At 41.6% G+C, this 129,675-nt stretch overlaps 9 protein-coding genes and 1 non-coding gene across 14 annotated transcripts; 4 read left to right on the top strand and 6 right to left on the bottom strand.

The window, feature by feature from the left end:
• Window positions 1-466: 466 nt before the first annotated feature.
• Window positions 467-5,966, bottom strand: LOC131928470 (omega-amidase NIT2-like). 3 transcript variants are annotated; one of them, XM_059284536.1, is made up of 9 exons: window positions 5,853-5,966; window positions 5,007-5,125; window positions 4,696-4,819; window positions 4,500-4,588; window positions 4,254-4,347; window positions 3,921-3,995; window positions 1,930-2,107; window positions 1,726-1,781; window positions 467-889 (listed from the first exon to the last, which is right to left on the bottom strand). In XM_059284536.1, the coding sequence occupies exons 2-9, from the start codon at window positions 5,100-5,102 to the stop codon at window positions 759-761; spliced, it is 843 nt and encodes a 280-aa protein (XP_059140519.1). In that variant the 5' UTR covers window positions 5,103-5,125; window positions 5,853-5,966; the 3' UTR covers window positions 467-758. The 3 variants fall into 3 exon arrangements, with proteins under 3 accessions (XP_059140519.1, XP_059140518.1, XP_059140517.1); XM_059284535.1 differs by lacking the exon at window positions 5,853-5,966 and adding an exon at window positions 5,589-5,816; XM_059284534.1 differs by lacking the exon at window positions 5,853-5,966 and adding an exon at window positions 5,752-5,816.
• A 337-nt stretch (window positions 5,967-6,303) lies between these two features.
• Trnav-cac (transfer RNA valine (anticodon CAC)) lies at window positions 6,304-6,376 on the top strand. The gene has a single exon. It is a non-coding gene; the product is annotated as a tRNA-Val (tRNA).
• Window positions 6,377-10,541: 4,165 nt separating this feature from the next.
• Window positions 10,542-17,287, bottom strand: LOC131928469 (zinc finger protein 271). 2 transcript variants are annotated; one of them, XM_059284533.1, is made up of 3 exons: window positions 17,154-17,287; window positions 15,355-15,438; window positions 10,542-14,384 (listed from the first exon to the last, which is right to left on the bottom strand). In XM_059284533.1, the coding sequence occupies exon 3, from the start codon at window positions 14,099-14,101 to the stop codon at window positions 11,213-11,215; it is 2,889 nt and encodes a 962-aa protein (XP_059140516.1). In that variant the 5' UTR covers window positions 14,102-14,384; window positions 15,355-15,438; window positions 17,154-17,287; the 3' UTR covers window positions 10,542-11,212. The 2 variants fall into 2 exon arrangements, with proteins under 2 accessions (XP_059140516.1, XP_059140515.1); XM_059284532.1 differs by lacking the exon at window positions 15,355-15,438.
• Window positions 17,288-20,177: 2,890 nt separating this feature from the next.
• On the bottom strand, window positions 20,178-37,446 carry LOC131928459 (uncharacterized). Its single transcript, XM_059284521.1, has 10 exons — window positions 36,276-37,446; window positions 35,199-35,422; window positions 34,465-34,583; window positions 34,033-34,195; window positions 33,292-33,400; window positions 31,438-31,636; window positions 31,097-31,185; window positions 28,004-28,237; window positions 24,488-24,604; window positions 20,178-24,124 (listed from the first exon to the last, which is right to left on the bottom strand). The coding sequence occupies exons 1-10, from the start codon at window positions 36,930-36,932 to the stop codon at window positions 21,605-21,607; spliced, it is 4,431 nt and encodes a 1,476-aa protein (XP_059140504.1). The 5' UTR covers window positions 36,933-37,446; the 3' UTR covers window positions 20,178-21,604.
• Window positions 37,447-40,014: 2,568 nt separating this feature from the next.
• LOC131928467 (selenoprotein S-like) lies at window positions 40,015-84,726 on the bottom strand. Its single transcript, XM_059284530.1, has 7 exons — window positions 84,675-84,726; window positions 82,124-82,224; window positions 81,547-81,681; window positions 79,553-79,659; window positions 78,580-78,663; window positions 45,138-45,201; window positions 40,015-41,850 (listed from the first exon to the last, which is right to left on the bottom strand). The coding sequence occupies exons 2-7, from the start codon at window positions 82,188-82,190 to the stop codon at window positions 41,777-41,779; spliced, it is 531 nt and encodes a 176-aa protein (XP_059140513.1). The 5' UTR covers window positions 82,191-82,224; window positions 84,675-84,726; the 3' UTR covers window positions 40,015-41,776.
• On the top strand, window positions 54,941-74,632 carry LOC131928468 (uncharacterized). The gene is made up of 3 exons (XM_059284531.1): window positions 54,941-55,090; window positions 70,217-70,390; window positions 74,450-74,632. Exons 2-3 carry the CDS (start codon window positions 70,220-70,222, stop codon window positions 74,582-74,584), a joined length of 306 nt encoding a protein of 101 aa, XP_059140514.1. The 5' UTR covers window positions 54,941-55,090; window positions 70,217-70,219; the 3' UTR covers window positions 74,585-74,632.
• Window positions 84,727-86,034: 1,308 nt separating the features above from the next.
• LOC131928474 (UDP-N-acetylglucosamine--dolichyl-phosphate N-acetylglucosaminephosphotransferase) lies at window positions 86,035-93,813 on the bottom strand. Of its 2 annotated transcripts, none has more exons than XM_059284538.1 (9): window positions 93,623-93,813; window positions 90,857-90,977; window positions 90,364-90,577; window positions 90,009-90,155; window positions 89,756-89,840; window positions 88,712-88,900; window positions 88,020-88,173; window positions 87,776-87,865; window positions 86,035-87,501 (listed from the first exon to the last, which is right to left on the bottom strand). In XM_059284538.1, exons 1-9 carry the CDS (start codon window positions 93,778-93,780, stop codon window positions 87,436-87,438), a joined length of 1,224 nt encoding a protein of 407 aa, XP_059140521.1. In that variant the 5' UTR covers window positions 93,781-93,813; the 3' UTR covers window positions 86,035-87,435. The 2 variants fall into 2 exon arrangements, with proteins under 2 accessions (XP_059140521.1, XP_059140522.1); XM_059284539.1 differs by having other exon boundaries at window positions 93,739-93,781.
• Window positions 93,814-95,613: 1,800 nt separating this feature from the next.
• LOC131928466 (uncharacterized) lies at window positions 95,614-98,320 on the top strand. Its single transcript, XM_059284529.1, has 3 exons — window positions 95,614-96,287; window positions 97,161-97,350; window positions 97,580-98,320. Exons 1-3 carry the CDS (start codon window positions 95,727-95,729, stop codon window positions 97,825-97,827), a joined length of 999 nt encoding a protein of 332 aa, XP_059140512.1. The 5' UTR covers window positions 95,614-95,726; the 3' UTR covers window positions 97,828-98,320.
• Window positions 98,321-101,922: 3,602 nt separating this feature from the next.
• On the bottom strand, window positions 101,923-107,831 carry LOC131928465 (uncharacterized). The gene is made up of 2 exons (XM_059284528.1): window positions 107,730-107,831; window positions 101,923-105,223 (listed from the first exon to the last, which is right to left on the bottom strand). The coding sequence occupies exon 2, from the start codon at window positions 105,160-105,162 to the stop codon at window positions 102,322-102,324; it is 2,841 nt and encodes a 946-aa protein (XP_059140511.1). The 5' UTR covers window positions 105,163-105,223; window positions 107,730-107,831; the 3' UTR covers window positions 101,923-102,321.
• A 1,499-nt stretch (window positions 107,832-109,330) lies between these two features.
• LOC131928473 (uncharacterized) lies at window positions 109,331-126,667 on the top strand. The gene is made up of 9 exons (XM_059284537.1): window positions 109,331-109,466; window positions 112,797-112,926; window positions 114,081-114,211; window positions 114,362-114,436; window positions 115,495-115,599; window positions 115,974-116,138; window positions 117,495-117,608; window positions 125,655-125,732; window positions 126,428-126,667. Exons 1-9 carry the CDS (start codon window positions 109,416-109,418, stop codon window positions 126,488-126,490), a joined length of 912 nt encoding a protein of 303 aa, XP_059140520.1. The 5' UTR covers window positions 109,331-109,415; the 3' UTR covers window positions 126,491-126,667.
• Window positions 126,668-129,675: the final 3,008 nt, after the last annotated feature.

Genomic DNA, 129,675 nt, shown 5'->3' with positions numbered 1-129,675 from the left:
TCAGAACACTGCATGATTGACATGTGTTTGTTTTTACCTATGCAGTTTGAATCTTAACCCTCTAGTTACCAACTCCCCTCACTTGCATACCCTGCACAAATTTCTGCTGAAAACCATGATACTAAATCTGGCGTAGAAGTTCTACATCATTTGATAGAAACATGGTAGTAGTTTTAGGTTAGCTTTCAGGTAGTTAGGTGAAAAAATGGAAGAAACAACACAACAAAGTGTTCACATGCCAACCAAGCTTGGTACTGACACCACACATGAAGTTCTGGGTAACAAATAACTATCCCTGATCACATGATCAGATGAACCAATCCTTGATCACATGACCAGACCAACCAATCACTTATCACATGACCAGTGCAACCAATCACTGATCAGATACAAACTTTACTTTTTCTTTTGGTCACTGAATCTCATCTAATAATTAATGGTGAGGAATTTAAAGAGGCACACCAAATGTGTTAGTAGCGACTGCTTCTATTTTCACAACAGATGTGACTAAATTCAAGTCTAAGACTGCTATTAAAAAAAATCTAAAACAGTTGATCATTGAATGTAAACCTGTTTAAAACATCTAATTACATAATGTCTCGTTAAAAAGATGCATAGTTCCAATCTGGTTAAGATGTTCCCCAACCACCATAGTTCTGGGTAAATTAAAACATTCCGCACTTTTTAAAAACCTGGCATTTGAGCACAGCTACCCACCAAGGCTGTAAAACAAAAAAATGACCATGAGTCTGGCATTGCTAGTCGTTGATCTTGTAGAGGTCATCTTTGCGCTGTTTGTTGAGGGTCATGGCCACAGGCTGATAGAGGTCAAATCTCTTCTGTTTTCTCACAGGGATCATCTGACGTATCTCTTCCATTCTGGCTAGATCTGGTGGGAGGCAATCAGACACTTGTATCAGTCACACACCTGTCAGTCATGCACTTGTATCAGTCAGATACTTGTATCAGTCAGACACTTGTATCAGTCATACACTTGTATCAGTCAGACACTTGTATCAGTCAGACACTTGTATCAGTCATACGCCTGTATCAGTCATACACTTGTATCAGTCAGACACTTGTATCAGTCAGACACTTGTATCAGTCATGCACTTGTATCAGTCAGACACTTGTATCAGTCATACACTTGTGTCAGTCATACACTTGTATCAGTCAGACACTTGTATCAGTCATACGCCTGTATCAGTCATACACTTGTATCAGTCATACACTTGTGTCAGTCATGCACTTGTATCAGTCATACACTTGTATCAGTCATACACTTGTATCAGTCAGACACGTGTATCAGTCAGACACCTGTTATCAGACACTGGTAAAGTATGAGCTTAAGTCTAGCAGCAGTAGAGCTTAGGGTCCCATGCTGGGAAACAAGGGTCACACATGACTTCAGCTCACACATTTGACAGCAGGTTATACATGAACACACTTGACCACAGGTCACACATTTGACAGCAGGTCATACATGAACACACTTGACCACAGGTCACATAGCCTACATGACACACTTGACCACAGGTCACATATTTAACCTTAGGTCACACACATGAACACACTTAACTTTAGGTCATAAACTTGATTTAAGGTCACACATGAACAATTTTGACCACAGGTCACACACTTGATAACAGCTACCATCAAATGAAGCTAAATATCAGCCCACCTAAAACACAACAGTTACTGTCACATCAACCTATACATTATTACCTATTTCTGCATAGACGATTCCTTCTTTTTCATCTGTAGTTGAGATGACTTCTCCCCTGTTAAAAAAAAAAAAAATTTAATCAAGGGAAATAATCAAGAGTTCACAGATTTGCTCAACAGGAAAGAATGAAAAACAATTTTTTTGACCAAGAAAACAAATTGTAGACTTGTAGACTATCTAAAACTAAAATCAACCAACTGTACCATGGGTCAACCACTGTGGAGTGACCCCAGGCGACGTAGTCCGCCGTTTCATCCCGCGCTGGCGAGGCTGTGGCCACAAACATCTGGTTGTCAATAGCTCTGGCCCTCTGGATGGCCTCCCAGTGGGCTGGGCCGGTCGTCATGTTGAAGGCCCCGGGGTACAGCAGCAGGGAACATCCTGTAAGGTAAGACAAGGAACATCCTGTGATAGGTGAGACAGGGAACATCATGTGATAGGTGAGACAATGTAGGGAACATCCTGTAAGGTGAGACAGGGAACATCATGTGATAGGTGAGACAGGGAACATCATGTGATAGGTGAGACAGGGAACATCATGTGATAGGTGAGACAAGGAACATCCTGTAATAGGTGAGACAGGGAACATCCTGTAAGGTGAGACAGGGAACATCCTGTGATAGGTGAGATAAGGTAGGGAACATCCAGTAATAGGTGAGACAAGGAACATCCTGTAAGGTGAGACAAGGTAGGGAACATCCTGTGATAGGCGAGACAGGGAACATACTGTGATAGGTGAGACAGGGAACATCCTGTAAGGTGAGACAGGGAACATCATGTGATAGGTGAGACAGGGAACATACTGTGATAGGTGAGACAGGGAACATCCTGTGATAGGTGAGACAAGGAACATCCTGTGATAGGTGAGACAAGGCAGGGAACATACTGTGATAGGTGAGACAGGGAACATCATGTGATAGGTGAGACAGGGAACATCATGTGATAGGTGAGACAAGGAACATCCTGTAATAGGTGAGACAAGGCAGGGAACATACTGTAAGGTGAGACAGGGGACATCCTGTAATAGGTGAGACAGGGAACATCCTGTAATAGGTGAGACAGGGAACATCCTGTAAGGTGAGACAGGGAACATCCTGTGATAGGTGAGATAAGGTAGGGAACATCCAGTAATAGGTGAGACAAGGAACATCCTGTAAGGTGAGACAAGGTAGGGAACATCCTGTGATAGGTGAGACAGGGAACAATTGTAATAGGTGAGTCAAGGCAGGGAACATTCTGTGATAGGTGAGACAGGGAACATCCTGTGATAGGTGAGACAAGGCAGGGAACATCCTGTGATAGGTGAGACAAGGCAGGGAACATCCTGTGAGGTGAGACAAGGCAGGGAACATCCTGTGATAGGTGAGACAGGGAACATCCTGTGATAGGTGAGACAAGGCAGGGAACATTATGTGATAGGTGAGACAAGGCAGGGAACATTATGTGATAGGTGAGACAAGGCAGGGAACATTCTGTGATAGGTGAGACAGGGAACATCCTGTGATAGGTGAGACAAGGCAGGGAACATCCTGTGATAGGTGAGACAAGGCAGGGAACATCCTGTGAGGTGAGACAAGGCAGGGAACATCCTGTGATAGGTGAGACAGGGAACATCCTGTGATAGGTGAGACAAGGCAGGGAACATTATGTGATAGGTGAGACAAGGCAGGGAACATTATGTGATAGGTGAGACAAGGCAGGGAACATTCTGTGATAGGTGAGACAAGGCAGGGAACATCCTGTTATAGGTGAGCCAAGGCAGGGAACATCCTGTGATAGGTGAGACATGGCAGGGAACATCCTGTGATAGGTGAGACATGGCAGGGAACATCCTGTGATAGGTGAGACATGGCAGGGAACATCCTGTGATAGGTGAGACATGGCAGGGAACATCCTGTGATAGGTGAGACAAGGCAGGGAACAATGAATAGGTGAGACAAGGCAGGGGACATCCTGTGATAGGTGAGACATGGCAGGGAACATCCTGTAATAGGTGAGACAAGGCAGGGATAATATTGAAAAGGTGAGACAAGTTAGGCAATGTCATAAGAAGGTGAGACAAGGCAGTGACCATCATTAAAATAGTAAAATCAGAGAGGCAAAAAACATTCTAATTCATTGTCTTTATAGTTACAACATTGATAAAACATCCAATGAGAAAGCTGCAAGAAGCAGCAGAATAGATGTCACTGACCTTTGCTGGCATAGACTTGAGCCATCTCAGCAAACCTGATGTCATAACAAATGCCAACACCAATAGTACAATAGGCTGAAATTAATTCAGTTTTTTTTTATTCAGATGGTAAAGTCAGCTCATGTAAACAATCAAAGGGCAGATTACTCTGAAATAATTACTAAAAAATAACTTTATAACTTGATTTGATATCGATTAAAAAAATAAGTCAACATTTATAAAAGAATTAAGTCATCTTATAATACGTAAGTTTTATGTTTGAATACAAATAAAGAAGAAAAACCCCACAAAGTTTACAACTGTATGAGCCATTCATGTTTGTACGAGGCTTACGTGTTTGAAACATGCTCAGGTGATCACCAGGGGAGAGAACCTCAGACTCTTGAAAACGAATTTTCCCCGGGACGTCAATATCAAACAAATGGACCTGAATAGAAACATCAATATCAAACAAATGGACTTCTTCCAATGACTACCACATACAAATACAACACCATATAGGGACTACCACAGACAAACACAACACCATATAGGGACTAGCTCATACAAACACGACACCATATAGGAACTAGCACCTACTTTTCTATGTTTTATCACCATTTCACCTTTAGGATTAAAGACAGCACATGTGTTGTAAAGTTTTTCTCCATCTTTCTCAGGTATAGAACCTGTAGGGTATCAAAAGTAATCAAAGGCTGATTTAGGCTAAGATAACATCTTACTCAGAAGTAAGTTAGTAAAGTCAGATTCTGCTAGACTACAAGTGAACCCTGACCTCCCACAATGTAAACAGCGTTGTCTCTGGCTGCCTTAGCCAGGGCCGCGCTGGATGGTCCTCCTGGGACTGGCTCCGCATAGTCTCGGAAATATTTTGTGCCATACGGAGAATTGAAACATTCCTGAAACAGATTCATTAAAGGTGGTTAATACCTAAACGATCAGAGAAGAACATGAAAGAACAATTAAAATTATCAAAGAAAATTCAAAGGCTAACTGTTTAATTAGGGAAAAGGGTGGGGGGTGACTTATGAAATGCGCCTGTTTGGATGTAGGTCCACAGAGAGTGAGTACATTCTCTTCACTTACTGGCAATGTGACGACTTTAGCACCGGCACTAGAAGCTTCTTGAATAAACTTGCAGGCTTTAGCAATGTTCTCCGGCTTGGAAATTCCAACTGCCATTTGAATCAGAGCTAACTTGAATCCTGGCAAAACAAAGTAAAAATATTTAAAAAGTACTTTTATTTAGACCAGGCCTAGATCTAGATCCAGAGTCTATTGTGTCTAGTGTGTCACTAGTGACTACAGCAAGAGCTTAGTGAACATGGGACGGGAAGCAAAGAATGCCTCGGGTGGGCAGAATTGTTTCATAATCATAAATATATTGTATGAATCATTATTAATGTATTAGTACTGTACTGAGCAATCATTAACATACAGACTATAACTTACACTTTACACTTACAGTTACACTTACTTTTGACACTATAGAATAGATCTAGTAAACTCTAATTAATTAGTAGTACTAATACTTAATATACTATACTAATAATACCAATAGATAGTACTAATATTAGTTAGATAATATAACCATAATTATTAATTAACATACATAGGCCTAGATTTTATTTAAGTTATTCAAAGTAGTTTCAAAGTGTTCTCACTTACTTGTCATTGTTACACTTAGGCCTAATTATTTTTTTAACGTTAAGTCTAGAATCTAGTTATTGCTTTTATTAATTATCTAGGTTAGTAAATCAAAATGTTTAGATAGTAGATTCTAAATGAGGAATTTTATTTGACTCCGGTCAAGCTTAACTTTCCGGACAACCTCTGTGAATCATTGTCATTGTGATTGTCTGCAGCAGAAAAGTACATCTAGACCAAAAGCGAAAGTAGCCTAGCCTAGAATTTAAAACAGTGGTTCTTAACTTTTTATTTTAGTAGGTGCCGAACCCCACTAGTTTCACATGCGCATTCACCGAACCCTTCTTAATAGATCTATCGTCCACAGTGATGAAATCCGATCGTAAATCATATGTGTTGGTTGTGTGTTTCGAACTCCCCTGAACCTCTGACATTGCCTCACTGAATCCCCGGGGTTCGATTGAACATAATGTAAGAACCACTTAATCTAACTAAAAAAAGACTGGACCACTAGGAGAGAGTTTTCTTTTTTCCAGATTTAGTCTCTAGATCTAGATCTAATCTATTCTAGGCAACTTAGATTTTGTTTCTTAAATCTAGATCAAGAATTTAAATAAACAATATAGATCTAGATCTAAATGTACTTTAATTGTTATAAAAATAATGTATTTAAAAAAATGTTTGACGTTAAAAATTATTTTGTATTTTATACTTATTTTAGCCCTTTAGTCCAACCGGTTCAGTAGTGTAGTGGTTATCACGTTCGCCTCACACGCGAAAGGTCCTGGGTTCGACCCCCAGCTGAACCAAACCTGTTTATTTTTTTGATGTTATGAAAGTGTACGTTTCCTACCCTTAATTTTATTTTAGAGTTAGCTGTATACATATTTTTAAAGAGTGAACACCCAGGACAATATATATACAGGTTCTACTCCAGAAATTACCTACCACACAAAAAAAAAAGATAAAAAAGACTAATGAAACTTCCACATTTAGATTAGGGTTAAATCGGGACATGCCATTAATAATTAGCATGAAAAGGTCTGTATGTTTACCTTTAACCCCAACCCCAGAGGCGGATAAGAAGTATTTTAAGGCATGCTTTTAAATATTGCAATGTCTAGACATCGGAAACAGATTACAAGTGCACTTTTTGCATTAGCATGTAGTGGCATGGCTTATCTGGACAAACTACATTCTTATTTCTCAACATCCATACCAGCAAAAACATGGAACACAGCAATTCAAGACTCAAAACATCAAGTTTATTTTTTTATATAATATTTGTTTTTATTCGTATCCATGACTATCTAAGTAGAAATGAGAAAGAAATGAGACTGTAGCAAGCTACATAATAAAAGAACCAGGTCTTAACCCCTCACTGGTTTCACTATGTCAAATTTTGTTGTGTAGAAGATCAGGTATCAAAAGTTTGACAGTAGAAATGATCAATAAGAAATAAACAGGACTTTTTTGTTTGGTGGTTTGGGCTAAACACAATATAATTTAGCAGTTTATCATTGTCTAAATGGATATACACCTAAGTATTGTCTTTAGTATGCCTGGTGGTTGTAGTATGCTACATTTGTTAGAAATGATGGTTGGTAAGAAATTGTAGCAAAAAATATGAGGACGTTCAGAAGATTGAAAAAAAAAATAACAACATGAAAAAACAAATGAGAAAAATAAATTTACACACAGCAATATTTTTTTTATCCACAGGACTATATAATAAGAATTTAAAAATGTTCAGAAGAAAATGCATGAAAAGATTTTTGACATGTTTAGTATTGTACAGAGTTTTCAATGGAAACTGTGATCATAACAAGGGCTGCTACACCAGCCGAAGTACAGGGTACATAAGGTAGATACAAAAGATGATATCAGTTCTAGTTAGTCAACAACTGTGGCTACAGCAGCTTTGTCGGCTGGACACAAACTGGCCAACACATCAATGGCTATTGTACATCACATTTTACATTGGGTTTCAGTGTTAGTAGGTTTTTATATCCATTGCTACTGCTAAATTCTCAGAGGTTTTTTTTTTAAAATATTAAGGGGAACAATAAAATTTCATTGAATAGATGTCCTTTTGACAAAAGATTTAAGGGTCAACTTTACTATTTTGGCAAGCAATGATTAATTTTTTTTTAAGCTTTAATTCTTGCTCAACCTTTTTTTTCAACATTAAAAATATATATTTACATAATCATTATATACGCAGGTGTATTCCATTTTTAAAAATCACATTTTAAAATCAAAATAATTAAATAGCAGGAGCTTGTTTTATCTCATTTTTTTTTTACATTCATGAAATTAAGACAGAAATAAAAAATATCTTTTCTTCTGTTGTGTTTGTTGAAGAAAAGTTCACATTTTATAATTACAAAACAAGAACTGACAAGATTTTTTCACAGATAAATAGTCAAGAAAATGAATACCTAAAAGGGAGAATTAATGATTTAAAAAAAAATAAAACCCTAAAAAGTTGTGTAAGTTTTGAATCATGATTTTTTTCGATGACTTGAAAGAATTTCTACCCATGGTTAATTCCTGTTTTTGCTTTTTGAGGCATAGACTTACCACCCTTTTCAGCCTAATAAAAACAATGAGACAAAACGGAAGGGTACTATAGTAAGGACAGGTTTATATACAATACAAATATTAATGTGGGCATACAACATGAACTAATCATAAATTACATTTATACTGTATATATATGTATATATAATTTATATATTATAATAATATAAATTCACATTATAATTCCATAAACAATATTTTTAAAAGCACTAAAAAATAAGAGATCATATTGCACATTTGAACGATGACATCAATTAAAATCGAACAAAGGTTATGAACAATAAAGTAATGACTAATAGTAATACAGTTCAATTTACAGTTTAATCATAGAACAATGAGATGGTCTAGTTCTGTCTGTTACATAATCTAGTTTTGTCACAGGTCTGGTCAGTTACACAATGACCAGATGATGAAGTTATGGTCAAGGTCACACATCCCCAGGCCCCTAAAGATGAAATCTCCAGATATAGCACCAAGACATTCAGATATTTACAACATAACACACACTTTGCCATCCCCATCTGTTGGCTATCAACACATTATAAAGATATCTCAAACAAGTTTCACCCCTCCCTCCCCCATTCACCAGATGACAATCTAACTACAATTTAACACATGTTGCAATTTATACTACTTGCTTGTGACAATGAATTTTACACCCCCCCCCCTCAACACAGATGTTTTATTTCAGTATTGCTAACATGGGCTTCAAATGCTTATTTTTAGCTCAACTTTTGTTGCCCTTTTTAAGTAAATTTTTTGTCAGCAGTTGTTCTGCTGGTGAGATAAAAGCCCAATGTGTCTACACCTGTTCTGATAGCTTTTTAATTCTTCAAGTTTATTCAACTGCTGTTGTGCACCTCTTTAGTTTAGAGCTTTTAAAGTCCTGACTAAAACAGGGAACTTCCATGATTTAGCGAGGAAGTCTGCAAATTGAAAAATCTTGATGAATTGTTTCTTTCAACATGACTAAGAAGAGTTAATAAACTAAGATATCAGCTTAAAGAGTTGTAGATAAATTAGGTTTTAACCGAACAAATGGTATAGTGCTGCTGTACCAGAGTGAGAAAATATGCCTTCAATGATACATCTTTAGAGGGTCAGGGTTTAAAGCACACGAGGGAGGGAGATTGATCACGCTTTGCGGTCTGATGTTAGATTTTGGTAACACACATACAGTGGTAACACACATACGGATGTCAAACAAAAAGATGAGGAAAATAATTTGTTCTTTGATCAAAAAATACTTGACAAATATGACTTGCAACACCAGAAGACAGGTGTAGAGAATACATCAGGAAGGACAAACTTTAAATTACAATATTTACAGTCCTAGCATGTTAGTTAAATACCGGTAGTTTTGACCATCACACAAAAAACAGGAGCCACACAGCTCCATTAGATTTGATTACATTTACATTTCCTGTTATCAAGAATAAATGGACTTTCATGCTATCAGAAGGTCTACACAAACATATACAAGTGTACGTAGATCAAGTCGGATTGTATGTTTATGTACAAGAGTGAGAAGCTCAGTAAACATGTGACATCCTTCTCTGGCAGTAAAAACACATCACATGGCAACTGTCCACTTGATTGGATCTTTGCTAAAAGAGTGGACAACTATTTAGTTAGCAGCTCAATTAGCGGGAACCAGAACTAAAATATCAAAACACCCCCAGCATGTTTGGGGTGCACTGAGGGGAGTTTCAGCAGAGCAAAGGGAGGGGAGATTGTTCTGAAGGTCAGACCTAAGGAGATTGTTCTTAAGATCAGACCTAAGGAGACTGTTCTTAAGGTCAGACCTAAGATGCTTGTATAACCAAGCCAGGAAGTGATAATGCCACAGCTGAGGACCTTCACTAGCACCATCACAGTACCTTTGTTACACACCAGAGGACAAACATCCATGACAACATCAATAGTTGCTTGTATTTTTCCAACAAACTTCAGGCCTCTAGGGACAGTGTGAGGAGATGAGTGACATACAGACCCTTCAATCAACTCAAGATGGCTACAGTTAGAAACAATCAGTTTTGGCAGTGTTTAAAAAAAATGCAACTCCTACATTTTAGTATCATCAGCATCTGATAATCACATCAGTTCTCAACAGGCTGACCAACACACAGACAGGGGTGTGACCCACACACAGGCAGGTGTGACCCACACACAGGCAGGTGTGACCCACACACAGGCAGGTGTGACCCACACACAGGCAGGTGTGACCCACACACAGGCAGGTGTGACCCACACACAGGCAGGTGTGACCCACACAGGCAGGGGACTGACCCACACACAGGCAGGGGACTGACCCACACACAGGCAGGAGACTGACCCACACACACACAGGCAGGTGACTGACCCACACACAGGCAGGGGACTGACCCACACACAGGCAGGAGACTGACCCACACACAGGCAGGAGACTGACCCACACACAGGCAGGGGACTGACCCACACACAGGCAGGTGTGACCCACACAGGCAGGGGACTGACCCACACTCAGGCAGGAAACCGACACTAGCAATGAAAAAAAAAATTCTGAAAGAATCAATAAGAATTCTACCAGAGGCAAAGAGGATTTAGAACAAGCTGTGCGCTCTTCACCCCACAGCAATGTACATGGTCAGTAATTTATTTTGATTCCATTTTTACTTCAGCACTGTTGTTTCAACAAAGCTGATTTCCATTATAGAATCTTGAAGAAAAAAGGGAACATCTTTTGTGTGGAAAATAAATGGTAAGGTTTTCAATTAACAGCTAAATTAATGCTATATTTAGTTATGCAAAATACAATGATTTTAAAATGTCTTTCCTTAATGATAAAACCTGCAGGTATATCAATGTACTGTTGCACACGAACAGCTTCCAGTCCTGCACCTTTTTATCAAGCTACAGCAACATCAGCTACAACTCTGTGGTGATCAGCTCCGTGAGTTGCGTCAGACTGAAATAAATAAAGCCAATATCACATGTCACAGCAGGCAGGCACTGTGACAGCTGCGGACTCTCTCCCAGGCTTGTGCTGCCCATTTGATACACCAGAAAACAAGTGGCTCCACCTACTGTCCTTTGCTGTCTACATACGCCTGGTTGTGGGCCTTGGACATGTGGACTATAAGGTTCGCTTTGTTGGAGTACTTCATGCCACACGTGTCACATATAAAAGGCTTCTCCCGCGTGTGCTTTCTCATATGTTTATCAAGCCCACTTTTCCAGAGAAAAGCCTTCCCACACACCAAACAACCAAAAGGTTGGTCAGTGCTGTGGATGCGGCGCTGGTGAATGGACAGCTGAGATTTGACAGTAAATGCTTTAGGGCACTGGTCACACTTGTAGGGCTTAGTGCCCAGGTGGGTGCGGTAGTGGGCCTCCAGCTTGCCCCGCTCAACAAAAGACTTGGAGCACATGGGGCACGAGTGGGGCTTCTGCTCCAGGTGGCTGAGCATGTGGCGCTGAAGCTTCCACTTGGTGAAGAAGGACTTCTCACAGACGTCGCACTGGTACGGCCGGTCGTGGAGGTGGTTGCTCTTGTAGTGGAGCTCCAGCTTGGCAGTGTCGCCAAACGCTTTGTTACAAATGTCACACATGTGAATTTTGGACCGCTTCCATTTTTTCTTCTTCGGGGTGACAGCCATGACAGAGCCACTGGCGTCGTGAATGACTTCTCCCTCTTCAAAGTTTGCATTGTAAATATGCTGCGAGGCCCCAAGCTGCTGTTGTTCTAAGTGTTGATCTGTGAGCATGGTGTGATCTGACACAAGCAGGGTGTCGTTCTGGTTGACTATGTAGTTGGAAACATGAACAGTTTGACCGTGTGCGTCCGTGTACTCTGTGAACTTGTGGATGTAGCCGGACTGGTCCACCTGGCCAGATGCGTGTTCCAGAATGTCTTGTGAGCTAGCGGGGGTGCCTGGAGCATGGATGGGGGTGGCGGGAATATAAATGGGTGTGGCTGGGGCAGACTGTGGGGTTGAGGACCCAGGCAGAGGGGTGCCTGGGTTGTGAACCGGAGTGGCGGAGACGCTACTGCCGTCATCAGATCTGGTTGTGTCCTGGGATGCCACTGCAGCCTTTTGATCTTCCAGGATGTGCTGGTTGTCATCTGTGAAGAACCGGATGCGGAAGTGGACAGCCAGGTGGTTGGGGTCCACCCCGTCCTCCTCCCCACACATGTCACACGGGTACAACTCCTCCTCTATGTGTTTCACCCGGTGAATATCTACACTGATACGATCAGAAAAAGTCTTCCCGCAGATATCGCATGCTGGTTTGGCTTGCTTTAGCTTCCGTTTCTTTTTCACAGCCGGGAGTGCAAGCGGAGGGGGCGTGTACTGAATAATTTGAGGAGTGCTGGGAGCACTTTTGGGTTCACACGAATGATCAATGAGCTCTTGTGAGGTGCCAAAGGTCACAGCACAGTTCTGGCAAGTAAACTCCTTCATGATACCGTGCTTTTTCTTTTTATGAACTTTCATACATTTTAAAACTCTAAATGGTCGACTACAAACGTTACAGGAGAACCTCTTCACCTCTCCGTTCGGATCATTCTCATCCAGATCATTTCTTCCTTCATATGAGCCTGCCCTTTTACAGTGGTTCTTGCGGTGGTACTTGAGGTACCTCCTGGTGGCGAACCCTTTGCCACACGTCTCACAGACAAAGCTCTTCAGTGGGGGGTGGTTGTTGACGTGGTCATCCAGCGTGGCCTGGTCTGGGAAACCCTCGCTGCACACTGGGCAGCAGAACTCGGAGTATTCCATAGACTCCTCCTCCATATCCTGGTCATCCCCGTCCTCGTCCTGGCCGTCGTCCTGGTAGTCTATGGCACTTTGCTGAAGGGACGCTGTCAGGACATTGGTCTCAGAGCCGAAGCTGGCCTGGTCAGAGCTGTAGTCAGACTGCTGCAGGACATGCTGCTGCTGGGTGTCCTCACCGCTCACCAGGGTGCTGGTCGTCTGGTGGTAAGGGGAGAACGAAGACTGCGAGGAGTAGGCACCATTCTGAACAAACGGGAGTGTTGAGATGTTGTGGTAGGCAGCACCACTGACACAGGTGGTGTACGTCTGATCCTCACTGCTCACGTTTGTCATGTTCATCATGGCAGGGGAGAGAACTGCAAAATTACTAGAGCCTGCCTGGTTCTCTGTGTTGAGATTGTTCATTGAGACGTACATGTTCCCTCCCGCATCCTCCACATCCCCTCCCTCCTCTCCATTTGCTGAAGACATTTGGGCTGATTGCTCGTACGTAACAGAATTGGTTCCCTGATTGGCCAACGAGCTTGGCTCTTCCGAGGCTATGTGCTCAGCTGTTCCGTAATAAACAATCCCCTCCTGGTTTGAGTTCAGCATGGTTGTGAAACCCTGCTGGATTTCACCGTTAACCCCCATGGCTGCGGCCGGCATCAAAGAGGTAAATGTTTTATCCTGGTTCTCCACAGCCGCCCCGCCATCAGCGTAACCCCCAGCCGTCCCACCGTCCACATAACTACCGGCCGGCACCAATTGTGCGAAGTCCTTTTCATCCCCACTACTGCTGAAGTCCATGCCATTGTGCTCCGTGGACCCGTTTATATATGTAGTTGCAGGCTGTAGAGTCGTCTCTTCCACGCTCTCATCAGCTTTAATCATGTCCTCATTCCACGTCTGGGAGTGGGGATTGATGGCGTGAGCCTCGGGGTAATTAGAATTGTTGATATTAGGATGGGCTTCACCCTGGGGCTGATGTGCTGAGGTAGTGTTGGGGTAGCTGTCCTGGCCAGGCTGAGCACTGCCTTGTGTGACCACTTTGTTGGGCTGCTGGGCATACGGCCCTGAGGAGTCTTCACTGTTCGCCAGCCACAAATCTTCAGAGTAGTCAATACTAAGAGATTTCTCCTCCGGTAAAGCATCCCCATTTTCTGTTGGTGAAAACCCATCCTGCCCATTATTGCACTCCAGCGCTGCCATTTTGGGCAGGATTTTTAGGATTTATGAGAATAACAAAGCCAAGTTTTAAAATCCAAATAAAACTGCAGAAACTGTAGTCTGAAGAATTATTATTTTAAAAACAAATTCCCTTGTATGTGAAAGTGCTGACAAGTTCACTAATCACATGATAAACAATGTCACAGAACTGAAGTGCCGTCCAGGAATAGCTTTTAGGAAAGATGGATCAAGTTGTTTTTTCAATATCACTAGCATAATTGCTAATTACTAAGCAATCCAAACAAGGTAAAATGATGATTAATACCTGAAAATAAAGAGAAAAAAAAACATATTAACATTAGTAAATTTAAGGAATCAACAAAAATATTTGTACACCTAATGTAATGACTATTAAAATAAAAACTAAATCTTATGAGAACAAAATATGATAAAAAGCAGCTCTGTGATGAGTTTGCTTTTAATGAAAGACTATTGAATACAATTCAGTATGATAAAACTGTATCACTTGAAAGTACTCAGTTAAGATTTCAATAAACAAGTGTAAAGGATATTTTAACACAAGACAATGAAACTTTGTAAGAAAAATGCAGCCCAACAAAGTGGTATGATTGGCTGCATGGCATTAGATGTTCCTGAGTCAACGAGTACCTGATGATTGCTAATCAGTGGCCAGCAACACTATTTATATGTAATGCTGCAATCCCAGGCAACAGATAAACTCTACTACACCTGTTATATTGAACATTATCTGTTAATGAGCTTATTATTTGTTGTTTTTTTAATTAATAAATTGAGAAAAAACCCACTGCATATACAACTTTGAATAATACTATTCAAGTAATAAATGTTGAATGAAACAAGTGCAACTACCTCCACATATACCAAAGTATTTAAACACAATCAGAGTGATTACATCACAATTGTAAGCCCTGTTACAATGTTATTACATTCTCAAAAGATAATATTATCAAATCATTTGTTTTCTGCTTTATTTCCCTAAGAAAATTTATGTTTTTGTCAAATTAATAAGTGGTAGATTTTTCAATGCAAATCTGACACTTGTTGGTTAGTAGATATAGTCTTTGATTGAATGGCTCTTATTTTTTCAGCCAAGCCAAGGTAGTGTAATGAAAATGAAGCAATAGAAGCAATGAAATTAAAAATTAATGTTTGAATGTTTCATCAAGCAGACATCAGCAAGCATGTTTAAAATGTTAAATAAATTTGACCTAAAATTTTTTTACTTTGATACTGTTGTAAAGTATTGGACTCACCAGTTGTTTTTTTAGCATCGGTTAAACGGTTAAGGTGATCTTATGTTTTAGTTCCATGTTGCCCAATTGGTATAAAGGTAGAACCTAATTGAATAATCAGTTCAGTAAATATATTTATGTCTTTATATAATTTAAAGAAAAAATATTTTTTAATTGGGCTAGTAGATCAAATGGTGGTTTAGTTTTGTTTAGGAGGCCCTATATGTTCACTTTGAATTGCCTATGACTAGTATTTGATATCTTTTTTTATCTTCTTTATATCGAATTAAACATTCTAAAAAATTATTTGATGCTTAAAAATATTAAAATATATTTTAATAAACAGCTTTATCATAATCACTACAGTAACTGTACCAACCTTAAACAACACTGACGACACTAATTTCCGCTTTGCGGTACCTGGTTTTATTATTATTTGATAGAGAGCGAAAAGGAAAACTTATGCTCTTTAGCCAAAGGAGAATAAAGATATGTATTCATTTTTTATTTATTCACATTATTGTTATTAAAAATATTGATTACCACAAACATTTTTCCCTCACCTCTAACAGTCCTTCTTGCCTTGTACAGATAATATTTTTACTTATTTTTGTAGCTCAATCAACTAAATAATCTCATGTTCTTAACATTTTGTATTTGTTTTGTGTCTATGTGGAAATTTTTTCTAAAGGTCTTGTTTGATATAATTTATAGGAATAAAAAAAATAAAAAGGAGAAAACTTTCTCAGTAAAAAAGTTTATATAGGATAACTCTGAGTCTATAGATGTTAGAGAATATGTAAATGTGAAACATTTTTTCTGGTAAAGGAAACAGTAAAGTCTCAGGCATATCATAAACAATTTCAGTTTGTTTATTATACAATAAACCTAACTTTGCCTAAAAAAGGCACTACTTAGGACAGGTCTTATGCACTTATGGATGGATATACTGACTGTCGATGTCAATGCTTAGGTTCCACATAAAAATTTTGAACAACAGCGCTACAGCTATTCAAAGTGAAAGTGTTCTAGATTGCTGCATGATTGAGGAAGTTACAGTTACTCTACTTTTAGCAATTTAGTCAATACTAGAAACGCTAACCAACATTTAGACTTTAGCTCACTCTCAGAATAAGGCCTAGATCTAGGCCCTACATACAATTATAATTAGGCCCTACGTCCTTTATTCTATGTTTAGTGTTAGCGTTAAGGTTAAGCTGGTCACACAGACACTGTTACTGTGAAATACTTCTACTTGATTGAAACTAGAATAGACATACAATACAATATGTCTTAATGACTCTCATTTTTTTTTTTCTTTGGAATTGTAAATTAGTAAATTAGGCCTAATTTTTTAAAATTTCTAGTTAAATTTAAATAGGCTATTGGCAGGCATATTCCTATACATAACACATTTGACAAGTTATTGATTTCTTAATAATATTAATTTGAGATAGGCTATAGAATACTATAGATCTAGATGTAGATTTTACAAATACATCCAAATCCAAAATATTTAAGAAACTGGTTAATATCCTGGTGCAGTGCCAGAAAAATAATTCCAGTTTTCTTGTCAGTGTGAAGTATAATTGACTGCTGTCTAGTATACAGTGTTGCTGTGTGTTTAAATATTTATTGTTGTTAATGGTAAGCGAATAAATATGAGGTAATGAAAAACTAATCTTTATAATTATATTGAACAATTAAGGATTGAAACCAAAGCGGGATGCGATGGCGTTGCCTGGCTGATATGGGGAGAGCGATCATAGAGGCGATCGTTTCAGAGGTCTCAATCACATAACCGCTGTAAAACCGCTTACCAGCTTCCATGCCTGATTCTCAATAAATAGTTTGTTATTGATTTAATCGTATAACAATAAGTTGAATTAACATAATGACTTTGAAGTTACAAAATAGTTAATATTTTTTTGTGTTGACAAAAGCTGTCTAGTTAATCGATAAAATCCTTGGCTTTGCTGGTTGTAAAACATTGACCAAATCCCAAATATAACAAAACAACATAACAATAGCATACTTTAATTCATTGTATACAATTAACTTAAAGGATTTTTGTAGAGATTGACGTTTGATTATTTAATACTATCCCTTCTCATAGTTTTAGTAAATGTAATTTCTTTACTAACTAATGTAAATATTTTATTATTTACTTTTGTAAAAATTTAGTGATTTTGAATTTACCAGCTATTCTAAATAAAATTGTGTGTATTGTTAAAGAAATTAAATGTCTGCATTTTTAAAAATTATTGTATTTATTAAATAAACCTTTATGTTAAAAATAATCTGATTGCCATTCCATTAATTAATATAAACAAATTATATAGTTTCCAATTCCACTCCATATTAGTATTACTACTTCGCTGTAGTCTCTATGGTATAACATTTTTTTTTAGGTTTAGGGTAAACGAATGTTTTTTACGATATAGATCTAGAATCTAGATCTAGTGATAGACCACTTTCAATTTAATATTTTATAGCTTCACATTGTAATTGTATATGTTAGGCATCTCTCTGAGGGTGGGGGCACACAATGAGCCATTGATACATGATGTCACACAGAAAGACTTGTTGACAAGTAAAGAGAGGGGGAAAAAAAAGGGGGGGGGGGGTATAAGAAAGTGTGCATCACAAATGTCAGCCGAAACCTAATTAGAAAATACAAGTATGTATCAACCTTGTATTTTCTAACTAGGTCCGATAAAGACACGGGGATCGCTTAAGTGACAATTCAGGGTGTCTTGAGTAGTTTTAAATATATAAGTCGATTTAAAAAAAAAATTGCATTGAGGGCGGGGGGGGGGTGTTGTAGGCTGATGTTAACGTCATTAAAATTGTTTTTTTAGGATGATAGGGGGGGGTTAAATCGTTTTAAAAACGTTACGCCGTAAATCGTAGATGGGTGACTGCTAAAAATAAATTTTAATGATTTTTTAAAATTATCTCTCATTAAAATGAAAGCAGCTCATTTGGCAGTGCTCATTGTGCATGTATTTTATAATAGCACAAATAACAAAGGAATACGTATAATACGGTTTAAGTATAAATGGATATATTTAATGTAATAATAATTAATGGTAAGCTAACCCTTTTTGAATGTGCTAGCCACACAATTGATGTTGATTTTGAAATTCTTACACACCTATTTTAACGCCACGCAGGTAAAAAAAATTAGGTCAAATAATGTAATGACCAAAGAATGATAGTTAAGGCTAACAGAATTCATACATTGTAACGTATTGGCCTAAAACTGCAATAACTGGATCTTATGTTTCAGTAACAGCTTAGCTTTAAGAAGCGCGGCAAACACACAAAATATTTAAATAATAAAGATAAAAATTACATTTTATTATACTTTTAAAAGAAATATTTTTGAAGCCATTTTAAATGTATTTTAATAATTTTACATTTTTGTTTTAGTTCACTAAATAGTTATTATAATTAGGCCTATTACTCCGCCAGTAGACTATATACTATACTATATATGAATGGGTCGATAGGCCATAGATCCTACATTTTACAGTGTAATGAATTTGTATTAGAACAATATTTTTAAAATAAACAGTTCGACACACAAGAATGGGTATGATTTTGTTAATTGAATTATTATTTTTAAACTTAAAAGTGTTTGACTATTTATTACTTAGCATAATATAGTTGAACATTTTAAATAGGCCCGATCTATATAATATGTACGTTGGTGTATAAGCCTGTTGTAATTTGGTTGATAGGCCGTTGAGGGGGGCAGTTTTTACTGATGGTTCTTTTAACGTGCACTTGATGAAGATGAGCTGCACCAGTAGAGGAGGAGAGAATAGCTTCGAATCAAACATCATTTTAATGGGTTTCTCTCCCCCCCCCCCATCAGTCTGCGCTAATAGACGTCCAAGCACTGTGTCACATTTTTTGCATTTTAAAAAACTAATACTAAAAATTGTATTTTAGCATAGCTTTAGTTTCAAAATAGTGAATAACATAAATTATTTCATTTTACGTGTATATATATATATATATATATATATATATATGTATATATATATATATATAGGCCTATATATATATATATATGACGGTCCATGGGGCAAGTGTTTATGTGACCTTGGCATATAAAGGGATAGTGTGGTCAGCACTACACTACACTACACCCAGCCGCCTTTACTTTCCCTAACATCAGCTAAGAACCCATCAGAGCTGGGTGGAAATCAGGGACTTTCTACATACTTGAACCCAGAATTGAACTCGAGGCTTTCAGGTAGGCAGTCATATGCTCTACCATTTGACTTCTCCATTCCATTTGGTTAAGGATGGTACCTTAAATTTAAAAACAGTTTCTGTATTATTCACACAAACGTACCACATTTCTGGCCTGGTTAAGGGATGGATTATCACATAAAGTACTATTTACCCGGATTATCATATAAAGTACTCTTTACCCATACAAAAGTACATTCATAGCAGAGCCAGAATAATTAAGTCGTCAACATTTTAATGAGAGCACCATCTTCCCAAAGCAATGCTCACTATCTCTTTATAAAATAAGTCTGTTATGAAAATATATTAACCTAGTTTTTTTTTCTAGTATAAAAATCCATCCAGGGTTATTGTACTATGGCACCCATTTTTACAATTTTAAACATATTTTGTTTCTGTCACTTGTCCTGGTGTAGCACTGTAATAAAACAGCTCCCACTAACTTTGCTGCATACTTGAGTATACATTTGGGATATTTGATTGTAACAGATTTAATAAAGTTTGCTGCTGCATTGAGATTGTGTGGGCAGGGGAAGAAACCAAATGGAAAGCTGATGAATAAGAAACAATTGAAAATATTTTATTTCAGAAAATATTTATTGATATTTAACTCATACATACAGAAATAACCTCCCTTTTTCTGTTTAATATTTAAAAAAAAAAGAGAATAAATACACACAATGAAATCAACAACCAAGCTGTTACAGAATATCATTGTCAGCTGTAGTTGTCTCCCATGACTATAGCTTGAACAAATCTAAGTTCACTCCCTTATTTAAAATATCACATATCATAAAATGATAACACCAACTTTTGCACAAAAACTTGCCTTAGAATAAAAAGTTGAACAGATTCAAGTAGTAGCTGACCCATCTTCACTTACAATACAAGTCAATGAGGCAACAGTCACAACAGAACTACTCGTTAACATACAAATTATTTACACTAAACTATATATAATTAAGTTGTAGAGGACATTGCCAGCATCATATTTTTCAAAAAGCAACAACAGGTGAATATTGAAGTTTCATAACTTGATTTGTGAATAATAAATAAATTAAAAGACAACTGATGTGTGCTGAAGCATTGGTATAGATGGGTGACGTAGAATGACTACTCTAAGAAGAAAAGATTGAACACAGCTAGCCAACCTAGACTAGATGAATACACCGCTGGAAACAAAGTTTGACAGAGACCAAGGTTTACGTATATCACAATTCATAACTGGACAGGCTAATGTGGGTAGAAAGTGGCCAAATTTAAATCCTACGATGAAAATAATTCAGTGTAAAATAATAGAAAAAAAGATGTGTAAATGTTAAGATTACCGTATAAAACTTCATATGAAAAGTATACATTGATAATTTGGTTAGGTTCAGATAGTTTTACTTATTTGGACTATTATAAGGGTATACAGTGGTGCAGGGTTAAGGGATATGGCCTCTAGACTGGCATGTGCAAACAACCAAAAGAGATCAGAATCAGTTTTTGGTTTGTTCCTCTTTGAATTTGTGTGTAGTTTTTAAATGCAAGAATCACAACGGTAAACAACAAATGGTAACCAGGCAACATGAACAGAGTTTAGGTCTAGCAAAAGGTTGGTGGCACTGAGTGACCTCATGGTTTGTTAAGCCAGACAATTTCTCTATCTGTGCCATTTTACACAACCACTTTTCACAATCTTAGATTTAGATTTCCAAGCCAGCATCCTATTTCTGGCTACTTTTACCAGACAAAATCTGGATGATATTCCACAAAATGTGGATATTCCACAAATGTGGACTTACAGCCAGAAACTTCTATCAGTTTTCCTCAAAAAAAAAATAAAAAAAATTAATGCCCATTTGTTTAACCCAGGTGAAGATAAATGATCAGAGATTCAGGAACACAACAGACAGGTGGGTTTTTATCAACTGGCCATTGGGTCTCCCACTTCTAGACAGTCTAGTGACCAGCACCTTAGACTGTCTCCATCATATGTCTCAGACAGACTCCACCATGTGTCTCAGACAGTCTCCATCATGTGCCCAGCCTGTTCCTCCACAATCTGAAGCAGGTTATCTGGGTCAGAATCTGCAGTAGTGTCTGTTTCCATGCTGGACTCTGTCCTACCGTGGCCTACCTTTTTCCCCCTTCCCCTGCCAGCTAGCCTGGTGCTTTGTTTACCTTTCTTGGACGGCGCCTCCTGCTGCTTGTCCCCGGCGCTGGCCTTTTTCCTTGGCTTCCTGTCCACCTTAGCCGGCCCCACTTTTTGTACAGGTTCACCAGGCCCAGGTTTTAACACCTTTGGTTTCCTGCCGCGCGGCTGTTTGACCTTAACCACAGGAGGGGTGGGTTGGGTGTCCTGAGATTCCCCAGGCACCTGACTCTGCTGGCCGGCACTATGACTTGGTGGGATGTTCACAAGCTCAGAGTGAGGGGCTTCCCTAGGCTGTGAGACTCTGGCTCCACTCTCCTGGCTTTGTTCTGGAAGATTCTCAGCTGATTTGTGTTTTGTGTGAGTCTGGTGGTACTTGTGAGATTCTGAGATGGTGGGACCAGACGTGACATCATTGACTGAGATGGTGGGCGGGGACGTTGGGTGGACAGGTTGCTGCATAACAACCAGACGCGGAGACTGGCTGGACTGGGGGTAGTTGCTAGCTGGTGACTGGGGGAACTTTGTGTCTGTAGTTCTTGTGACAGGTGAGGAGGATGCAGGTGTGGCGGGGAGGGGCAGTGGGGAGGATGAAAACATCCTCCCTATCCTGACATGCTGGACGTCGCCTGAGAAAATGCCGACGGTCCTGTAGGTGGAGTCCTTTGACCTGCCAGTGCTGTAGACCGGCTGGAACTCACTGACCACCTTCTCCTCTTCCTCCTTCACAAAATGACCACTCACACCTTCACTTTTTTTTGCACCCAAAAACTTCTTCAACTTTTCATCAGTCACAGAATTAATTTTACTTAAATTAGCCTCAGTGGGATGAGACTCAAGCTGCTTCTGGCTTTTTCTCCCCCTCTTCTTGAACTCCTTCTGCACAGTTTCCTTGAGCTCAGTCTTCTCACTCACAACACCCTCCTGCTTCTCTTTCTTTGAAGGCACAACAGACAAAATGGCCCCACTGAAGCCCACAATCTTACCCTGGCTCGTGTCCGCCTGGCCTTTTGATGAAGTGTTTTGTTCAGGCCTAGCAGGGATGATGCGCGAGGTAAAGATGGTCTGGTAGTTACTCTGCTGGCCACTGGATGTAAAGATGGTCTGGTAATTTCCCTGTTGACCGCTCAAATCAATCTCTTGTCCCTGATGTAAGAAGATGGGGCTTGACCTAGGGGCGGAGTCTGCTCTGACTGTAGATACAGTAGAGTCCACAGTCTCCTGACTATCCCTAGCTATACTGACCATATTTGAAAATGTCTTGTAAGATTTTCCAGCTTGCTTGTCAGCAGGGAGACTGTACACAACTGGCAACCCATCCATCCCCTGCGGAACTGAGTCTTCTGACGAAACCTGGACAAGGTTACGCTTTGAAAGGCTATCTTTCATCAGCGATGCTATTTTAGAGTTCACAGAAACGTTAGGTACAGAGATGGGCACGGCGAGCTGATGTGGATTTTGTTTTAAGTTTTCCTGAGAAAGACAAACAACTCTGAGGTCTTTACTGGCTGTCAGAGAGCTGATGGTTGAGGTGTTGTGAGACGTGGAAGGCTGCGCTGTGCCATGCTGTGGTAACAGAATCATCTCGTACTTCGCCCCGGGGCTCTCAGAGTTTCTAGAAGGCGTGTCTGAGGCTACTCGACGAAAAGATATCACACCCTGGCCCGCGGGGATATTTTGAAAAGAGGCAACTTTTTTTAGCGCTGGATCCGGAGGTCTGAGGCTATTTTGGTTGTGAACAGTCAGAGGGTCAGGGTGAGTTGATGATTTAGTCAGGTTGAGGGGTGTGTTTGGTGGCGATGTATATGAAGAAGAAACAAAAGGAAGTCCATTTGGTGCAGTTGATACAACAGGGGAATGGGCAAGCGTAGCAATTTTCTGCTGGTAGGTTTGTCCAGTGTAGAAGCCAGGGCTATTGACTGGCGCTGAGGCTTGAGAAGACGGTAATGTCGTTGTTGTGAGGGGTGGGGCAGGCCCATTGGGGTCAATGTTGTACATCTCTAGAAGTTTTTTGTACAGCCGCGCCTGGTTACTGGTCAAGGCTTTGGTGTCGACCCCAGCCGCGGGGTTGCTGGACGTGACAGGCTGGTACTTGACTGGCTGGACAGTCTGAAGCTCTAGCCTGTTACCATCCTTGGAATAGTTGAGGACCTTGCGCTCTGGGTGGCTGGTCAGTTTGTGTCTGTAGTCAACATTCAGTGGATGGCGCTGGGGCATGCCTGGACTGGACGAGCCCCCCCGGGGCAGGATACCCTCTGGGAGGGACAGCAGCCCCCTCTCCCCTTCACTCTCCTCCATAACCTCCATTTTAACATCAGGCGAGGCAGGTTCTGACCGGCATTTGATTCTCCAGGATCTGTTGTCTTGTCGGTCCAGCTCCTCGTTTTTCTATAAATAAATAGTAAGACAAAGTTGAATAAAATAAATAGTAAGACAAAGGTGAATAAAATAAATAGTAAGACAGAGCTGAATAAAATAAATAGTAAGACAAAGTTGAATAAAATAAATAGTAAGACAAAGTTGAATAAAATAAATAGTAAGACAAAGCTGAATAACAGGAAGAAAGTTGTATCAATAACAGTTACTAGGATACACACAGGCACCCATTAGCCTATTGGAGGTCAAGAATTTGCTCATGTAAGAAAAAAAACATTTTATAGGTAATCATTATTTTTCTTCCAGTTGACTGCTACTTAATGTTAATTATTGCTTTATGCCATGTAAACATATAGAACAACAGGTAGGGCTTACATGTGAGACAAGAAATACATTGTGAAACACTTTAGTCTCATCACTTTTGTCCAAAGCTCTTTTAGTTTCTGTGTTTTGTTGATACAAGTTCCCTCCCCTCAGTAGAGGGCTCTCCGCCTGCAGATGAACAGATTTAAGTGATAAAGTCTGGCTAGCACATCAACAGGTGACTGTCCTGTCAGGCTAGCACATCAACAGGTGACTGTCCTGTCAGGCTAGCACATCAACAGGAGACTGTCCTGTCAGGCTAGCACACCAACAGGAGACTGTCCTGTCAGGCTAGCACACCAACAGGAGACTGTCCTGTCAGGCTAGCACACCAACAGGAGACTGTCCTGTCAGGCTAGCACATCAGCACATCAACAGGAGACTGTCCTGCCAGGCTAGCACACCAACAAGAGACTGTCCTGTCAGGTAGTTATGTCAGGCTAGCACACCAACAGGAGACTGTCCTGTCAGGCTAGCACACCAACAGGTGACTGTCCTGTCAGGCTAGCACACCAACAAGAGACTGTCCTGTCAGGCTAGCACACCAACAGGAGACTGTCCTGTCAGGCTAGCACATCAGCACATCAACAGGAGACTGTCCTGCCAGGCTAGCACACCAACAAGAGACTGTCCTGTCAGGCTAGCACACCAACAAGAGACTGTCCTGTCAGGTAGTTATGTCAGGCTAGCACATCAACAGGAGACTGTCCTGTCAGGCTAGCACACCAACAGTAGACTGTCATGTCAGGCTAGCACACCAACAGGAGACTGTCCTGTCAGGCTAGCACACCAACAGGAGACTGTCCTGTCAGGCGAGCACATCAACAGGAGACTGTCCTGTCAGGCTAGCACACCAACAGGAGACTGTCCTGTCAGGCTAGCACATCAGCACATCAACAGGAGACTGTCCTGCCAGGCTAGCACACCAACAGGAGACTGTCCTGCCAGGCTAGCACACCAACAGGAGACTGTCCTGTCAGGCTAGCACACCAACAGGAGACTGTCCTGTCAGGCTAGCACATCAGCACATCAACAGGAGACTGTCCTGCCAGGCTAGCACACCAACAGGAGACTGTCCTGCCAGGCTAGCACACCAACAAGAGACTGTCCTGTCAGGCTAGCACACCAACAAGAGACTGTCCTGTCAGGTAGTTATGTCAGGCTAGCACATCAACAGGAGACTGTCCTGTCAGGCTAGCACACCAACAGTAGACTGTCATGTCAGGCTAGCACACCAACAAGAGACTGTCCTGTCAGGTAGTTATGTCAGGCTAACACATCAACAGGAGACTGTCCTGTCAGGCTAGCACATCAACAGGAGACTGTCCTGTCAGGCTAGCACACCAACAAGAGACTGTCCTGTCAGGCTAGCACACCAACAAGAGACTGTCCTGTCAGGCGAGCACATCAACAGGAGACTGTCCTGTCAGGCTAGCACATCAACAGGAGACTGTCCTGTCAGGTAGTTATGTCAGGCTAGCACACCAACAGGAGACTGTCCTGTCAGGCTAGCACACCAACAAGAGACTGTCCTGTCAGGTAGTTATGTCAGGCTAGCACATCAACAGGAGACTGTCCTGTCAGGCTAGCACATCAACAGGAGACTGTCCTGTCAGGTAGTTATGTCAGGCTAGCACACCAACAGGAGACTGTCCTGTCAGGCTAGCACACCAACAAGAGACTGTCCTGTCAGGCTAGCACATCAACAGGACTGTCCTGTCAGGCTAGCACATCAACAGGAGACTGTCCTGTCAGACTAGCACACCAACAAGAGACTGTCCTGTCAGGCTAGCACACCAACAGTAGACTGTCCTGTCAGGTAGTTATGTCAGGCTAGCACATCAACAGGAGACTGTCCTGTCAGGCTAGCACACCCACAGGACTGTCCTGTCAGGCTAGCACACCAACAGGAGACTGTCCTGTCAGGCTAGCACATCAGCACATCAACAGGAGACTGTCCTGCCAGGCTAGCACACCAACAAGAGACTGTCCTGTCAGGCTAGCACACCAACAGGAGACTGTCCTGTCAGGCTAGCACACCAACAGTAGACTGTCCTGTCAGGTAGTTATGTCAGGCTAGCACATCAACAGGAGACTGTCCTGTCAGGCTAGCACACCCACAGGACTGTCCTGTCAGGCTAGCACACCAACAGGAGACTGTCCTGTCAGGCTAGCACATCAGCACATCAACAGGAGACTGTCCTGCCAGGCTAGCACACCAACAAGAGACTGTCCTGTCAGGCTAGCACACCAACAGGAGACTGTCCTGTCAGGCTAGCACATCAACAGGACTGTCCTGTCAGGCTAGCACATCAACAGGAGACTGTCCTGTCAGACTAGCACATCAACAGGAGACTGTCCTGCCAGGCTAGCACACCAACAAGAGACTGTCCTGTCAGGCTAGCACACCAACAGGAGACTGTCCTGCCAGGCTAGCACATCAGCAGGAGACTGTCCTGCCAGGCTAGCACACCAACAGGAGACTGTCCTGCCAGGCTAGCACACCAACAGGAGACTGTCCTGCCAGGTAGTTATGTCAGGCTAGCACACCAACAGGAGACTGTCCTGTCAGGCTAGCACACCAACAGGAGACTGTCCTGCCAGGTAGTTATGTCAGGCTAGCACACCAACAGGAGACTGTCCTGCCAGGCTAGCACACCAACAGGAGACTGTCCTGCCAGGCTAGCACACCAACAGGAGACTGTCCTGCCAGGCTAGCACACCAACAGGAGACTGTCCTGTCAGGCTAGCACACCAACAGGAGACTGTCCTGTCAGGCTAGCACATCAGCACATCAACAGGAGACTGTCCTGCCAGGCTAGCACACCAACAAGAGACTGTCCTGTCAGGCTAGCACACCAACAGGAGACTGTCCTGTCAGACTAGCACACCAACAAGAGACTGTCCTGTCAGGCTAGCACACCAACAAGAGACTGTCCTGTCAGGTAGTTATGTCAGGCTAGCACACCAACAGGAGACTGTCCTGTCAGGCTAGCACACCAACAGGAGACTGTCCTGTCAGGCTAGCACACCAACAGGAGACTGTCCTGCCAGGTAGTTATGTCAGGCTAGCACACCAACAGGAGACTGTCCTGCCAGGCTAGCACACCAACAGGAGACTGTCCTGCCAGGCTAGCACACCAACAGGAGACTGTCCTGCCAGGCTAGCACACCAACAGGAGACTGTCCTGTCAGGCTAGCACACCAACAGGAGACTGTCCTGTCAGGCTAGCACATCAGCACATCAACAGGAGACTGTCCTGCCAGGCTAGCACACCAACAAGAGACTGTCCTGTCAGGCTAGCACACCAACAGGAGACTGTCCTGTCAGACTAGCACACCAACAAGAGACTGTCCTGTCAGGCTAGCACACCAACAAGAGACTGTCCTGTCAGGTAGTTATGTCAGGCTAGCACATCAACAAATCTACCAAGTACCTCTGGTTAAATGATTACAGTAATAGAATGCCAGACCCAGCACCTGGCAGTTGCCAATCACTATAGACATGCCAGACCTGTAGATACTTACCCTGATGGGAGACATGAATGGCTTGGTCTCCACCTCAGAGAACCTGTCAGTTGAAACAGATCCCAAAAGCTTGAGAACTCCATGCAGGTTTCTCCCCTGCGCTGCCATGACAGTGGTGACCCCTGCGTAGTTGGGCACGTCAGGGTTGGCCCCGTTCTTCAGCAGTAGCTCCACCATGGCCTTCTCATTGGATTCAGCTGCCCGGAACAAGGAAGTTCTCCCACTCTTACCATCCTGGAACAACAGGTCAGAACTAGATAGGACTGTGGCTACCAGGTGTAGGATTGTGGCTAGCAGGTGTAGGACTGTGGCTAGCAGGTGTAGGACTGGCTACCAGGTGTAGGACTGTGGCTAGCAGGTGTAGGACTGGCTACCAGGTGTAGGACTGTGGCTAGCAGGTGTGGGACTGTGGCTAGAAGTTGAGGGACTGTGGCTACCAGGTGTAGGACTGTGGCTAGCAGGTGTGGGACTGTGGCTAGCAGGTGTAGGACTGTGGCTATTAGATGTAGGACTGTGGCTAGCAGGTGTAGGACTGTGGCTACCAGGTGTGGGACTGTGGCTAGAAGACGTTGGAATGTGGCTACCAGGTGTAGTGTGGCTACCAGGTGTGGGACTGTGGCTACCAGGTGTAGGACTGTGGCTAGCAGGTGTGGGACTGTGGCTAGCAGGTGTGGGACTGTGGCTAGCAGGTGTGGGACTGTGGCTAGAAGTTGAGGGACTGTTGCTACCAGGTGTAGGACTGTGGCTAGCAGGTGTGGGACTGTGGCTAGCAGGTGTAGGACTGTGGCTATTAGATGTAGGACTGTGGCTAGCAGGTGTAGGACTGTGGCTATCAGGTGTGGGACTGTGGCTAGAAGACGTTGGAATGTGGCTACCAGGTGTAGTGTGGCTACCAGGTGTGGGACTGTGGCTACCAGGTGTAGTGTGGCTACCAGGTGTGGGACTGTGGCTAGAAGACGTTGGAATGTGGCTACCAGGTGTAGTGTGGCTACCAGATGTGGGACTGTGGCTACCAGGTGTAGGACTGTGGCTACCAGGTGTAGGACTGTGGCTACCAGGTGTGGGACTGTGGCTACCAGGTGTAGGACTGTGGCTACCAGGTGTGGGACTGTGGCTACCAGGTGTAGGACTGTGGCTACCAGGTGTGGGACTGTGGCTACCAGGTGTGGGACTGTGGCTACCAGGTGTAGGACTGTGGCTAGCAGGTGTAGGACTGTGGCTAGCAGGTGTAGGACTGTGGCTATCAGGTGTGGGACTGTGGCTAGAAGACGTTGGAATGTGGCTACCAGGTGTAGTGTGGCTACCAGGTGTGGGACTGTGGCTACCAGGTGTAGTGTGGCTACCAGGTGTGGGACTGTGGCTAGAAGACGTTGGAATGTGGCTACCAGGTGTAGTGTGGCTACCAGGTGTGGGACTGTGGCTACCAGGTGTAGGACTGTGGCTACCAGGTGTAGGACTGTGGCTACCAGGTGTGGGACTGTGGCTACCAGGTGTAGGACTGTGGCTACCAGGTGTGGGACTGTGGCTACCAGGTGTGGGACTGTGGCTACCAGGTGTAGGACTGTGGCTAGCAGGTGTAGGACTGTGGCTAGCAGGTGTAGGACTGTGGCTAGAAGATGTGGGACTGTGGCTACCAGGTGTAGGACTATGGCTAGCAGACGTGTGACTATGGCTACCAGGTGTAGGACTGTAGCTAGCAGGTGTAGGACTGTAGCTAGCAGGTGTAGGACTGTAGCTAGCAGGTGTGGGACTGTAGCTAGCAGGTGTAGGACTGTGGCTAGCAGGTGTGGGACTGTAGCTAGCAGGTGTAGGACTGTGGCTACCAGGTGTGGGACTGTAGCTAGCAGGTGTAGGACTGTGGCTAGCAGGTGTGGGACTGTGGCTAGCAGGTGTAGGACTGTGGCTATTAGATGTAGGACTGTGGCTAGCAGGTGTAGGACTGTGGCTATCAGGTGTGGGACTGTGGCTAGAAGACGTTGGAATGTGGCTACCAGGTGTAGTGTGGCTACCAGGTGTGGGACTGTGGCTACCAGGTGTAGTGTGGCTACCAGGTGTGGGACTGTGGCTAGAAGACGTTGGAATGTGGCTACCAGGTGTAGTGTGGCTACCAGATGTGGGACTGTGGCTACCAGGTGTAGGACTGTGGCTACCAGGTGTAGGACTGTGGCTACCAGGTGTGGGACTGTGGCTACCAGGTGTAGGACTGTGGCTACCAGGTGTGGGACTGTGGCTACCAGGTGTAGGACTGTGGCTACCAGGTGTGGGACTGTGGCTACCAGGTGTGGGACTGTGGCTACCAGGTGTAGGACTGTGGCTAGCAGGTGTAGGACTGTGGCTAGCAGGTGTAGGACTGTGGCTATCAGGTGTGGGACTGTGGCTAGAAGACGTTGGAATGTGGCTACCAGGTGTAGTGTGGCTACCAGGTGTGGGACTGTGGCTACCAGGTGTAGTGTGGCTACCAGGTGTGGGACTGTGGCTAGAAGACGTTGGAATGTGGCTACCAGGTGTAGTGTGGCTACCAGGTGTGGGACTGTGGCTACCAGGTGTAGGACTGTGGCTACCAGGTGTAGGACTGTGGCTACCAGGTGTGGGACTGTGGCTACCAGGTGTAGGACTGTGGCTACCAGGTGTGGGACTGTGGCTACCAGGTGTGGGACTGTGGCTAGCAGGTGTAGGACTGTGGCTAGCAGGTGTAGGACTGTGGCTAGAAGATGTGGGACTGTGGCTACCAGGTGTAGGACTATGGCTAGCAGACGTGTGACTATGGCTACCAGGTGTAGGACTGTAGCTAGCAGGTGTAGGACTGTAGCTAGCAGGTGTAGGACTGTAGCTAGCAGGTGTGGGACTGTAGCTAGCAGGTGTAGGACTGTGGCTAGCAGGTGTGGGACTGTGGCTACCAGGTGTAGGACTGTGGCTACCAGGTGTGGGACTGTGGCTACCAGGTGTAGGACTGTGGCTACCAGGTGTAGTGTGGCTACCAGGTGTAGGACTGGCTAGAAGATGTGGGACTGTGGCTACCAGGTGTAGTGCTGTGGCTACCAGGTGGAGTGTGGCTAGAGGTATGAAACCCACCAACATAAAAAATGCACTTACTGTTACGTCAATATCAGCGCCATATTTAAGTAATAGTTCAACCTGGTCCAGATCTCCATTGTCTACTGCTGTGTGAAGAGGTGTCAAGCCTGCGGGTTACAATTTTAAACTAGTGACGGTACTAAATAAATATACACATACTAAATGTTCTAGTGAGGTAGTGAGGGGTACAAAATATGTTTTATAAGGTGAGAGTACAAAAAATGTTTTGGAGGTGAGAATACCAAGTCATGATGTACAAATTTGTTTTTGAATATTGAAACAGTCCCAACTTTGCTTAACTTTTTTATTTAACTGTTAGTCTTAATTGTCGTCTGTATACAATTTTACAAGTGACTGACCATCAAAGTTGCGAGCATTAAGCTCAGCTGTGGGACACTTCTCTAGCAGCACTTGCAGACATTTGGTTGACCTGCCCTGCACTGCCATATGGATGGACGAGGAACCCGTGCAGTCAACAGCGTTCACATTGGCACCAGACCTGATCAAAATGTCCACCGCCTCCAAAAAATCCAATTTCACAGCTAGGTGCAGCGGTGTCTAATGGAAAAAATGTATCATCTGATTCAATATTAAGGGAAAATTATTAACACAGAATAGCTGATTAAACATTTAATTAGGTTCTTATCAATCAAACTTGATTTAGAAATGTAAAAAATTATTAGCTTTAAAATTCAGCTAGTTTATTTAAAAAACAATAACCCACACTTAAGTATCAGATTTTACTTAGAAAACAATAATGAATCAAATAAACCGGTAGTGATCTCCCCTAAACTTTCTCGAATATTCTTATATAAAACAACAGGGGATGGTAACTGGGGATATAGTTATGATTTTTAATCCATTTTAAATACTTAAACTTTTAAAAATAGAATAGAATCTCAGTAAAAAACAATTGCGCACCAAGCGAACGCCTAATAAAGGTGTGTATAATAGTGCGCAATAGTATTAGTACTTAATAAATTTACATTAGTTTTTTGAGAAATCGGAAGTAGCGTAAATTACTACTTCCGGTCAACGGAAGCTACTCAAAATTTAACATAAGGTAGAGAATTAGATCTTATACTTACTTGTGGAATTTCATTTATCTATCTGAAATAGTACTCAAGTTATAGGCTTTTGAAAAATTCAAAGTAGAAAAAGTACCACTTCCGGTTATTGGAAATCGCTCAAAAGTTGATACGGATCTACGATTTTGATAAAATACTTATATATGAAATTTCATCAACCTAGCTGTAACGGTACTCAAGTTATCGTGTTTACACACGGACACACACACACACAGACACACAGACACACGGACAGAATTGCAAAGCCCAGTTTTTCAGACTGGATTACGCATAAAACCTCTTAGTTTTGATAAATCTGGATTGATAATTTTTGCCCGATTAAAATAAGTCCTCTAAACTTCGGATGTGATGAAGGACTGAGGTGTAATACGGTGAAAGATGTTAAAATTTCAAGTGATTTTTGTGCACGATTACAATACTTTCTCTATACTTCGTATATACGAGAAAGTAAAAAATAGTGCTAAGAATGACGCAGAAAATCTGTGCTAAGTACTGACTAAGTCAATGATGGACGAAGTCAATGACGCAGACAATCTGTGCTAAGAACTGAACTAAGTCAATGACGCAGACAATCTGTGCTAAGAACTGAACTAAGTCAATGACGCAGACAATCTGTGCTAAGAACTGAACTAAGTCAATGACGCAGACAATCTGTGCTAAGAACTGAACTAAGTCAATGACGCAGACAATCTGTGCTAAGAACTGAACTAAGTCAATGATGCAGAAAATATGTGCTAAGTACTCAACTAAGTCAATGACGCAGACAATCTGTGCTAAGAACTGAACTAAGTCAATGACGCAGACAATCTGTGCTAAGAACTGAACTAAGTCAATGACGCAGACAAGCTGTGCTAAGAACTGAACTAAGTCAATGACGCAGACCATCTGTGCTAAGAACTGAACTAAGTCAATGACGCAGACAAGCTGTGCTAAGAACTGAACTAAGTCAATGACGCAGACAAGCTGTGCTAAGAACTGAACTAAGTCAATGACGCAGACAAGCTGTGCTAAGAACTGAACTAAGTCAATGACGCAGACAAGCTGTGCTAAGAACTGAACTAAGTCAATGACGCAGACAAGCTGTGCTAAGAGCTGAACTCCACCACCTATACAGATGGTACCAACCTGCTGCTGCTTGTTAAACTTGTCCACTCCCTTGCCTGCTATAGCCATCAGGTTGATCAGCTTGATCACCATCCTCATGTTCTCATGGACCACAGCAATGTGAAGAGGTCTGAGGAATAGAATCACAGCAATGTGAAGGGGTCTGAGGAATAGAATCACAGCAATGTGAAGGGGTCTGAGGAATAGAACCACAAACATATAGGCCTACAACTGTTGTCATTCAACAATTAGACCACAGCAATGTGAAGGGGTCTAAGGAATAGAACCACAAACATATAGGCCTACAACTGTTGTCATTCAACAATTAGATTATTAGCTTATGAGTATAAATTGTCATTAAATTTTATGACTTTTCAAAACATGGTACTCATAGATACTTAATTATTAGCACTTAATTTATATATTTAAAAAAATTATGTAGTGAATTAATTTAGAATGACTTTTCAAAACATTTGTTATAGATACTTAATTATTAGCACTTAATTTATATATTTAAAAAAAATATGTAGTGAATCAATCTAGAGAACACCGACTAGATTTAGGTGAAACCCATTTGTACCCTATATTTTAATATGGACTAATTTAATATGGACTAATTTAACAACAGGGAACCACTATGTTTGTTTTCCATAACTAATTTTTCTAAAGTGACGATAGTAACAGTGTAGTGTAAATATGTAAACAAGTATTTGATATAATGCTTTGTTTCACATGCAGGTAATAAAATGTTATAAAACTCACAAGTCACCATCGTCGTCAGCTGTCAAAGCAGTTTTGATTTCCAAGAGTGTCTGCAGGGTGATAGCAGGTGATGCCTGCACAGTGAAGGAAGCGCGCACAGGTTCTGCTGGCGATGAGGTAGCCTCGTACCTGTCTGATGGAGACTGACCCATTTCATCTCTCTCTGTACCCATGCAGGAAAAATACAAAAAAAAAAACATTTTATTTCTGTAATCAGGTGTAACTTGCCCAAATCTGCAATGATGAATAACAACATTGAACACGTGAAGATACATCCTAAGTAAACCAACCTTCAGAATCAGAGTGAGACAGAGGTATAACAACATTTGACCACATGAAGATACATCCTAAGTAAACCAACCTTCAGAATCAGAGTGAGACAAAGGTATAACAACATTTGAACATGTGAAGATACATCCTAAGTAAACCAACCTTCAGAATCCGAGTGAGACAGAGGTTCTTGGGTTGAGCTGGGCAGATCTCTTGTATTTACAGTCACAGGTTTATGTAGCTTTCTTTTTTTTAATGGCAGAAACTTTTCAGACTTTTCCCTGAAAACATATGTCTACACTTTAACAGAAGTAGAAAGACAAATAGTGAAGTACGTATCCTACAGATCTAGAAATATATCAACGGGAACTATTAAAAACAAGAGACACGCCTTGAAACATGCCTTAAAATGTAATCAGCCATTTCCAACAGCCTAATGCACCACCCTGTGGCAGACAGGATCAAAGTGACATGTGTCACATAAATAATTATCATCCACAACCTAGAACTCAGGAATTTTTATTTTTATCCTAATTGACAACTGCCCCAAATAAGAAGAAGAAAGAAAACACTACGAGGCTTTAGTAACTACTAACATGTGAAATCAAGGTTTTTGTGACATTCACTATAATATTTTCTTAAGGACTTCCACTAAAGTATTTATTACAAAATGTATCTGTTCTTCATAAACTCAAGCTATCATTTGAGAAATATTGAACTTGTCATTGAATAAATATTAATTTGAAGAAATGGAACAAAGAATAAATTTGTATAGAGTTTGCACAGAGTTTTTTAATCATGAGCTAACAGCTAAGGCCATGGTAGTGACCTAATTAAAGTAACAATAAAATAGCTTTGACAGCCTACCAGATCAGGGACCAAACAATAAAACACACCTGTCACTGGCATCATCATCTTCCATCACCCCCTCAGACGTAATATCCCCCAGTGATGAAAGATTTGGTATTGGCTGAGATGAGAGATGAAGAGAAGCTATCTCAAGTGGAATGGAAGGCAAGTTGGCCACATCCTCTGTGGTGAAAGACGTCAGGTTCATGGACGGCAGATTTGACACTGATGATGACACTGGCATGGTCCTTGACGGCAGGCCACTGTGAAGCTATTTATTTAAAACAAAATTTAGTGGTCACTTTAACATTTAGCTTCTATTGTTAGATTCTCACGGTTCTGTTGTAGATATTTAAAATAATGAGAATGTTGAGTGACTAAGCCAATAGTGAATTTTAATGGCCAATCAACTTAATAAATATAAAAACTATACTTTATTGGCTACGTTAATTGCAAGGCTTCAGAACAAAGTATAATAGTAGTATTATACAATACAATGACCTAGTTTGATAGATTACCCTACCCACATATTTGTTTAATTGTATGAATCTTAAGATTGCTTCACCATTAAATAAAAAGTTTTTTTTGTGTTGATGCAATATTAATTATGCAAATTTGTATGGTCAAATACCCTTTTAAATCTTATGGTTTCAGTGACTTCTGCATATGAAGGGATAATGTGGTAAGCAATATACCCAGCTGCCTTTACTTTCCCCTAACATTAGTCAGGTATCCATAATGGACTGGGTGGACTCAAAGACTTTGGACTGAAGCCAAGGATCCTAGCTCTGGACTTCTGGGTCAGCAGTCAAACACTACCATTTGACCACTCCGTCCCAATCCAATGCATTTAGTCATTATGTAAATATGTCAATGTATCAAATCAGCAAGAACAAAGCTCCCTACTTTACAGGAAGATATTGAGAAGTGGAAGAATAATTCTAGAATTAATAAATGGATAGTCTGAACAAAACTGAGCCAATTGTATTTTTATGCAGACCCACTGAACCTTGAGTGGTGTAGCCTGAGTATATATTTGGTAAATTTAATTAGGAAACTAATATTAGTGCAGCAAAACAAAAAAATTATTACTACTTAGATCTAGAACTACTGCAAAAATTCACCTGTTTTGGGCTGGAGACTGGCATATGACTTGTATTTTGCTGCTGTTCAATTACTGAGATTCTTCGCACAGGAATTTCAGGTATGGAGATTGCAGCACCAGTAAAACCAATAGCATGATGAGACTTGGGGGTGTCAATTCGAGAGACTGATGGTGTGAATAGTTTTGTGGTGTTTTTTGGAGACAGGGAGGTTCTACGATGATCTGCTTGAGATTTGGATTTATAGCTATTGGAGTTTTCTTCGTCGTTGTTGTCAAGATCTTTGGAGTTAGAGCTTCGACGGGTGCGTCGTTCATTATATTTCAATGCAGGCTTCTTATCAGATAGATCTAACTCGTCTTCAAAATCCTCTTCAAAATGTGCTTTTCTTCCCCTCCCGCTGCCCGTACCCTTACCCCTACTAGAATTCGATCTACTCTTCCCCCCTCGCCCTCTTTTGACTCCAGTATTACGAACACCTCTACCGCGGCCTCTTCGAACAGGGGTCGGCTCTACTATTTCTTTATCGACCCTTTTAAAATGAGTATCTACATTTGGAGCAGTATTCAATTTTTTTCTGCCTCTCTTAGAAATTGGTCTGGTCTTATCAACACGAGTTGAGATCATAAAAAGGGCCTCTGCTGCGGCCATACGGTCAGCCTGTTCTTTTTCGTCCATGTTGTTGAGGTGGAAGGGTTGAATAACTCAAAAGTAGGTCGCTATGGAGTCCACCATTTTGGATAATGTTTTGTAATGTCTATAAACAAAGATCGTTAAGTTATAAACGAATAATTATCTTACGTCCATAACAAATGTCAAGGAAAACAGCAATTCACAAGAATTAATGTTTTAAAATCAAATACCAATTCCACAGAATTCTGGAAAGCACCAACTCCATGGGAAAGTCCCAAATCACGTGATTCTATTGGCCAATAACTCAATGTTTCCCAAACTGTTCCGTGAAACACTAACTAAAGTAAGATCGTAGAAATATGAGTAAAAACCTATGTGTAATTTCCACGAATAGTATTACTATGATTTAAATAAGCTGTGTTGAAAAAAGTCACATAAAGTATATTTATGTGCAACACTTGCAATTACATTATAAATTATAAAGCAGAGTTAAAATACCATGTATTAAATAAGTTTATAGGGCACGCTGCAGTAACGAATAAAGATGTCTTTCCGCGGGGATTTCCCATTGCTTCTGCGCATGACAAACGAAACATTTAACTTCTATAATTAGATCCAATTTGCGACCGTAATAATATCACGTGACTAGAGCATCATGGGAAATATCTAATTGTGGTCACGGTGCTTTCCTGGAACAGTAATATATCATTAATGATAATGCATAAATTAGTTATTATTATTAACACAGTGACTACGAATGCCAGGGGAAAAAAATCAGCGTTGTTTTAAAAACTTGAACACGACAGAACAAATTCACATTTTGGCTTAAACTAGACAGTTGTGATAAAACTAGATCTATGATCATACTGTTTTTAAATGCTCAAAATTCTAAATTAAGATATGCAAATTATTGCCGGAAATATGACATATTTACGTGTCGTACACTTGGCCTAAAAAAAAATTCAAATGTCAATAAACCTGGTTCGGGATTTTAAACTGCGTCGTTGAACAGTGCGACCGGTATATTAATCTTCGCAGTTAGAATTTATTTTTTTCAGCGATTGTGCAGTAGGTGTGGTTGTAATCATTTTGTTATATTATGTTAAATGACATGGGGTGCTAGTTACGTTTTTTTTAAAAAAATTAGCAGTCTGCTAAACACTAGCACAATTTCTCAGATTCAGAAAAGTTGGATGTGGGGATAAAAAAAAAAAGTAATATCACTACGTAGCCATTTAGGAAAATGACTTAGATTCTACTTGGCTTTTAATTAAATCTAATCTGTATGCAGGTCAGGAACAACACGTTTCCAACGGGCTCGGTTGTCTTCAGTTGAGTCCATTAAATCCCGATGCCCTGGCGTCGCTTTCTTTAGTCCTCAAAATGTTCTTTGTCTACCTACTTTCTTCTCCCCCGTGGGTTCCAGTCCAGCCCAAGCGTGTCCATTAGCGGGTTTTGATGTCCTTGTCTATCAGTGTTTCTTCCAGACTTTTTTCTCCGGGGGGCACTTGAAATCTTCGGGGGGGGGGGGGCGGTAAACTTTCTTCGGGGGGGGGGGGCGGACACTGTTAAAAGTATATATTTTCTATATAAATTATATAAATTTCATTTCGTTCGGGGGGGGGGGGGGGCGGTAAAAAAATTTCGGGGGGGGGGGGGGGCAAAGCCCCCCCGAAGAGATGCCTGGAAGAAACTCTGTTGTCTATAGACTGCAGTCCTACGTTTTGCCACAGGACAGGGCATAAGACGAGTTAAAATGTCCGATTTCTGTGTTACGGGTTAGCAATAACATCCCCACTCCTAGGGGGAGGGGGGGGGGAGGATGGTGTGTGTGGAGGGGGTAGTCTATATAAATGTTACATTTCTATACTATACACTACTATACAGAGGTTAAAGTGTGTTGAAATGTCATATTTTTGTATTGCATAATTTGTGCACGATCCTTAAGATTCACACTCTATTTCTCATCAGTGAAATCTGTTCTGGTTACATGTGGGCAGTCTGAAAACATTTTCAATGGCTCAATTTATTTTCCTTGAAAGTTTTCCCTGACTTAATAAAGTTCCCTTTTTGAATCTGAAGGTCCACGATGCAGGCGAAGTAGATTTCACCTGTTTCTGTGACCTCGGCATAGGACATGTGAAGACAGTCTCAGATTTTGAACACATCATCCAGCTCGACTAGATAGGTAGTGCGGTAGTGTGGTAGTGCGGTAGTGTGGTAGTGCGGTAGTGTGGTAGTGCCTCAAATTGTCATCTCTCTCACCTGTCCCCAGTCTGCTTGGGTACCATGTCATCCTGCCCCCCCCCCCCACACATTTTCCCCAGTGTGTAAGGGGGGGGGGGGGAGACCCAACTTACAGACCGTACAGGTGAATGTTAACCCTCCCTTGATGAGTACACGAGAGAAGCTTAATGTTAACAGTGAAATATGTTGACAGTGGAATATGCTGACAGTGGAATATGCTGACAGTGAAATATGCTGACAGTGAAATATGTTGACAGTGAAATATGTAGACATATGTATATATGTAGACATATGTATATATGTAGACATATGTATATATGTAGACATATGTATATATGTAGACATATGTATATATGTAGACATATGTATATATGTAGACATATGTATATATGTAGACATATGTATAAATGTAGACATATGTATATATGTTGACATATGTATATATGTTGACATATGTATATATGTTGACATATGTATATATGTATGTATGTATGTATATATATATATATATATGTATATATATATATATATATATATATATATATATATATATATATATATATATATATACATTTGCAATCAGTAGACCTTCCTTTTATTCCATGATATACCCAGTTCTCACAGGACTCTAGCCTCCAAGTCTGATATGCTGGGTAGAGGAGAATAGCCTGGGATGCTTCAAAGTCTGATAGATCTGTTGAGGTATTTCTCTATAAATAGAAACTCTGCTGTACCGCACACAATACAGTTTCTATCTTGTAGAGTTTATTGAATGTTATGAAGGAAACGGTTTCCTTGGCAGCGACTACTGATTTCTTATAACCATACAAGTAATACAACTCAATATAGTGTACAAAGTCAAGATTGTTATAATATGATTTATTTTCATTGTTTTACACATTCAAACTTGATATTCAACAACTGTGAGACAGGTAAATATAACATTCATCCCTGGAAAACATTTACATGGAGGTAATGGAGTCATCTTAACAGGCCATTGAATCACATGGTGAGTGATGTGAATAAGCCATTGAATCACATGTTAAATGTAGAGAGCTCTAGAGGCCAATGAATCTTACATATTGTGATCTACAGATTTCTGAATCAGATCAATAAAACAGTGATGTGAACAGGCCATTGAATCTGATGTGAAATGGTGTAATGTGAACAGGCCATTGAATCTGATGTAAAATGGTGTAATGTGAACAGGCCATTGAATCTGATGTGAAATGGTGTAATGTGAACAGGCCATTGAATCTGATGTGAAATGGTGTAATGTGAACAGGCCATTGAATCTGATGTGAAATGGTGTAATGTGAACAGGCCATTGAATCTGATGTAAAATGGTGTAATGTGAACAGGCCATTGAATCTGCTGTGAAATGGTGTAATGTGAACAGGCCATTGAATCTGATGTAAAATGGTGTAATGTGAACAGGCCATTGAATCTGATGTGAAATGGTGTAATGTGACCAGGCCATACATTCTGCTTTATGTAACAATAAGGCCAGTTTGCTGGACAGCTTTAATAAGAAACATTTCATAGATAAAATGTTACATTTCTTTTAACATACCCGTCACACATCACACAAAATATTTTTTTGTTCAGAACCAAGCGACAGAATAAATTAAACCATCCCCTCCACCCACAGCCCACAACTTAACAGATCAAAATAAAAACTGGCAGTTTCTTCCATCAGTCACGTGTCAGGCTTTTGCCTTTAAACAAATGACGTCATCAGCACAAAGTTGGCGGGAATACAACAGGTGGTAGAATCAACCACTAAACCACACAGGTGGTAAAATCAACCACTAAACCACACAGGTAAAATTAACCAACCACAACCCCACTGACGCTCATCAAACATTCAGCCTGTTGTATTCCTACCATTTGTCACTGCCGAAAGGGAGAGAACAATGAAAAAACTCGATAAAAATAAGTACAACAAATTACGTACCTTTACATTATTTCTGCAAAAGACAAAAAAAAACGCCTCTTGCGAGATCAAACAAAATATAAATTCTAAGAAAATGGACATGTTCAACAAACTAGCACCCTCTACATTTCTTTTAGAAAATGTATTGCTTAAACTCATTTTATACCATCATCTAGGTAACAAAACAACATACGTTAATATTATATTAATATTTAGCATCTAGCTAGATGTATAGTGTTTTAAAATCAACCAAGGTAAACAACTCCAAGAAAACTAAATGCTGATAGTAAAAATTAAGTTCTCTCCCTTTGACCGATACGGCTGTAACTAACCCACTGACTTCCACACATCACAACAAAGAAAGGAAAAGTTGCACTCTGACCTCCCGCTACATCATACTTACACCAACATTGTTGCAAACATTAGTTGAGCCAACAGTTTATACAATAATGATTTTTAAAATACATGATCAAACCCGAATTTGTGGACATTTCATTATAAGTAGCCTGGGTTTTTTTGCCTAGAGATATAATTGTAATGTATTTGACAATATCACATGGACTGTTAGCTTCTAGAAAATTAGCTTCAAATATTTAAAGAGATGATCAATCCGGCAGGGGTCAAAGGTTGGATGACAGGCACGTGACTTTTCCCATCTAATGTATGCTAGTGTGTGAGGTCAAGGGTCAGTCCAGCCTTCTTAACCTCATCCTCCACCTCCCCCTCTCCTGGCGGGGCGGAAGCAGGCTCCGCCCACATCTCCCATCAAGGGGTTGAACTCTGGAAAATAAATTAAGTCATCCAGTCAACAAGATTAAAGTCATCCAGTCAACAAGATTAAAGTCATCCAGTCAACAAGATTAAAGTCATCCAGTCAACAAGTTTAAAGTCATCCAGTCAACAAGTTTAAAGTCATCCAGTCAACAAGTTTAAAGTCATCCAGTCAACAAGTTTAAAGTCATCCAGTCAACAAGTTTAAAGTCATCCAGTCAACAAGTTCAAAGTCATCCAGTCAACAAGTTCAAAGTCATCCAGTCAACAAGTTTAAAGTCATCCAGTCAACAAGTTTAAAGTCATCCAGTCAACAAGTTTAAAGTCATCCAGTCAACAGGTTTAAAGTCATTCAGTCAACAAGTTCAAAGTCATCCAGTCAACAAATTGTGTAGGCTATTTAGATAAGTCATGCACAATTTAAAAAAAATATTTCCCGCCCCACACAACAAGTACTTTACCCCCCACCCCCAGCCCAACCCAACAATTATAAAACCTAGACTTGTAATCGACGTTTGCTGTATGTATTTTGGTGAAATAAATCGTCATTTATATTCACACCGTGGATAGTGCCAACTTGCTGGGCACAGCCGTAAATGGCTGAAACTTTGAATGCGAATATTTTTAAAAACTTTCAATACAACTTCGCATGATTCTAAACAGACACTGAAAATTATTTACTTTTTTTTGGTGATTTATTGTTTTGGATTCACATCGTTAACTTCCCATTATTATCACATAATAAGATGACCCCCCCCCCCCCCCCACATAACAGCATTAGCCTTGAGGATAGAACCAAGTATTCTCACACGGCGTTCGCAACTTGGAACGTTCGCACCTTGAGGTCACAGAAACTTGGGACCTAATGTACTCAATAAAAAGCTACTATGTTTTAAAATTTGAAAAAAAAAAATCTTTTTAAAAAGTGGCAAGTCTTGATAGAACGGGACCTAATGTACTCAATAAAAAACTACTATGTTTTAAAATTTGAAGAAGAAAAAAATCTTTTTAAAAAACTAGCAAGTCTTGATAGAACGGGACCTAATGTACTCAATAAAAAGCTACTATGTTTTAAAATTTGAAAAAAAAAAATCTTTTTAAAAAGTAGCAAGTCTTGATAGAACGGGACCTAATGTACTCAATAAAAAGCTACTATGTTTTAAAATTTGAAAAAAAAAAATCTTTTTAAAAAGTAGCAAGTCTTGATAGAACGGGACCTAATGTACTCAATAAAAAGCTACTATGTTTTAAAATTTGAAAAAAAAAAATCTTTTTAAAAAGTAGCAAGTCTTGATAGAACGGGACCTAATGTACTCAATAAAAAGCTACTATGTTTTAAAATTTGAAGAGAAAAAAAATCTTTAAAAAACTAGCAAGTCTTGATAGAACGGGACCTAATGTACTCAATAAAAAGCTACTATGTTTTAAAATTTGAAAAAAAAAAAAATCTTTTTAAAAAGTAGCAAGTCTTGATAGAACGGGACCTAATGTACTCAATAAAAAGCTACTATGTTTTAAAATTTGAAAAAAAAAAATCTTTTTAAAAAGTAGCAAGTCTTGATAGAACGGGACCTAATGTACTCAATAAAAAGCTACTATGTTTTAAAATTTGAAAAAAAAAAAATCTTTTTAAAAAGTAGCAAGTTTTGATAGAACGGGACCTAATGTACTCAATAAAAAGCTACTATGTTTTAAAATTTGAAAAAAATCTTTTAAAAACTAGCAAGTCTTGATAGAACGGGACCTAATGTACTCAATAAAAAGCTACTATGTTTTAAAATTTGAAAAAAATCTTTTAAAAACTAGCAAGTCTTGATAGAACGGGACCTAATGTACTCAATAAAAAGCTACTATGTTTTAAAATTTGAAAAAAAATCTTTTAAAAACTAGCAAGTCTTGATAGAACGGGACCTAATGTACTCAATAAAAAGCTACTATGTTTTAAAATTTGAAGAAAAAAAAAATCTTTAAAAAACTAGCAAGTCTTGATAGAACGGGACCTAATGTACTCAATAAAAAGCTACTATGTTTTAAAATTTGAAGAAAAAAAAAATCTTTAAAAAACTAGCAAGTCTTGATAGAACGGGACCTAATGTACTCAATAAAAAGCTACTATGTTTTAAAATTTGAAGAAAAAAAAAATCTTTAAAAAACTAGCAAGTCTTGATAGAACGGGACCTAATGTACTCAATAAAAAGCTACTATGTTTTAAAATTTGAAGAAAAAAAAAATCTTTAAAAAACTAGCAAGTCTTGATAGAACGGGACCTAATGTACTCAATAAAAAGCTACTAGATCTATGTTTTAAAATTTGAAGAAAAAAAAATCTTTTAAAAAAGTAGCAAGTCTTGATAGAACGGGACCTAATGTACTCAATAAAAAGCTACTATGTTTTAAAATTTGAAAAAAATCTTTTAAAAACTAGCAAGTCTTGATAGAACGGTTGACCGACATTCGCGCCACAGGTCAGACGAAGAGAAGGGGGGCAACTCCCAGACTAACGTGATTAGGTGCACTGAAGCGTTACACGAAAACAGACGACAGCTGTGAACGCGGGAAAACGGAATGCTCCAGTCAAAATGTCTTTAGTGCTCAAAGTACTCTTGTCACATTTTGGTGAAAATCAAACAGTTGTCGTTTTTGTTCCCATACTTTATCTGCTGCACGAACACTGAACTTTAGCTCGTATACCTCAGTCCCTTATTGATGAATTGAAATATGATAAATGATACCGTTAATGGGCTTTTCCTTTCAGTCCCTCAGCTGAGCTAGTTATGACACAATTCCTTTCAGTCCCTCAGCTGAGCTAGTTATGACACAATTCCTTTCAGTCCCTCAGCTGAGCTAGTTATGACACAATTCCTTTCAGTCCCTCTGCTGAGCTAGTTATGACACAATTCCTTTCAGTCCCTCAGCTGAGCTAGTTATGACACAATTCCTTCAACCAATCAGTAACGCAATCATTTGTCCGTGTAGGCAAAGTTTTTGCAAAATGGCAGAAACTGGCCTAAAGTTAAGCCTCCTCCTCGTGCCATGTGTTATTTCCCTCGTGCCATGCGTTATGCCCCCTGTGCCATGTGTTATGCCCCCAATGCCATGTGTTATGCCCCCCGTTTCCAAGTGTTATGCCCCCCGTGCCATGTGTTATGCCCCCAATGCCATGTGTTATGCCCCCCGTTTCCAAGTGTTATGCCCCCCGTGCCATGTGTTATGCCCCATGTGCCATGCCTCCTGTTCTACTTTCAGGTTCCCCCCCCCCCCCCCCCAAAAAAAAAAAATTCTGGCATCAAGACTTACCTGGTTTTAAACTTTGCTTGGACTTTGGCTTGAGGGTAGGTGGCGCTTGTGGTCGTTCTTCAGGCTGAGGGTTAAACAAAATGGCGGCTTAAAGGTTGGGGTTAAATTCCGTTAAACGTTAGGGGCAGGATTATGGCAGGATAGAAGTCCGGTCAAACAGATCGGCTGAGTGTGTTCATTGTGTGACCCGAGGCCGCAACTACAACTGTTTTACACCAAAGAGGACACTCCCCCCCCCCAAAGAGGACACTCCCCCCCCCAAAGAGGACACTCCCCCCCCCCAAAGAGGACACTCCCCCCCCCCCCAAAGAGGACACTCCCCCCCCCCCAAAGAGGACACTCCCCCCCAAAGAGGACACCCCCCCCCCCCCAAAGAGGACACTCCCCCCCCCCCCCCAAAGAGGACACTCCCCCCCAAAGAGGACACCCCCCCCCCCCAAAGAGGACCCCCCCCCCCCCAAAGAGGACACTCCCCCCCCCCCAAAGAGGACACTCCCCCCCCAAAGAGGACACTCCCCCCCCCCAAAGAGGACACTCCCCACGCCACTGAGGGATTCTACCTCCCCTCCCCCAGATCCAAACAACCGCACTGGTTGGCTCTAGCACTGGACCCAGCCATTTGAAAGAAACGACATCTATCAATACACAGGAATCTGTGTCTTGTGCGAGTATAAACCATCAATGAGTCCTGCATTAGGGACTCCACAGGAAATGGCCATCGATTTCAACTGAATCAACTTGTGATGGAGTGAATGGCCCGGACACCCAGTTGATAAAAACAGAACAGAGGCCTTCAAATAAAGGCGGGCTAGGTGAGAGGGAAATCCCGTGGATATATTTAGAAACCCGTGTGCTCCTTGTTTGGAAAGAGATGAAAAGGATCGACTGAAAAAACGTAACCTTTCAAGTTCCGGTGCAAAATAGAACCGTGTCACACCTACCGATCCCCACCCACCACAGGTCCACACACACACACACCAGGCGGCACCACCCACAGATCCCCACACCAGCTGACGTCACGACGCACCACTCTAGTGACGTCACGACGCACCACTCTAGTGACGTCACGACGCACCACTCTAGTGACGTCACGACGCACCACTCTAGTGACGTCACGACGCACCACTCTAGTGACGTCACGACGCACCACTCTAGTGACGTCACGACGCACCACTCTAGTGACGTCACGACGCACCACTCTAGTGACGTCACGACGCACCACTCTAGTGACGTCACGACGCACCACTCTAGTGACGTCACGACGCACCACTCTAGTGACGTCACGACGCACCACTCTAGTGACGTCACGACGCACCACTCTAGTGACGTCACGCGGACGTAAAGCCACCACTCAATAACCAGAGTCACGGAGAGAGGTAAAATACAAATGAGCGCGAGCTATAATTAAAACAAATGGTCGGCACGTGCATACGCCGGCCAGCGCGTGAAATGGATGAGCAGCCACGATTGACCCCTGGCCCCCTAAACAATTTTCTGTTTGTGATGTAGCACTTTAACGACAGATACTAATGGCAACCTTTGACCCGAAAGATATTGAATATCGATTAGACGGGAGTTTTTTAAACCAATAGGAAGGCGAGCCTGACTAGGTGATGATGTAGTGACGAATGTCATGGGAACGTGGCCACGGCAGAACGGGGGGGGGGGGGGGGGGGGGGGGGGCAACGGCGGGGTAGGGGGGTGGGGATGGAACATGGGCAGGGTAGGACTGGGGGGGGGTGAGGGTGGGGCATGGGCGAGGTGGAACATGGGAAGGGCAAACTGGGGGCATAATTAGGGCTATGTTAGGGCATCAACTGCGTGTATTAGATATCTACTGTGTGAAGATTGGGTGCAGGATCTGGGAACTTGAAGTCGTGAGCCCTAGTGTCGCGGCTAAGTTCCCGGTACACTTGATAGGCCCAGGTTTACAACTGCTCTCATATGATTGGTCACACAGAGATGACACTAATCTCTACACGGTACGCCAGTTTCCGCTGAGATTTCTTGTGGTTCAAGGAGTTGTTGGATCTAAGGCACGGGGGGTAGTGTTTTCTTCCAGACTTTTTTCTCCGGGGGGGGGGGGGGGGGGGGGCGGACACTGTTAAAAGTATATTATATAAATTTCATTTCGTTCGGGGGGGGGGGGGGGGCTGGAAGAAAAATCTGCACGGGGGGGGGGGGGGGGGGGCGGGCGCAGTGTCGGTGTAGTTTCCTAAACTAAATCAATACTTAGTTGCGCATAATCGATAGTTCTCAAATATAAACACATAAGAAATCGAAATGTATGTTTCTATTATATAATTATGCTGTGGCTGGAAAGATTGTTTTTTTGTTTGAAAATATTCCCAAGTCTGATGATTAAAAGGTCGGAGTTTAGATAAATAGCTAGCAAGAAATAGACTCCACTAGGCCGTACCTAGTCAATAGCTAGCAAGAAATAGACCTCCACTAGCCCGTACCTAGCCAATAGCTAGCAAGAAATAGACTCCACTAGGCCGTACCTAGCCAATAGCTAGCAAGAAATAGACTCCAATAGCCTGTACCTAGCCAATAGCTAGCAAGAAATAGACTCCACTTAGCCCGTACCTAGCCAATAGCTAGCAAGAAATAGACTCCACTAGCCCGTACCTAGCCAATAGCTAGCAAGAAATAGACTCCACTAGGCCGTACCTAGTCAATAGCTAGCAAGAAATAGACTCCACTAGCCCGTACCTAGCCAATAGCTAGCAAGAAATAGACTCCAATAGCCTGTACCTAGCCAATAGCTAGCAAGAAATAGACTCCACTAGCCCGTACCTAGCCAATAGCTAGCAAGAAATAGACTCCACTAGGCCGTACCTAGTCAATAGCTAGCAAGAAATAGACTCCACTAGCCCGTACCTAGCCAATAGCTAGCAAGAAATAGACTCCACTAGCCCGTACCTAGCCAATAGCTAGCAAGAAATAGACTCCAATAGCCTGTACCTAGCCAATAGCTAGCAAGAAATAGACTCCACTAGCCCGTACCTAGCCAATAGCTAGCAAGAAATAGACTCCACTAGGCCGTACCTAGTCAATAGCTAGCAAGAAATAGACTCCACTAGCCCGTACCTAGCCAATAGCTAGCAAGAAATAGACTCCACTAGCCCGTACCTAGCCAATAGCTAGCAAGAAATAGACTCCAATAGCCTGTACCTAGCCAATAGCTAGCAAGAAATAGACTCCACTAGGCCGTACCGAAGCTGTGTTTTAATAAAGTCTCCAGTCAGCGTATCCATCCAGCCAGTGACGTCAGGAGATTAAAAGAGCAGACGACTGAACACAGTCACGAGATGTTGACGACAAAATGTCCCCATCTTGTCCAGAGCTTACAAAAGCTGAAAGTCGAGAAGTGGCACAGATGAGGCTGCCTGTATTTGGTGTCCACCGGTAATTACCCGCCTCAAGGGGCGCGCCCTCTACAGTTCCACCCCCTCGTCAATTTGCGGCACCGAGCAGAGACCGGCGAGCGCCCGGCCGCACGGTACGGCTGGCATGACAGGGGCAGATTAATCATACACGGCCGGGAATTAGAAAGCCAGTGGTCGCCCCTTTGGTTCACCTGTTACACGGTTATGGTCCACGTGTCCTATTTAAAGCCGGCTTCATAACACTGCCGGACGGTATCGATTACAAGACCGTATCGCGTACCGGACCGTATTGAGTACGCTATCTTCATGTTAATATCTATTAAAAAGATCATTCTACCGTTTCGTCCCCGAAATGATACCTTAATGATATCGATTCCTTAGTGGTATCGAGTAATTTAAGTATCGTAAGGATAACGAGTCTTAATTTGATGACATTGTGTCCTGGCTGCAGGTTTGGACATTTCCGGTTCAGGTGAACCACCCCCCCCCCCCCCCGACCTGGTGTGATGCAACTAAATAGTTTCAGTTCATCATCAATGGTGGTTAACATCTACACGACCCTTCTATTGTCACTAGAACAACCATTCAGCAACCCTGAACCCGACAACCCTGAACCAGACAACCCTGAACCAGACAACCCTGAACCAGACAACCCTGAACCCGACAACCCTGAACCAGACAACCCTGAACCCGACAAACCCTGAACCAGACAACCCTGAACCAGACAACCCTGAACCAGACAACCCTGAACCAGACAACCCTGAACCCGACAACCCTGAACCCGACAACCCTGAACCAGACAACCCTGAACCAGACAACCCTGAACCCGACAACCCTGAACCCGACAACCCTGAACCAGACAACCCTGAACCAGACAACCCTGAACCAGACAACCCTGAACCAGACAACCCTGAACCAGACAACCCTAACCAGACAACCCTGAACCAGACAACCCCTAACCAGACAACCCTGAACCAGACAACCCTGAACCAGACAACCCTGAACCAGACAACCCTGAACCAGACAACCCTAACCAGACAACCCCTGAACCCGACAACCCTAACCAGACAACCCTGAACCAGACAACCCTGAACCCGACAACCCTGAACCAGACAACCCTGAACCAGACAACCCTAACCAGACAACCCTGAACCAGACAACCCTGAACCAGACAACCCTAACCAGACAACCCTAACCAGACAACCCTAACCAGACAACCCTGAACCAGACAACCCTGAACCAGACAACCCTAACCAGACAACCCTGAACCAGACAACCCTGAACCAGGACAACCCTGAACCAGACAACCCTAACCAGACAACCCTGAACCAGACAACCCTAACCAGACAACCCTGAACCAGACAACCCTGAACCCGACAACCCTGAACCAGACAACCCTAACCAGACAACCCTGAACCAGACAACCCTGAACCAGACAACCCTAACCAGACAACCCTGAACCCGACAACCCTGAACCCGACAACCCTGAACCAGACAACCCTGAACCAGACAACCCTGAACCAGACAACCCTGAACCCCGACAACCCTGAACCAGACAACCCTGAGCCAGACAACCCTGAACCAGACAACCCTGAACCCGACAACCCTGAACCCGACAACCCTGAACCCGGCCAAACTCGACCAACCCATTAACGCGACCATCCTTGTGACGACCAAAGATATGACGTCATTAGCTCCATGATGGCCACTGGTCAGCCCCACACAGAGCCGAGACGGTCCAGTCGATTACCTCCCTGGTATTGTAATAGCCATAAAATCTGGTCCTAGCCTGCACACATAGGGGGGAGAGACGTACATGGGCTGAGGGGTGACGCGAGAAGTCTATAAACCCACCTCGGCTACACACTGACCTCCTCCCAGACCTCCCCCACCCCCACCCCCCACGGACCCACCCACCGACCGCTGCAAGACGACTATATCCGTCAACAAAAGGGAGCTAACGGGATCAGGTCTAGCACAGACCCCGTCAACCAGACGACACGATACAGAGAGTAAAGAAAAATATTTGAACCACTTCATAATGCGAGACAATGTTTCTCATCTTCAATCAGGCCACTCCACCAAGCCACTCCACCAAGCCCCTCCACCAAGCCCCTCCACCAAGCCCCTCCACCAAGCCCCTCCACCAAGCCCCTCCACCAAGCCCCTCCACCAAGCCCCTCCACCAAGCCACTCCACCAAGCCACTCCACCAAGCCACTCCACCAAGCCACTCCACCAAGCCACTCCACCAAGCCACTCCACCAAGCCACTCCACCAAGCCACTCCACCAAGCCACTCTACCCACTCCACCAAGCCACTCCACCAAGCCACTCCACCAAACCACTCCACCAAACCACTCCACCAAGCCACTCCACCAAGCCACTCTACCCACTCCACCAAGCCACTCCACCAAGCCACTCTACCCACTCCACCAAGCCACTCCACCAAGCCACTCCACCAAACCACTCCACCAAGCACTCCACCCACCAAACCACTCCACCAAGCCACTCCACCAAGCCACTCCACCAAGCCACTCCACCAAACCACTCCACCAAACCACTCCACCAAACCACTCCACCAAGCCACTCCACCAAACCACTCCACCAAGCCACTCCACCAAACCACTCCACCAAACCACTCCACCAAGCCACTCCACCAAGCCCCTCCACCAAGCCCCTCCACCAAGCCACTCCACCAAGCCACTCCACCCACTCCACCAAGCCACTCCACCAAGCCACTCCACCAAACCACTCCACCAAGCCACTCCACCAAACCACTCCACCAAGCCACTCCACCAAACCACTCCACCAAGACACTCCACTGGTCTGAGGGCCAGACGGGGGCTTACACCACATCATACAAAGTTTACACAACTGAACCCACCAGACATCAGCAACAAACTAATTTCCAAGAAAACACGCAGATGGTTGCATGTGAGAGAGTACACCACAACAGATTTTATGTCCCCAAACATAAAAAACATGCACGTTTAGAAAGTGCCAGAAAATTGGCGGGACAGATGGATGCCAGCGGAAATGACGTCACGTGACACTGATAAGCGGGAAGATTCGAAAGAGCTCCCCTGGGGCGCGGCAATCTGTGAGGGGAGACAACTAGTGGACACACTTAGAGACGAGCAGAGGTTCTTCCAGGCAGCTCTTCGGGGGGGGGGGGAGGTGTCTATCCCCCCCCCCCCCCGACGGAATGGAATTTATATAGAAAAATATATACTTTTAACAGTGTTCTTACCCTCCCCCCCCCCGAAAATTTTAGTTCGTCTCCCCCCCCCCCTGAAAATTTTGAGAGCCCCCTCTCCCCCCCCCCCCCCCCTTCCGGAGAAAAAGTCTGGAAGAGACCCTGGAGACGAGTTGCTGGCCGCTACATTACTCGCGGCACCAGCCAGTACTGTCAGGACGACACGGGGTGGTCCAGTGGTAGAGCAACTAAACATAAAGCGGAGAGCGGAGTTTGGTTCCTAGGATATTGCGACGGTCCCTGAGTCTTTGGGTGACATGCCGAGGTAACTCTACTTCATCCATAGATCTGAAACAGAACTGTTCTTTTAAAAAGGCCTAAGCATTTTGTTCGAACCCCCCACCCACCCCCTGTCCAGCAGTAAATAAAAAAGCACCCCCCCCCCCCGACCGCCCACACGGCTACATTGTACGTCAAGTCAGAGGTAAAACTAGCCCCTGTATCCGTCAGATCGAGGGATACAGTCGACAAGTTGTACATGGGGCGGGGCATCAGGTGTCCGCCCTATCACTCACACGTTCTATAGTTGGACACAGGGGGGACATTCGCCCTACTCTCGTGTCGCGCCCCTTGGCCGGGCGTCTCACGCTGGGGCCAAGCTCCCCCTGCAGGGGTCTAGCTGATAGGGCAGCAATCTGGTTCTGTGAGGGTCAGCCGGGTAGGGTTGTACCCCCGGGGTCCCACCTCACACAAGGGGCGAATGTGTTTACAGATTGCAGCCCTGGGGGTAGGGGGGTGGGGGGTGACGTAGATTTAAACTAGGTTTTGATTACGGTAATGACGTCTTTGAACGTTAAAGATATCTATGTGAGACCTGTGTGGAGTTGTTAACTGGCCGCAACCCCCACACACACACGTCTAACTGACCACAACCCCCCCACACGTCTAACTGACCACAACCCCCCACACACACGTCTAACTGACCACAACCCCCCCCCCCCACATACACACGTCTAACTGACCACAACCCCCCCCCCCCCCCACATACACACGTCTAACTGACCACAACCCCCCCCCCCCCCACACACACGTCTAACTGACCACAACCCCTCACACACGTCTAACTGACCACAACCCCCCCCCCACACACACTGACTCCGGTAGACCTACGCCAACTGACTCCTCTAGACCTACGCCAACTGACTCCTCTAGACCTCCGCCAACTGACTCCTCTAGACCTCCGCCAACTGACTCCTCTAGACCTCCGCCAGCTGACTCCTCTAGACCTACGCCAGCTGACTCCTCTAGACCTACGCCAACTGACTCCTCTAGACCTGCGCCCACTGACTCCTCTAGACCTGCGCCCACTGACTCCTCTAGACCTGCGCCCACTGACTCCTCTAGACCTACGCCCACTGACTCCTCTAGACCTACGCCAACTGACTCCTCTAGACCTACGCCAACTGACTCCGGTAGACCTACGCCAACTGACTCCGGTAGACCTACGCCAACTGACTCCGGTAGACCTACGCCAACTGACTCCTCTAGACCTACGCCCACTGACTCCTCTAGACCTACGCCAACTGACTCCTCTAGACCTACGCCAACTGACTCCGGTAGACCTACGCCAACTGACTCCGGTAGACCTACGCCAACTGACTCCGGTAGACCTACGCCAACTGACTCCTCTAGACCTACGCCCACTGACTCCTCTAGACCTACGCCAACTGACTCCTCTAGACCTACGCCAACTGACTCCTCTAGACCTACGCCAACTGACTCCTCTAGACCTACGCCAACTTACTCCGGTAGACCTACAACCACAACCACAACTAAACATGGGGAACATGTTCAGTGATATGTTCTTGGCGGCGAGTCAGATTATATCGCACTATTTTAAAATGGTACAAGTAGATTGGACTAAATCACATCACAATACCTTATACTTTATGAATAGATTGTTTTAAAATTCCAATCATTACCGACAAGCTAGAGTTTATCATTCTCAACGAAACAAACGATGAAACATTTTCGTCAATATATGGTCAAAGTGGGGACTTCAAGGGCAGGGTGGGGGGACTTCAAGAGCAGGGGGGGGGGGCTTCAAGAGCAGGGGGGGGGGGCTTCAAGAGCAGGGGGGGGGCTTCAAGAGCAGGGGGGGGGGCCTTCAAGGGCAGGGGGGGGACTTAAAGGGCAGGGGGGACTTTAAGGGCAGGGGGGGGACTTTAAGGGCAGGGGGGGGGGGGGACTTTAAGGGCAGGGGGGGGGGGACTTTAAGGGCAGGGGGGGGGGACTTTAAGGGCAGGGGGGGGGGACTTTAAGGGCAGGGGGGGGGACTTTAAGGGCAGGGGGGGGACTTTAAGGGCAGGGGGGGACTTTAAGGGCAGGGGGGGGGACTTTAAGGGCAGGGGGGGGGGACTTTAAGGGCAGGGGGGACTTTAAGGGCAGGGGGGACTTTAAGAGCGGGGGGGGGACTTTAAGGGCAGGGGGGACTTTAAGGGCAGGGGGGACTTTAAGAGCGGGGGGGGGGACTTTAAGAGCGGGGGGGGACTTTAAGAGCGGGGGGGGGACTTTAAGAGCGGGGGGGGGGGGACTTTAAGAGCGGTGGGGGGGACTTTAAGAGCGGGGGGGGGGGACTTTAAGAGCGGGGGGGGGGGGACTTTAAGAGCGGGGGGGGGGGGACTTCAAGAGCGGGGGGAGGGGACTTCAAGAGCGGGGGGGGGGGACTTCAAGGGCAGGGGGGGACTTTAAGGGCAGAGGGGGGGCTTCAATGTGATAATAGTGTTCTTAAAACAACTTGCTCCATCTATGTGGTCAAAGCAGTGGGTGTAGAGGTGGATGTTGGAGTGGATGGAGGAGTGGATGGAGGGTGGGTGTAAGGATGGTTGTAGGCGTACGTGAGCCTCCACCCCCAGACATGAGATGACGTGGGGGTGCTGCCATTAACTTGGCGGGGAGTGTGATGTAGATTAGACTTCTCAAAATGGAAGAAATGGTGGCGGGGGGGGGGGGGGATGATTGTGGTGGGGAGGTGGGAGAAGTTTTTATCTACTAGCTCAAACAAGTTTTTATTCTCCCACATCCGTGACGTCACAACGACAGACGACTTGGGTGGGACCAAGTGGCGGCCATCTTGTATCTGTCAATTTTCGCGGCGTGCTCAGCCAATGGGAGGCCAGCGCGAGCTGTGGGGACGGGGATAAAACAGCGCGAGGACGGGCCGTGAGCACCACAGCCACGGAAAACTTGGCGTCCACAGGGGGATCTCAATCTGCACGACAACAGCGCCGGACACTTTTCGCACATTTCGGCCAACACAGACACCTGAAGGACAAACTCGTGAAGCAACAGAACCAACACACAGGTGAGTAGACACGTTATTGCTTGGCCTCATGGTGTCTCAGAAACAGACATGTACTCACAAAATAGAACCTTTAGCCGGGCAAACTCCACAGTCGCTTTTTGTAACATACAATTTCATTTTAAAGTTAACATGTTTGCAGGGTGCAGTAGGGGGGGGGGGGGGTGGTTGTTTCAGGCGACAGGTGAAATTCCCTCTTTTAGAATTGACCCTCCGAGTGTTTGCACGTTGGCTTCTTAATTGTAATCTTCCGGCACATTGGAGCGTCTAGTTTTAGTTGCGGTATTAAAGGAGATCTATATGGAGTAAGGGATAGGGACTGAAGTTAGGGTTTGGTCCAGTGTAAAGATTCAGATTAGGGGTTAGGCTATGGTTAGGATTGAGATTAGGGTTTAGGCTAGTGTTTAGATTAGGGTTTGGGCTGACTAGGATTAGGGTTTGGGGCTGACTAGGATTAGGGTTTGGGCTGACTAGCATTAGGGTTTGGGCTGACTAGCATTAGGGTTTGGGCTGACTAGCATTAGGGTTTGGGCTGACTAGCATTAGGGTTTGGGCTGACTAGCATTAGGGTTTGGGCTGACTAGCATTAGGGTTTGGGCTGACTAGCATTAGGGTTTGGGCTGACTAGCATTAGGGTTTGGGCTGACTAGCATTAGGGTTTGGGCTGACTAGCATTAGGGTTTGGGCTGACTAGCATTAGGGTTTGGGCTGACTAGCATTAGGGTTTGGGCTGACTAGCATTAGGGTTTGGGCTGACTAGCATTAGGGTTTGGGGCTGACTAGCATTAGGGTTTGGGCTGACTAGCATTAGGGTTTGGGCTGACTAGCATTAGGGTTTGGGCTGACTAGCATTAGGGTTTGGGCTGACTAGCATTAGGGTTTGGGCTTGTGTTGAGATTAGGGTTTAGTTAGGCTCACTAGGATTGAGATTAGGGTTTGGGTTTAGGCTGGCTAGGATTGAGATTAGGGTTTAGGCTAGTGTTTGGCATCGAGTTTACTTTCGACCCCTGTACGACCATGTTCGAGCATATTTAGCTTATATTGGAAAGACAAACGGCAAGCATTTGAAGAAAGATTTTTTTAACCTCGAGAAATTATTTTATGGGTTGGCGTGGTTGGGTGTTAGAGCACACAGCCACTGTCCCACACGTCTCGCGTTCGATCCTTAAGACGTCCCAGATCTCCCAGCAATAGACGGGAGGCGACTTGACACAGTGTGGACCTTGCCTTTATTGGCGATGTGTGGGAAACAGGTGAACTCTACTTCATCTATCGTACCGACTTGCAGGCTCTAGAGTTCTTAAAATGTAATCCCTAAACTTTAAAGTCGAGTAAAGAACAGCGGCAACACATCTAATTGTAAAATAATTGGAGCAAGCTATGGGGCAATGACGGCTAATGTCGATTATGTGAGGTGGAGGGGAGGTACATGTCGATTTTAGCCGGAGTGGCTGTGGTGAAGTAAGTGGAGACGATCTAGCTTAAATCTATTTGTCGCCCAAAAAATGCGGCTCTGCATCTTGTGGCCCCGACAATATGCGGCCCACACAACAAGCGGTCCCCACACAACAAGCGGTCCCCACACAACAAGCGGTCCCCACACAACAAGCGGTCCCCACACAACAAGCGGTCCCCACACAACAAGCGGTCCCCACACAACAGCGGTCCCCACACAACAAGCGGTCCCCACACAACAAGCGGTCCCCACACAACAAGCGGTCCCCACACAACAAGCGGTCCCCACACAACAAGCGGTCCCCACACAACAAGCGGTCCCCACACAACAAGCGGTCCCCACACAACAAGCGGTCCCCACACAACAAGCGGTCCCCACACAACAAGCGGTCCCCACACAACAAGCGGTCCCCCACACATGCGGCCTTTAGACTGAGCGAAAGTTTTGCACGGCGCCGAGTTGGCTGATCTGAGCGTTGACATTAGGTTCTATCATAATCAAGGGAACTGTAGTTCAATCCATTACGTCACATGAACTTCGTCACGCCACACGACGTACGTAACATGACACAATTTACGTCACAAGACATGATCTGCGTCACAAGACATGATCTGCGTCACAAGACATGATCTGCGTCACAAGATATGATCTGCGTCACATGTCCGTCACGTCACACGACCTACCTCACATGACCTACGTCACGTCACACGATCTACTTCACACAATCGAATGGCTTTAAGATTTTTTAAAAACATGCAGTTTCAGCATATGATTAATTTTCATCACGTCGTTGTTTTTTCTTCGTTGTAAAGTTGCGCTAAAAAAAAATTAGATCCGAAATTATTATTTTTCCAATTAAATCTGACACGGATGCTAAAGAGTCCAACCGTTGCCATGGATACAAGACGATCGCGGAGTTGCCCCGATAAACCGCGCGATAAAGTTTGATCATATTTAAAAAGTATTTGCTGGGTGGACGAGTGGCGTGTGGGGGGGGGGGGGGGTCGAGTGGGGCAGAGAGTAGGGTTGAAGGGGAGACAAGTTTCAAAATTTCATTACGATTTTCGTGTGCACGAGCTCGCCATTTCGCGCATGCGCGAGACGGCTGGGAAGAAATGAGAGCGACGTTTCGATTGGTTGCTCAAGTAAACTTGAGTCACGTGATCCGGGCTCTCGTCCAATCAGCTCGAGAAATCAAAGAGGCGGCGGATGATTCAAATTAGTTTATAAACACACAAAAAAATTAATCAAATAAAAATCTCCCAGCCAGATATAAAACAAACGCGCTAACTGAAACGAGAATTATAAATGCAAGCCTGCGTAGTACAGTTATGTTGTGAGACATGGGACACGCTCGTCTGCCAACAGGACAAAATAACATTGGTTGGGGGGGGGGGGGGGGGTCAGTCGGGGCCTCGGGTTAACTTCCGGTCGGATAAAGAAAACTTGTATTAACCCTTTATCAACTGTATTTTCCTCGCCTTACTACTAGGTTATTAAAGTCCTACCGTATATTTTACGACAAGTTTTTGAACGCACTAAAATATCTAAAGCCCATTCTTGTAAAGGTTATTATATTAAGACGATATTTTTAAAACTATTATTACGGCATTTATTCTTTCTAACGCGTTGTTTTACTATAAATATGTATCTATATATATTATTTTCTATGTGGACACCATGCAACAGACCATATCGCTATCACTACCAACAGTCTGGTGAGCTTGTGTTCACGCCGAATGTTTACAATCGTAGTGCGGCCGGGTCGAACTAGTGACGGCTATAAGGGGCGCATAATTTAAACGATTTGAAACTAAGGGGAGGTAAAAAGTTTTGCTTGATATTTTCATTGTCTGTAAACTGTCGTCACGGGCGGCTGTATTCACAGGGGCGGGGGAGGGGGGGGGGGAGGGGGGGGAGGGGGGGGGGAGAGGGGGGGATAATCGTCCTTCACGAGCTACTGATAGTGTTTTAAAGCCAAATATTTTCAGTCGCAGCATTGGTATTGTCGAATTCATAAATTACGAATTAATGAAATAGCGGCGTATGCTACGCCGCGGGTCGGCTCATTTGCTTTTAAAACCTTTAAAACTGAGGCTTAGGTACTAAATTATCTGCCCATTATTCTATCTGCTGTCGGCTAGCAGGCATGAAACATCCGTTAGCACAACACAGTCATCTGACTTATCCACTTACAGCACTCGCATCAGTCACCTGACTTACCTAGTTACTATTCAATCCTGTTTTCTCCCTTTTGGTTATTGAATAAAGCAGTCTTCAAATTTCTTTATAGTACCTACTGTCATATCGATAGGTGAAAAATTACACACTATTGCGTTGTCATCAGCACCAAATGTATCGGATCAAAATCGTCGCATTAAAAAGTTGTTTAAAACCGGGGTAACAAGATGGGGCCACACTCCCACACACAAACATTGGGGCCCAAGAAATAGATTGTAAAAACACGCCTTCATCAAACGCCCACGCTAGACAAAGAATGTTCTCGAGGATTATCCTAGGCTTTTAGATGGAGAGACGCGACCATCCCACAACCTAAAGCAAGTCTTTGCCAATTTAATCTATTAAAATAAATTTTATAAAACCAAATCCTAGTCAATGTACCAAAGAAATACTAATAAATAACAAGCATTTATATAAATATACACTAAAAATGAGAAAATTAATTGTTAAATAATACACTACTATTAATACAACTATAAAGAAAAGCATGGGTAGCTTCTATATTGGAGTGAAGGTTTCATTAGATAAAATAGTGACCCACGCTTTTGTTAATGGTTATTTTAATCTTTTTTTTTTTTACTTTTGTACCAAGGGATATGGGGCCGCCACAAAAATCTCCCTCCTGTTTTTTCGGTCTCCGTCAATTTTCCTGGCAGTCCCCATGACAGTCCTGCCTCTGCCAGCTGCTTTCTGGCAGTCCCCCATGACAGTCCTGCCTCTGCGAGCTGCTTCCCCGCCGTGCGCCTCAAAGTCTCCCTTGGCCTTCCCTGCTTTCTTTTTCCATCTGGTTTTATACCTACAACATTCCCAATCCAGCGCCATCTTCTTGTTCTCGATTAGTTCGGGAACTGCTTCCATTTCCATCTCTCCCAGTAGTCTATCACTTAACGATGATGTTAGGCCAGTGTATACCTTTTATCCTCCACAAGCACTTAGTTTGGAAAGAGTCCAGTGATCTGCTGGTGGCAGTTGTTTCCAGCACACGCTGACATACAGTAGGACGTTAAGGACATTACTTTTGAAAAATCTACATTTGGCCTTGAAGATTTTCTTCATCGGCATGTTTATTTATATATAGTTCATTATTATATATTTAAAAGAAAACCTATTTTTTATTTTAGTGCAAAATTGTATAAAAGCTTTACATAAAACGTTTTTTTTATAAATCTTTTAATACTTTCAAATTTTCAATACAATAGAATGTACCAAAAATAAAAGTCAAAAACAAATCTGACCCAACTTAATGTACCTAAAATAAGCGTTATAAAATAAATTCATACAATTGTATATTTATTCGTGACTCGCAGATAGCGCTACAAAACGTGTTCAAGTGTTTCAAATCAAATGTAGCCAACTTTTCCTCCCGACACCTTTTTAATAGTTTTTTATTCTCTCGTTTTTTAGTAGACTTTTGGATTCACGTATTTTATTTTTAAATTTAAAAACCTAACGGATCAGTGGATAACCTTCGCGTGAATCGATGTGTGGGCGGGGACGTGTTAAACCCCGGGTCAGTGGGTGCACTAACTTTCTTCAACTGCCGAAACTTGAAAGATAGTTGAAAAGATGGTGTGGTACTAGGGGACCGGATGTGGAGACTGACAACAAAGTCACAAAGACGTGTCACTCGGCGTAGTCACGTGATCATACAATTCCGTTTGTTGGCTGTAAGGCTTTTAAATCATTCGTGGTTTTAGAACTCGTGAGCCTTAGAACTCGTGGGCCTTAGAACTCGTGGGCCTTAGAACTCGTGGGCCTTAGAACTCGTGGGCCTTAGAACTCGTGGGCCTTAGAACTCGTGGGCCTTAGAACTCGTGGGCCTTAGAACTCGTGGGCCTTAGAACTCGTGGGCCTTAGAACTCGTGGGCCTTAGAACTCGTGGGCCTTAGAACTCGTGGGCCTTAGAACTCGTGGGCCTTAGAACTCGTGGGCCTTAGAACTCGTGGGCCTTAGAACTCGTGGGCCTTAGAACTCGTGGGCCTTAGAACTCGTGGGCCTTAGAACTCGTGGGCCTTAGAACTCGTGGGCCTTAGAACTCGTGGGCCTTAGAACTCGTGGGCCTTAGAACTCGTGGGCCTTAGAACTCGTGGCCTTAGAACTCGTGGCCTTAGAACTCGCGGCCTTAGAACTCGCGGCCTTAGAACTCGCGGCCTTAGAACTCGCGGCCTTAGAACTCATGGCTTTAGAACTCATTGCTTTAGCACTTATGGCTTGTAAAATGACGTATTTAACAGAAAAACAAAGGATGTAGTAAGGCTATTTCACAAATGTCAGCTTCACACGCATGTTTAAATCACACCACACCGCCCTATCCCAACGTCCATCTATCCCGACCCCCGGGACTGACCAAACAAACGCCACCACCGTGACCAAAGTGTTTACATAGCGCCGACTCCTCCACACGGATGCTGGAGTCAGACCTTGTATCAACATGCACTAAGTGCCCCACGGTGCTGGGGGAGGCACCACGGTCCTGGGGGGGGGGGGGCGCCATGGTGCTGGGGAGGCACCAGTGATTAGACAGTCCTCGCGACGATCACCCACCCGTGACAGACCTTTTAGACCCAGGCAACGAGCTGTGAAAGTGTGGACCAAAGACCGGACACTCCCAGACAATCAGCCCCACCCTCACGACATTCAAGCCTCACTCACCGTAACACTGGGCTAATGCCTTACACAAACAGTGTACCCACGGTGAAGGAGAGGACAAACATCCAAACAAGTGAAGCTCTACGTCACTTAGTAATGCTACGGTCCTGGAACAGTCACTGCATTGTGAGCCCCTGTGTGTTGAGGGCCCCGCACCCACCCACTGCTTCAGGGCCCCGCACCCACCCACTGCTTCAGGGCCCCGCACCCACCCACTGCTTCAGGGCCCCGCACCCACCCAGTGCTTCAGGGCCCCGCACCCACCCAGTGCTTCAGGGCCCCGCACCCACCCAGTGCTTCAGGGCCCCGCACCCATCCAGTGCTTCAGGGCCCCGCACCCACCCAGTGCTTCAGGGCCCCGCACCCACCCAGTGCTTCAGGGCCCCGCACCCACCCAGTGCTTCAGGGCCCTGTACCCGCCCTGGGCGTTAAGGGCCCCGCACCCGCCCTGGGCGTTAAGGGCCCCGCACCCACCCAGTGCTTCAGGGCCCCGCACCCACCCAGTGCTTCAGGGCCCCGCACCCACCCAGTGCTTCAGGGCCCCGCACCCACCCAGTGCTTCAGGGCCCCGCACCCACCCAGTGCTTTAGGGCCCCGCACCCACCCAGTGCTTCAGGGCCACGCACCCACCCAGTGCTTCAGGGCCCTGTACCCGCCCTGTGCGTTAAGGGCCCCGCCCCACTATAACTATTTCTTAAAATCCTGGTTTAAACTTGTATTCTAGGCCGTCAAATATTTCGCGTGCATTGGCCGCAGGGGTAGATATTGTCTCGCTGGTAACCAATTCTACCCCCCCCCGGTGGTTATTTAGAATTGAGAGAAGTTAGCAAGGATTGTTCTATCGTCTTAAATATGAAAACGTTTATTATAAGCTTTTATATTACCAAAAAAAAAAAGATATTCTTTAAATATAATGTACGGCAATTTATAGAACTATTAAGAAATACGTGGCAAATTTAGCCTCCAATAAAACAACTGAAACTTGTATGTTCGTCGCTCGACAGCACAAGAGACCCACACTGCTCACTCCAAATTATAAACTAATGACTTGCTATAATTGATCCTGAGATTCGCATCGCCTACATCCATCTGTAATAATACTCTGCGATTTTCGGAAAGCCGGAATATTCCGGTCGCGTCGGTTAAGATAGTAAAAGAATACCGGATGACGTGTAATGTATAAAGTGAATCGCCCAATCCACCCCGTCAAAGGAGAGCTGAGGTCTTTAATAAATTCTAATGACAGGGTTGGGGACCTGGCTGTCCTGGGGGTCCGCGCGACTGTCGGTAAATTGAAGACACCAAAAATAGAAACAGTACACAGTCAAAGACTGGCTCCTTCCGCTCCGTGGTGAAGGTGTTAGCGCCAGGGCTGGGTGGCCAGATAACTTGGGTTCGTGGCCAGATAACTTGGGTTCGTGGCCAGATAACTTGGGTTCGTGGCCACAAGACTAAGGCAAGTTGGACTGGGAGTGGAGGGTGGGGGCTAAATCTGATGTATGGGATGAGATGCTGCTAAAGTTGTGGGGGTGCATACAGAGGTGGTGTACACAGGTGGTGTACACAGGTGGTGTACATAGCGGTGGTGTACACAGCGGTGGTGTATTTTGTTACGTTACTTACAGTATGGTCAAATAGTTATGTCCGTCCATTTACAACACACTAGTTAAATTTGCAACAAACAAAACAAAAACGCCCTCCCCCCCCACATAAACATGCTCATCAAACGAATCCCCCACAACAAGAGGTAAAAACAAGCTCGGTCGGTCGTCTGTTGTCTATTGATCCCACTAAGCACCAGCATAGAGCGGCCGATTCCACCCTCGTATTTAAGACGGAAATTTTCAGATAAATGGCTCATGAAAGAATTAGACAGCCAAATTAAAGAGATTCGCCCCGAGTGCAGGTCGGCCTCGTTCTGGCATTGATTTACCGCTGGTCGTCAGCTCGTGGTCATATCGGGAGCCGGCTCTCGTACCGTGAGCCGGCACTCGTACCGTGAGCCGGCACTCGTACCGTGAGCCGGCACTCGTACCGTGAGCCGGCACTCGTACCGTGAGCCGGCACTCGTACCGTGAGCCGGCACTCGTACCGGCAGCCGGCACTCGTACCGGCAGCCGGCACACTTACCGGGAGCCGGCACACTTACCGGGAGCCGGCAGTTACCAGGAGTCGGCAGTTACCGGGAGCCGTACAGTTACAGGGAGCCGGGGCTCTTGTAAGAGAAGGGCGGGGTGGCGTCTTCATTTAACACCCGATCTACTGACGCTACGATCTGTTTGAGTGACGCAGCGTCGTGTCGTACGTTTAGAAGAACGAGTTTTGATCGTGTATACGGACATGTTGTACCCCCCCCCCCCAACTCCTCCAATCACATCAAAGAAACAAAGACGTTAAACGAATCATTGAACGATGCATGTTCGTGGCCCCATCACAACAAGCTGGAAGGGAAACATCCCCAGGGAAAGCTGCACAGTTCAAGGGTTGTGTCCCATCTCACAGTTCAAGGGTTGTGTCCCATCTCACAGTTCAAGGGTTGTGTCCCATCTCACCCTATTGTTGCTTCTCGTTGTTTGTGTCTTGCCTCTAGGGAACTCATGTATACCGTCTGTTTTGGATCCCACTACGTTTTTTTTTCTCCACCCCTTCCCCTCCCTCCATCCCGGTACTAGATTTACTCCCTTCTGTCTCTATCCCCCCCCCCCCATTAGGTCTATACAAAAGACATGCGCTTCACAACGAAATGTCCTCACCAACACCCAAAAGATTTGAACCCTGGTCGCTCACATCGTGCGGGTGGTCTAGCTTGTAGAGCCAGTGGGTAGATGTCCAACATCGGTCGACGACATGGATGTAATTAAGTGCTAATTAGCCCATCTCTCGCTGGCCCCTCCCTGGCTTGACCAGCGTCCCGTCATTGCTGCAGATTTAGTATCTGGCCACTGTCACGTGACTCGATCATTAATTATGACGCGCGGCTGTCAACCAATCAGATCACTCAGGTTAATGAGCAGGGGTGGGGGGGGGGGGGGGGCAGGTTAGGATAAGGACCCTGTATTCAATCAGAGGCTTCCGTCCTCTCACACACACTCGCACACCCTCACAGTCTAGTGACGTCACACTATGCAACTCGAGGTGGGAAGAATCGGAAATTCCCTGTCAGCGCAAGCTCGTCGGTCTGTATCAGGTTATGTAGCGCCATGTCGGCCTGCTCACGTGATCATGCTCGCTTGGATGTTTGAGTCAAATGTGCCGGCTGCCCGACCGGCTCATAGAGAACCGGCTTCATGTCCGGCTGATCGAGGGCAGATAATTCACGATGAATCAGACACCACGGTAAAGTGAAACAGCGCCGTCACCACACACCAAAGTATCAACACCACCACCAAACCTTAGAACAACCACCAACACCACCAAACATAAGAACAACCACCACCACCACCACACCTTAGTACCCCCACACACTACAGTACCACCACCAAACCTTAGAACAACCACCACCACATCTTAGAACAACCACCACACACCACAGCGCCGTCACCACACACCACAGTACCACCACCACCACCAAACCTAAGAACAACCACAACCACCACCACACCTTAGTACCACCACCACCACCACACCTTAGAACAACCACCAGACTCCCCAGCGCCGTTCCCCAACAAATTGAAAACTGAACCAACCAAAAAAACGCGGACTATTTAGCTGCAGGCTAGTGTTGAAGCACTGCCTGTTGAAGAGCCGGAAAGTGTTGAAGTGCCGGCTTTTGAAGAGCCGGCAAGTGAAGACCGGCTAAGCCACAAAGCGGAGGGGTACCTGGGTGGGGCCGTTTGTGGTACCAATCAGAGCTTGGGGTCTTGAGACTGGGGGATGGGGGTGGGGAGGTGGGAGTTGGACAATTTAAATTTGAAGGTTTTCATTGTGCAGTTGTGTAGGCGATGGGGGGGGGGGGGAGACGTGTCTAGGTGAGCTGGTCAAGAGGGGATAGATCAGTTGATGGGTTACCGCTACCCCATCCACACACACACCCCTGCTACCACACAATCACACAGCCTCTACCCCCACACACTACACCGTCTCCACAACACAATCACAGCTAACATAAAAAAAAGCCAAATAACAGCAAACAAATGTACCAGCTACACTCTACTGCCCCTACTGTTTGTGACATCACGGTCATCCAACGACTAGACAGACCTGAGTCTTGCCTAATGACGTGGTTCCCATCTGATGAGGGCAATTACCCGCTGGTGCAGGGTGGTCTACCAACGGCGGAGTGGTACACACAAGATGTACACACTAGATGTACACAGTGCCTGTACACAAATTAACTTGGTTATCCTGTCTAACAAGGCGAGGAGGGGGGGGGGGAGAGGATACAAATTACAGCGGGTATAACTTTTAAACAAGCCACGACCCCCCCCCCTCCCCCGATGGTCAGACTGCCCACGGTATTATTGTAAGAAAAAAGTCTCAGGAAAAAGCCACAAATGTGTATTTGCGTGAAAATTTCAAATAGGTGTATGTATTAAATATTGAGAAGTGCATATCAACATACAATTAATTAAATGCTATGTATACATTTCGAGATCCATGTGCGTAGGTCAATCTAACTTGAAGAATGCAGCTTTAATTCCATTATACTTATAACATAACATAATGAAGTAAAATTTATAAGAAAAATCAAATCCGCTCAGTTAATAGTGTTTTTTTTAATACAAACAGTACATCAGCATAACATGGGAAGAATAATATAATTAATATGATTTGCTGTCCTCAACTCATTGAAACAATTGCTCAACCACCTTAACTGCCAACATTTATCACGCTCATTACATAAAACGCAGATTCAAGACAAAAGGCCGACACGGTACAAAGGCTGTCATTGATGCAGTCGCCAACTATACACATTATGCCCTGACAACAAAAACTAGAGAAGGCTTAGGGCAAAATTAAAAAAAAAAATTTTTATAGATCTTACTAACAAGCTTTTAAAAGCTTTGGTCGCGCATGAGATCTTTTACATATTTTAGCGACCAAAGCCTGTATGAAAGAAAGCAAATTAGTTTTATTTTACAGTGCATTTAAAAGCTAGTTATTAGAAAGGTTTTTAATATTCGATTTATTTCCTACTTTAGTAAATTACTAAATTATTTAGTCCACACTACAAAGGCTACACCTGAGAATATTTGCTTCAAAACACTTAGTAGCTCGCGATCTCTGAAAGTCGATTATCTTAAGTCCCGCCATTCTCTGTTAGCAGACGACAGCAGGCTGATCAAGCGATGGCCAGTTATTGTTACCTCCCTTTCGTTTCAAATCGGTTAAAAACTATTATCTGCCACAGTCCTGTGCCTACATGTCTTTTCTAATTAATTTGAACATCAGCGTTTCAAATAAGTAAATAACACAAGTTAGGGCTGCTGCGTAAATTATCTTCAAATATTTTTACTTGTTAATAAGTCGGAGTCAATTTCTTCCGGGGCGGAGCCGCCCCCCCCCCCCCAACGAAATGGAATTTATGTAGAACATATATACTTTTACCAATGCCCCCCCCCCCCCCCGGAGAAAAAAGTCTCAAAGAAACACAGTTGGGAGTATTAATATAAACCATAAAAATGTTTTTTAACATGTAGACATATCTTACTAAATAAATGCCATCCATATCTTATAAACAGTAAAACAATATATAAAACAATATAAAATATATAAAACAATATATTAAAAATATATTGCATAATACACATTTATGCCTTTTGTGTGAGCTTTTTTTTTCAAATAAAATGTTTCCTTTGTGACTTTTTTCGTGACTTTCTGTCAAACAAAACTGACTTTTTTTCGTGACTTACTCCCACTTGACCCACGTTACACCATGTAAAAGTGGCCATGTCTGCAACCCCGTCTGTCCTTGTACAACAATGTACATCAAATCGTCCTAACTCACCATTCAATACACTCTAGCCATGTACAACAATGTACACTCTAGCCATGTACAACAATGTACATCAGATAGCCCTAACTCACCATTCAATACACTCTAGCTATGTACAACAATGTACACCCTAGCCATGTACAATAATGTACAGTAGATCACCCTAACTCACCATTCAATACACCCTAGCCATGTACAATAATGTACATCAGATGGTCCTAACTCACCATTCAATACACTCTAGCCAGGTACAATAATGTACATCAGTGTACATGTACAATAATGTACATCTGATCACCCTAACTTACCATTCAATACACTCTAGCCAGGTACAATAATGTACATCAGTGTACATGTACAATAATGTACATCTGATCACCCTAACTCAGCATTCAATACACTCTAGCCGTGTACAATAATGTACATCAGATGGTCCTAACTCACCATTCAATACACTCTAGCCAGGTACAATAATGTACATCAGTGTACATGTACAATAATGTACATCTGATCACCCTAACTCACCATTCAATACACTCTAGCCAGGTACAATAATGTACATCAGTGTACATGTACAATAATGTACATCTGATCGCCCTAACTCAGCATTCAATACACTCTAGCCAGGTACAATAATGTACATCAGTGTACATGTACAATAATGTACATCTGATCACCCTAACTCACCATTCAATACACTCTAGCCAGGTACAACAATGTACATCAAATCGTCCTAACTCACCATTCTTAGAATACCCTATAACCAGCCAGTCTATTTTTAGCCACGGTTATCTTGTATCTCATTGGTTAGATTAGTACTTCCGGTTTCATTGAACAATTAAGGTTAGAGTACACAGAAACAACCTAGCCAGATTTTAATTAATGAATCAGACCAGTTGATTCATGACGGTAGTAAGTGGGTGGGGGTGGTTGGGTGAGGGGGTGGTTGGGTGTGTGGGTGGAGGTGGTTGGGTGAGGGGTGGGGGTGGGGGTGGGTGAGGGGGTGGTTGGGTGAGGGGGTGGTTGGGTGAGGGGTGGGTGTTGTTGAGTGAGTGGGGGTGGGGGTGGGGGTGGGGAGTGTTGGATACAGAGGGAGGGGATCAAGGCAAGCAATATATACCACGTGATGCCAACATGACACAAGTTGACTGAAGAAAGTTAGGGACGACAACCGAACACACAATCAGGATATATAGCACAACATCGAGAACCACATCTTTAAATACAATTGAAAAAATCAAAGCATGAAACGACAAGTTTTCTTATCAAATCTTGGCGTCAAAACCTCTGAGAGAATATTTTACACGCCAAATTTCTCCGTGATTTACATAACTCACTCCCGATGAGAAGCAAAACGCCAGTCAGAAGGAAGGCGGGTGCTAATCCTGACGGGCAAGATGGACGCCATCACTCAGACGAGAGACGGCACAGCCACCGGCAAACGATGTTTGTCATTTATAAGCTAAAGTTTGACGACACGGGTAGCAAATTACAAACATCAATCAAAACAACAGACGCCACGCGGGGATAAAAATAGGACAGGATTTCACTCTTACGAAACCTCTCCGCGTGGATGTAGATCCTACGGGCTGTGTGGTGAGGCGTAGGCCTGCGATGTGGGGAAATAGTTCAGGTTGTAGCAGCTAAACAGTGACGGAGCTTTACCATGGACCTACGACCAAACCTACCAAATCTGTGGGTATAATTAAACACAAAACAAGCGGCACACAATATTCTGTTGAGCTGCTGAACACAACCCCCCTCCTCTAGCCAGTGGTCCTATCTAGCCAGTGGTCCTATCTAGCCAGTGGTCCTATCTAGTCAGTGGTCCTATCTAGTCAGTGGTCCTATCTAGCCAGTGGTCCTATCTAGTCAGTGGTCCTATCTAGCCAGTGGTCCTATATAACTGTCATATCTAGTCGTCGGTGATGTGGTCCTATATAACTGTTGGTCCCATCTAGCCAGTGGTCCTGTGGTCCTATCTAGTCAGTGGTCCTGTGGTCCTATCTAGCCATTGGTCCTGTGGTCCTATCTAGCCTTTGGTCCTGTGGTCCTATATAACTGTTGGTCCCATCTAGCCAGTGGTCATGTGGTCCTATCTAGCCAGTGGTCCTGTGGTCCTATCTAGCCTTTGGTCCTGTGGTCCTATATAACTGTTGGTCCCATCTAGCCAGTGTTCCTGTGGTCCTATCTAGCCAGTGGTCCATCAACCAGGCCCACGCCCTATGCTGCCATTAAAGACACGAGACAGCCCACTAGAGAGCCAGTATAGCACAGATTGTGACCAGAGAGTACAGCCCGCTAAAGTCGGATCACTGCGCATGTCTTTATTCACGGCTTACATCCCTTGACGGGCTGCAGGTGTATTGAGAGGCCGGCAAAAACTTCATTGAAAACAATCGCCATTGTTAGACACTGATGGCATTTTCTCATTTCTAAACTTATTTTTGTCTTCCAGTTACCGGAAGGGGAGGCGGGGGGAGAGGGGTGGGAAGGAGAGGTCGGGGTAGGCTTGACAGTAAAGTTACAGCAAACCAACTTCACCACTGTATCTTTTCACCCCCCCCCCCCCCCCCACCATACGTGAACGGACAAGCCGGTTTAAATAAAACGCTAAGCATGCCAACATCTCGTCTATAAATAGATTTAAATACCATTTCATTAGGTAGATCAGAAGAGACAATGTATTTTTATTGAGTTCTGCGGTGGCCTATTTTCATTTTATTTAAACAGTTTTTTATTTATTTATTTATTTATTTATTTGTAATCTCCACGACACGAACTGAAATGAAGCCGTTAACTACCATCAATGGCGTACTCTAACAGTCAACCTTTACCTTATTTGCAGACCATGCCCTCCATAGCCGCCTACCTGCTCCCTCTGGCCTTGTTAGCCATTTTCCACTGTGCCGCCCCTGCTAAGGAAGGTAGCGGACCCTTGAGAGGCAACGCCTTACAGCAGCTACTGAGGAAACGGTCCTTAGAGGCGGCCCTACAGCCCCCAGCTGCCTTTTTTGAGGAGGTAAATACAACTTTTTGTACACAGAGTACAGGTTCGTGTACAAACACCAGAGTACAGGTTCGTGTACACACACCAGAGTACAGGTTCGTGTACACACACCAGAGTACAGGTTCGTGTACACACACCAGAGTACAGGTTCGTGTACACACACCAGAGTACAGGTTCGTGTACACACACCAGAGTACAGGTTCGTGTACACACACCAGAGTACAGGTTCGTGTACACACACCAGAGTACAGGTTCGTGTACACACACCAGAGTACAGGTTCGTGTACACACACCAGAGTACAGGTTCGTGTACACATACCAGAGTACAGGTTCGTGTACACACACCAGAGTACAGGTTCGTGTACACACACCAGAGTACATGTTCGTGTACACATACCAGAGTACAGGTTCGTGTACACACACCAGAGTACAGGTTCGTGTACACACACCAGAGTACATGTTCGTGTACACATACCAGAGTACAGGTTCGTGTACACACACCAGAGTACAGGTTCGTGTACACACACCAGAGTACAGGTTCGTGTACACACACCAGAGTACAGGTTCGTGTACACATACCAGAGTACAGGTTCGTGTACACACACTAGAGTACAGGTTCGTGTACACACGTTAAAGTAGAGGTTCGTGTACACATACACGTTAAAGTAGAGGTTCGTGTACACATACACGTTAAAGTAGAGGTTCTTGTACACTCATGAACTTCCTTATGGATTCCTTCATATGCACACACAAATTTAATAAATGACAGTAATTAGACCAGCCAATGAGAGTGCCCGTCCAACAGATGAAAAAGAAAAGGCTGATCTTTGGGTTGCGACATTTGAGGCAGTGGGTGGGGGAGCAGGGAGGTTGGACGGTCTGATGATCATTTGTTTTGAAGGGTCAAGTCGTGATGCTGATGATTCAAGGGCGGGGCGGTGGGGGGTATGGGGGGGATGGGGGGGGGGGGGGGGGGGGGGGTCGGTCGCTGGGTCAGTCAAATGGTCGTGTTGGGGTCAGTTAAATGGTCGTGTTGGGGTCAGTCAGATGGTCGTGTTGGGGTCGTGTTGGGGTCAGTTAAATGGTCGTGTTGGGGTCAGTCAGATGGTCGTGTTGGGGTCGTGTTGGGGTCAGTCAAATGGTCGTGTGGGGGTCAGTCAAATGGTCGTGTTGGGGTCAGTCAAATGGTCGTGTTGGGGTCAGTCAAATGGTCGTGTTGGGGTCAGTCAAATGGTCGTGTTGGGGTCGTGTTGGGGTCAGTCAGATGGTCGTGTTGGGGTCGTGTTGGGGTCAGTCAAATGGTCGTGTGGGGGTCAGTCAAATGGTCGTGTTGGGGTCAGTCAAATGGTCGTGTTGGGGTCAGTCAAATGGTCGTGTTGGGGTCAGTCAAATGGTCGTGTTGGGGTCAGTCAAATGGTCAAGTTGGGGTCAGTCAAATGGTCGTGTTGGCGTCGTGTTGGGGTCAGTCAAATGGTCGTGTTGGGGTCAGTCAAATGGTCGTGTTGGGGTCAGCCAAATGGTCGTGTTAGGGTCAGTCAAATGGTCGTGTTGGGGTCGTGTTGGGGTCAGTCAGATGGTCGTGTTGGGGTCAGTCAAATGGTCGTGTTGGGGTCAGTCAAATGGTCGTGTTGGGGTCGTGTTGGGGTCAGTCAAATGGTCAAGTTGGGGTCAGTCAAATGGTCGTGTTGGGGTCAGTCAAATGGTCGTGTTGGGGTCAGTCAAATGGTCGTGTTGGGGTCAGTCAAATGGTCGTGTTGGGGTCAGTCAAATGGTCGTGTTGGGGTCAGTCAAATGGTCGTGTTGGTGTCAGTCAAATGGTCGTGTTGGGGTCAGTCAAATGGTCGTGTTGGGGTCAGTCAAATGGTCGTGTTGGGGTCAGTCAAATGGTCGTGTTGGGGTCAGTCAAATGGTCGTGTTGGTGTCAGTCAAATGGTCGTGTTGGGGTCAGTCAAATGGTCGTGTTGGGGTCAGTCAAATGGTCGTGTTGGGGTCAGTCAAATGGTCGTGTTGGGGTCGTGTTGGGGTCAGTCAAATGGTCGTGTTGGGGTCAGTCAAATGGTCGTGTTGGGGTCAGGCAGGTGGTCAAACTACAATTTAGAGGTTAGTCAACATATGGTCACGCTAGGGTCGGTCAACATACACTAAAGCTAGAATTTAGGGATCAGTCGCCCTATGGTCAAGCTAGAATTTAGGGATCAGTCGCCCTATGGTCAAGCTAGAATTTAGGGATCAGTCGCCCTATGGTCAAGCTAGAATTTAGGGATCAGTCGCCCTATGGTCAAGCTAGAATTTAGGGATCAGTCGCCCTATGGTCAAGCTAGAATTTAGGGATCAGTCGCCCTATGGTCAAGCTAGAATTTAGGGATCAGTCGCCCTATGGTCAAGCTAGAATTTAGGGATCAGTCGCCCTATGGTCAAGCTAGAATTTAGGGATCAGTCGCCCTATGGTCAAGCTAGAATTTAGGGATCAGTCGCCCTATGGTCAAGCTAGAATTTAGGGATCAGTCGCCCTATGGTCAAGCTAGAATTTAGGGATCAGTCGCCCTATGGTCAAGCTAGAATTTAGGGATCAGTCGCCCTAGAGTCAAGCTAGAATTTAGGGATCAGTCGCCCTAGAGTCAAGCTAGAATTAAGGGATCAGTCAACATGTCAGCTAGTATGTAGGGTTAATTAACATATGGTCTAGCTAAATTAAAATGAGTCAACACCGCACGGAAAAGCAATAGCGTACAAAAAATCGCATATACTTTTCTAGTTTTTCCGCGAACCCATCCACCCCGAAAAACTCTCATATACTACGTATTTTGCGAGCCCATCCACCTCGAAAAACTCGCATATACTAGGTATTCTGCGAACCATCCTTGATCGGAATTCCCTGCCATAACCCCCACAAACTAATCGGATCTGACCCCTCGCCTCTATGGCCCTTGAGCCGCTGACCCACAGGGCCGTGTCAACAGCTGTCCACTGTGGTCATCTCGTCACTTCCTGTCCACTGTGGCCATCTCGTCACTTCCGGTCTACTCGAGCATCGTTGACCGCGTCGGTCCAGCGGTCAATTGTTTAACCAAGCCAACCGTCCGCCGTCTAAAGGGGGGGGGGGAGGGGAGAGTACACCCCAGGGAGGAATATCAATACGCCCGCCGGACAGCATCGATTCTACTTTTAATGATGAGCTAACAACCTAATGGGATCGAACGCTATTAAATATTCGCGCTGCACGTGACGTCATGTCTAAAAATAGCCAGCGCGAGAAACCCGAACGCGCCTGCTACCGGAAAAGACAGCGGACATTGCAAGAGCCTATTGTATAGGACGCTTTTTTTTTTTAGATTGAAAATATCAGTTGCGTCATTTTTAAATTTTTATTTTGTGAACAGACGTGAGTTTTTTAAAGGTCAGAATTTAAATATGACATAAGCTATGGGCCACACATGGTATGGAGGAGATGTGGATGTTGGGGGGAAAAAAATCGAATCATAAAATTTCGTGACAAAACTCGTTTTTAATAATTGATAGCTGTAGAGACACGTTTTCACGGTGAGGCAAATATACATACAGTCGGGTAACTGACAGTTTAGTGGCGGCCCAATACAGGTCAAACCATGACGGCCCACCAACCACACGACGGCCCACCAACCACACGACGGCCCACCAACCCCAAGACGGCCCACCAACCCCAAGACGGCCCACCAATCCCAAGACGGCCCACCAACCCCAAGACGGCCCACCAACCACACGACGGCCCACCAACCACACGACGGCCCACCAACCACACACAACGGCCCACCAACCACACGACGGCCCACCAACCACACACAACGGCCCACCAACCACAAGACGGCCCACCAACCGCACGACGGCCCACCAACCACATGACGGCCCACCAAACAAACACACGACGGCCCACCAAACAAACACACGACGGCCCACCAACCACACGACGGCCCACCAACCACACACGACGGCCCACCAACCACACACGTCGGCCCACCAAACATGACGGCCCACCAAACAAACACACGACGGCCCACCAAATGTACCAGCCCTATCTCCCCATTTCTCCGACAGATGGAGCCCCTGGGCAAGAGAGGCGAGCAGTGGATCTGGATGCCGGCCCACGGGTATATGCCGGTGCCGACCAATGAGGTGGAGGAGGACAACACCAACAAGGACACCATCAGCAACCTCCTACGTTACGGCTGAGCCGGCCTGTCATTCCATGTGATGATCGCATTAAACTTTTAAATTGACCGCTCGACTTCTTGTCTTCATTGGGGGAACTCGGGTTTTGGGAGCTAGATTACACTTATATTGTCAAGAGGTCGTCCATAAATGACGTCACGTTCGTAGGGGGGTCCGTGATTTTGTGACACTGTGTGATGAGGGGGAGGGGGAGGGGGGAGGGTTCAGATGGTGTGATATCACACTTTTGCATTATAAAAAATCAATGTTAAAAAACGAGTTATAGCCGTTATTTTGCGTTTTATAAAAAGGTTTAATATATTGTAATAGGAATCAAAATACTTTATGTTGACAGAGTTTTTTAAAGAAAATTTCAACAGCGATTTTGAGGGGGGTTGTAGGCTGAGATGTGACGTCATTTTAGGGGTGGGGGTCTCTGTTTTATATGACGAAGTGTGACAGAGGAGATGGGGGAAGGTAAAAATCGGCCAAAAAAGCGTGACGTCATTTATGGATGACTTCCAAACACAAACATTACCAGATTGTATAACACGATGATACAGCTTACCCGAAAGTCTCAAGTTCGAATTCCGGGATCGTGTCAGTAGAACGTCCCAGAAACCACCCAGCTCTGATGGGTACCTGACTCACATCAGTGAAAGTAAAGGCACATGGGCATAGTGCTGACCACACTATCCCTTTATATACCGAGGTCTGACAGGTGAACTCGTCTTCATCTAGCCCAGGGGTCTCCAAACTACGGCCCGCGGGCCGGATGCGGCCCGCGATGTCCTCTCATCCGGCCCGCGGAGATCTTTTTGTCCACTGAAAAAACGTTTGTTGGTGATGGCTGAGGAACTTTGCTCAGAAAAATCACGACATGCCTGGAAGAAACAGGCCCCCGAACTGAAATTTGGTAGTTAATGCGGCCCTCGGGCTGAAAAGTTTGGAGACCCCTGATCTAGCCCATGGTCTTGGACACGAACGGGGAAAAAACATGTACCCAACATGTCCGATGCTTGTCAAATGTAGAAAAAAAAACCCCGCCTAATACGACCATTCAGAAGGTCGTTAGCCTGCTCGCAGTGTAATCTGGCTATATGAACAGCGGCTCTCAACCCTAATGTAACAAGTTTTATTTTAAAGGAAATCTGCGCTACCTTTAGCACAGTGGCTTTCAACCCCAATGTAACAAGTTTTATTTTAAAGGAAATCTGCGCTACCTTTAGCACAGTGGCTTTCAACCCCAATGTAACAAGTTTTATTTTAAAGGAAATCTGCGCTACCTTTAGCACAGTGGCTCTCAACCCTAATGTAACAAGTTTTGTTTTAAATGAAATCTGCGCTACCTTTAGCACCGAATGTAAAGAAAAATTAACACAACGCTAACCCAAAAAAAAAAAAAAAAAAAAAAAAAAAAAATACCAACGTCAACAAAACCTAAACAGTAACACCTATCACTTGTATAGTCAAACGAATAATTAAATGTCGTAAAATTAATTTAAAGACTAGTCTTTTTAAAAAAAAACTCCACAAGCTTATACACAACGTCATGAAAATCGTTGCACCAAAGATGCACCATTTGTTAATGTTATCAGTCGTGTGAACTGTCTGTCTTACACTCACTATTCTATTCACATTGTTGCCATCACATGTAGAAATCTAATATTACTTGAGTGCTAGCCCCCCCCCCCCCCGGTCAATGATTGGCTGTAAGGACCACCAATACTTTGTTATTAGCTATAGGGTTTGTAAGTCTACGGTCTCGAAATCTACTAGCTGCATAGTACGAGAAAGAGAAGTTGTGACCTACTTACTAGCCCTATAAGGTCCACCATTACTTTTGTGCTACTCACCCAGTCATTGCTTATTCGCCCAGTTAAAAAAAATTATGTCTCGCACTTCAAGTCAAAATATTTGATTAAAAAGGTCAAGTCAAAATATTTGATTAAAAAGGTCATGCCCATGTATGTCAGGTCATAAAAAAAAAGGTAACATCAAATTTGAAAGAAATCGGTTCGAACTAAAGCGATATAACACAAACGACTGACATTGTGCAAAGTTTTAATATCGCAGCTATAAATCTCCGGAGTTCTTCTCAAGATGGCGAGTGCTGTGACGTCATTACTGGTGCACGAATATGGTTAGTCCGCCACAACCTCGTCCATAGCTTAGACGAGTCACTGAAAATTATGACACATTCATTCATCCAGTTCAATATTCACTTCATTGTTTCCTATAGTTATTGGCGCCCCCTTAAGGTTGGCGCCGGGGCGGCCGCCCCACCCACCCACCCTCCCCTAGCTACGCCTCTGTCGCAAGTCTGACAAAGTTGCTTTAGATTATTCTATGAGGTGACCATAAACTGGTTGAGAAAAAAAAAAAAACGTTTACCAACCCCAGCCAAGCAAAAGGTCAGTAGAACAGTGAGGTCTGAAGAAACTCGGTCTGGTCGAAAGAGGAAGTGACCTGATGAAAACTAATGGGCATGTCTTTGTTCTTGACCTTAAACTACAGGTTTTCATCTAGCTAACACACTTGAGACAAGGATAGGAAGTTCCATGTGGGTGTGGCATACGCTAATCCATGTGGGTGTGGCATATGCTAATCCATGTGGGTGTGGCATACGCTAATCCATGTGTGTGGCATACGCTAATCCATGTGTGTGGCATATGCTAATCCATGTGTGTGGCATATGCTAATCCATGTGGGTGTGGCATACGCTAATCCATGTGGGTGTGGCATACGCTAATCCATATGTGTGTGGCATACGCTAATCCATATGTGTGTGGCATACGCTAATCCATATGTGTGTGGCATACGCTAATCCATATGTGTGTGGCATACGCTAATCCATGTGGGTGTGGTATACGCTAATCCATGTGGGTGTGGCATACGCTAATCCATGTGGGTGTGGCATACGCTAATCCATATGGGTGTGGCATAAGCTAATTCATATGTGTGTGGCATGCGGGCAGGGTTACAGGAAACACTAAAACAGGATTATCCCAGCTGGATTATCCCAGCAGGATTATCCTAGCTGGACTAACGGAACATGATCATCTTACACATAGAAAACAGAAAGGTGTCACTGAAAGGTGAGATGGGGTGTCACAAAAACTTTCTTATCCACACTTATCTTGTACGAGAGATACATTTTATCCCACTTATCCTGTTATTTTTATCCCACATTATAATGGTACCCCCCCCCCCCCTCCCCCCATAGTATGGAATGGTCTTGTAGAGAGAATCATGTTAAATTTACTGAGTGTATACAAAAACTGTCATACATAGCACTTTATCTTGCGAGCCAATAAAACTCATACATAGCACTTAATTTATAAAGTTTATCTTGTGAGCCAATAAAACTCATACATAGCACTTAAAGTTTATCTTGCGAGCCAATATAAAAAGCCAGTACATGTAGAGTTTTTACTACACCAGTACCCACACAGAATCCACATTACAGAGCCCATATCCCACATTACAGAGCCCAAATCCCACATTACAGAGCCCATATCCCACATTACAGAGCCCATATCCCACATTACAGGGCCCATATCCCACATTACAGAGCCCAAATCCCACATTACAGAGCCCAAATCCCACATTACAGAGCCCATATCCCACATTACAGAGCCCATATCCCACATTACAGAGCCCATATCCCACATTACAGAGCCCATATCCCACATTACAGAGCCCATATCCCACATTACAGAGCCCATATCCAAGCCAATATGTACATCTATCACAGACCATGATCACAGACTGTTGTTTTGTTGGGAGATATGTTTATAATGGCACTAAATGTAAGAGTATGGCATGTGAAATGTTACAAGTGAGATGCAAAAGGGATTTTACAACAAAGAGCTAACAGAGTAGAAAGGGAAGCTAACAAGTTTTAAAAATGGAGGTACTTCTTGTTTAAAAGGGGAGCTAACAAAGTATCAAAGGGGAGTTAAAGTAGAATAGGAATGACAGCACAGAAAAAGGGTATAAAAGACTCAACTTACAGCTTTCTTCTTGCTGCGATAACCTTTGCCCTCTTGGTGGCGCTCCCAATCTTCTATCCTTTCTTTACGCTTTTCTTCCTCCTTCTGTGGAATACAAAGGTTGGCATAAAAAGGTTGGAATCAAATATGAGACTACACTGACAACCCCACACAACCCCACACAGACTGACCTTCTGTCTCTCAGCAAACTCCCTCGCCTGTTCACCCCACACCCCCACACAACCCCACACAGACTGACCTTCTGTCTCTCAGCAAACTCCCTCGCCTGTTCACCCCACACCCCCACACAACCCCACACAGACTGACCTTCTGTCTCTCAGCAAACTCCCTGGCCTGTTCATCCCACACCACTCCACACACACACCCACACACACCCCACACAACTGACCTTCTTCTGTCTCTCAGCGAACTCCCTCGCCTGCTCACCCCCCCCCCCACACCCCACACAGACTGACCTTCTTCTGTCTCTCAGCAAACTCCCTCGCCTGCTCACCCCCCCACACCCCCACACAGACTGACCTTCTGTCTCTAAGCAAACTCCCTCGCATGATCACCCCCCACACCCCACACAACTGACCTTCTTCTGTCTCTCAGCAAACTCCCTAGCCTGCTCATCCCACACCCCCCCACACACACACAACCCCACACCCCACACAGACTGACCTTCTTCTGTCTCTCAGCAAACTCCCTGGCCTGTTCATCCCACGTCCCCCCCCCCCCCACACACCCCACACAAACTGACCTTCTGTCTCTCAGCAAACTCCCTGGCCTGTTCATCCCACCCCCCCCCCCCACACACCCCACACAACTGACCTTCTGTCTCTCAGCAAACTCCCTCGCCTGCTCACCCCACGCCCCCCACACACACACCCTCACACACCCCCCACAATCTGACTGACCTTCTTCTGTCTCTCAGCAAACTCCCTAGCCTGTTCATCCCACACACCCCCACACACACCCCCACAACACTGACCTTCTTCTGTCTCTCAGCAAACTCCCTGGCCTGCTCATCCAGCTTGGCCTGCATCCTGAGCCGAGATCTCTCCATGGCCTCGAGCCTGCTCTGTGCAGCAGACGTGTCTGGCGTCATTCAAGCACAAAATTAATCAGTTAGTAACAAGGAGGGAGGGGGGAAATGGAAGGGGGGATAGGCTGGTCTCTCAGCTAAAGCTCAGGTTTAGTTTTAAAAACCCCAAGCAAAGTATCATTGCTACCTTGAAAATTTAAAGAAAAAATTAAAAACTCATAAAATTTTAAGACTAAAAATATAGTATGTCTTGAACTCTAGCTTTCACTGGCTTGACATAAAGGGCAGTGGTTCAATCCTAATACTCATTGTTAAAAGAACATAACTGTTTAAAACATTTTCACAAAAAAAGTTTTGGTAAATTATTGAAATTACAAAACCATTGCACAACACACCTCATTGCATTTACTTAAATAATAATAATGAACCAATATTTTAATTGAAACTTGACTAGATAAGATGAGAATAAATAAGATGAGAAACTTGAATGAACTGACTAAATGATTCTTCTACTCACCAAGACAGAAAAATTACTTTATATCATATAACAACTATGTGTACAGCTGATACAACCTTGAGGGAATCTAAAGTCACTTGGATCAGTCAAGTGATGTGTTAAAACTATTCACCTGACTTACTGGAGCAGTCACATACACACAGAGCTGCCTGGGTGAGTGAACAGACAGCTCAACACACTATTGTAAACAAGGCTGATTCACAGCTCAACACACTGAGTTCATGGCACACCAAAACTACACAGGTCAAAGGTGGTACTAAAAAAACAATAAGTTTCACAGACTAATCTAGTAGTAGATAGAATTTACAAACCAAATTTAGAATTGTTTAGTGTAACAGTTCAACAAACACAACTTGTTTACAACACAGGTACCCAGGGTAGCAGAGCACTTGTCACTGTTAGTTTCATAGATGTGATGTGGCTAAGTATTTTCTTCACAAGATTTTGTGAAGATATGAAAAGCTGTTTTAGAAGGGACTGTGATTTGTTTTATCTTCAGCATAGCTTTGAATGAGTTTAGGGCTAGTGTACAAAGGGAAATAATCATGAAAATTCCTACAGTTTGTACAGAGTTATCTCTAACAGCAACAGGTGGTCCCAAACTGTAAACATGTTATTGACATTTTCTGACAGGGTTGTCGTATGTCTGTTGTCACACATCTGGTACATACACCTCTCAACCAGGGTTGTCACGTGTCTGGTCCCTACACCTCTCAACCAGGGTTGTCACATCTGGTCCCTACACCTCTCAACCAGGGTTGTCACACCTTCCAGCCCCTCCCTCAGTACTGGCATGATGTGACACTTTAGGTTATATCTATTTTATTTCCACTTGACAAACCAAACTAATTAAATCTGATTAAGGCTGCTAGTTTAATTAATAAAGATAATTAAGAGCTTAAATTTGTGTATAGCTAACTTTTTCTTCTTTTTACCAAAACTAGGCGTCACAGTACTGTATCAAGGTTATAATTCTGTCAATATCATCACTGTAAGGATTTAGGTTAAGAAAAGAAAAAGAAAACATCGCAAAACATGCATTGGACTGGAATCCCCAGGGGAAAAGGAGGGTGGGCCGGCTAAAGAAAACATGGAAGAGAACGGTTGAGGAAGAGGCAAAAACAGCTGGGCTCTCATGGGCACAGATTAGAGGAGCAGCCCAAAACCGAGTCCGCTGGAGATGTGTGGTTGCAGTCCTTTGCACCCAGGGGCCATAAAGGAAGGATGATGATGAAGGATTTAGGTTTCATATAGTCTTGCAGTGGGGGAAAAAGGTGTGGTGCTTTATCTATACAGCTTGTGATCTTACTTGTTTCTGATGACCTTATCTATACAGCGTGTGATGACCTTATCTATACAGCGTGTGATCTTACTTGTTTCTGATGACCTTATCTATACAGCGTGTGATGAAAATAAAACTCACCTAATCTTTTGTACTGATCCTCTTGTCTCTGCTGGGAGAGATGGGAGAAGTAGCTCCTCAGTTTGCCGTACAAGTAGTAGGCCAGGAGAATCCCGATCAAGATGACCCAGCCATACAGCTGAAGAATTCCTGTGGCTGAAATAATGAGACAGGTATCCAGGGCTAAGATATTCACATCATTGTTCTAGTATTACAATAACTATTTTGAAACCTTGGCAAAACAAACATGTGAAATAATAAAAATTAAATAATTGCAATATTCTTCTTTCATAAAAAAAAAATTCCATACAGGAGCTTATAGAAGTTATAAGGAAAAATATTAATTAGTTAAGCAGTCAATGGTATTTTAATTTCAAAGTATTAGAGATCCTCTTAGCTGCTAGTAGGATAAGGATAAGGAATCCACTCTCTAGCAGTTTATCAGTTCTGATTCTAGAAACTTGAAGGGTAAAATCTACTCACAACTCTCTGCTCTATAGTGGTTAAAAAGGGAACACAAGCTAATCAATAAAATATTTTTAATTATCATTGCCATTTGTGGAACTTAATTTGTTTCAGAAGATTTTTAATTACCTACCTGTGCTAAACACAGCTTGTATAAAAGCTGGATCTTCATTCCTTGGTTCTTCAGAATCTGCCTCCATTTTTAGAGGTGGCTTTTCTTTAGCAAATCATAAACTATTAAAGTAAAAGAACAAACATTTAGGCCTCTTTTAGAATTATTTTTACCCCCCCCCCCCCCCCCCCCCCCATCACATTTTGTCACAAAAATCTGACACTATCTGAACCCCACCCCCCTCATTGCATGTTGTCACAAAATCTATCGTTAGCTTATTACAGTAATCAGTGACTATTACTACCTAATAAATATCTATAATTTTTAAATGTATATTGTCAATGTCAAATATTGTTAGAAAGTATCAAGGTATTTATTCCTAAATCTAGAGCCTATTCCCATGTTGTTAGTTACATGTTGTATTAGTATGTTGTAAGTGTAAACGTTGTTAAGAATAGTAACTATAATTAATAGTTTAATAATAGAGAAAAACAAGTTAATTAAAAAGTCTAGTGACAATTTTAGCGCAATTTCCTTATGTTATCTAAAAATAGCTCTGTCGTAGCGTAAATCAAGAGCAGGGTTAGTAAAACCATTGGTTAGTTATTAAAACAATTTTTATTAAATAAACCTAACTACTAACTAAACTAAGCACCTTGAAATCAAGAGCAGGGTTATTAAAACCATTGGTTAGTTGAACTTGATTATCAACATGATAATCATTAAGATGATAGATCTCTACTTCCGGCATGTATATACAACCACACCACACGCGTCATCACGTTCAATAGATGCGTCATCGCGTTCCATGGCTGCGCCATCACGTTCAGTAGGCGCGCAAGTTAATTAAAAAAGTCTAGTGACATTTATGCGCAATTTCCTTATGTTATCTAAAAATAGCTCTGACGTATAATGATGGGGTGCGTTCAAGCTAGAAGAGCGATCGGTTTGTAGGTGTTTATGTAATTTTAAAATTTGTGACCGAACAAGAGGATATTTTTGAAAACTTTCTTCGGCAATATTGTTCTAAATTATGGCAGGAATCGATTGGTACATGTTTCAAGTCGCTAAGTGGTCTGGTTGCCGAGATATGGGCCAAAAACTGCATTTTTTCGAGGTTTTTTGGCTTTTACGGGAAATACATGAAAGAAACCCGGAATTTTTATGGCCTATGCTCATTCTCGTAACTTGCTTAACATAATTGCTTTTGGAACTAGTCATCGATATTGCTTCGTTGAGGAGGAGATACAACTTAAAGCCCGGACACACATTCATCCATTCATTCATCCATCCATTCCCAGAAATGACGAGTTAATAAACGCAATTCTCCAGAATGGAAATTGCGCTAAAAATAATTGTCACACTCCACTAGATCTAGTAGTTAGTAGGGGAATTTTTTATACCAGTGTCAGATAATATAATCCTCTTTAAAAAGGGGTGTTAGGTTACTGGTAGTTAACTAAAATAATAGGCCTACACAGTACACACATGTTATGCTAATGTTAATACTAAACTAACCCTATCCTAATTATTACTATTCTAAGTAGTAAGTAATAAGTAAGTATCCTTAATCCTTAGCCTTCAAGGTTTATTAACCCAACCCTACTCTTGCTAACAACCTAACACACCTGTTTTTATTTTTGGAAGAGTCTACTAGATCTAGATCTACTACTATGTAAAACTGAAGTACAAAGAAGTACTAAGTACTAGTCTATCACGGATAGTCTATCATTCAATAATCCTTTAAAAAAAGGTGTAAAAGTGGTAAAAAAAAGGCTAGTAATAGACAGTGATTTAGATCTCTATACTAGAAAATCTATACATCCTAATATATTATATATAATTGTTAGGTAGCCTAATTATTGAATTAATTAATAATTAGGCCTAATAATTATTTATATTAGGCCTAGGCCTATATAATTAACTTTAAAGTACAGTATTTACTTAGGACTTAGATCTAGAATCTAGATCGAGATCAGCTAAATTTATCTAACACAAGTAACACAAACAACATCAACACTTGAGAATCACAACAGCTAGACTTCTAGATCTAGACTATCTAGATTCTATCATCTAATCTAATTCTATGTCACTATGTCTAGTATGTCAGAGTACTCAGAGTCAGTGTTGAGTGTATTGTTTAGTTCTGACTGAATCACGAATCACTAAGAATAGCCTACTTCTTTAATCTTTACTTATTTTCTCTGACCGGGATTCAACGGGTCGATTCTAAATATTATCCAACTTGACTTTACTGTGTCTTTAACTCTTTAGTTAGAGTTTAGTAAGTAGTCTTTTTTTAGTCTTTAGTCCTCTTAGTTCTTACTAGATCTAAGTTCTTAGGCTCTTAGTCACGACTTACTAGTGAAGTCTTAGTTAGTCGTAAAAAATACTGGTAAAATGACACGCGTTAAGATCAATATCCCACAAATGTTTGAATCGTGGCGTCATCCCATCGATTAATAACAGATCTATATTTTAAAAACCTCTCTAGTGTAGATCTAGATCTATCTAGATTGTATTATTCTACTTAGATCTAGATCTAGATCTAGATTCTCTAGATTCTACTTACTTTTCTTCCATTGACGACAGATAGCCAATACGTCATCTAAACAAACGTGTTATTTACCTTTTTGTAAAAAGAGCTACAAATTGTTTTGGTTTGACAAATGTACAACACTGACAATAATAATAGGTTTCTCTGTTACAACCAGTGATTTGCAAAGAATGTTTCTTCCAGACTTCTTTCTTCGGGGGGGGGGGGGGGGGGGGCACTTAAAATTTTAGAGGGAGGGGTGGATACTGTTAAAAGTTGGTATATATTTTCTATATAAATTCCTTTGGGGTGGGGGGGGGGGGGGGGGGGGCGGATGGTGCGGACCGCACCGGGTGACACCATTTAGTGGGGTGACACCAAGGCAAAAAATAGCAAAATATATAGAGAAAATTTTGTTGTAATCATCGCAGAAATGGAATGAAATTAAATATGACATTGATTATAAGGTAATAATAAATATTAAAATAAATAATAAATAAGCTCTCATAAGTAAATCAGCAAAACAAAATGTCAAGTATACCAAAGTATGAAATATTATGACAGTATGACATCATTTGGAACATTTACTAAATAATAAAAACAAATTTAATAAAGATAATATGTATTTAAAATTAGGTCTTACTTCAACATAGAAGAAACTTTTTTATTACAAGTAGGCCTAAGGAGAAGGTTTGGAAACCCAAATTTTTTGTATCCTTACATTACTTCTTTGTTCTCAAATGTGTATTGTTGGATGAGATTTCCTCCTACACAATTAAGTATGTAAAAGTTCCCTTTCAAACCTGACTGTCTATAGGGCAAGTGAAGTAGAGTTCACTTGTTTTTGTGACCTCTGCATATGAAGAGAAATATGGTCAGCAGTATGCCCAGCCACTTTTACTTTCCCTAACTTGAGTTAGGTACCCATCAGAGTTGGGTGGACTCAGGGACAGTCTACTAACTTGAACTCAGATTCGAACACGAGACTTACGGGCTAGCAGTCCAGCTCTCTACCGCTAGACTACTCCGTTCCCCTAATTAAGTATGTGTCAACATGTTATGCATCATACAGGCCGCTGACTCCGATTTCCGCCTGCTTTTAATTCTGGATTTATTAAGCGCAATGGTTTGAACTTGGGACTTTTCAGTTCTGCGATCATGCGTTTTACCAGTCCTTCCCCCTAGCTCACAAAACACTCATGAAACTATTGGAGGAGATCAAACAACAAGTCCAACATCATTGATGAGCCCCTTGTGGTCATCACCTCACCATGATTTCTTCCAGGCATCTCCTTAAAGGTGCAGTAAGAGAAGAAAATTATAACCTGATGGTCAGTCTCCTGTATCATCAGACTGCCAAAAAAAAAAATAAGCAGGATCCAATATGTTGTTTAGAATGTATTTTATTGATATTTATTTACTGCATGAAATTTTTATTTCACAATTCATAGTAAAAATATCATGATAGTTGTTGACATTTTTTCAATTTAAGCAGATAAGCATGGTAATGCCTATTCAATAGATCTAAGAAAAATTCATGTAATTTAAACAAACAATGCATAAGTCAAGCAAATAAAAATTTATGTTACGTAAGTTTATAGGTACAAGAAACAAAAGATCATAGATATTTGATTGTACTCTCCTTCACCATAAGTGACAGTTTGCTTAGTCATGACCTTGTACCCAGATTGACAGGGGAGATAAGGAGTAACAAAGATAAAATTTTGCAAAGGGAGGACACATTAGTAACAGGCAAAAGATAAATGAAAATACAATAAAAAGTGTAATGGAACCCAATGGTAAAAAATGAATAATTTATTAGGGCATAAGCCAAGATTGAAAAAAATCAACCTATAAAATGGATCACAATATAAGTGGGGTCTGTACAAATTACTAAATACAATCTTCCAAGTGCTTTTGGTTACTTGTCATCTAATATAAACATCTTAAATACTAGGATACACAAGCAACAGGTTTACTAAACAGCTTATAACAAAAACTTAAATTAAACCGCAACCCTTGTCTGTTCTTGAACTTAACAGGAAGTAGCCATTTTATTTAAAGCTATAATAAATTAGACTGAGTATATATTTGAACTGCGTACAATAGAGGTAACAGTCTGCTATTTAGAACAGTGTGTCCATTAACCACCATAATTATTAATGCTGAGCTCATGGCTGTGACTTTACTGTTAAGTATTACACAAATTATGACTAAAAACTGATTAAACAACTAATATATGTAGAAAGGAAAAAACAACTTTTTAAAAAACTAACTTTTTATTTTAATTTTAGTGCTATCAAAAATGACCTTGATTTAATTTTTAATCACACTACCAAAAAAAAAACAACAGTATGCAGTACATTTTACATCAAAACTATTGTTCTTCGATCTAAAATGTTTTTAAAAAATTTTTAATCAAAGAATCACAGTTTTTTAAATTACTATATTTTTAAAAAATGTGAAAAACATGTAAAAAGAATAGTTTAAAAATACTTATTAGATTTTTTAAAGTTAAAATATTTTGAAATATTTAACCACAACAAGAATAATTTTTACAATTACAAGAAAGATAGTTTGAGGTCATATAGTGATTATTTTAATAAAATTACATGTGTATTTTTATTTTTTAATAATAAAAAAAGGAAATCTAGTTCAGCATTTCTATTAAGAAAAAAAAATTCCTATTAAACATTTACTCCTTCTTTAATGGAAGTCACTGGTGACATTCCCATTCAATCCAACATTAATTTTAGCACACAACAAGAACAGGTCAACATTAATCACCATCCATTTCCTAGCTGTCATAGAATATCTTTGCTAATTGGTATCGGATACCAAAAGCAATGCCGCTGCAGAGAATCTGAGGATGTAAAGATATTTTGAGTTGAAATTATAATTACTTTGTGTGCTGGACATCTTGATGAAGAAAAAAAATAGAAGCTGGAGGTTAAACAGGTTATTATTCAAAGATTTTTTTCTACCTTTTTCTTTAAAAAATTCTTGGATTGAAATGTAAGCATAATTAATGTAACTGTTATATCTTCCTTTCTCCACCCCTACCATCTCCTGCAATAACATCTTATATGTTCAAGATAACAATTTAACCTATGGAGGATCAATGTTATTTCCCATACCTGTATAAACAGCAGTATTATAACTAGTGTTCTCTCATGCAGTGGTCCAAGGAGCTTTAGCATCAAATTGTTCAGTGTAAAATTATTTACCTGAAATTAAAAAAAAATGTATTTATTTTAAATAACTATTATGTAAAAATAATAACATATAGGCCTAAATTGAATATTTTATATTGAATATATAAGCAGTCTTTAAACAGAAGCTAAACAGGTTAATTAAATTAAAGTTCTCAGTGATGATTACCTGCGTGTACAGCCCACCATCTCCTGTTCCTTTCTGGACAGTTATCAAGCCTAAGAGAGAATAAATACTGATGAAAAACTGACCAATCACACCTAGACTCCCAGTCTTAAAACTTGTATAACTCAAGTCTAGTTTTCCGGTATCTGGTCTTAATCTGCAAAAAAAAAAGTTTTTACTCATGAATTAAGTCAAAAATATTGACAAGGAAGCCTATAATTATCTCAGTTAATTCATCATCAACAAAACTTTGCAGTGTTGCAAATTAATTCTTTAAGTGGATAGCTATTAGGTAGTGGCAAATAATGCATAATCTGCAGTTTAATATTTTACTTCAATATAAATGTAATACTGAAGGTGGTCAATAATAAAATGTCTTATCTCAAATACTCCTACAATAAAAGGGAAAATGTTGGAACAGCTATTGGTAGTTTGTTTTCAACTCAAGCTAATGGGAATACAAAACTAAATTAAGATTTTTTTATATTCAGTAAAAGTCAACAAATCAAGGAACAGTTAATCTAGCAGTTACTTCAAGAAAATGGATCTGGCAACACAGGAGAAAATGGATCTGGCAACGCAGAAGAAAATGGATCTGGCAACGCAGGAGAAAATGGATCTGGCAACGCAGGAGAAAATGGATCTGGCAACGCAGAAGAAAATGGATCTGGCTAGCTATAGATACATGGACTTACCTGGGTAACCTGTGCCTAGGACAAGGGACAAAATGAAAGAGTTGGGGCACAGAGAAGATGAAGTTGATCACTTGTGGGATGAAAAACAGCAGCATGGTCTTGCTGAAGTGGGACAGGATCCCAACAACAGCGAATGTCATCCCGGCAAAGTAACAGTAGGTGTCACCGACAAACACTTGAGATGGGTACCTGGCAATGGATTCACCACAAACTTTACTAAAGGCAGCTTGACCATTGGTAACTTAAAGTTATATATATCATATACATAACTTAAATACTTGGTCATTTTTAGTGAATAAAAGTATCATATTTTCAATATCTTGTGTTGTAGTCAATATATTCATTGAGGTTGCTAGATCTACAAAGAAAATACAACCATAAAAGGTTTTCACCATATGGAATTCCCTCTCTATAGCCTGAACTTGAACTATAAATCTAGTAACGTCTGTTTGGAAGCTCAGAAAGTAAAAAGTATAGAGGGGCTGGGGCAGATACAGAAATATTCACATGTTGGTAGTTGAAAAACTGATAACATGACCACTTTGTAGGGATGATATTAATTAATTTTTTCATTGTTTTTATTAAGTTTAAATTATTGTTTCAAAGAATGCTTTACAAAATTAAATGAAAGTCATGTATGTATGTACAGCATTATGCTTAAAGAAAGCCTAGGGTTTTGTATGAATTAACAGGGTCGGCGTGGTCGGCTCATGGTTGCTGAAACAGATGAGGCTAGTTAGCTGGGGACAGCCACTCTTCTAGTTGAGACAAGTCCAAAATCAAACAACTTTGTAGTTTGCTCTTGGTTTGACAAAGGCTATGGAAGCAAATCCAAAAAGAAAAGCAGGCTGAGATTGGAGTCAATGGCCTTGATGGCACATAACCACTGGACATGTATACTTAATTGTGTTGGAGGGGATCTCTTACAACACTAAAATTAAGAATGAAGAAGAAAAAGAAGAAGTATGAATTAACAGCATATAGGTATAAGTATAAAAGAATTCTACGGATTATGGATGTGCATACAGTATTTGTAAGACTTACCAATTATGGTAGAGCAAAGCAGCACTCACAGCCAGGAAGGGCATCATGAAATACACGGAGAAGACATGACCCAACCTGTGCTCACCTAGGTAATCAATGGTATAAACACACCTGAATTCTGGTCATAGCCTACACATTCTTTTCAGTTCATTATTAGTTATTTTTTATCATGTGTTATATCAATGTGGGTATTGTTTATTTCTTGTTTCTGAGCTCTTAAATATTTTTCTTAAAAAGGTGGTAGTGATGTTACCTTGCATCTCGGCAAAATTAAAGATCAGGACTGAAAGACTTATTACACATGACTGGCCAACTTCTAAGCCATTTACGCCTGAGTGAATATTAATGGCATTGGTGCAAAACACAGCCAACATGCCCATATACAGATAATACAAAGGACCTGTCAAAAAATTAAACTTGATTGAAGTATGTGTATTTTGTCTAACACATAAAATGAAAAAAAAAGGGAAATATAATTTCATAATTTTGCATAGATAGCATTTGCCATTAAAAAAATAGGACGGTTAAATTATTTAAACAGTTTAAAAATGAAAACTTTTTATATAGCTATATAGATTAATAGAGGAAACGAGACGAACAATAATTACCCAAATTTAAGTCATATCCAATAAGCCACCTCAATTGAACTGGCATAATAACATTGGTCGCGTTGATGTTGATAAAGTAGACAGTCAAGAGTGGCAGCGAGGCAAATGTGGGCAGCAGGAGCTTGTGTCTCCACCTTAGATCCAACACATCATCAGCAAATCCAAGGAACACCATACAACATATAGATAAAAGGGCAGCCAGAAAGTGGATGTACTGTAGACAAAATTAAATTCAGTATTTTTTAAAAATGTGTATCTATGATCTGAAAAGATTAAAAAAAAAGTAATAAAAGGTGGTTTTCTATGTTTGCTGTTACAAAGGTGAAATTACCAAAGAACCACATATTTGCTATGTGCAAGGGAAATAACCAAAGTACTCTATATTTTATATCATACAAGGGAAATAACCAAGTACATCAAGATCTCTATTATAAAAGGGAAGTAATCAAAATAGCTCATGGATTCCATAATAAAAGGTAAACAATCAAAGTACCTCATGATGTGGAAACTTTCCTGGTGTATTATCCGCTAACTGCTTGTAAAATGGTATTGGCATGAACAGAAACATGGTACACAGAAATACCGCGCCACATACAACACCTAAAGCCTCTGGACTAAAAAAAATTAATACAATAAAATAAGTGAATAATTATTTACATTATTTGTTAATAGTAAAAATAATAGATGATCTAAGGAAAGCATTAGACTACTAAATTGGAACTCATTCAACTGTCTGCAATTAGCTCTTACTAATTAGTCAAACCAACATTTTATATTGCTGGTTAGTAGATAATGAGAGCTTAAGTCAAATAAAAAGGTTAAGATAAAGCCTGATCCAACAGCCTATTCATAAATTCTTTATAGTGATTTAATAGCAATCTAGCCTATTTTAAGCATATTTATTTACAGATTAATTTGATGACTGGGATGGTAGCATATTGTTGATATCAGTATTTTATAAGCTACTCATCAGGCTTTGATGAGTAGCCTAATCGGATTGCTTGTAAAACCAGCCATAAAAAATATAACAACTACATAGTATAGATCTAATAGATGACACGATGTTGGAATCTAGATTCTAAATCTACAAGTCTAGTATAATACTATAATTAACTATAGGAGTAATACTAATAGTATCCTAAAAAAGCCTGTGTGTGCACTTCTCTCTCTCTCTCTGCAGAATTTTTGAGGCTATGAGATCAGTATCTTCAGCACTATATATGGAGAACGTAATGATTCGGGCTTTTGTTGACAATAATATGTTGGATATGTATGTATTAAATGTATAAACTAAATTTTATTTTAAAAATAGAAGAAATAAAGGCATATTAGAATGTAAACACATTTTTAATTATGCAACCGGAAAACTGTTTAATGTGTTGACAAGCACGCAAAAAAAAAAACAATGACATCAAATGTCACATGTTTAAACTACCGAAAGTGCACAACACTAATGGAGTTATCTTTCAATTTTAGAATATGAAGAAATAAACGATTTCATTGAAATATGATTTAGATCTAGATCTATAGATCTATTAATCAAGATGTTATTTATGAAATTTATACAATTTTGTCGGCCAAACCTTGTACAAATTACTTTAAAAAACAACATAAATACTATTGAACAGCCGGGTTTTTAACAGAATCATTTAAACCTCTCAATTAGTGTGTGCATTTAATATTGTGTTGTGTTGACTAATAATGTATATAATTTGGTTTTTCTAAAAGGTATTGGTAGCCGATTTATTTTAAATATGTCGGATTTTTAGTTATTTAGTTATTTCTTTGCTTTGTCACTAATATTGTTCAACGTGTAGAAAAGCACATTGCGTTACATATTATCAATAGCCTAACTATTTTATAAATCATTATGTCCAAACAAGTACAACATTAAAAACATATAGGCCTATAATAAAATAAAGATTCTAATATCATGTGATGAGTTTAATAGGCCTACATACTACATACTAGATCTACATAACTTTAAAAATTCATATTAAAAAAAAACTATTAGGCCTAAAATGATAAATTTGGTATTTTTATCAATGGGGTATATTATATGATTAATCTGTGTCTATTTTATCATTCTATGATAATTAGATCTAGATCTAGGACAATGTTCCTAAGATGCCTATTCTAGAATCTAGATTAAAGATTTGGGTAATTTATCGTTTTAGGTACGTAAAATAGCCCGCGACTAGTAATGTGAAAACAGATGACTCCTTAAATTTTATTAACTATTTCACATTTTGAGGAGGATTTATGTTTTATGAAAAATACAAAAATGTATCCATGTTTCATTTATGTACCTGTTTTTAAACAATTGAATTAAAACTTTTCAGTAATAAATGAATTCTAGCGATGTTTCCAACAGATGCAACCATGCTCATTTACTGTAGCAGCCATCTTGTTTATTTTTTGTAAACTTATAGCGCAAGATTCAGGGGAAGCCACTCTAACTTGCAGATGGCCGCTTTTTATATAGCAAATCCTGCTCGCAAACACTGCTGTTTAAAGTTAATTTCTTGCCTATATTGATATATTTAGCCATTGATTTAGGTTTATTATTCATTTATCTATAATATTTGATACAAATATAAATCTATCACAATATACTTCTATTAGGGGTCATCCATAAATGACGTCATGCTTTTGTTGACGATTTTTACCTCCCGCCTCCCCTCCGTCACATGTTGTCACAAAAAGCCAGACCCCTCCCCCCAAATGACGTCCTACAACCCCCCTCAAAATTGCAGTTGAATTTTTTGAAACATCGATATTTTTCTAAAATCTTGTCTGAACTCTGTCAAAATAGAGTATTTTAATCAATTCCTATTACAATTTATTAAAACAGTTTTCTAAAACGCGAAATAACGTCTAAAATTCGTTTTCCAACATTGCTTTTTAAAGCTTTTTTATAGGCCTAATGCAAAAGTGTGACGTTGCACCATCTGAGCCCCGCCCCCCCCCCCTCATCACACACCGTCAAAAAATTACGGACCCCCCCTAACCCTACGAGTGTGACGTCATTTATGGACGACCCCTTTAAACTTTAAAGCCTTGAAAATGAGGTAACTTTTTCGTAGATTACTAACCGCGGGTGATTTTACGTACCTAAAGAAAACGATAAATTACAATTATTTTATAATATATAAATTATAAAGTACTAGATCTAGATCTAGATCTATAATAATATTATTAATAAAGTACCAAGATTTAGATTTGATTGCATCAGTCACAGTCAAAATAATCAACTTACATTTTATTTCTATTCGGTTTATTTAGATCTACACCACATAAATTAGCTTTAACAAACATTTCCTTGAATTTCGGAATAATACTTAGGCATAACACGAACGCAAATAATGACATTACAGCATTGACAGCAATAGTCAATGCACTGTCTCCGAGCTCCATTTTGCAATCTCAGGCCTGAACTTCGATTAAAAACGAAAGTAGGAAACAATCACACGTCAAATAACTATTAGGTTTTCCTAAGTACCGGAACGATATTTGCAATATGCCTAAATAATAATAAATAAATATTAGGCCTATGCCTAGATTTTTAACTTTCTGGTCCTACTGAAACACTACTGTTTATAAGAACTTTGACTGCTTTATAATTTGAGTTAGATCCACTACTGGAAAATAATTGTGTTGATTAGCAATTGATAATAATGTCAAATAATTAGCTACCACCTTGTTTTTTTTTCATTCTACACTGAAAAGGCGGCTCATTACATAGACCGTAGCTTGGTGCAGCACTTTTTTTTATCTAAGATTACATGCGGCTAGATTATATATTTCAATTTTGGCGTCACTCTCTCCGATAGAACTAAGCATAAAATGCGAAGCTTTTTAATTCGTTGTCAAACTCAATCATCATGCAAATCTGCACCAAATGTTTTATTACATTATATTCTACATTGTTAGCCCATCTAGGTAATACATTGCATTTTTAAAAATCAGCTGTCGCCCCGACTCGCCCCCTCCCCTATTATTCTCATGCTAGCCTACCCATTTTTATGTTTTAAAACGTTAGCTACGTTAATGGACTGAGTAAATTTTAGCAACTTGACCCCCCACCCCCCATCGTATCATTCGGCCAGTAATGTTGACAGTGGGTGTCAATTAGGGTTAATATATATAGTATCCTATATTGGCCTATATTGTATGTACGTAACATGAAACTATTTTAAATAGCTTTTAGGTAAGAACTCATTATACAATTATGTCTTAAAATGTATACATTTTTTAATTTAAACTTTGTTTATACATTTTAAAATATAGATAAACTATTATTATCATGATTTAATGTTTTTAAAATTGCTCAACATTTGCTGCTATTTAATATATAACGAATTAAATTACATCGATTAAAGGGAAACAGCCCCTAAGATGGATACCGAGGTTATCCTTTTAAAAAAATAATGCTTAAAAACCCTCAAGGATAACGTGTAATTGAAACAACATGTAATGTTAATATTAAGAATATTTTTTATGATTATCAGTATTTAAACAATTCTAACTCATACGTGGTTAAAATGGTTGTGTGGCATGGTATAATAAGTTCTAGGGTCTTACACTGGGATTATTCAAGAATGCAACATAATGTTAGAATAATCTATGTATTGAAAAACAGCGAAATACTAACAAAGAAATACTTTTAACGATGTGTTATTAAGTTTAGTAGGAAAGTTGTATTAGAGTTTCTTCCATGCATCTCTCTGGGACCCCCCCCCCCCCCAGCTCAAGAAACACGTTTGCCCCCCCCCCCCCCCCCGCCCCTCGAACGAAATAAAATAAATATACAAAATTTAAGTCCGCCCCGATTCACCCCTACCCCTCCCGAAAGTTTCAAGTGCCTCCCTCTGAGAAAAATGTCTGAAAGAAACATGTATTTGGTATGTTAAGTTGTAATCGGGAGTTCGTGTGTGAAGAAGGGGTGGAATATGGTTGGGGAGGATATGTGGCAGCTTATATAATAATTGTTTATTATATAATTTTAGATCTCTTTGGGGGGGGGGGGGGCGAACGAGATGGAATTTATATAGAAAACATACTTTTACCAGTGTCGCCCCCCCCCCCCCCCCCCCCCCCCAACAGAATTTTAAAAAACCCAACTTTTTGTCTGTGATCCGACAGGCTTTGCAGCTAGTAAAATATATATTTGTTAATTTTATTTTATTTTCTAAAAATTACAATACTATTAATACACTGTAGAATTTCGAAGTGTAGGTCGAAAGGGTTAGTTAATTTTCAAAAAAAAAAAAATTTAGTTTTGCATTATTAGAAAAGAAACTACATTTTGGCCTTAGGAATCAAGACTTATCTGGCCAAATCTCTTGTGTTGACAAACAACTATGGAGAACGACGAAGAAGTAACCGTTAAAATTTGGAAGCGAGACATAACACACGCTCTTTGGGTTACAAAAAACGAAAGGCAGCAATCGCTAACAGAATTACGGAATATTATAAAGAAACAAGGTCTTCAAGTTCCAGAAAATTTTTGTTTTCTTACCGCCGCAGAAAACGTTGTTTCAATCGCCCAAGAGTCGACTTTAACGCTGGAAAAGATATCGCTGGGAATAGAAAATCCACACACTTTGGATACAGAAACCAAACGCGGTTATGATTTTACAATACACAGTTTGTGGTTAGTTGATGCGAGTGAAGACAATCGATCTGGCTGCTCGACCACAAGTATTACCAGTGAACAAACAAAAATGCTTCAGTCCGAAAAACAAGAGAAATCTCAGACTCAAAATAATGAACATAATGATCCAAAATCAAAATTTCGTTTAAGTTTTTCTTCAGCAGAACTTTATGACATGATCAAACCCATGGCAGTATTAAAAATTTTTATTATATCGACATTCACCCTCTTGATTTTAATGGTCATTTTAGCATATTCATTGCACATAGTAAGTTCCTGTTAATTATAATAATTAGTCACTACGAGCCGACCCGCAGCGTATCATACGCCGCTATTTAGTTGTTTTATTTTCTACTTTTCAGTAATTCATAATTTGTAAATTCGACAGTACCAATGCTGCCACTGAAAATATTTGCTATAAAACACTAAACCCCCCCCCCCCCCCTCCCCTTTCCCCTAACCCCGATACTACACCCCCCCCCCGTGAAAGCAGCCTCCTCTTAGTTATTTCTTAGTTACCTCCTGTAAGTTTAAAATCGAACTAAATTATCTGCCCATAATAGAAACCCGGCTGTACAGCTCTACGATTTGTAAACATTTAGCTTTGTAAAAATTTAGAGTGAACACCGCTCACCAGACAATGTTGGGGTGGGGTGGGGGTGGTAGTGATAGTTATAGAGAGAAAGAGAGGGGACTGCAAGGTGGCGCTTGCAGCTAGTTTTCTAACTGATCCCAGAAGAGAATTATATATATAGATTAGACCTAGTACTAAAAGTACTCAGTAGTGATTGTATCTTTCTGTTGTAATTAACCCTATTAGTGTGTTTTTTTATTAAAAAAAACTTACTAGTAGATCTATATAAATAGAAAACTTCAATTTATTTTTATTAACCATTATTATAATTACTTTTTTGCGATTGGTAAAATTTTGTTAAAAATTAAAGGCAATATTTAATTTGTTTATCATTAATATTATTATGTAAAGCAATTCTAGGTAGAATGTACATAAATTTTGTATTGCTAATTGATTTTGCTCATATTTAATTTGTTTATTAAATTACCACACAGGACATGCATTAGTTCCAATTAGTAATTAGTGTCTAAATTTTGGAAAATTTGTGATCAAAATGTTTACTTTCAGATGATAATTTTAACAGGAGGCATGTGGAATTTATTCTCTTCTTCACCACTGACATCACAAGAAGGGGAATCAGAAATGCTAATGAATCTGAAGATGAAGCTCTCAAGTCTTGAGATGAGTAGCCAGTTGGAGCTACAGGATGTTAAGAGAAAGCTGTCAGAGCTAGAAGATTTGTACATTGTTGACATAGGTGATTTTTTTTTTTAATATTCCATAACCAATTAAGAAAATCAGAATTTTTTAAACATCAATTGTAATTTGTTTTTATTTTATTGTCTTGTACAATTGTTTTCAAAGTTTCACTACATTATTTAGTCATTTAAAATTACAGAAAACCAAAATTCTCAATGGAAGTGTATCTCATTGAGTTTTGTAATGAATGGTGAGTCTAAAAAAATATTTTTGCTTTACTTTTACAGAGGTACTCAGAAAGGAGCTAGCATCCCTCAGAAGAGGTCAAACAGAACATGAAAAAAAAACTGATGACGTTATGGGCACAATCTCAATGAGAGTTAATAGCCTGACTTCGACACTGGTCAAAATGGACATAGCCAACCAAAATAAGGGGGATATGGATAAACCAATCAAGGACAAGCTTCCTGTTGCAGAAAAGAAGGCTGACAATGGTGGGAAAAAAGAAAACAAGAAGAAAAAGAAAGTGATTTGAGCATAAGTGTTCTTAATGATTAAGCAAGATGTCTAGGTTAACTTAAACTTAATTGGTGTTTAGACCATCATCTTTAGTTTGTGGTGTTAAAGCACTTAAAAAAGAATGTCACTACACACGTCCGAAATACAATTAAGTGTTTTTACTGTTGGTGTATTTATGTTCGAGTTGAAAATATTAATTTTAAGAATAGCTCTTAAATATTTCTAACGTTAAAACCTGTTTACTATTTTAAGAACTTATAACAAAAATGTCAAGTTATGTATTTATATTCTATAAAAGTTTATTTGATGATGGTGATTATTTATAGATGTTTAAAATACCAATCAACACACTTTTGATTGATCTAAAATTCAAGTATTACAGTCAAAAAATAGTATCTTTAAAGCTTGTGGTTGGTTATTTTCAAAACATTCACATTGATCTGGTTGCATTGTTTTGTATTTATTGTTTAATGCATTTAAACTGAAATAAACCATGTTCTCAAAAGATTTATGCTAAATTTGTTTTATAGTTTTGAGTTATCTTTTAACTAAAATCAGAAGTGTTATTTAATAATATCCTCTCCTAGTTATATTTGTCTTATTTTGTAATTCTGTATGCTGTTCTTTTTAACCCTTTAAAGTCTGTTGCATTTATTTTACTACAGCAGGTTTTATAGTGCAATCTAAATGAAATCATGAAATGTCATGGCGGAATGTAAAGTGTGGCTCCAGTGGAAATAGAAAAGTGTTTAAGTAGCCACTCTTTTTTCTTTACCATAAACCAATCTTTTATCGGCCAAGGTTACAGTATACATTAAGTAGTTAAGGCATTTTAGGATTTTAATAACTATTAGTGAATTTTATTCTCTAAACTTTCATACTGAAGAAAAAATACACAAGAGGGTATAATGGCCTTTATTTAGGTACTGAAGACATCAACTGAAATAAATAGTTGCAAACTACCAATTTCTTCCCTAAAAAATTTCATGGTAACAATTATTTACATGCAACAAGTTGAACTTGCTACACAGTCTAGCAAATATTTTTTTTGTTTAGTATGGTATAAAGAGAAAAGAATTTTTTTTTAACCTGTGTGTAAAAATGACATTAAAAATAAAAGTTAAGCTATGAATTCATGCTCTGGATAAAAAAAAAACGTATGTACAAAAGCAAATAAAACAGTGAAATTTTTTGAATGATAAATGGTACTAATGATAGACAGTGGACTTGTACACATAAATCCACTGTACTTAAGGTTTGAGAAATTAACATACATGCAGAATTATTGGAGACAAAGGTTTACAGACTACATACACATTTTAATATTTTTACACACATTACATATAATACAATATATGCATGAATGTAATCTTATAGATTTAAAAAAAAGGTTAATATGAAATCGGTACTAAAACAAACAAGCATGTATGAACTTGTGCTCTGTTCAACCTGTGTATTCTTTGTACAGGTAATACAATATTACAATTAAAAGTTGTTTCATGGATTATGTGAATGATCTATAGTTGTTAATTAATACCATTTCAAAGATACATTTTATTTGGAGAAGCAAAAAAAAATATTTACACAATTTGATGTATAAAAAACTTGTTCACAAACATTGAAACAAGGCATGGAGGAATAGGGTGTACACACGTGGTATTCTCATACACGTGGTATATGCACGTGGTTTCATGAGAGACAGAATGAATGAGATTCTGGAACAATGGCTGATAAAACTACAGACTTTGTGGCCATTTACAATATAGTCCAGTATTAAAAAAAAACTAACTGCATCTATCACAATACAAATAAAATTATATAATGAACGAAATGGCGAGACTAAAATGATCTGACAACCATATGGCAATGTCCCCATTTTTAAAATTAAATTATTCCCTTACATACTTTATAAACTGAGAGATCATATTGGATTAACACAATTGTCTAACAAATAACTTCAGTGACAGATGGGGTTAGTGGTACACTGTCTTTATGAATTTGGTCTCTAGCATTGATTAATTCTCAACATTTTTTATTTAAACACATAAAGTAACAACACAAATCAATAGAACATGTATTAAACAACAACAGGATACAACTATTTTGCATGAAGATTTTCTTTCAACCATCTATAATATATGTATATTTGCAGCACTTGTATATGCAAGACGGGTATTACAAACACAAAAGGCTATTTTAATTTAAGAAATAAATTAACTTCAGCTAAGTATTCCTATGCTATCAATTTGTACATAAAATAGACAAATGAGCATAAAGGAAATTTTATATTTTAAACTTATTTTAAAATCTGGATGTTCAGAAAAAATGTCAACAAAGTCTAAGAAAAAAAAACCAACAGAACAGTATTCATGGATGGCACCTGGTAATGTAAAAGGGCACTATGACTTTAAAATGAATGCTTATATAACAGGGCACTATGACTTTAAAATGAATGCTAAGTTGATAAAGCAAAATAAAAAATTAACCCCAGTTTCCTAAACACCACTGCGTTATGTGTTGCCACTTCTAACAGCAGCTGTGATACCAGTTCTTAATGGACAGCGTGAATGTCATCTTTTCCTGTGTGCTGCTACAGAGATCTGGTACCCAGTAGAATATCTAGACAACTTGTAGGAATAGGAAGTACTGGACATAACAGATCTTGAATGCATTCTTACTTTGTCTATATATAGATATATACATTAAAAAATGTATTTATAGCATACTACTTCTACTATAAGAAAAAAAGAGAAAAAAACTTAAAATACATGTGACATGTTATTTACAAACACAGAGTTCAGTGAAAAGTCCCCTTGTGCAACAAGATCTGTGTACAAAACAAATTCCAGCAATAAAAAAAATTGTGTTCACTTAGTACAATGAGGTAAACTAACAAAAAATGTACAAGCAGATCAATATTCTCCCTAAAGTTTTCATGGCTTAGTGCATTAAATGAAGGGAATTCAAAGAAAAAAAAAATAACTATATACTTGGCTCAATTTTAAGTATTTGAAAATCAGTTTAAAGAAAATTATTAAACTTTTAAAAAACACAAATCAACCTTTTTGGTGAAGGCAAGTTTGCTATGATTGCCAGATTTATTTTAACATAAACTACTCATTTTAATATTTATTAAATAAAATTATTTTGGCATTGCAAGTTCAAATAACCATCTGAGACTTAAAACATAAATGTTATGTTAGTGTTGGCGAGGATGAGAGCCCAAAGTTCACCAATACTACAGTCAGGGCATAAGCAACTGTATCTGGCTTTACGGAGTGACAGTTTATCTGATGATACGCATCTAGACACACCTGACATTGATTTCAGTCAGTCACATCGTAAATATTTCAATAGTTGGCAGAAAATTATGTACAAAAGTAGGTAACATATGCAGAACACATTTGAATGTTAAAAAATCTACATCTACAAAACTAGCTTGATTGTGGTGTCATGCCTGAGTTGTCTATCAAGTGGACAGATGCAGGTGATCATGTGGGGAGGTCCTGCTACTTCTCCATTTGGTGGATGGGTACAGAATGGTGTCACTGTGACATCATCAAGTCATTTGTTTACATTTTCTTCCATATTGGTTAAAAATTGATATGACGGGCAACCGAGTCTTAGAATGTACAAAACGACACACCATAACTACACACCAGAACTGTTACTAAAAGATGTTTAGTTATGTCTTAGACAAATTATCATATCACAACACCCCTGTCCTCCACAGTTAATAGACAACACACCTCAATAATACAATAGTTGAACAATTTTAAACTTTCACAGAGCAACAGCACCCAGCCCACACCCCACTTGTTCTACTCAAATTATTTTCAATGTTTGTCATCCTAAATAAAAATGTAAGATTTATTTGACATTCTCCGATACAGTTGAAAGTTAGAAGTTCCAATAATCATGAATTAAAAAAAAATGACATTTGAATTCCTAATCATATTAATTAACTGAGTTTAACAATAGCAACATACAAAGACACATGGAGACACAAGGTATTAAATGCAGTATAAGAGATATGTCATGCATGCACCAAATGACATGTGCAAGAGAGATGACATGCATGCACAAAAAAATGACAAGACATCAAATCAAACATAAGCAAAATAATTTTTTTTACAAACATTGCAAAAAACTTTCCATAGCTAACATGAGATGATGCACAACAAACTAAGTTCCCTAACATGAGATGATGCACAACAAACTAAGTTCCCTAGTTGAAGCAAGAAAACTTTTGATGGATCAGATACCAACATAAGGAGTTCTATCTGTACATGGTGTAGGTCCAACAGTAAAATACACACTGGGCAGTCAGTGTTTCCTGATAGCTGCTGGCTCCTCTACAAAATAGTGATCATTTTCATTACCTTTATGACAAGGCTAAAGCTGAGGTCTTTACCCTAAAACAAGGCTTGATAATACTATACAAACAACCACTTAGAACTGGGCTTGTTCAACACAACATCCAGTGAAGATTTGTTCAGGTCAAGGGTCATCAATATTGTATGTTGTTGCTGTTGTTGCTGCTGTTGTGGGAGTTAACCGGCATGGGGCTAGCTGCGGGGTTGGGGTGGAGCTCCAGGTGGGTCAGGTTGTCCTGGAGCTGGGGCTGGTACAGTGTGGTGAACTGCAGGCCGCCGACGTGCGCGTGAGAATAAGCCGGGGGCTCGTTCATCCCAGCGCGGTTAGCTCCCATGTCTATGTGGTGGTTGTGGGTGTAGCCGCCGCTGTCCGTCCGAATGACCGCTGGGCTCATGGTGTTGCGGGCGGCAGACAGGTCCATGCTGACTCGCTGCTGCAGCAAGGTGGCCTGCTGCTGGCTGAAGCTGCTTTGGTTGTGGTGGAAGTTGTCGGGGGCGCCTGGCTGGCTCATCATGCTTCGACTGCCAGGGCGCTCTAAGCTGGTCAGCAACGGGTGTGGACTTTGGATCCTCTGCTGGTGCAGCACAAAACCTTCTCCAGCGTTTCCTCTTTGGCTGATAAAATTTCCAACCTCACGTCTTAGTTCCAGCTCTGTGAAGTTGGCTAGAGCTGCAGGCATGTCCATGTTCCTAATGATTTGATTGGCTAGAGAGATGGGAGGGTTGTACCTGTCACTGTTGCCACTTTGCAAGTTTGTAGTTGGATTATAGTCATTGGGGGGTTGATTCTGTACCGGCGTTGGTCTACGCATGCTGTCAGAATCATGCCTCAAGCTTCGATTGGCCTGGTTTATAAGTTCATGCTCATGGGAGTTGGGCATGAGGTTAGGTTGTCCCATGCGTGATGCGTTCTGTCCATGGTGTGAAACAATCTGGGTCATAGAGCTGGGCTGGCCATTGTTCTGTGTCTGCTGGCTAAACGCCTCACTGCCCGCCTGGTTCTGGCTGTAGTTTCTGTGCTCTTGGAGTGGGCTGCTGTTCTCTACCTGGCTAATGGAGCCATCGTGTGCATCAGAGTCGTGATCGTACCTCTCACTCTCGTCCGAGTGCTCAGAGGATAATGAATCTCGGCCATGAGAAGGGGATGTCCTCACAGTCTCTGTGCCGACAGACGCAAAAGCTGAGCCTTGCTTGTGCTGCTCTGTGTGATCTACAACACCTATAGGAGCAAAACCTTTATACATCTGCTGCTCACCGGCCTCTGTGGAAATGCCAGCATTTTTAGCATGGAGCTTGAGGTGGCGCTGGAGACTGTACAAACGTGGAAAGCCCCTGCCACATATCTGGCATTTAAAGGGGCGTTCTGCGCCGTGTACGGTGCGGACATGCAAAGAGAGATTTGTGTAGCGGCGGAAAGCTTTCCCGCAGACATGACAGGAATGAGGCCGTTCTCCTGTGTGAATTAACATGTGACGTGTCAGGTGGTGCTGTCTGGTGAAGCCCATCTTACAGACCCCACACGCGTAGGGCCTGCGGGTCCAATCAAGTAAATGAGCCTTGGGGATTGGCCCACGTGTGTGAAGTTTAACATGGCGCTGCATATGATATTTCCTTGTAAAGCCTTTCCCACAAAGCTCACACCTAAAGAGCCCGTCCTCCCCGACCCCCCGAGCATCACCACCCTCCATAAATTTTGGGTTTGGAATTTTAATGTCAAAATACTTCTTCATTTCAATATCGGAGATGGGATGCACCCCAGTGGTTCCAGTTGATGTGTCAGGCAGGTAGGAAGGGGCCGGGCCTTGTGGATTCATGTGACTGTGATTGTTAAGTGCATCGTATGGTAGGGAAGGGTTGGGCAAGCCAGAGCTATGCCCACTGCCCCCTGGCATCTGATTATTGAGTGTTCCACACGTCGGCATCTCCTCTATCTCTGGTTTGATAACAATATTTGGATCCATCAAACCCAAAGGGTGGTCGCCATTCCTCTTACCCTCCCCTGCCTTACCCATTGCATGGTACATAAATCCACTTATCATGTCTTTGTTTGGGTTTTTCTTTGGGGGTGTGAAGTCCTCAGGGATCAGCTCTGAGACGTCAATGACGTTGTTCTTGTCCTCCTGTATGCTTGCCACAAAGCTGTCGTTCATCTTGGAGAGGGAGTGTGACTTCATGTGGTAGTTGAGGTGGCAGCACTGAGAGAAGGCCAGCATGCACAGGTTGCAGACAAAAGGCAGCGTGTTGCCGTACTCACGTCTGTGCTGCTCAAACGACACCTCACTGTTGAATGTACCCCCACAAACGTCGCAATGGTGGGCATCGATCCTACGATGACCGGCGGCCATGTGTTTAGCCAGTCCGTCAGAACGGGAAAAGGACATGTTGCATTTTGAACAAGAGAATGGCTTGACGTGCGTGTGGGTCAGCATGTGGCGATTCAATGTGTACTTCTCTGCAAACCCCCGCCCACACACATCACATACATTTGTTTTTTCCTTCTTCTTGTGGTGGCTCTTTTTCTTGACCTTGGTTGGACTATCAAGGCTGCCCTGACCGTGGCTCATCTGTAAAGGTACATTGGGCTGTTGCATGATTGGTCTCTTCTTCAGAGCAGCTGATTTCTGGAGGTCCACAGCCATGATGGGGGTGGGGCTGGCATATGTTTTGCTACTGCTACTGACTGCGATAGATTCAATGCTGTTGTTACTGGGATTGGTGGAAGCATGATTGTAAACATTAGCAGCTGATGGAATTGAATTGGGGTAGCTGTTTGACAAGTTGGTGTTTGGGAAGACAGGGGCATTGGCGTTGTTAGCTCCAGGACCTTTCTCTTCCCCAAGGATCAGTTTGGTGTAGATGTAGTCGTGGAAAGTCTCCCTGGCCTCATGGTTGTAGTTCCCGGCCGCGAGCTCCTGGGCCAGTGATGGGGTGATCCCAGCTCCCCCGAGAAAGGCCTGCCCAAGATTGGCTGCCATTCTTGTTGACTTACTGCAGCTCCAATATCATAACACAAGATGAGGAGCAGTCTCAAGAAAACTAGAAAATAAGAAAAATACATTCATTTATTGGAACATTTTTAATGGGATATTTACTGATTTAAAAGCTTAACGTTTATTATATGCTGATATAGTCAAGGTACAATTTTAAATACCATTTCATAATAAATGTAGATATTCATAGAAATGTTATAATTATTTTCAAAGATATTTAGTAGCACTGTTGAATAAAGACCTAGACAGTCAAAATATTTAAATTTAACATTTTAAACTTTATAGACCTAAAAATGTATCAAATTATGGTATTTCTGATGACCTGGATAAAAGCATGTAACAAATCTATAGACCTACTGACTATACTATAGTGTTGATCTTACTAATTACTATTAACCATACACAAGTTAACCTTTAAAAAAAATTTAAGTGAACACATTATATATTAAAACAAAATCTAAAATACTGTAAGATCTTATTGTGGTGATAGGTATGAGAATTGTATATGTGGAATGAAGTTCTGAGTGTGTACACCTTACTATTGCGAGGCAGTGTGGTGTCAGGGTTTGATGGTGTTGTACAGAGTGAGCTGGGGTAACACGAGAAGCAACTGGTGATACAGGGGGAGTTAGAGGAGAAGTATGGTGCTGAATTGTGACCAAGAACTGAGAAATAGTTGATATTAAACCCACTTCATGAATCCTAACCTCGAGACTTGAGTTAGTTTGTGTTTACTTGTGTTGGTACAAAAAAAGCCCTCACACTTATAAAAATTATATAGGCCTAATGGAATAGCAATTTTTCTGAATGTGGTAGGATCAAGGAATGGATGAACAAACCATTTTACTTTATCACAGAGATGACTCTATAAAACCACAAAAAGAGGTTGCAATTATCTAGTGGGATGGAGTGAATTAAGAGTAGAGTTAATGACTGCTAACCCATAAGTTTTGGGTTCAGATTCCAGGCCCGAGTTGATAGGATGTCCCTGAGCCCACCAGATCTAATGATTACCAGACTCTAATTAGGAAAAAAAGGCGACTGGGCAAAGTGCTGACCACACTATCCTCTTGTATACAAAGGTCATTAAAACAGATAAACTCTACTTCGCATGCCCCATGTGTCTTGGGAAAAGATGATTATCTTATCTACATTGCTACTTCTAAGAGGAAAGGTTATCTTACTAAATTTTAAAAATTAACTGCACAGCTATTCTATTGCTTAATATATTCCATTTAAGTTCATAAACACCAGATTAAGAGAATAATTATGTTCACATACAACAGGCTGACCAATTAAATGTGAAAGCTTACAAGCTTTTTTGTGTTCATTTCATCTCCATGTTTTTTTAAAGACCTAAAGGGGCCTAGGCCTATTTATTTATTATTATTGTTTTTTAGGCCTTGGTTTCTACATCAGTTATTAATAATAATCAGTTTTAAAATATTTAAATACTACGTCATTGTGAAATATAATTTTAATAATTAAAATGAACCAAATGTTTTTTTTTATTCAAATAAGTTAACGATATAAAACAATAAATTTTTATAAATGAAGATTCTAACTAAGAAAGGTAAAAATAAATTTCTGAACTGGTATGCCCCATCTCTTCACCTGTTAAAGTTATTTTTAAAAACTTTTTAAAGACTTCTTTGTTATAGTACCTATAAGCGACGATGCAATAATGCAACTAAGTTTATACATGAACATGATGAAGTACTAATATTAAATTGGTGTACTGCCTTCATTAACAGATTTCCAAGAAAAACCAGTATGTTTGTAGGCATTAATTCTTAAATAGCTAGGCGTACATTTTTTCCAACATAGAACAGAAAATCCTCCATTTCTTTACCCCTATGCCCTATGGACTCACACTATTTAATAATGGAGATTAGCAAGTAGCAGTGTTTTCATTAATCCGGGTGAAGACTTCCCTCCTAACAACCTTATGGATTAAACAAAAATGTGCAGCCATCCTTGTATGGGTTAGAGGTCACTTCAGCTTCACCCCAGAAGCCAGATAATTAGATCGAGCTGCAATCAGTTTGTTAGAAGTTTCGCAATACTAGTTTTAAAAAAATAACTGTAGGCCTACCAACTAATATCAATAAATATCGGAAATCACTTTAGTATTTAGAATCTTTTTGCTAACATATTTGAGAAAAACATTTTTATTAGGCCTACATTCTAGGCCTACCCTAAGAATTTTATTTAAGCTAAAGCTAAACAATTAACAATGAACAGTGGAGTAGGCCTAAAATAAAACCAAAACTCCTTCTAAGTTTCTGGGTGTACAGCCATCAAGATAAAAAAGGATGTAATAACAAGCTCAAGAATTAAGCATATTACTATAACTTCATATGTGTATCACTGTGTTTAAAATACATTAAAGTATGGTAACAGTGATATGATTCATCAAGAAATATCGAAAATAGGTCATATTTGAATGAAAGAACTGAGGAAGTAACTCATAAAAAATGTGCAGAATATTTCACATTCAAATTAAAAAGCCCTTATTTTTTAAATGACTAAAACTCTTTGTATTTGTTTACCTAATGTTTTCTCCGAGAAAATGTTTAATAAAACAACAAAAGGAGAAAAAGAACGCCTAAAATTTAACACAGCGGGTGGGAAATAAATGCAAGCAACCCGGAAGCTCAGATTTGTGGAATTACAAGCAACGTAGCCAAATTGACTCGCCTTTTTAATTTTAATAGTTAGAAATTATTGTAAAGTAAATATTGCAAATAAAGCACACAGGTCAAGCCTACAGTTCTAGTTTTTAATCATTCTTTTTACAAATGTAAGAAAAAATTAGGCAGTTATTTTAAGTCATTAAGTTCAAAACTATATGGCTATTATTTATAATATATTTATTTAAAGTTTAAAAATCAATGTGATTTAATTATTATTTAAGGCGGGACATTTTAGATTTTAGAAATAATTGGTTTTCACATGGATCAACAGAGATCCATGTGTGTAAGTCATTTTAAACTAGATCTACTTCCATCTAGCCTCCAGTAAACAGCCGCCACTCCCCCCCCCCTCCACTCACATTTATTCAGTGGTGGTCTGGCCCGCCGATCTACCGCGCGAAAAATCCCTCTAGGCCCCGAGGAAAAAATGTCGGCGCCCCCCCCCCCCCCCAGAAACGATGCTGTAATAGTCCTATTTTTGGTTCCATTATTTAAAAAAAGATTGTTAGTATTTCTCCATTTTATCATTTACATTCCTTCATATTAAGCCGTGAAATTCAATTAGCTGGAGAAAAAAAATACGCAATGAAAATTTCAATCTGGGATTTAAAAAATTGGGGCCCCTTCGAAAATGTCCCGGCCCTCTTGGACACAGCCAGTCCACCCCTGCTCACATCCTCACAAAATGGCGCCTCAACCGTAAAATAATTATGTCGTAGGCTGCGTTAGTCTACACCCCCCCCCCCCCATTGGCGTAGCGAGGGGGGTGCGGACCGGGTGACACCATTTAGGGGGGTGACACCAAGGCAAAAAATAGCAAAATATATAGAGAACAATTATAATTTCACTCAATTAAGTGATTAATTCGAGTGTTAAAAAGTCTTTTAAGAGTAAATTTGACAAGAGTGGAGGGTGCAAATCGAAAGTTTGAGGGGTGGGGGTGTAAATCGAAAATTGAAAGTTTGTCCCCGGGCGCCGTGAAGGGTCGATACGCCCCTAGGGGGTGACACCATTAAGTGCCGCACCGGGTGACACTCGACCTCGCTACGCCACTGCCAACCCCCCATCCCCATACACACCTATTGATTTGTAACTGCTTTTGTCCTTTTCAAACGCTCGTCTTCCTACTTAAAAGTTTTCAAAATGTGAAATAACAAGAGGAATTAATTCCTTTAAAAAAATTTCCTTTTTAAAATGTAAAAGAGCACCGTAACACTTTCTGAACGCCTCCTCCTCCCCAATCATACATGGCCGATATGACGTCATTTTATGAATGACCCCCCCCCCCACCCCCATTCCCGCCTACACATTTAACTAGTGCGGGTACCTCTACGAGTCAGTTAAGTCCCACTTGTACGCCTCAACAACTTGAACTATCAACATCAGCTGTACGCGCCAACGCACTGTTTAGCACCAGAATAGAATCCGTTGAGCTCTTCAAAAGAAAAGCTAAACAAATCACACTCAATGACATACTGACGACTTCTGTTTTACCCGTGCTTGTTACTGTTAGATAACTAGCAGCTTCAAGCAGAAACAAAGATGCTGAGCTTAATACGAATTCTCTACGCAATTATATGTATTTTTTCCTGCGTACGTTTGTCTGATCCTAGGATAATATGCTCTGCAATATACATAATTACATTTAATCTTTGTTTTTCGTTTCAACAAGTTGAACTAGATTCTCTAGATTCTATTTCTACCCACTAAAGCTAGCTATAGATCGGCTACCCAAACGACCGATGGCCCGAGTAAAAATAGTATAGGTTTTTATATACAAACCTAGAGATTTTTTTTATTCAATGTGGGGGGGGGGGGGGGGGGGGGGGGAGGACTATAACCAGTGGCGTAGCGAGGTCGGGTGTCACCCGGTGCGGCACTTAATGGTGTCACCCCCCCAGAGGCATAGAGACCCTTCCCAGGGACAAACTTTCAAATTTTCATTTTGCACCCCCCCCCCCCCTCAAACTTTCGATTTGCACCCCCTCCTCAAGTTTTCGATTTGCATCCCCCCTCAAACTTTCGATTTGCACACCCCCCTCAAGTTTTCGATTTGCACCCCCCCCCCCTCAAACTTTCGATTTGTACCCCCCCCCCCCCTCGAGTTTTTCTCTATATATTTTGCTATTTTTTGCCTTGGTGTCACCCCCCTAAATGGTGTCACCCGGTGCGGTCCGCACCCCCCGCCCCCCTCTCTACGCCCCTGACTATAACACCCCCTTGCTCTACCGCCGCTGGTGACCGATTGCTACAAATCTAAACAAAAAAATCCATTTTTGAATAAATGAATAAAAACTACATTTATGTAGGGGCTAGATCGAACATCAGTAGCAAGTCAATGAGTCCACCCAGCTTTAATGGGTACCTTGCTCAGGTTAGTGAAAGTATAGGCTGCTGACCACACTATCCCTTCATATGCCGAGGTCTCTGAAACAGGTGAACTCTACTTCATCTGCCCCATGTGTCTTGATCAAGAACGGGATAGATGATGATGGTGTTATAAATCAGTGTTTACATCAGTGTTATAAATCAGTGTTATAAATCAGTGTTATAAATCAGTGTTATAAATTATTGTTATAAATCAGTGCCATAAATCAGGGGAGCAATGTGTTTTACTTGAGCTTCTCATTTAAACTTTATTATTGTAGAAATGATCGATGTGTTATGATTGTGTTTTAGATGATTGTTCTGACGTTTTTGATTGTGTTTTAGATGATTGTTCTGACGTTTTTGATTGTGTTTTAGATGATTGTTCTGACGTTTTTGATTGTGTTTTAGATGATTGTTCTGACGTTTTTGATTGTGTTTTAGATGATTGTTCTGACGTTTTTGATTGTGTTTTAGATGATTGTTCTGACGTTTTTGATTGTGTTTTAAATGATTGTTCTGACGTTTTTGATTGTGTTTTAGATGATTGGTCTGACGTTTTTTATTGTGTTTTAGATGATTGTTCTGGCGTTTTTGATTGTGTTTTAGATGATTGGTCTGACGTTTTTGATTGTGTTTTAGATGATTGTTCTGGCGTTTTTGATTGTGTTTTAGATGATTGTTCTGACGTTTTTGATTGTGTTTTAGATGATTGCTCTGGCGTTTTTGATTGTGTTTTAGATGAATGTTCTGGCGTTTTTGATTGTGTTTTAGATGATTGTTCTGGCGTTTTTGATTGTGTTTTAGATGATTGTTCTGACGTTTTTGATTGTGTTTTAGATGATTGTTCTGACGTTTTTTATTGTGTTTTAGATGATTGTTCTGACGTTTTTTATTGTGTTTTAGATGATTGTTCTGACGTTTTTGATTGTGTTTTAGATGATTGGTCTGACGTTTTTGATTGTGTTTTAGATGATTGTTCTGGCGTTTTTGATTGTGTTTTAGATGATTGTTCTGGCGTTTTTGATTGTGTTTTAGATGATTGTTCTGGCGTTTTTGATTGTGTTTTAGATGATTGTTCTGACGTTTTTGATTGTGTTTTAGATGATTGGTCTGACGTTTTTGATTGTGTTTTAGATGATTGTTCTGACGTATTTGATTGTGTTTTAGATGATTGTTCTGACGTTTTTGATTGTGTTTTAGATGATTGTTCTGACGTTTTTGATTGTGTTTTAGATGATTGGTCTGACGTTTTTGATTGTGTTTTAGATGATTGTTCTGGCGTTTTTGATTGTGTTTTAGATGATTGTTCTGGCGTTTTTGATTGTGTTTTAGATGATTGTTCTGACGTTTTTGATTGTGTTTTAGATGATTGGTCTGACGTTTTTGATTGTGTTTTAGATGATTGTTCTGGCGTTTTTTATTGTGTTTTAGATGATTGTTCTGACGTTTTTGATTGTGTTTTAGATGATTGGTCTGACGTTTTTGATTGTGTTTTAGATGATTGTTCTGGCGTTTTTGATTGTGTTTTAGATGATTGTTCTGGCGTTTTTGATTGTGTTTTAGATGATTGTTCTGACGTTTTTGATTGTGTTTTAGATGATTGTTCTGACGTTTTTGATTGTGTTTTAGATGATTGTTCTGACGTTTTTTATTGTGTTTTAGATGATTGTTCTGACGTTTTTTATTGTGTTTTAGATGATTGTTCTGACGTTTTTGATTGTGTTTTAGATGATTGGTCTGACGTTTTTGATTGTGTTTTAGATGATTGTTCTGGCGTTTTTGATTGTGTTTTAGATGATTGTTCTGACGTTTTTGATTGTGTTTTAGATGATTGGTCTGACGTTTTTGCTTGTGTTTTAGATGATTGGTCTGACGTTTTTGATTGTGTTTTAGATGATTGTTCTGACGTTTTTGATTGTGTTTTAGATGATTGGTCTGACGTTTTTGATTGTGTTTTAGATGATTGTTCTGGCGTTTTTGATTGTGTTTTAGATGATTGTTCTGACGTTTTTGATTGTGTTTTAGATGATTGGTCTGACGTTTTTGATTGTGTTTTAGATGATTGGTCTGACGTTTTTGATTGTGTTTTAGATGATTGTTCTGACGTTTTTGATTGTGTTTTAGATGATTGGTCTGACGTTTTTGATTGTGTTTTAGATGATTGGTCTGACGTTTTTGATTGTGTTTTAGATGATTGTTCTGACGTTTTTGATTGTGTTTTAGATGATTGTTCTGACGTTTTTGATTGTGTTTTAGATGATTGTTCTGACGTTTTTGATTGTGTTTTAGATGATTGTTCTGACGTTTTTGATTGTGTTTTAGATGATTGTTCTGACGTTTTTGATTGTGTTTTAGATGATTGTTCTGACGTTTTTTATTGTGTTTTAGATGATTGTTCTGACGTTTTTGATTGTGTTTTAGATGATTGTTCTGACGTTTTTGATTGTGTTTTAGATGATTGGTCTGACGTTTTTGATTGTGTTTTAGATGATTGGTCTGACGTTTTTGATTGTGTTTTAGATGATTGGTCTGACGTTTTTGATTGTGTTTTAGATGATTGGCCTGACGTTTTTGATTGTGTTTGACATGAGTTTCTCCGTGCTGGGTGTTGTATTGAGGAACAACTTCAACTTTAAGTACAGGAACCCTTCAGTGTTGGTCCCAATCTGGTTCAACATAGCCGGTAGGTCACACTGTGGGTAGGTCACACTGTGGGTAGGTCACACTGTGGGTAGGTCACACTGTGGGTAGGTCACACTGTGGGTAGGTCACACTGTGGGTAGGTCAAGGCAGGTCACACGGTGGTAAGGTCACACTGTGGTAAGGTCACACTGTGGGTAGGTCAAGTTAGGTCACACTGTGGGTAGGTCAAGGTAGGTCACACTGTGGGTAGGTCAAGGTAGGTCACATTGTGGGTAGGTCACATTGTGGATAGGTCAAGGTAGGTCACACTGTGGGTAGGTCAAGGTAGGTCACACTGTGGGTAGGTCACATTGTGGATAGGTCAAGGTAGGTCACACTGTGGGTAGGTCACACTGTGGGTAGGTCAAGGTAGGTCACACTGTGGGTAGGTCAAGGTAGGTCACATTGTGAGTAGGTCAAGTTAGGTCACACTGTGGGTAGGTCAAGGTAGGTCACATTGTGAGTAGGTCAAGTTAGGTCACACTGTGGGTAGGTCAAGGTAGGTCACACTGTGGGTAGGTCAAGGTAGGTCACACTGTGGGTAGGTCAAGGTAGGTCACATTGTGGATAGGTCAAGGTAGGTCACATTGTGGGTAGGTCAAGGTAGGTCACACTGTGGGTAGGTCAAGGTAGGTCACACTGTGGGTAGGTCAAGGTAGGTCACATTGTGGGTAGGTCAAGTTAGGTCACACTGTGGGTAGGTCAAGTTAGGTAACACTGTGGGTAGGACTTCACATTGTGGGTAGGTCACATTGTGGGGTAGGTAAAAAATGTGTGTTAAATGTTTTTTCCCTATTGACAGATGATCTCTAGGTAAACGTTACCCACCCCTACCCCAACACCCCACCCCACCCCAACACCCCATCCCACCCACAACATCCCCACCACAACACCCCGCCCCACCCACAACACCCCAACCACAACACCCCCACCACAACACCCCCACCACAACACCCCCACCACAACACCCCCACCACAACACCCCACTCCCCACCACCCCACCCCCACCACTACACCCCAAACACCCACACCCCAATACACCACCCCAACACCCCACCACCCAACACCCCACCCCCAACACCCCAACCCCACCACCCCCCACCCCAACACCCCACCCCCAACACCCCACCCTCACACACACCTCCCTATTAACAGACGACCTCTACTTCAACGAGTGGTCGAAGGAGATGAGTAGGTCTACGTTCGTTATGTTTATCATCCCAGTCGTCGAAGGCATCTTCGGCTTTCTTCTCATCTTCTTCCTCAAGTTCTGGATCTCGGCAGTCGTGAGTCTCATCGTCACGTCTGCTCTTTGTACATGCTCGCTAGTGTCATTTTAAAACATGATAATTCACATTCCCGTGCCAATGTCCGGGCGTGTGGCTAGTATTACAACTTGAGGGATAGCTGTAGTGTAAATTTGCCCTCTCTTCCAGATGAGTGTGATGGGGATACTGGGCATCATAGCACAGAGCTACTTCTTCGCTCAACTCAGGGACCCAAACGGAAGGGTACGTTTGTCTTAGTTGATCAGCAACAAGTACTAAATGTTGTAATGGGGTAGGAAGGGGGGATCTGATGGGGTGGGGGGGCTGAATGAAACTGTGAGCCAAGGGTGGGGGCATGACGTAAATTGAGACGTGCTCATCCACCACTCACTTTACACTAGATTATGTGTTTGTGTGAGTGTATATGTCTATGTATGGGCCATATATGTATGCTTGTGTATGAGTGTGTATGTCTAAGTATAACAGCAGTCTGTATGTGTATGTATAACAGTTGTCTGTGTGTATGTACATCAGCTGTATGTATGTCATGTACGTCTACGTATAATGTTTGTCTGTATGTGTTATGTAATAGATGTATGTATGTCTACTAATATCAGCTGTCTGTATATATAACAGCTGTGTATGCGTCTACCTATAAAATTAGTCTGTATGTGTATGTATTACATCTGTCTGTATGTGTATGTATAACATCTGTCTGTATGTGTATGTATAACATCTGTCTGTATGTGTATGTATATCATCTGTCTCAGTGGCGTAGCGAGGTCGGGTGTCACCCGGTGCGGCACTTAATGGTGTCACCCCCCAGAGGCGTAGCGACCTTTCAAACTTTCGATTTGCACCCCCCCCCCCCTCTTTAAACTTTCGATTTGCATCCCCCTCCCCTCAAACTTTCGATTTGCATCCCCCCTCAAGTTTTCTGTATATATTTTGCTATTTTTTGCCTTGGTGTCACCCCCCTAAATGGTGTCACCAGATGCGGTCCGCACCCCCTCCCCTTCGCTACGCCTCTGATCTGTCTGTATGTGTATGTACCAGGTCCACTCGGCTGCCACTGTCTGTATGTGTATGTATAACATCTGTCTGTATGTGTATGTATAACGTATGTATGTATGTGTATGTACCAGGTCCACTCTGCTGCCACTGTCTGTATGTGTATGTACCAGGTCCACTCTGCTGCCACTGTCTGTATGTGTATGTACCAGGTCCACTCTGCTGCCACTGTCTGTATGTGTATGTACCAGGTCCACTCTGCTGCCACTGTCTGTATGTGTATGTACCAGGTCCACTCTGCTGCCCGCGACGCCCTGAAGCTGGTCATCAGACGCAGCTACCAACTTTTGCCCGGGAACTCAGCCACGGCCGCCTTCAACGCTCTCATGATCATGGTGGGTTAAACCTAACTTCATCATTGTGGGTTAAACCTAACTTCATCATTGTGGGTTAAACCTAACTTCATCATGGTGGGTTAAACCTAACCCCATTATAGTGGGTTAAACGATTGTGCAAATCGACAAATGGGAAGGTCACTAGTGTAGGTCACACACGGGGAGGTCACTAGGTCACATACATGAAGGTCACTAGTGTAGGTCACACGAGAAGGTCACTAGTGTAGGTCACACGAGAAGGTCACTAGTGTAGGTCACACACGGGAAGGTCACACGAGAAGGTCACTAGTGTAGGTCACACGAGAAGGTCACTAGTGTAGGTCACACACGGGAAGGTCACTAGTGTAGGTCAGCCTGTGAATGTCCTTGAGCAGGGCAAATGTTGCGGCATTGAAGGCCCCAAGGACTTCGTCAAAGACCAGCTCCAGTTCAGCCTGATCCAAGGGCAGAACCCGCTGCTCCACTTCACACGACCCAGTTGGATCCCCTCCACCTACAAGGTCGTCGTCCCCAAGGTCACCTTCAGCAGCTCCTTCAAGGTGAGTGGTCTAGTCGACTGCATGTTCGTTTGCTGTGCTGGGTGTCTTGGGTTCGAGTCCTGTTTATCTGTGTTTTACATGTGTTACACAGCACGTGCTACACATCACACGCACCCAACACACGCACCAAACACACACCCAACACACGCACCCAACACACACACACCCATCACACGCACCCAACACACGCACCAAACACACACCCATCACACGCACCCAACACACGCACCAAACACACACCCAACACACGCACCCAACACACACACACCCATCACACGCACCCAACACACACACCCAACACACGCACCCAACACACGTATGTATGTTACAGGTTCCTGACCCATTGTTCCCTGTATGTTACAGGTTCCTGACACCTTGTTCCCTGTATGTTACAGGTTCCTGACACCTTGTTCCCTGTATGTTACAAGGTTGCTGACGCCTTGTTCCCTGTATGTTACAGGTTCCTGACACCTTGTTCCCTGTATGTTACAGGTTCCTGACACCTTGTTCCCTGTAAGTTACAGGTTCCTGACGCCTTGTTCCCTGTATGTTACAGGTTCCTGACGCCTTGTTCCCTGTATGTTACAGGTTTCTGACGCCTTGTTCCCTGTATGTTACAGGTTCCTGACACCTTGTTCCCTGTATGTTACAGGTTACTGACCCATTGTTCCCTGTATGTTACAGGTTCCTGACACCTTGTTCCCTGTATGTTACAGGTTCCTGACGCCTTGTTCCCTGTATGTTACAGGTTCCTGACGCCTTGTTCCCTGTATGTTACAGGTTCCTGACACCTTGTTCCCTGTATGTTACAGGTTACTGACCCATTGTTCCCTGTATGTTACAGGTTCCTGACACCTTGTTCCCTGTATGTTACAGGTTCCTGACGCCTTGTTCCCTGTATGTTACAGGTTCCTGACGCCTTGTTCCCTGTATGTTACAGGTTCCTTATACCTGGTTCCCTGTATGTTACAGGTTCCTTATACCTGGTTCCCTGTATGTTACAGGTTCCTTACACCTTGTTCCCTGTATGTTACAGGTTCCTGACGCCTTGTTCCCTGTATGTTACAGGTTCCTTATACCTGGTTCCCTGTATGTTACAGGTTCCTGACACCTTGTTCCCTGTATGTTACAGGTTCCTGACGCCTTGTTCCCTGTATGTTACAGGTTCCTGACACCTTGTTCCCTGTATGTTACAGGTTCCTGACGCCTTGTTCCCTGTATGTTACAGGTTCCTGACGCCTTGTTCCCTGTATGTCACAGGTTCCTGACGCCTTGTTCCCTGTATGTTACAGGTTCCTGACGCCTTGTTCCCTGTATGTTACATGTTCCTGACCCATTGTTCCCTGTATGTTACAGGTTCCCCCTGCTTGCTGTGACACGGTTGTATTTAAGAGTGACAACGAGACCCAGCGGTTCTATGAGGTCGTGGGGTGCGCCTCCACAGACGACTCGCCCTATATCAATCAGGAGGTAGTCACGTGATAGGAATTATAAAAATAAAATTAGTATATCTAAAAGAGCTAATAAGTTATGTGTGTGATTAGTTGCAGTTATGAGAAATTGGTTCTTTAAAAAGTAATTCGGTCCAAAACGGGCGAGGGGAGGGCAGAGGTGGTGGGACGTTTGCCCGAAAGACATATACCCGGATGTGATTATTGCCCGAATAGACAATAACAAAAAATCAAGTGTCACAGTGATCTCCCCTAAACTTTCTCGAATATTCTTATATAACTTGGAATATAGACATGGCTTTTAATTACTTAAACTTTTAAAAATAGAATAATAACTCATAGAAAAAAGAATTGCGCACCAAGCGAACGCCAAAACAAAATGTGCATAATAGTGCGCAATATTATTAGTACTTAATAAATTTACGTGCGCTTTTTGAGAAATCGGAAATAGCGTAAATTAGTACTTCCGGTCAGCGGAAATTACTCAAAATTTGACAGAAGGTAGAGAATTAGCTCTTTTACTTACAGGTGAAATTTCATTTATCTATCTTTAGTAGTACTCAAGTTATAGGCTTTTGAAAAATTCAAAGTAGAAAAAGTACCACTTCCGGTTATCGGAAATCGCTCAAAAGTTAATGCGGACCTACGATTATGATAAAATACCTATATATGAAATTTCATTAACCTAGCTGTAACGGTACTCAAGTTATCGTGTTTACACATAGACACACACACACACAGACATACGGACAAGATTGCAAAATTATGTTTTTCCGTATCAGTGAGGTGTAAAACGTCGAGATCTGTAAAAATCTCGATTTTTTTTTACACGATTACAAGACTTTCTCTATACTTCTTATATACGAGAAAGTAAAAACCTTTCCGGAAGAGTTGAGAAGCTGCTAAAATTAAATATGATCTCACGTTTGCTAGAAAACAGAAAGTAGCGACCCGGAACACGATTTGTTTTTTACGATAACCTGGCTATATGCGATTTATTTGTTACAATGGGCAGGTTATAGATGTAGGTTATGGCTTTGTTTGATTTCTTAAAGGTGTGCTACATTCATTACTGCTTGTCGTTTCAATCTTACAGAGGTGCTACATGCATTGTAATTTCTCTCTTACAGAGGTGCTACATGCATTACTTCTTGTAATTTCTCTCTTACAGGGGTGCTACATGCATTGTAATTTCTCTCTTAAAGGTGTGCTACATGCATTACTTCTTGTAATTTCTCTCTTACAGGGGTGCTACATGCACTACTTCTTGTTATTTCTCTCTTACAGAGGTGCTACATGCATTACTTCTTGTAATTTCTCTCGTACAGGGGTGCTACATGCATTACTTCTTGTAATTTCTCTCTTACAGAGGTGCTACATGCATTACTTCTTGTAATTTCTCTCTTACAGGGGTGCTACATGCATTACTTCTTGTAATTTCTCTCTTACAGAGGTGCTACATGCATTACTTCTTGTAATTTCTCTCTTACAGAGGTGCTACATGCATTACTTCTTGTAATTTCTCTCTTACAGGGGTGCTACATGCATTACTTCTTGTAATTTCTCTCTTACAGGGGTGCTACATGCATTACTTCTTGTAATTTCTCTCTTACAGGGGTGCTACATGCATTACTTCTTGTAATTTCTCTCTTACAGGGGTGCTACATGCATTACTTCTTGTAATTTCTCTCTTACAGAGGTGCTACATGCATTACTTCTTGTAATTTCTCTCTTACAGGGGTGCTACATGCATTACTTCTTGTAATTTCTCTCTTACAGAGGTGCTACATGCATTACTTCTTGTAATTTCTCTCTTACAGGGGTGCTACATGCATTACTTCTTGTAATTTCTCTCTTACAGAGGTGCTACATGCATTACTTCTTGTAATTTCTCTCTTACAGGGGTGCTACATGCATTACTTCTTGTAATTTCTCTCTTACAGGGGTGCTACATGCATTGTGATTTCTCTCTTACAGGGGTGCTACATGCATTGTGATTTCTCTCTTACAGGGGTGCTACATGCATTACTTCTTGTAATTTCTCTCTTACAGGGGTGCTACATGCATTACTTCTTGTAATTTCTCTCTTACAGGGGTGCTACATGCATTGTAATTTCTCTCTTACAGGGGTGCTACATGCATTACTTCTTGTAATTTCTCTCTTACAGGGGTGCTACATGCATTGTGATTTCTCTCTTACAGGGGTGCTACATGCATTACTTCTTGTAATTTCTCTCTTACAGGGGTGCTACATGCATTACTTCTTGTAATTTCTCTCTTACAGGGGTGCTGCATGCATTACTTCTTGTAATTTCTCTCTTACAGGGTTGCTACATGCACTACTTCTTGTAATTTCTCTCTTACAGGGGTGCTACATGCATTGTAATTTCTCTCTTACAGAGGTGCTACATGCACTACTTCTTGTAATTTCTCTCTTACAGGGGTGCTACATGCATTACTTCTTGTAATTTCTCTCTTACAGGGGTGCTACATGCATTGTAATTTCTCTCTTACAGGGGTGCTACATGCATTACTTCTTGTAATTTCTCTCTTACAGAGGTGCTACATGCATTACTTCTTGTAATTTCTCTCTTACAGGGGTGCTACATGCACTACTTCTTGTAATTTCTCTCTTACAGGGGTGCTGCATGCATTACTTCTTGTAATTTCTCTCTTACAGGGGTGCTACATGCATTACTTCTTGTAATTTCTCTCTTACAGGGGTGCTACATGCATTGTGATTTCTCTCTTACAGGGGTGCTACATGCATTACTTCTTGTAATTTCTCTCTTACAGGGGTGCTACATGCATTGTGATTTCTCTCTTACAGGGGTGCTACATGCATTGTAATTTCTCTCTTACAGGGGTGCTACATGCATTGTAATTTCTCTCTTACAGGGGTGCTACATGCATTGTAATTTCTCTCTTACAGAGGTGCTACATGCATTGTAATTTCTCTCTTACAGGGGTGCTACATGCATTACTTCTTGTAATTTCTCTCTTACAGAGGTGCTACATGCATTACTTCTTGTAATTTCTCTCTTACAGGGGTGCTACATGCATTACTTCTTGTAATTTCTCTCTTACAGGGGTGCTACATGCATTACTTCTTGTCGTTTCTCTCTTACAGAGGTGCTACATGCATTGTAATTTCTCTCTTACAGGGGTGCTACATGCATTGTAATTTCTCTCTTACAGAGGTGCTACATGCATTACTTGTAATTTCTCTCTTACAGGGGTGCTACATGCATTACTTCTTGTAATTTCTCTCTTACAGGGGTGCTACATGCATTGTAATTTCTCTCTTACAGAGGTGCTACATGCATTTCTTCTTGTAATTTCTCTCTTACAGGGGTGCTACATGCATTACTTCTTGTAATTTCTCTCTTACTGAGGTGCTACATGCAATACTTCTTGTAATTTCTCTCTTACAGGGGTGCTACATGCATTACTTCTTGTAATTTCTCTCTTACAGGGGTGCTACATGCATTGTGATTTCTCTCTTACAGGGGTGCTACATGCATTACTTCTTGTAATTTCTCTCTTACAGGGGTGCTACATGCATTGTGATTTCTCTCTTACAGGGGTGCTACATGCATTACTTCTTGTAATTTCTCTCTTACAGGGGTGCTACATTCATTACTTCTTGTAATTTCTCTCTTACAGAGGTGCTACATGCATTACTTCTTGTAATTTCTCTCTTACAGAGGTGCTACATGCATTACTTCTTGTAATTTCTCTCTTACAGAGGTGCTACATGCATTACTTCTTGTAATTTCTCTCTTACAGGGGTGCTACATGCACTACTTCTTGTAATTTCTCTCTTACAGGGGTGCTACATGCATTGTAATTTCTCTCTTACAGAGGTGCTACATGCATTACTTCTTGTCGTTTCTCTCTTACAGGGGTGCTACATGCATTGTAATTTCTCTCTTACAGGGGTGCTACATGCATTACTTCTTGTCGTTTCTCTCTTACAGGAGTGCTACATGCATTACTTCTTGTGATTTCTCTCTTACAGAGGTGCTACATGCATTACTTCTTGTAATTTCTCTCTTACAGAGGTGCTACATGCATTACTTCTTGTAATTTCTCTCTTACAGGGGTGCTGCATGCATTACTTCTTGTAATTTCTCTCTTACAGGGGTGCTACATGCACTACTTCTTGTAATTTCTCTCTTACAGGGGTGCTACATGCATTGTAATTTCTCTCTTACAGAGGTGCTACATGCATTACTTTTTGTCGTTTCTCTCTTACAGGGGTGCTACATGCATTTTAATTTCTTTCTTACAGGGGTGCTACATGCATTACTTCTTGTAATTTCTCTCTTACAGGGGTGCTACATGCATTACTTCTTGTAATTTCTCTCTTACAGAGGTGCTACATGCATTGTAATTTCTCTCTTACAGAGGTGCTACATGCATTGTAATTTCTCTCTTACAGGGGTGCTACATGCATTACTTCTTGTAATTTCTCTCTTACAGAGGTGCTACATGCATTACTTCTTGTCGTTTCTCTCTTACAGGGGTGCTACATGCATTACTTCTTGTAATTTCTCTCTTACAGAGGTGCTACATGCATTGTAATTTCTCTCTTACAGAGGTGCTACATGCATTGTAATTTCTCTCTTACAGGGGTGCTACATGCATTACTTCTTGTAATTTCTCTCTTACAGAGGTGCTACATGCATTACTTCTTGTAATTTCTCTCTTACAGGGGTGCTACATGCATTACTTCTTGTAATTTCTCTCTTACAGGGGTGCTACATGCATTACTTCTTGTAATTTCTCTCTTACAGAGGTGCTACATGCATTACTTCTTGTAATTTCTCTCTTACAGAGGTGCTACATGCATTACTTCTTGTAATTTCTCTCTTACAGAGGTGCTACATGCATTGTAATTTCTCTCTTACAGAGGTGCTACATGCATTACTTCTTGTAATTTCTCTCTTACAGAGGTGCTACATGCATTACTTCTTGTAATTTCTCTCTTACAGGGGTGCTACATGCATTACTTCTTGTAATTTCTCTCTTACAGGGGTGCTACATGCATTGTGATTTCTCTCTTACAGGGGTGCTACATGCATTACTTCTTGTAATTTCTCTCTTACAGGGGTGCTGCATGCATTACTTCTTGTAATTTCTCTCTTACAGGGTTGCTACATGCACTACTTCTTGTAATTTCTCTCTTACAGGGGTGCTACATGCATTGTAATTTCTCTCTTACAGAGGTGCTACATGCACTACTTCTTGTAATTTCTCTCTTACAGGGGTGCTACATGCATTACTTCTTGTAATTTCTCTCTTACAGGGGTGCTACATGCATTGTAATTTCTCTCTTACAGGGGTGCTACATGCATTACTTCTTGTAATTTCTCTCTTACAGAGGTGCTACATGCATTACTTCTTGTAATTTCTCTCTTACAGGGGTGCTACATGCACTACTTCTTGTAATTTCTCTCTTACAGGGGTGCTGCATGCATTACTTCTTGTAATTTCTCTCTTACAGGGGTGCTACATGCATTACTTCTTGTAATTTCTCTCTTACAGGGGTGCTACATGCATTGTGATTTCTCTCTTACAGGGGTGCTACATGCATTACTTCTTGTAATTTCTCTCTTACAGGGGTGCTACATGCATTGTGATTTCTCTCTTACAGGGGTGCTACATGCATTGTAATTTCTCTCTTACAGGGGTGCTACATGCATTGTAATTTCTCTCTTACAGGGGTGCTACATGCATTGTAATTTCTCTCTTACAGAGGTGCTACATGCATTGTAATTTCTCTCTTACAGGGGTGCTACATGCATTACTTCTTGTAATTTCTCTCTTACAGGGGTGCTACATGCATTACTTCTTGTCGTTTCTCTCTTACAGAGGTGCTACATGCATTGTAATTTCTCTCTTACAGGGGTGCTACATGCATTGTAATTTCTCTCTTACAGAGGTGCTACATGCATTACTTGTAATTTCTCTCTTACAGGGGTGCTACATGCATTACTTCTTGTAATTTCTCTCTTACAGGGGTGCTACATGCATTGTAATTTCTCTCTTACAGAGGTGCTACATGCATTACTTCTTGTAATTTCTCTCTTACAGGGGTGCTACATGCATTACTTCTTGTAATTTCTCTCTTACAGGGGTGCTACATGCATTGTAATTTCTCTCTTACAGAGGTGCTACATGCATTTCTTCTTGTAATTTCTCTCTTACAGGGGTGCTACATGCATTACTTCTTGTAATTTCTCTCTTACAGAGGTGCTACATGCAATACTTCTTGTAATTTCTCTCTTACAGGGGTGCTACATGCATTACTTCTTGTAATTTCTCTCTTACAGGGGTGCTACATGCATTGTGATTTCTCTCTTACAGGGGTGCTACATGCATTACTTCTTGTAATTTCTCTCTTACAGGGGTGCTACATGCATTGTGATTTCTCTCTTACAGGGGTGCTACATGCATTACTTCTTGTAATTTCTCTCTTACAGGGGTGCTACATTCATTACTTCTTGTAATTTCTCTCTTACAGAGGTGCTACATGCATTACTTCTTGTAATTTCTCTCTTACAGAGGTGCTACATGCATTACTTCTTGTAATTTCTCTCTTACAGAGGTGCTACATGCATTACTTCTTGTAATTTCTCTCTTACAGGGGTGCTACATGCACTACTTCTTGTAATTTCTCTCTTACAGGGGTGCTACATGCATTGTAATTTCTCTCTTACAGAGGTGCTACATGCATTACTTCTTGTCGTTTCTCTCTTACAGGGGTGCTACATGCATTGTAATTTCTCTCTTACAGGGGTGCTACATGCATTACTTCTTGTCGTTTCTCTCTTACAGGAGTGCTACATGCATTACTTCTTGTAATTTCTCTCTTACAGGGGTGCTGCATGCATTACTTCTTGTAATTTCTCTCTTACAGGGGTGCTACATTCATTACTTCTTGTAATTTCTCTCTTACAGAGGTGCTACATGCATTACTTCTTGTAATTTCTCTCTTACAGAGGTGCTACATGCATTACTTCTTGTAATTTCTCTCTTACAGAGGTGCTACATGCATTACGTCTTGTAATTTCTCTCTTACAGGGGTGCTGCATGCATTACTTCTTGTAATTTCTCTCTTACAGGGGTGCTACATGCACTACTTCTTGTAATTTCTCTCTTACAGGGGTGCTACATGCATTGTAATTTCTCTCTTACAGAGGTGCTACGTGCATTACTTCTTGTCGTTTCTCTCTTACAGGGGTGCTACATGCATTTTAATTTCTTTCTTACAGGGGTGCTACATGCATTACTTCTTGTAATTTCTCTCTTACAGAGGTGCTACATGCATTACTTCTTGTAATTTCTCTCTTACAGGGGTGCTACATGCATTACTTCTTGTAATTTCTCTCTTACAGAGGTGCTACATGCATTGTAATTTCTCTCTTACAGAGGTGCTACATGCATTGTAATTTCTCTCTTACAGGGGTGCTACATGCATTACTTCTTGTAATTTCTCTCTTACAGAGGTGCTACATGCATTACTTCTTGTCGTTTCTCTCTTACAGGGGTGCTACATGCATTACTTCTTGTAATTTCTCTCTTACAGAGGTGCTACATGCATTGTAATTTCTCTCTTACAGAGGTGCTACATGCATTGTAATTTCTCTCTTACAGGGGTGCTACATGCATTACTTCTTGTAATTTCTCTCTTACAGAGGTGCTACATGCATTACTTCTTGTAATTTCTCTCTTACAGGGGTGCTACATGCATTACTTCTTGTAATTTCTCTCTTACAGGGGTGCTACATGCATTACTTCTTGTAATTTCTCTCTTACAGAGGTGCTACATGCATTACTTCTTGTAATTTCTCTCTTACAGAGGTGCTACATGCATTACTTCTTGTAATTTCTCTCTTACAGAGGTGCTACATGCATTGTAATTTCTCTCTTACAGAGGTGCTACATGCATTACTTCTTGTAATTTCTCTCTTACAGAGGTGCTACATGCATTACTTCTTGTAATTTCTCTCTTACAGGGGTGCTACATGCATTACTTCTTGTAATTTCTCTCTTACAGGGGTGCTACATGCATTATTTCTTGTGGTTTTTTCGCAGTGAATTCAATGTGGCTTACGTTTTATGCTTGACCATCGGGGTAGGTATCGTATGACTGTGGGATGATTTGTTAACTATATACTGATGTGTTAACTTTATACAGATATGTTAACTTTATACTTATGTGTTAACTTTATACTGATATGTTAACTTTATACTGATATGTTAACTTTAAACTGCAATGTTAACTTTATACTGATGTGTTAACTTTATACTGATATGTTAACTTTATACTTATGTGTTAACTTTATACTGATATGTTAACTTTACACGTATATGTTAACTTTACACTGATATGTTAACTTTACACTGATATGTTAACTTTACACTGAAATGTTAACTTTATACCGATAAGTTAACTTTACACTGAAATGTTAACTTTACACTGAAATGTTAACTTTACACTGATATGTTAACTTTATACTGAAATGTTAACTTTATACTGATATGTTAAGTTTATACTGAAATGTTAACTTTACACTGATATGTTAACTTTATACTGAAATGTTAACTTTATACTGATATGTTAACTTTACACTGATATTTTAAATTTACACTGATATGTTAACTTTATACCGATATGTTAACTTTATACCGATATGTTAACTTTACACTGAGATGTTTACTGAAATGTTAACTTTACACTGAGATGTTTACTGAAATGTTAACTTTACACTGAGATGTTTATTGAAATGTTAACTTTACACTGACATGTTAACTTTACATTGTTTTCAGCTGGCTTGGACGTGTCTGGGTATTTTGATTGGTGTTCAGGTCATGAGAAGTCATCTCTCATAAGTCGTGACGCATGCTCGATGTGATTCATGATGGATCTGACGCTGGACTGACGCATGCTGGATGTGATTCATGCTGGATGTGACGCTTGACTGACGCACGCTGGATGTGACGCTGGACTGACGCACGCTGGACTGACGCACGCTGGATGTGACGCTGGATGTGACGCTGGATGTGACGCTTGACTGACGCACGCTGGACTGACGCATGCTGGATCTGACGCTGAACTGACGCACGCTCGATCTGACGCTGAACTGACGCATGCTGGATGTGACGCTGGACAGTGAAATGATCTTTTAGAATTGTATGTGTCGGGTAGATGTTTAGCATTAAAATGTACCGAAAGCATAGCTTGGCTTTGTGTGTCTTATTCTATTGGTGGTATTCAACATCAACTGCAGTAGACAAGCTACATCAACAGCATCAAACATGGTGGTATATCAACATTTAATGAAATATTTACAACTGCATGTTTTGGAAAGGAAGCAGAACAGCCTCCTACCCCTCAATGATATTACCCCCCACCCCCCGATAAACTACTACCCTAGCTTAAGCCACAAAATATAGTTGGACATTTACCCCCCCCCCCCCCAGTAGATTATACATTGACCCTAATTCTAACGTGGGAACAGGGCATTACTCCTACCTTTTACCTCCCCCCCCCCCGACATTACCCCCTGCCTATTACTCCCCGCCAAGTAGGACATTACCCCCCCCTTCCCCGTCATAGCCTATTATGCAGTTAGGGTCAGTGCTAGGACAAGGAAAAGACCTGGAAGAAATAAAGGTCTGCGCCATGTCGGGTGTCCTGTATTGTGACTACAGAAAGTACGCGAGATTTGTTTCCTACCCCGTCAACAGCCAGCCAATCAGAAGCTTGCTATCGTCGGTAGCTTTACCGCAAACACGTACAATAAGTAAACATAAAATGGGGTTTGAGGGGGGGGGGGCTGCATAAACAGTCGTTGATGATGTTAGTTCCATGAACAGTTGTTGAAAAGGGAACTTGTCATGCTAGTTCTATGAGCGGTTACTGGCGAGGGGAACTGGTGATGTTGGGAGAAGTGGATTCCAGTGTTTGTTCCAGACTTTTTTCTCCGGGGAGGGGGGGGGGGGGGCACTTGATATTTTCGGGGGTTACGGACAATATTTTCCGGGGAAGGGGGCGGACACTGGTAAAAGTATATGTTTTCTATATAAATGCCATTTCGTTGGAAGAGATGCCTGGAAGAAACTCTGGAGGGTTCCAGTGTCGTCCAGACTGAAGGCAAGTTTTTTTTATCTCGGGACTCTGATTATAATGACGTCATTGCCATTGAAACTTCCGGGAAAGAAAATGAGCTCTTCTTTGTTTTTTTCTTACTTTTATAGAAAAATGGCGGATTGTGTACATTCTAGATTTTGTTTCAAGTCCTAATCCCAATCCATTCTTCTGCTTATTATGGAAGTTAGAAAAATAATTCGTTAAGTCCAACGAGTTTTTTCTTGATTTGATTTCTTACTTGGGAAATATTGCCTGGCTCGAGGTATGTATTTTTCAGTTGAAATTTACTTTGTTAATTTTTTTTATGGGACTTGTAGTTAGTCAGACAAGATGAAACTAAAGATCTAGATGATTCTAGATCTAGATCTAAATCCAATTGGATTTGTATCGCGTCTTAATTATAGGTTTAAAATTAGATTCAGTATTGGGGTTTAATACCCCCCCCCCACACACACACATACACACACACGCACACACATACACGAACAAGAAGAATTATTTGATTAAACCAGATTAAGTCACTGATTAGGATTTAGAGAAATCGCCGATTAACGTTTAGATTAATTCGCGGATTAGGGTTAACTTATATATATATATATATATATATATATATATATATATATATATATATATATATATATATATACATACAACTTCGCTAAAGGTAGCTCGCGCCTCTAGTGACCTTTGAACTGTGTAAGACTGCCCAAAGTTTCCCGCCTCACCGCACGAGCTCATGGTCACGCTTGAATGACCACGTGACCAACCAGACCGTGACCTCCATCTGACCGGACGATGCCAGACCTCCAGCCATGCCTGGGCTAGGCCTGGCACCAGAGAATGCCCGAGCTCGCGGACACCGACTCTGTCTCCTCCCTCCAAGACGCCGTCAGCAACGCTGTAAGGGCTTTGTCAGGGGCTTCGTTGTTGTTAGGGGCTTCAAATGTCGTTGTCAGCGGCTTCGTTGTTGTTGGGGCTTCAAATGTCAGTGTAAGGGGCTTCGTTGTTGTTAGGGGCTTAGTTGTTGTCAGGGGCTTAGTTGTTGTTAGGGGCTTAGTTGTTGTCAGGGGCTTAGTTGTTGTTAGGGGCTTAGTTGTTGTCAGGGGCTTCAAATGTCAGTGGGTTCATTTGTCTACGTGAGGGACCTCATATGTCCATGTCGTTTTCTTTTCTCGCTCATGTCAAGAACTTTGTTTTTCTGGTCTGTCTATAACTAATGAGATGATCATTAACTAATGAAATGATCATTAACTAATGAAATGTTAATTAACTAATGACATGTTAATTAACTAATGACATGTTAATTAACTAATGACATGTCAATTAACTAATGACATGTTAATTAACTAATGAAATGTTAATTAACTAATGACATGTCAATTAACTAATGACATGTTAATTAACTAATGAAATGTTAATTAACTAATGACATGTCAATTAACTAATGACATGTCAATTAACTAATGACATGTCAATTAACTAATGAAATGATCATTAACTAATGAAATGCCAATTAACTAATGAAATGTCAATTAACTAATGAAATGTTAATTAACTAATGCAATAATTAGTCTGAAGACTATGACGCAGACGACGAGACAGAAGAAGTGAAAGTGACCGGAAGTGTCCGCCCACCTGATCACCGGAAGCGATGGTGGGTCATTTGCCGCGTGTCTAATATGGTCGTCTCTGTCATATATTTGGTAAGTCACGTGGTCGTCTCAGTCATATATTTGGTAAGTCATATGGTCGTCTCTGTCATATATTTGGTAAGTCATACAGTCGTCTCAGTCATATATTTGGTAAGTCATACGGTCGTCTCAGTCATACATTTGGTAAGTCACGTGGTCGTTGTCATATATTTGGTAAGTCTTGTCATATAATTTGGTAAGTCATATGCTCGTCTCTGTCATATATTTGGTAA

The sequence above is a fragment of the Physella acuta genome, unplaced genomic scaffold (assembly GCF_028476545.2).
Source record: "Physella acuta isolate Inbredline_101_S28 unplaced genomic scaffold, ASM2847654v3 ptg001506l, whole genome shotgun sequence".
In the NCBI taxonomy this organism is placed as follows: Eukaryota; Metazoa; Mollusca; class Gastropoda; family Physidae; genus Physella; species Physella acuta.
This window is presented reverse-complemented; position numbering and strand designations above follow the sequence as displayed.

Coding starts and splice junctions, on each gene's coding strand:
- LOC131928470 (XM_059284534.1), bottom strand. Junction 4,589..4,695: donor CGCTGTTTACATTGTGGGAG/GTCAGGGTTCAC, acceptor GATACCCTACAG/GTTCTATACCTGAGAAAGAT. Junction 890..1,725: donor AATCGTCTATGCAGAAATAG/GTAATAATGTAT, acceptor GCCTCCCACCAG/ATCTAGCCAGAATGGAAGAG.
- LOC131928465 (XM_059284528.1), bottom strand. CDS start 105,162: ATGGCAGCCAATCTTGGGCAGGCCTTTCTCGGGGGAGCTGGGATCACC.
- LOC131928473 (XM_059284537.1), top strand. CDS start 109,416: ATGCTGAGCTTAATACGAATTCTCTACGCAATTATATGTATTTTTTCC. Junction 116,139..117,494: donor CCTTCAGCAGCTCCTTCAAG/GTGAGTGGTCTA, acceptor TGTATGTTACAG/GTTCCCCCTGCTTGCTGTGA. Junction 117,609..125,654: donor CGCCCTATATCAATCAGGAG/GTAGTCACGTGA, acceptor TCTCTCTTACAG/GGGTGCTACATGCATTATTT.
- LOC131928468 (XM_059284531.1), top strand. CDS start 70,220: ATGCCCTCCATAGCCGCCTACCTGCTCCCTCTGGCCTTGTTAGCCATT. Junction 70,391..74,449: donor CAGCTGCCTTTTTTGAGGAG/GTAAATACAACT, acceptor TTTCTCCGACAG/ATGGAGCCCCTGGGCAAGAG.
- LOC131928467 (XM_059284530.1), bottom strand. CDS start 82,190: ATGGAGGCAGATTCTGAAGAACCAAGGAATGAAGATCCAGCTTTTATA. Junction 81,682..82,123: donor ACAAGCTGTGTTTAGCACAG/GTAGGTAATTAA, acceptor TCATTATTTCAG/CCACAGGAATTCTTCAGCTG. Junction 79,660..81,546: donor GGATCAGTACAAAAGATTAG/GTGAGTTTTATT, acceptor GAATGACGCCAG/ACACGTCTGCTGCACAGAGC.
- LOC131928466 (XM_059284529.1), top strand. CDS start 95,727: ATGGAGAACGACGAAGAAGTAACCGTTAAAATTTGGAAGCGAGACATA. Junction 96,288..97,160: donor TAGCATATTCATTGCACATA/GTAAGTTCCTGT, acceptor GTTTACTTTCAG/ATGATAATTTTAACAGGAGG. Junction 97,351..97,579: donor TTTGTACATTGTTGACATAG/GTGATTTTTTTT, acceptor TTACTTTTACAG/AGGTACTCAGAAAGGAGCTA.
- LOC131928469 (XM_059284533.1), bottom strand. CDS start 14,101: ATGGCAGCGCTGGAGTGCAATAATGGGCAGGATGGGTTTTCACCAACA.
- LOC131928459 (XM_059284521.1), bottom strand. CDS start 36,932: ATGGACGAAAAAGAACAGGCTGACCGTATGGCCGCAGCAGAGGCCCTT. Junction 34,584..35,198: donor GATGATGATGCCAGTGACAG/GTGTGTTTTATT, acceptor ATATGTTTTCAG/GGAAAAGTCTGAAAAGTTTC. Junction 28,238..31,096: donor GCGCTGATATTGACGTAACA/GTAAGTGCATTT, acceptor CTGTTGTTCCAG/GATGGTAAGAGTGGGAGAAC.
- LOC131928474 (XM_059284538.1), bottom strand. CDS start 93,780: ATGGAGCTCGGAGACAGTGCATTGACTATTGCTGTCAATGCTGTAATG. Junction 88,901..89,755: donor GCTTTGCTCTACCATAATTG/GTAAGTCTTACA, acceptor ATCCATTGCCAG/GTACCCATCTCAAGTGTTTG. Junction 87,502..87,775: donor TAATACTGCTGTTTATACAG/GTATGGGAAATA, acceptor TTACATCCTCAG/ATTCTCTGCAGCGGCATTGC.